The sequence below is a fragment of the Excalfactoria chinensis genome, chromosome 4, assembly GCF_039878825.1.
Source record: "Excalfactoria chinensis isolate bCotChi1 chromosome 4, bCotChi1.hap2, whole genome shotgun sequence".
In the NCBI taxonomy this organism is placed as follows: Eukaryota; Metazoa; Chordata; class Aves; order Galliformes; family Phasianidae; genus Excalfactoria; species Excalfactoria chinensis.
In genome coordinates, this window is record NC_092828.1 from 2,152,847 (window position 1) to 2,277,962 (window position 125,116).

Below are 125,116 nucleotides of genomic sequence, written 5' to 3' on the forward strand. Positions count from 1 at the left end.
AAGTTTGAGAAGGCTTGCTGAAGTTGGAACTGAACCATCTTTGAGATCCCTTCCAAGCTAATCAATGATTCTATGTTAAAACCTTTCTCTGTGCACGCGAGTACATGTAAAACCATAAGTGACACAAGGCTGGGCTGGGAGCTGAACCCTCCAGTGAGTCTGATGTCAAATGGTTCTCATTTTTGATAGGGTGGTATCAGTTTGTAAGAAAAAAAACTGGAAATGGGTGTGGGTGAGGTTATTCCCAAGACTGAGAACTTCCTATAATAAGGGTAGATGACAGTGCACTTCTAAGAAACAGGGAAGCAAAGGAAGAACTTTGCATCTGTCTACCCTGCAAGACAATATGAGCTTAGGAACTTACTGCATGGGCGCAGAGGAAGTGATAGTTTGGTTTAGCAAGTTTATTCAGAAACCACTGCGGCTAAATCTCTGTTAATAAGATGATGTTAAAGAAAACACAACTGGAAGAAAAAGAGCTTCCTGCTCATTCCTTTTACAGTAAGGAAAAGCTGGTAGTAAGATGCAGTGATATTTACTAGGCTGAGGGGGTGGATGTAAGGTTGTATGTGTCCATGTTAAACTGCAGGGCAGTTGGACTTGGATGGTCTTTAAGGATCCCATCCAACTCATATTTTTCTATTGGATCTGGGCAGCACTTAAACTTGACCCATGCTTGAATTGGGAAATTTGGTGAACACAGAATCTCTGTACTTCTTAAAGCTTAGTTCTTCACCATCAGCCTTCTAACTGATCTTTCCCTCAAGGATAGGTTTGGGATTGTTTTAGAAACAGAAACTGATATAAGAGTTTTAGTATCTCTTGGGCAAAAGAAAAATGCCTCTGGAGTGAAAGTAGTACCCCCCTCTACTTTCAGTGACTGGAAAGCCAAGAGATTATCATTTCAGCTGGATGCAGTGTACGTGTATTGGCATAATCAGGTTCAGAAGGTGTCCTCTTTGCCTTTCTGCTGGGCTTACTGACTTGATATTTACAGGGCAGGTTTTAAATGGGACTTGTTGTGCCCAAGGTGATCTTGAAAAACCCAAAGTTTTCTCACCATTGGGTATTAGCTGAGACCTCCCCCTAAAGGGCAGAAATTATTAGAATGATTATTCTAACCTCTGCTGTACTTAAAGCACAGGGCTATAGAATTGCTAACAAGGGCTCTGCCTGATCTGGGGATCCAAAATCCTCATTTAGGAAAGCAATCTCATTGCAAACCAGCTCTGAAAGTCTCAGTAAAATGACACCAAATTCTATGAACTTGCAGATGGTGAAATTGAACTGGAAGGGGCAAAATGGGTAAACTCCCATTCTACTGAGGCTTCATTACCTTTCTGCAGTCTGTTAATTCAATAAAGCAGTGTAAAAGATCCATTTCTGCCTTGCTTTCAGATGCTATCATATGCTTTTATTGTCCCCTGGATAAGGTATGAGAAACAGTGTGTTTTGTGTGGATGGAAAGCTGGCAAGGGCTACAAAACAAGATAAAAGCATATAAAATTTGCCTTAAGAGCGTGGGCTGATGGAGAGGGAAGAAAGACCTATGGGATCAGAACTGAGGTTACATTTGCATCATGTGCACTTCAGGTTGTTTACACTTCAAATTTTAAAGCATTCTTCATCTTCAGCTCAGGAGAGAGGCTGAATACTCTGAGGAAACCCTCAGACTCTACAGAAAGAGGTGGTGTGCTGCTCCTGATCAGGGGAAGGCTTTCTGCTTTTAATGCTGATATGGCTTAGATTAGAAGTAGGCATGCGTGTCTTTCACCAATGAATGGTGAAGCTCTTGGATGTAGTAACTACATCTTTGCAGTTGCATCATCCCTGGCCATTGTATTTCATTTTAAGCATGGAATGTCACAGTTGATGTCCTTCATCTAAATGCTGGAGTCCTCAGCTGGGCAGGCACTGGGCTGTAGCTGTATCAATAGTCTTTGCACTCTACGTGGCTCGTGTACAACAGAGTTCAGGCTTTTGGTACTACGTAGACCCCTCATTCCAGTGTATGATCCCTATAGTAGTAACACCACCTGTGGTTGACTTGAAGAGGAGGACAAGCCCATAGCTCCTGCTCTCCCCTTCTGTTGCGAAACACAGGGAACAGTAGCTGAATAATCAGATACAAGGTTATGCATATGTTAAATAAGGTTTAGCAGACACTTCGGTTTCAGATCAACTTCTCTTGAGCGTAATGCCCAAGACACAACCCCTCATGCAAAACTCTTTAAAAAATAAGGTACAGGTCACACAATGCTGCACTCTAAAATACAAAGTAATTGAACTAATGCTGTCTGGTTTACTGTTGAATAATTAAAGGCTGGCTTATATTCTTTCACTTAAATTAAGGGAACTTGTAGAAGCCAATTCCTGCTTGCTGCTGTGAAAGTCTCTCCACATCCTCCATCAGCAGGTTTGCATTTCCAGACATACTGGGCAGACTTTGTACCTTAACACGAAGACCTCCAATTACACATGGCTTCTACGGTTGGGCTGCTCTAGAGATCTCTTGGTGAAAGCATAGTTTGGCATTGCCTTTCAGTATCTAAAGGACAAGGGTGTGTTAAGGAAAGGGATAGGCTTATTAGTAGTATCTGTTGTGATAGAACAAGGGAAAATGGACAAGAAGAGGGGAGACTTAAGTTGAATACAAGGAATAGGTTCTACAGTAACTGCAGTGAGGCACCTATGCAGGTTGCCCAGGGATGTGGTGAATGCTCCATCCCTGGAGACACTTAAGGTCAGGCTGGATGGGATTATGAGCACCTGATGGATCTATGGGTGTTGCTGTTCATTGCATGGGTTTTGGGCAAGGTGACCTTGAAGGGACCCAATTCAAATGATTTTATGGTTAAAAAAGAGAAATAAGAGCAATGGTGTTTCCTCAAGACAGTGGCACATCCAGTGGTAGAGCATCTAGATGATGTGTTGGTTCTGACATAGCAAGACCTTGTTACAAGCCTTCTGTTTTCCTGAGCTGCAAAGCCTACTGGCCTCAAACCTGGGTTTTGAATGTTCTATGGTCACTGATCCTCTTAGTAGATCCACCACTGTTGACGATTATTAATCATCTCCAGCTCCTCATTACTTCCCATTGGCCCCATACCTGCTTTCTATTTTGCTCACCAGAGCCCAAACCCTTGAGTCTTAAATCCTAAAGTCCTAAGGGTTGTTGAGCATATGCAATTTAGCTGCTTTCTTTTTTTTTTTTCCCCCTGCTCCCCTCAAAAGGCTTATAATTTGCCTAGATTTCCAGCGATGACAAAAATTAAATGTGACACAAAAAGCTAGCCCCTGCTCATTAAAGTCTCAGTTCTAAATCATGGGTCCAAGGATTAAAAAAAAAGTCACCAGAAATTGAACAAAACAATGTGTTTATTCCCATGCTGCTTTCTGAGAAGCAGTTGAATGCACATGTTCCAAAACAACTCTGCCCGAGGCAGAGCCGGCTAGCATGCAAAGCCCTATCTTGAACAGCCTGGGCTTGGTGAATTTATAAGTAACTGAAAACAGTACTGGGAAGGGTTAGGCAGCCTTAATAATATTGTCAAAAGATGCAGTCTTGGAAGGGATATTATCTCTTTTAAAAGTCTCCCTTTAAAAAAAAAATTAAAAAATAAAAAATCAAGCCCTGCTGTATTCCCCTGAGAACGTGATGGATTGAATTCAGACTTGCCACACTCTTGCACAGACCCCACATAATTCCTGTTTAAATAGCCCAGTATTCTTGAATCTACCACAATAGCACAAAAGACAAATGGAAGTGATTGTGTGCTTGCAAGTCTATTTTCTTTAATGGATGCATTTCAGGGGTCATGGGCCATGTGGCCCTCCCTTAGATATACAATCAGACCCTGAAAGAACATTGTCTGCTGGAGAACTTCCTCTGACACACCACCCTGCTGAAACAGCATGACAACAGCCATGTTTCATTTTTCAAAGAGCTGCGTTCAGCCAACTTTGTAATTAGGACAATGAGGAATACGTATCTCTAGAGCTGCGTGTCTTTTAACAGTTGATTTATTTTTAAGAATGGGTGTGATTCAACAGCTTCTTAAAAACTTCATCTCCTACTGTCTGTATCTTAAGGAATAAGCCTGGTGTTGATCTAGTGGTTCTTTAAATGGAAGGCCAGACTTGGCTGGCTCCACTGTTTTGAATGTATTTTTATCAGTGTTACACCAGAGTCTGGTTCTTGAGACTTGCTCCTTGGCCTCTCTGTTACCGGCAGCTTTGCAGTGTGTTCGTCTGACCCGTTTAAAGCGAGCGCCTTGCAATGGAGATGTTTCCTGTGAGAGGTTAGTGACCTTTGTCAATCTGGCATCCGTGCATGAGCTCTGCAATGGCTGAAATGCGTGCACTCGTGCTGGCAGGAAGTGTTGTGTGCCCTCATTTTGGGGGGTTGAGGGGAAGGAGAAGTGTGTGAGGCTCTGGGGCTCTTTTGTTGCCTGTCGACCATGGGTAGGGGTGTGTGGTGCATTCCTTCTCAGTGTGCTTTCCAAGTACTTTTTTTTTTCCCCCTGTTTGGTAATTGTATGAGAATGTATGTTGTAGCATGTTGATGACTTTGGTAGTTCCGAAGGATCCTTCCTATGCCCTTGCCTGGAAAGAAAGAGGGAAGAATGAATAACCAACCTGCTGTTGCGATGCTCATCTGATGCTTTAATTCTAGGGAGCCCTTCCTGCTTTTTCTTCTTTTCAGTGCTCTGCGGGAGCATGAGGGATCCCTGCTCAGATTCTCTTCTGTGCTAAGGCTTTCATAAAAACATAGAAACCTTAGAATTAGAAGGCACTGTTAAAGACCATCTTGTCTCTTTTGTCCAACTCCCTTGCAATGAACAGGGGAACCAACAGCTCCATCCAGCCTGACCTTCAGTATCTTCAGGGATGGGGCATCCACCACATATCTGGGCATCCTGTGCCACTGCCTCACCATATTTCTCATAAAAAAAACATCTTTTTCCTTATATTAAGCCTAAATCTCTCCTCCTTTAGTTTGAAGTGATTTCCCCTTGCCATATTACAACAGACCCTGCTCATGAGTCTCCCCTTCTTATAGCCCCCCTAAATACTGAAAGACCACTTTCTGCCACGTTTCCTTACACAGAGGTGCTGATGTGTAAGCCTTTTTGAGCAACGACTACTGGCTGCTTTTTCCAGGGGCGTGCAATGGTTTATGCTGGAAAGCAGGGTCCAAATGCTTCTCAAGCTCCAGCAAGCCCAGCATCATGACCATTTCTTAGGGAGCCTGCATGATGATGGTTTCCTTGAGTATGAGTGTACTGATTGTGCTATTGTATACAAGAGCAGTGTTTAAGTGGAGCCCTGCCTCTTGCAAGTGCATCATCTCAGTCACGTTCACTCACAGTGGAGTGAGCCTTTAGGGCTGTTGGTCTTTATTATGCAGCTGAGGGTATACATGGAAGCCAAACAAAGATGAGTGAAGCTTGCCTTCCCCTTCTTGTCTCTCTACCTGATGTCTTCAAAATTAAGTTACGTTTGCTGACAAACCAAAGTTGCTCTTAGCGTTTTGGTTTGACAGTGTCTCCCTGATAAGCCCTTGAAGGGTCTTGCTTGTGATAATGTTCCTTGGTGCACGGTGTGGGCGATCAGCACTGAACTCGCGACAGAGCTCCATGGTAACAAGCAATGGGATTAACAAGCAAAATAGCCAGTTCTCCTGGTTGCTAGCTCTTAAATAACAGCCCTGGAGCTGGATGAACACATGCCTGGATCTAGTATTGTTGGGGTTCAAACTCAAGCTATTATGCCACTGGCTCTTCATGGACCTACAGCTGGTTTTTCAAACAATCTCATGCTAGGTTGGGCTGAGGATACTGTCAGCTCTGTGGGGGTGATGTAGAGAAAGAGTAAGCTGGCCAAGTTGGGAAAGGGACTGAGAGCAAGCAGGCTTTAAGCATGGTGAATAGGCATCTATCTTAGATCTGCTCCAGGCGTTGCTGGCACCTTTGGCACACTTGCTGATCTGTATTTCAGATGGACAGTCTGTCAGTGTCTGACAGTCTGTCTTAATATGGCCAGGAAGGTGCTTGTGGTGGAAAAGCCTGTCTTTATGTCAGACTTCTTGCTAGCAGTGCATTTGAAATGTTGATTCAGCATTTCTGCCCTCTAAAGGGAATGGGGTATGCCATCGTTTAGGGTATTGTATATTGGAGTTAATAAATGTAGTGGGAAAACAAGTAGGGACACAATGCACAGCAAGCTTAGGTGCTGAAGTTCAGCCTGCTTTTCTCATGGGTTCATGGTTAGCAGTGTAGGATTAGCTTAAAAGGAGGACTAGAAAAAGCCAACCTCTGTAATGTGAGCTCTGACAGTGCATTAAACACTTGTTTCTGACAAGTGTTTTTTTTCTGATAATGAGAATCTTTTAGGTTGACTAAGGAACTATGATGAGCAACGATATTGCTCCCTACTGAGTTCTGTCTAAATGTATATGTGACTTCTATCTTAAAGTCACAGAGCTGTGAAGGTTGGAAAAGACCATTAAGATCGTCAAGTCCGTTTGTCAGCCTATCACTTTCTTGACATTAGGGGATGAAAATCTTAAAGGTACCTCTTTTGCTAAGGCACTTAGAAGAAAAAACTTCTCTGCTTGAGAAACTTTAATGGTTTTCCCTGGTGAATTACCTGAGATTTTTCTAAAAAAAACGACTTTTTCCTGCATGCTTTAGGATGGCATTTCAGTAATGCATTGTCTTGTACTGAGTGAGCACCTGGTTCTACTGTAACTCTTAGGAATTGAAGTTTTGGTGGTCAGCAGAAAATGAATGTGATGCTTCTGTATTTGAGTCATCGCACCTAAAATAGTAAAAAGGGGGGGAGGGGGGCTGGTAGGTAGTTAGGCAACCCAAATGTGACACAGTTATCTAGTAAGGCCAGTACAGGTGCAGGAAACTAGAAATGATGAGTGTTAATTCCCTGAGGCAGGTTTCTATTAATGTGACTATTTCTTGAGTAATTTTCAGCTGTAGCTCTTGTTTGGGGCTCTTCTATGTGGGTATATTAAATAGTACATGGTGTACCGGAGATGGATAAATGCACTTCAGGGAAGGGCTGTAACTACACTGATCTGTGTGCTCCTCCCCCAGCAGATGAGGGCTTATAACCAGAAGTGCCAAAATGCAGATTAAAAACTCTCTGTCTGAGAATGCTACTTGTTATGCCCAAGTTGCTTTTAAACAAGTACAAGCGTTTTCCTTTGGCAGATCTCCTTTTGGCAGAAGGAGGGGTGGATTTCTTTAAATACCAAGGTTCTAGTCTAATTGGCATCCTCATCGTTTCATCAGTGTTGTGCCTGTGGGTGACAGCTCCTTTCTCCCAGAGGAGGGTAGTGTGGGAAGCAGTTACAGATCTTGTTTGTTTTTCCTCATTCCCATGGTTGTAACCTCTTTTTGACAGCTGGTACTAACATTTAGTTTGCTTTCATTCCCTTTTTGAGAATGCAATGCTTTTTGGTTCCTATATGTCACGCTATAGCAAGCTAAAAACAATTACATATAGATTCAGCACTAATTCTTGTGTGTTGATGCTTGCTATTTCCCCATCTCAAGTGGGATTGACTTGCAGTGCTGATCTCTGAGGGCCTTGTGATGCTGTGAGTCCCTCTCCTCTTTCTCCAGCTGTTCTTACTAGAAAATACGAATTCTGCTGACACACACAAGTAACTTGTCACTTTCCTGCAAAACTAAATTCTGATGTCTGAGGCCAACTATCAACCCAAGCTCAGAGGAGTTAACTGTGCTCGCCAGATGTCCCTATTCCACCATCAACCTCCAGTTCAGGCTCTGTAGGATCGCCTGTGTGTTGTGGGTCTCCCCTATGTTGTTCACGGTCTTTGAAATGTAGCTTCTCTGTTTCAGTTTTCTCCTCCTTGAAGAGGGATGGATTATTTAACTAGATGGAGTGATTTGTTTTTTCATCATTTGCAGGCTTCTTAAGGTATTTCTCCCTTGCTGTGCATGCAGCTCACCTAGAAGCTAGGAGGCATGTTAATTATGACCCTGAAGTAGAACAGTTCCTTTAAGAACTGGTAGCATGTTCCATAGGAATGAAAACCAATGGGTGTGTGACTCTTAAAACAAAGCTGATGGGAGATGAGTCTCTTAAAGTCCAAGTGCTTAGAAGTAGGGATAGCTTTCTTTTCAGCTTTGAGTGCCAGTAGGCAACAGCACTGTTGTAGATTGGGTGTGCTTAAAACATCAAGACCCAAGACCTCAATACTGTGGTGTCTTGACAAGCTCTAGACTGTGCTCTCTATTTTGTCCATGCCGCTGATGAGGCTCTGTAGTTTGAGTTCAGCAGAATCTCTTTAGAGATCTGAGGGTCTGTGCAACATGAGCGTCCTCCTTTGAGGCAGAAGCGGGATGCTTTTAATGGAATAAGGTTTGCAAAGCTAATCGAGGTCCTGTGGCTTGCTCTGAGAGATGTGACTCGGACAAATTCCAACTGAGTTCTGCCTGTTAGCAGGCTGCTGAGGCTCACTTAGAAAATGTCCTCCTACACCCCATGAATAGCCATGTGGATCTTGGTACATTGATGATGGAAGACAGCAGTCCAGTAGAAATAATGGGTAGAATGATGTGGGCAGCATTGCACGGATGGTTGGTGGAACCAGAGGCCTGGGTAAATCTGACGCTGCCTTAAAATTCACATGCAGATGAAGATTTACTGGAGAGCATTAAAATGTCATGGGTATGCCATGGTCACTCGGTCTCTCCAGCTTTGCAGATGAGAGAATGTGAGAATGACATGTTTTTGGAGGAGTCTTAAAGAGCAGGCTGCTTTGATATTTAAATATGTATCCATGGAGGCGGGTAGTTGTGTGTGTTGGAGAAGAATGTGTGTTTATTTGCTTGCTTGGATGATTGTTCAACCCACCACTTGTAGCGTGAAATACGAATTTGGAGAGCAGCTAATAGAATGGCTCCAGTGAGCAGATGTGGGGTGGGGTGTGCAGTCTCCAATGTGTATTTAACGAGCTCTGTTTTAAAGATTGGATATAGAAACACAGCTATGCATGTAACCCTGACAATGCTTTGACTGTTGGATTCTTGCTAAATTGCAGTTCTGGTTAAGCTTTTCATTTCTGATTGTCTTTGGTGGCTTTTGAAGCCTTAGCCGTTGCTTGAATGTCTAGAAGCAAAGAGCACTGCTTTGTTTCCATGGGGTGAGATGAAGCAGCCTCTTCCCCAGGTGACAGCCATCCAATAGCTCTTTGCTCAATGACTTCTGTCATGGGGCAGCAAGGTCTGCTTGACCTGACTTTGGGCTAATAGATAAGCAGCCCAGGCTCAGATAGAACAAGCTGCATTACATAGCTGCCTCCGGAGTCCAGCTAAGAGCCAATCTGGCAATAACAGCTTAAAAATGAATTTATCAAATTTATCATAGGATTTTTTTTATGCTGTTTTGTTATGGGGAGGAAAAAAAAATAAACCCATCTGTCTACTCTATGCAAATAGTAGCAAAAGCAGAAAGGGTGATGGAGGAAAAAAGCCAACACCCACCCTGTTTTGTCTGTAAGAATTTCATAAAATAAATGGTACTGGGTGACAGACTGAAATATCTGCAAGTCTACTTTCAATGTGGGAAAGAGTGGATGGGAAGCATAAACAACTTCAGTAGCCCTAATATCTTGGTTTCTGCATACGCTGTGGACAGTGTATCTATACTCAGGGTGTCTGAAATTCCCTGTGGGTAGTTGACATCTGGTTCATCCCACAGGTAAAGGCAGCTAGGTCTTGCCAACCAAAACTGCCCTGATCCATCTAAATAACTGTCCCTCAGTATTCTCAGCCATCTGGACTTTGGGGATATTTTTCCTTGAGTAGACATTTCCTTCTGATCCCTGGTCTTTTGAGGGAGAAGACATCAGCACTGTGGCTTGTGGACTGCTGTAAACCAAAAGTGTTCCTTATTCTCTTGTCTATTGGTGCATCTCCTCTAGCAGTGCTGAGGTGGCCTCGGGATGCTTTGCTCTGCCTGTGAGCCTTCCTTCTTTGTGGAGTAGAAGAGGGATGAGCTTTGGTTGTACATCTTGCAGGATGTTCTCAGGAATCCAGTGCACCCGGACATGGTAGCAGTCCTTCCATCTTTTCTGGCAATGGCATTTCTCTCAATCCAAATGAACTTTCAGATGAAAAGTATTTATCTGAAAGAAAAGCTTAGGCTTAAAGCATTGCAAAAGTCTTGGTGGTTTGCAAGATAGATGCAGAAAATTGAGGTCTGCCACGTGAGTGAGTTTTATTAAAATAAAACATCTGAAATTAACCCTTGGGATAAACGTCCCGTGAGAATGTCCCCTTTTCAGAGGCATAGAGTGTTTTAATCTCTCAGGATTCTCTCTTGGGTCACACAAGTTGGCAATTTGTAGCAGATCTGAGAGACTTTTCATCTTGGCCTCTGGCAGCTCTTTCTGGCTGAACATTCAGATTCACATTTGAGGGACTTTCAACTTAGAGTGCGTGAAAAATTCAGAACTTACCCATCTGTAATCTGAAATGGTGAGAGTTCAGGCCCAATTCAGACAGCTTTTTGTCAAGCCATCTTGCTAATGGGTTTGATGGCCAACTCATGCTGCGAGCCTGTAGGCTAAGGTGGTGGTGTGGAGGCGGCATGAGAAGTGGCTGGGGTAATGATGTGTGAGGTTGGCAAGGTTGAGAGGCCTAAATCACATGTAATGTCACAGGAGACTTCACTATGAAGCAACAAATGTCAGAGCAAGGCCAAGAGGATTGCTAGCCAGAACTGAGCAGAGTACACCATGCATACCTATTCTGGACTTCTTTTGGTTGCCTTATAAAAGCCCGGTTGTTGCATGGTGGTCGGCGTCCCCAGCAAACTGTTCATAGCTTTTCTGGCTGTAGAAATGTGATGTACCCAGAAAGGCCTCCAGACACTGAAAGGCACTCATGCTGGGAGATGTCAGCTCTCTGAAATGCTCTTATAGGGGGGGGAAAAAAAGCAGAGCTCTGCAATTGAATTCAGTCAAATTTAAGATGTGTAGAACAGGGATCCTACGGTGTGGGACAAAGCAAGACATGCTGTGCTGTGTATTCTGCTGGGGTTTCCTTTCTTATTAAATGACTTAACAGAAGGAAGTCATAACCCACTCACTGTTCCCTCTTTTGTCTGGAAGAGTTAACTTTGTAGCACAGAAACAGTCTGGCACAGAAGAGTTGACCACACTAGGCAAGAAGTGGAAATCCATTTGCTAAATGGTGACTTCCTTGGGGTTTTGTGGGATGCCTCTTATACAAAGAACCAAGAGTTTCTCCTTATGTCTCACTATTATGTCTTTTTCCAGTTGTGACCAAGTCCATATTGATAAATTCAAGATGTTTATCACGTGTGGCCTTGCTTATAGTGTGTGTTAAAGTCCAGATGCCTATTGGAATTGCTGTGGATGCATTGGCTTTGGCCACTTTGTACCTTGGGAGCAAGGATGCATGCCAGGATGGTGTGGACAGAGAGAGCTGGGTGTAATACACTTAGAATCATAGATTCATTAAGGTTGGAAAGACCACTGAGATCACTAAGTCAAGCCATCTAGGTTCATCTAGTCACTAACAGTGAGCAAAACAGATTACGTGCTCCTACCTAAACTATAGGAGAAAACTCCTGTTGAGGAAGAAAAAACAAACCTCAGGTTGTCAAAGCATTAGAGTTTCCCTTGGAGCTCTCACCAACAGCGGAATGACTCACTCAAGAGGATGAGCTTCCTGGTCCAGTCCCAGCCAGAACAGTGGTGTGTAGCTGCTGTAACCAGAGTTCAAGGAAGGTGTTGGTGGCCCTGGTTGTACAAGAGTAAATAAGAAGCCCAAGAGGCATCAGGCAATGCTGTTGGGTTAAAGTCTCTGGAAACTGAGCTATAGATACAGAGAGGTTTTGTCTGAAAAGGAATTTGTGGCAGAGCTGTGGAGATCTTGCTTCTGTCTACATCTGCTCAGACCTCTTTTATCTCATGTATCTCTCAGGGAACTTGCCCCAACTTTTTTGGGGGGCAGTTGCAGAAATCCTATTACAGATCTACGCACAGGGCAGCAGATATAAGAGCTTTGCGTGCCTCTGCCTTCTTCTGGATGGCTGAAAAACCTAGAGAGCAACCCTCAAAGGCGTGCTGTGGGCTCCCATGCCGCCTGCCTCTATTTCTAAGAACTGAATGATGTGAGCAGGCTGTGTTTGCGCTGGGAATATTGTGACACTCAGAAGTGACACTCTTAATTGGGATCTGCCTTATGGACCAACTCATTCAGTAATAAAACACAGTGCTTCTTGCACACAATTCCTGATTTATTTTTTTTAATTATATTTTTTTGCCCCCCAAAGGCCAGGAAGCTCCAAGTGAACGTGCTGTTCTCAGCTGTGGCTTTCTTCCCTGCTGCTGCTGGCAGAGATGGGCCTTGTCCCAGCAGCGGCCCTTCTGTGACTGATAAAGGGCAGAGATGAGGGGAGTTGAGCTCATCTGTGTGAGGATTTGGGGAAGGATCACCCAGGCGCACGAGTGGCATAGAGTGGGATGAAGCTTTGCTCTCATTGTTCTATTCACTTCTTGAACCCAGGCAAACTGCTCTATCTATGGCTCTGTTTCCAACCATTTTTTCTTTGGGGCTAGGATGGGAGGAGTGAAAAACAGCTGGGGCTCCTCCCCAGGAGATGCTGAAAGTCCTAGTCACTCTTTCGAGTGTTCTTACCACTCTCGTGGCTTTGCTTCACTGCATGACAGCCCTGGAGCCATTCCTGCCATGGGTAATTGATGCAAGCTGAACCAAAATGCTGCAGCATTCTCTTGGCTGGGGCTGACAGCACAAACAACTTCCCCTGCATGGTCAGGAAGCTGTTGAGCAAGGAACTTCCCCTTTAGCTGCTTCTGGAGGTGGGGGAGGGGGTCCTTCCTGCACAGGGACACCTCTTTCTTAGCTGTCTTTGGAAGAGCTATACAGCCTGGCCCTGTATAACTCTTGTAATGGGCTTCAGTTGTGCCAGGGGAGGAACAAGTTGGATATAAACAAAAGTTTCTTCTCAGAAGGAGTGGTCAGACATTGGAATTGGAATAGGCTGCCCAGGGAAGCAATGGAGTTACCCTCCCTGAAGGTGTTCAAGAATCGTGGAGATGTGGCACTGAGGGGCATGGTTAGTGGGAATGTGTTGGTGGTTGTTCTTGATGGTCTTAGACACCTTTTCCAACCTTCATTCTTTGTTTCGGCTGGTGTGTGGAAGGGTGAAAAATCCCTTCATCCCTCTGAGCTGGGATGAAGAAATGGGTCTGCTGGAGGTGAAGTGGCTGCAAGGTAGTTGGGTGGGTTGTGGCTGTGGGATGCCTCCTCCACAGTGGAGAATAGTGACAGTGGGGCTGGTAAATGATATTGGCCTCAAGTGGATAGGCTGGAGAGGTTAAGCCAGGCTATCTCAGCCTGCTTGGTTGGTGTCTTTCTGCCTTCCCCTTGGAAGGAGAGGTCTTGAGTGGGCTGTGAAGCAGGTGGTGAAAGCTTCTACTAGTGCAAGGTGACTATTGTTGCTTCATTATTAGCACTCAGTGCTGCTGAACTGAATATAGGAAATTGGGTGCATCTGTGTGGTGAATGCCCTACAGGTTGGATAAGGTGCCACACGCTAGCATGTGGTCAGGGACACTTTGCTCTCAATGCATGTGGAGCAAGAGGGAGGAGGGTTCTGAGGATACCCTGGAGAGCTCCTGCTCTTGTCCTGTAGCAACTCAGTTGGAGTCACAGCTTCATTCATTCTCCATAGCACAGCAAAGTGGGAAAGCAGATGGTGTTGGCAGCACCTGGTGTTCACAACCCTCAACACTGAGGAGCTATGGTGGTGAGGAGTACTCAGAGCCCACCCAAATCCTGCTGGTCTCAGACGCATCATAAACTTCCATTCCTCAGAACTGGCTCCAAAGGATGTGTACAGAAAAAGGGTTGCTTTTACCCTTTGTGAGATTGTGCCAAAAAAGTGTGTTCTTGAGATATCAAGCACAACTCCTGATTCCTCCTTATGAGTCCCTTCCAACTTGGGATACTCTATGATTCTATTACTCTAATCTTGTTAAGAACACCCTTGTCAGCCTTTGGGTCTCTTGGATGCACGTCTACAGCCATTGGTAGGACACAGTACTCATTTTCCATCAGCACAACAGTCTGGCAGTAGGAAGACCATGTTGGGGGTACAGTGTTGTTTCAACATGTGGAAGCCTGTGCTGTAAAGTTAGGGGATTGTACAGTGTGGGAAAACATGTTGATCCTTGTGTCAAGAACCTACTCCTATGCACAGCCTGTTACTAGGGAAGTTGCATGGTAGTCTGTATGCATCTCAACTTGATTGGGAAGCATTTATCTGAAGAAAAACACTTAAAAGCTTCTCAGTTTCTTCCCCCAGAGTTCTCAGTTCTGTTTGTGTGGGCTGCCATGTTTTGTACCTTTTAAAGTATGTTACCAAACTGCTGTGATTGCTGTGCAGATCACCTCATGTTGGGGCACAGGTGCTACTGCCTCAACAACCTGATTTCTGGAAGTCTTGTGTTAGCAGCAGCTGTTCTGTTAGGGTAATCAGTGGACAACTGCTGACTGCCTTGACCTTCTTGGTCTGTATTCCTCCTATTCATAGCTGTTGACCAAGTCAGTCTTCATCAAACCTGTGCTCCAGGATCATTACTGGATCACAGATCACAAAGGGAAGTGGAATGTGAATGTGTTACTGAGCCCAGCTTGTTTTAGCCTACCTCAGCTTATCAAAGTTGTACTCCTTCAGGCTATGGCTAATTCTGTTTCAAAGCTGCTGGAGGACTGAATGGCTTCCTATGGTATGATCTTTCTGTGACTTGGGGCTTCTTAGCTATTGGAAATGGAGTGAAAAATTTGTGGCTTACCCAGATGATAAGGGAGGAAAAGCACTTACCTCTTAGAGACCAGGGGAAGTGTCTTCATCTTTTTGCTCCCTTTGTTCTGTGAACCTGGCTTGTCTGCCTTAACACACAGTGCTCTAAAATGCAATAGTGGTGTTGGTGGTGGGACCAGAAAGGCAAGGGGAAAAAAAGCCTTAAAAATGGGTTATGTGTAATTAACTTTCTTCCGAGCTGGAGAGAGTCACTAAAGAGAGTGAACAAAGGTGGGAAGTAAAGGTGTGTGAGTATTGGTTCACAAAGTATATTGTCACAAGAAGAGTTTCTTGTACTGCAGGGTTATGGAGGTGCTGAAGTGCAGATAGCATCAAAGAGTGATGACCCCTTCTTTGGAAGGTGCTGTAGGCTGCAAAGTGTGGAGACCCATCTCTAACGCTGGAAGGCCTTGGTATCAGACCTGTTGGAGGCTCAGGATGTCCTGTGAGGTCTTTCCTGACTGCTCTGCTGGTGCTAAAGCTCTCTCCTAGGTATCTGATGGTGGGGTTTCAGGTCAACTGGGGTGCTTTTCTGGATGTATATTTTGTTGGTCCATGAAAAGAGCTGAAAAGACAGTTTTGCTTTGCCCTGTATACCTCCCCAGCAATTCCCCTTATGTTTGAAAGTATCAACAGTAAGAGTGCCCCAGGGTTTGCCTACTTTTCTCTATAGGACCAAAACATGAACAGTGTCTTTGGAGCAAGTATTGCCAGAATCACTGTGTATACATGGTGTAAGATGGGCTTTTGTCTGCATCCTGATCTCTTCTCCAGTTATTACTAATCTTCCTTTAGCTTTTCATGGGACTTGCTGAACTACTTCCCCACAGTTTCTATTGCTTGTTGATGACCTCAGCATTTCTGGTGGAAATGAAGATGATGACTTTCCTCATCTTTCAGAAAGACAGATAATTGCCTTGAATCTGGCTAAGATGATATTCTCAGTGCTTGAACATGCAGTTTAGAAATGGGACAGTGCTATTTAGTGACTTCAGCGTCTTTCATGAGTGAGGCTGAAAGCAGTCTGACTCAATCCACACTAGATCTAGGCAGTGATAAGCCTGATTGTGCACTAAGATTGGCTGCCAGTTGTTAAACAATTGTGAGCAGGAACTCAGCTTGGGCAATAAAGGACAAGACAACAGGCTTTGAATTTCTCAAGCACTGTCAGAAGTCATTTACCTGCTTTTTGGTAGAGTCTGAAATCTACAGTGATTTTTTTTGGTACTGAGACAGAGCCAACATGTCTCTGGTGTGGAAAGGCACAAATCTGGACTTAAATAGCTTCTCCATCTGCTGCTGGGATACATAAACCAGAGAGACAATGTGGAGATGGGCTGTTTGGAGGTGGATAGCAAGCTTGGGTCAACCCTTCAGTGAGGATCTCTTTTTACTACTAACAAAAGCACTTTCAATTTATAATTGTGGATTAGCATGGGCATCTTAGTCCCAAGCTATTGTGCTCTGGCTCCTCTATCTTGAGGAAGAGGCAAGAGGTCTGGGGAGATGATATTTCTCAACAAATAGTGATCCCATTTGGGCTCCCAGTGCTTCGTGGTGTTCATAGCATTGCCAAAGAATATAGTAAAGCATGTTGATTGTGACAGTTGAGGTAGCAATCATTAAGCACTTATTGGCGGAAGATGGGATGGAGTTAACTGTTGTTTCATTTTCTATTATATAGTCAATAAAATACTTGTAATGGCAGGCAAGCCCTCTATTCAGGTGCACTGTAGGTATCTGCTTTTATGTCTCTAAACTGAAAACAGAACTGTGCAACAGCAGTAATCTACCCAAGCCATCCTCACTCAGTGCTGCCTTGATTTGCTTCCCTCTGTTTTCACCAGCTGACAGTAGTACAGAACTTGAAGGTAGCTTGGGCTGAAAGTGAGAGATTTGAGGGAATAAAGCTTATGTTGACTGTTGGAATAGCTGTATGGTCAAGGAGATGATGTGTATACTGCTTCTGAAATAAATGTGTTTTACAACATTTTGGAGAAGAGCCATGGTAACTTCTTGATGTATGTGCTTGTCACATTGATATGAAGGCAAATATATCTGTTGCATTACTGCTTGGGAGTGGTTATTTTTTTGATGAGGTCTTTTGTGCATTGACATATTGGGTACCTAAAAGGGTGATAGGAGGTCACTTGCTGTATTTGGAGAGAAATCACTCTTCTTCTAAAGCCTAGAATACAAATAAATTACAGTAGATTTGTTCACTTAAGGACATCCTCTGTCCAGCTGGCACCGTGCATTAGTTGGTTTAATTATGTCAACTCCATGACCCTAATTCTCATTTGGTTCCAAGCTGACCTCTAGTTCAAGATCTCAATATTCAGAGACAAAACAGTGGCGCTTTCTTGGAGAAAGCCAGGAAGAGATAAGCAGGTTTTCAGGAGAAAAGAAATACTGTGAATAGAGGAGCTGTTTCTAGCTCTGAACTCAAACATTTCCAAAATCAAACCACTCTCTGGTTTACCATTCTTTAATCTAGCATTCTTTAATGTTTATGTTCTTTAATCTAACATTCTTTAATCTAGCTATGCGCCTTTGTATCTGTCTGTAGGAGTATTCTCAGGTTCTGTAAGCCTTCAGAAGGCTTAACATGAGTGATTTCTCTCAAGTATTGGACTGAGCAAGCCATCCAGTCTACCAACAATATTGGGTAATTCAGTTGGAGGCCAGATAGTGGTTCTGTATCTAGTGTGAAGGCAGCACATGGGGAAAACTTTGTCTGTAAATAGATCTCTAGATCTGGCTGTCCTGGTGCTGAGAGATCAGAAATGACCCGAAGCCTATGGGCTGATCTTTGTGACTGCTTCAAACTGGTTGAAATTTTGTGGACTCTTCCTCTTGCTTTTGGGTGGGCACATGGTGTCTTACTGCAAAGGAGTTGCTTTCCAGCTGTTTTATTCAAGTTCTCAGTATAATCGCTTGCCACATCCTTGGACTTCATGACCTTCTTGTCTGCTGGTAAAATGGCAGGGCGTGTGGGAGCTCTCCAGAGAAGGAAATTAATCTCAGGCTACTCTCAGCCTTAATTTCAGTCTTTTCTATCTACTTCCTGAGGATCCCCAGCCAGGAGCCAGCCTGTCTGCAAGAGGAAGCCATCTGAATGGATGGTGGTGTGCCAGCAGTTCTGTAGGTGGCTTTCAAAGTCTATTAATTATCTTTCAGCTCAGATACCCAAAAAATCTGGAAGTGAAGGATGGAGGGGTAGGTGTTGTAATTGCAGCTGTCTGCAGAACAGGCTCTGCAACTTGATGCGTGCATGTCTATCACGGTGAATGTTTCTGAATGCAGCTCTCAAACAAAACAAGGGCCCAGTTGGGTGCATAAACCTTGATTCTGCAGCCTCATGTGAAGTATGAGGCAAGAGCAGGGAAAATTGTGGACTTTCTTAAAACAAATGAGAAGTACGTGGTAGGGTCCCAGAGTCAGGTGATGGCTTTCAAGCTTGGCCAGGCATTTTGTATGCTGAGTGTTGTGCACTGTAGCTGAATGTACCCATTCACAATGGTGAAGTGTTGAAACAGTCTGGATGTGTTATAGACTCTTGACTAGGTAAGAAAAGCTCTTATTGGCAGAACTTAAACTTGTCTTGAAGTGTTTGTGCATTTGAACATGACTATATAGAGTGCAGACACGGGATTCAGAGATGAATCCTACAGTAGGTATCTTGCGTCCCATTCGATGTAAAGATCTTTCCTGTCACGAGGAAGTAACTTAATATCCTGGCACAGAACGTGAGGTAAGACACTGAATTCAGAGATAAGAACTACTTGTTTTCCTTCCAACTCTGCTGTTCAAAAAAAAAAACAAACCCAAAAGAGCTTGTTTGCTATATGGCAGCCTTCGGGTTTTTCCAGCTTGTGCAGGAATAATAATCTCTTGGGAGAAGATAGCTAGATTGCAGGCATACTGGCTTCACCATTGAGAACTTTCCTGCTAGACAGCCAAAATTACCTTGCTTGGATGTATTCTGTTCTTTTCCAGCTCCTCTGTCTTGAAGCCTATCCACATTTGCTTTCATCACAGGTCAGTTTTCTGAGAAACCTTAATCATTTTATTGTTTGCTCTGAGGATTCTGTTTAGTTCTGCCAACAGTGGTGGAGTGAATGCTTCCAATTGCAGACATTGTGTCTACCTGCCCAACACTTAATGCCAAACATTGGAGCTCTGTTATTTAAGATGCTGGCTGTTAATATTAAGCTGCTTGATTATGAATAGAACAAGTGTAAGATGTACAAGAGATGATGTACAACATGCAAGTCTATATCAGTCTGCCTGGAAGCCTTCATGGAGGAGCTTCTTCTTGAACCCCTTGTAGACTGGCTGGTGGCTTCAAGTGTGGTGTTTGGTTACTAAATGCTTAAGTCTTTTCATTCTGCCTTACAAAGACTGAAAAGAAATATGGAAAGCTTCAGATAGCCCTGAAATGTGCTGTTCTTTTGCAGGGTTGTGTGTAGCAACCTTAATCATCTGAAGAATGGTACAGGTATGTGTCTTCCTTAAGAAGGAGGACAGCCTTCCCATGGAAAATGGAAATATGGCAGCTTTTGGAAAGGAGAGAAGCCCCCTTCCCCATCACCACCAAAATAGAGCTTTGAGCTGACTGCAGCTACCACCAAGATGCATTTTGACTACATGCATCAACAACCAGAAGTTCTCTTTTGCAACTGTGCAGAACTATGCAACCACATAAGAACAAGGGGGAGTCCTACAGTCACTGCAAATAGGCATTTTTTTCCTGCTTGGCAGAAAGACAAGGCCTTGATGGCATTAATGTATAGCATTTATTGCAGAAACTTACTGCTGCTGAGCTGCTCCCTAATGGCATTAAGGGCTTTATTTATCCAGTTCTCCAAGCAGTGGGAATGCTACTGGTCTAAACTAGTTTTAAAGAACAAATGCTATCTAATAGCTCACATATTTGGGTCAGCTGGGCTTTTTAACATCAAAAGAGCTTGGTTTTGTTTAATCTGGCAGTAGGGAGGGTAACTTTGCATGGGAGTTAGATTACAAAATCTTGAATTTGCTGTTGATAGGTGCAACCAGTGCTTATGCTGGAGTGATGGCAAGGACTGTACTGGCATCCTAAATCGCAGTAGCTGATGGTCCCTCTGCACCCACATTTCCTACCTGTGTGTGGAAATAAGGCAAAGCTGTGGCTGTATCTTCAGGTAGTGGCTTCTGTAGTCTGTTATGGCCCTGATCATCAGCAAATATTTTAAGCTTTTGAATGACAAGAGCACAATTTTAACTGTCTGTACTTTGGTATGTGCATGTCCCACTACTGCTTTCATGCTCTAATTAGCTCTGAAAGGCTCACTTGTAAATGGGAGAATTATATTCTGTATTTATAGGGCTGGAAGATGATTGGTTTTAATTAAACTCAAGCAACTTTTAAGGATGTGAATGCTGCCTGACTGCTCAGGGCTAAAGCCAACACCTCCTTATGGCTGTCCTGTAGGGTGACCAAAGAGCATCTTCATTCCCTAACAGAAGGAGGGGACTGCAAGCCATACAGATCTATATTTTATCATTTGTGTTCCAAACAAATTCTAATGGGACAAAACTACTTTAACAGGTACTTCAGTAGCTCCTGCAGTGGGAGCTCTTTCAAAACAGTGGGGAAAAATTGATGCTCTTGTTTCTTAGTTGCAGCCTGAAAGCTGTGCTGGTGGTGGGGATGTAAAGCTTCATATCCAGGGGTGAAAATTGACTTGTTAATTAGCTTGGCTTAGTCTGATCATCTTTGTGAGAATTCATTGTTAAAACACAAAGCTATGCTGGTGGTGCCTTTAGATCGCCATTAAGTCCTGTATTTGGTTGTCCAAGAGAACCTCCAGTTCCAATAGAGACCAGGTATAATTACTTTTCCACGTTCCCTTTCTAATGAGAGTTCTGGCTTGTGGTGCTGTTAGCTTTGAACTCCACTTTATTGTATTTAAAGGACAGGTGTCTTGCCAAGAATGGATGTTCTGTTCTATTGGTAGCTCACAAATATGAGCAGGTGCAAAAATCCACGAGTATGGAGTCATAGAGTATTGCAAGTCCAGCCACTGGATCCACACAGCGCCACCCAAACCTCCTGTCTGGGAGAGGTGGAGGTCAGCCTCTGCTCCCAGGTAACAGTAATTGGATGAAAGGTGATGGCCTCAAGTCGTGCTGGGGAGGTTCAGTTTGGATATCAGGAAAAGATTCCTCCACCCAAAGGGTGTCGTGATGCAACGGCACAGGGAGTGAGTGGTGGAGTCACCATCCCTGGAGGTCCTCGGGAGCTGTGGAGACATGACTCAAAGGGACATGGTCTAGTAGACAATATTGTTGGTAGGTAGGCAGTTGGACTTGGTGATCTTAGAGGTCTTTCCCAGCTTTTCTGGTTCTTTGGCTTCCATGTGCTCAGCTCAGATCCTCTGCTGGCTACTTGCATTTGGCGATCTTAATGCCTCTTCTACTGCATTGTCTGCCCAAGTACTCAATCCTGACTCCAATCTGTGCAGTGTCAAAGCTGAAGGTGCCGAATCATCATCACTGAAGGCAGAAAATGAGTGCATGCTACTTGTACGCTGCTGGGAGGGGCGGCACCTCAAGGAGAAGCAAGAGGCTTTTCATGCAACTCAAATTAAATTAAGCAAGCATAGCAAACTGTGAATCTGTTTTAGCAGCAAGTAAAACACTACTGGGCTTTGAAGCCTGTTGTGGAACTTGAGGTTTTTTCTGTTCTTGTGTGTTCGCTGCCAGCAATTGTATCTGCTCAGGGAGATGAAAGTTGTCATCCCAAAGTGTGAAGAATCTTCAGAACCGCATCGCGGCATATGATCCTTTCTTCTGTCAGAAGTGGGGTTTTTAGGCTGTTTAAAGCTGGCTTTGGTTGCTTTTGACTACCAGTTCCCCCGTGCGAGTCCTCATGAACCTGCTGCTGAGTCTGCAAAAAATGGCTTTGCCTAGGAAATGCTGGTCTTCATTTGCCTTGTGTTCTTCTCCGCTGCTTCCTGTGTGCTTTTGCTTGGTATGAAACCAACCCCTGGCGCCCTCCCCTTCTTTGGTCATGAAGATTTCAGGTAAATATTTACATCTGTGAATATAGTGTGAGCTAAGTGGAAATTAGGCAAGGGGCTTTGCTGGTGTGTGCATAGCTGAGATTTAAGGTAATTCCTCAATTAAGCCTTTAGATTTTGCTGAGTGTTCCTGTTTATCTATTGCTTTCAGTTGTGTAATTCTTTATTGCACTATTACATGACATCATCTGGATCTGCTACTCTAGTCTGTTCTTTGAGCTTCATAACATGTTCAGCTGAGTCTTGGGCAAGGACCATCATTTATTTCTAAATCCATTAGCCCTGAAAATAACTAACCTAAACTCCTTATCACCAGCCTGTTGCCTCCAGCAGCAGTGAAAACATTCACATTGTTTGAGTCGCTGCTGAGTGCAGAAGGGAGGGAGGGTGGGTTCTCTGTGGCTGGACTGGTTACTGAGGGTTTTTTCCTTTAAATTGCACAAAAAAAGGCTGGCAAGTGTCTTCTCTACTGGAATCAACAGTCTTTTAATGCTCTGAGGCTGAACTCAGCTATTCAGATGTGGCTCTGTGCAAAGCTATTGTGTGTTTATCTCTGCCTGAGACCTACTTTAGGCTAACCGGGCTCACTGTATAGCTGTAACATCTCTTAAGGGTATCCTTTTTCCCTTGATCTTCTCTGCATAGAAAGCAAAGAGGTGAAAAACATCTTTTTCCATATTGTAATCTGCAACTGCAGTGGCTGGATCTCAGCTCTCCTGCTGTGCCTTATAATGATGAGATGTGTCAGTTCTCAGGCATATGCAGGAAGGTGAAGTGGTACATGGGGAAGTTTCCTGCTGTTAATTGCTCCCAGCCCCTGGTCACCTGTTGGTATGAGACTTAGCGAGCAATGGTAGAGGTAGGAAATGTGGTGTGCTGTTGTTCATGAGCCATAGTGTGCTTTGACAAGCTCTGTGGAGTTGTCCTTTTAATTGCTACAGAGAGCTAAAACTGACACTCAGGTGCTGAAGTGGGTAGATGGAGCTTCACTTATTGGTAGGAGCTGGATCTCAGGGCCACACTCCTTTAGCAGCACTGTTCTTTGGAATAGCTGTGAGCAACATTGCTTCAAACTCTGGCTCCAGTCCTTCTCTCAAGCAGGATGTGTTCAGGTGCTGGAGGGGCTGACCATAGCTGTAGGGGCACACAGTTCTGCAAGTTCACATGCTATTGCTTCTCCTTAAGAGATGCTCTGCTCACACTTTCCTTTGCCATACTGAGTCTTCCTGCCTATTGTTCTTCTGCCTTCCTATAAGAGATGGAAAGACTTCAGAAATCATTGAATCACCAAGGTTGGAAAAGATCTCCAAGATCATCCTGTCCAACTGTGCACCCACCACTAAACCATGTTTTAGAGGTGTTCAGGCAGCCTTCATGTTTGGCCAAGTAGATCCTGGTCAATGTTTTGGACCTTAAATCTCTAGGCAATGAGAAGAGGATTTGTTCTGTCCCTACTAACCAACCTAGTTGGAAGCCTGGTGATATTGGTGTCTACCACATGAACCACATTTTGGCATTGCAGTGCCCAGCACCATTGGCCCCAGCTCTGCTGGCAGATGGGACCTTCATATTTACAGGCCCATCCAGGTTTTGTTAGGGAATCCTTATCCCTTCTCATACTGTAGAGATGAGTCTTAATTGGAGAACTCCTCCAAAGAGGACAGGAAATCCTTGATGTGCTCTAAAGGTGTAAAAGCATTTTCCTTGGTCTGTATTTAGGATAAGCACTGCAGTAAATACAGTTGTGATCTTTGATGGTTCACTCCTGCTTGCATCTCCCTGCAATTGGTGGCAATACAAGTTGGCTGCATGGTGCTGGCCCTAATAAAAGGGGCATGCTGGCATGACTTCTGCCAGGGAGTTTCTGCCTCTGGCAGAGTGTGCTGGAGAGACTGGCTGCTTTCCCCAGCTCCTACCAGAGCCAGGAGGAAATCACCATCTGGGTGCAATCTGCACTCCAGGAGCCTGCCCTTCCCAGCAGCTCTCCGGCTGGATGCCAGCTCTGCTCCTTGCTGCCCTGTGGAGCTCCAGTAGGGAAGAGCTGGCAGGGCTTGGAGGGGCTTGGGAAGCTGTAGGAAAGCAGATCTGCAGGAGGGAGATGAAAGGAATAAGTTTGTTGTGCTGCTTTTGTGCCTTTTCTTGAGATACCTTTCTGTGACCTCTTCTGAAATCTTATCTCTAGTTTGGACGAGTACCACTTGGGTGGTGGTGGTGGGGGAACAACCCTAAGAGTGAAAGATTTGCCTCTTCCAGGGTAACCTGAGATGTGCATCCTTGCATCTGGAGGGATCCATTCAGTTCTGCCTAAAATTTGGTTGCTTGCTTTTGCTGTGAGTTGGAGGACAGGCACTAAGTGATGATTGCAGCCAGACAGCTTGCTCTGGTATCTCAACCTGCAGGGCCGCTTGTCACCTTGGCCTCCAATATTGAATCTTCTTGACTTCTCAAAGCAACCTGGTACCCCAACCCGGCATGGATCTCTGCACACCATTGTGCCAGAGTGACTTTCAACACGTGTCCTGCAATGTGATCCTTAGTGCTGTGGCTGCAGTTTGCAGTGTTCAGCTCCAGGGGTGAGATCAAAGGGTTCTGGAGGAATGGCTGGGATAGATGCTGAAATCCTTACCATGAAGGTGTTAAAAAAAGAAAAGGGAGATGTTATCTGGCTGCTGCTCCCTTAGAGGGGCTTCCAACAGGACCCTGTGCTCCCTCTGCTGTGCTGCAGCATTTATTGCACTGTCCTGCAAGCTGAGCTGCTCTCCTGCAGCTGGGGTCAGACCAGGCTGTGTCACCGGAGCTTGGTGCAAAGCAGTTTGTTTCACTTCAGTTTGCAAGAGGGACTGAAGGGATTCCAGGTGTGATTAAAACAGGACAAACCAACTCGACCTGCAAGTTGTACTTAGCTTACTTTTTATCCAACCCAAATATCAATTTTGGGTTTTGTTTTTTATGAAAAGCCTTGGCTGCATTGCAGGCATTGAAATCCCAGCACCTCTTCATGCGTGGGTACTTGGTAGGAGTCACTCTGCAATGCTTGGATCCACCAAGTGTTTCTTTCTAGGCTCCAAACCCTTGCAGTCTCTGGTGCTAGCCCGCTATGAAAGCCGCAGTGTTGGTAGAAGTGTCTCACTAAAAGGCAAGAGTGCCCAATATCTGTAAGGACTGAATGCAGCCCTGAGCCAGCCTTGGAACAAAGAGCTTCTTAGAGCCAATTGGATGTTTGAGAAAGAAATAACTTGCTATGAGGAAAACAAATATTCACTTTGAAGAGAGGCTGTCTTTGCATGAAGTTGTTTCCTCGTTGAGGCTCAAGGTTGGGTTTAATGTCTGCTCCTTGGATCATGCTCCCTATGGGTGACTCTGCTTAGCTGGGCTGGTGGAGTCTGCTGGCAAAGAGCAGGGCTGGAGCCATTGGGATGGACCAGATAGCGCCAGACAGAAGGTATCTGATCTCTTCTCTGGAGCCACGCATCAAATCAGATAAGCTGATACCTGTGTTTATAGTCCAGAAAGCTGTGCTGGAGGTGGAGTAATATTTCTTAGTAAGGGATATGTTCTGTTAGGTAATTGTTCATCATGGTAAGGTATGGTTAGGTCTGAGGTATAAAAGGGAAAGAATATAGGGCTCAGTTACCCACAGTTGGTTCCGTGTCTGTAGGATGTGTGTCTTGGAGGAATTCTCCGAACTTCTGCAACTTTGGACCTGTTCCTTTCCCCTTCCAGTCTGGCTGACTTAAGTCTTGATGTCTTCATGGTAGACTCTGTGCATAGCAGGGGGGTTGAAACTCAATGATCGTTGTGGTCCTTTTCAACCTGGGCTGATCTATGACTCATACAATGGGGTGGGTAAGAAATAGCACTGATCTTCCACTGTGAATTTCACTCTGTTGCTGTTTAGTTGGCCTGGCCCTTTCCTGGGAGGTTGGGATATGGTATTTGTTCCAATGCCTGCTGCCAGCACTGCTGTGGATGACATACCCTATATAGGACAGACCATCAACTCCTTCATTGCTATGGGGCTGGAGGGAAGAGCCATAAGCCTATGGGATATAGTAGACTTTGATTTCTAGAAGAGCATCCCACTTAAAGGCTTTTCCCAGTTGTCTCCAGGTTGGGATCAAAAGGAGGGAACTTTGACTGTCCTAGAGGAAGGAAAGAAGGGGAAAACAATAAAACCATCCAGCTTGCATGGCTGCATAGTTATTTCTCCTAACGTGATATAGCACAGCTTCTGGAGATGATGCAAACGTCCTCCATTTGCCACCTTGCTTTTATTCCAGCACAAGTGTTAGGTTTCAGCCTCTGCTGGTGTTCACACTTGAGATATGAAATGGGCTCCTGGCTGAGTCCCTGTTCTCCGATTCCTTTCCTTGCTCTTGGCGATGGCACTCGGATGATGCTGGGTGTGGGGTTTGTGGCAAAAGGCACTGAGGTTTGCTCTGGTTCTGAAAGGGCTTGGTGGAAAAGGACCTTGTGATATGGAGCTGTTGGGAAGGGGGTCTGGAGGAGGCTGTATGGATGCAGTGAGGGCTGGGGGTGTTCGGTCTGGAGGTGGCTGTAGGGACACCTCGTTGTGCCCTTCCAGCACTTAAAGGGAGCTTGTAAACAGGAGGGAGAGTGACTTTATGTGTGTCTGAGAGTGATAGGAGAAAGGGGTTGGCTTTAAACTAAAGGAAGGGAGATTTGTATTAGGTGTTGAGGGAAAATTTTCAATGACAGGATGGTGAGATCCCTCTGCTCCCCCCACTCCCCCCCCCACAGCTGTGGGTACCCAAGTCCATGGATGGGCCATGGGCAGCCTGAACTGATGTCTGGCTTAGCAATTGGCAACCCTGTCTGCAACAGTGGGCTGTAGCTATAAGATCTGAGGTCCTTTCCAACCTACACCATTCTACCATCAGCCCTTCTTATTGGGGGAGTGGGATTATTCCCCCACTTGGTGCTTCCAATCCAGCTGTGAGCTTACAGGCAGCACCTCACCTGCCCACACCTGTAGCATCCAAACCTGTGAGCGGCACAGAGTTCAGCGGAGGGGAAAAAAAATCAAAGGAACTGAAGCCTGTGAAACCTTGCTCGTTTGAATACACGTGGAGCTACCCTGCTGTCGGGCTGGGAGGGCGCTAGGACCCGGCGGGCTGTGCCCCCGCCCCGGCCCTTCCCTTCAGCCGCACTCCGGCTCGGGGGACTTTCAGTTTTGGCTGCGTTGCGTCTTTATTTTTCGGGGGGGAGGGGGTGGGTTGGGGGGGGGGATTGATGAGGAAGAGGAAGAGGGGTGGGGGGGGGAAAAAATAAAGGTTAAAAATAAGTAATTAAAGAACGCCGCCGACCCCGAAACAGCGACAAAAGTCCTTAAAGTGTCAAGATGGTGAAGACGGGATGAGAGGAAAAAGAGAGGCAGCCATGGCAGCCAGGCGGGTGTTCCACCTCCAGCCATGCGGTGAGCAGCCACAGCAGTGCGATGAGCGTTACGGCAGATGGGGAAGAAGGGGGTAGGGGGGGGGGTGTCCTCGGTTTGTCCCTTCTTTTGGGATGGAAGGGGGGGAATGCCGGCTGTGTGGTTCTTGGTGATGGGATGCAATGGGATGTGTGCTGCTGCCCTGCTCTCGGAAGGGGTTTTTGTGGGGAAAGTGGGGAAGCTTGGCTTTGCGTCATTGTTTTGGGGTTGTTGTTTTTTTGGATGGGAGCCGGCTGTTGTTTTGAGGAGGTGATGACTCTTTGCATCTGGGCTCGTTGGACAGCACCGGGTGGGCATGGATTTGGGGTGGATAAAGTCAGAGGGCACAGAGTGGAAGAGGATAAAGGAGCAACTGAAATTCGGGACCTTTTCGTTGTTCTGGGTACTTTTCCCCCCCACTTTTTGTGCTTTGTTTTATACCTCAGATGGGAGAAGGGCACGGCTTGCTGTTAGCTCCTCTCCGACATGACACTCTGTTTGCGGATGCGGTCGTTCAGCTTTGCTTTGGCAGCGTTGTAAATAATAATAATTAAAAGAACGAAGTTAAGCAGCTTGAGCGGAACAAGCAGAGATACTCGGACAGCCCTGCAGGACCCCAGTGATGTGTTTGCGAGCTCCAATTTGGAGTGCTTGCAACCAGCTGGGTTTAAATGCACGTTGAGTTGCACTCTTTGGCTTTTACTCTACTGTAAAAGTTACTTTCTGCAGTGTTACCCCCCCAATGGGGAGGGAGCGCTTCCTTGCTTAGCGTGGCTGCATTCGTGTGCTGGTTCATCGCTATATTAAATGACTGGAGTTTGCATAGGGAAGTTTGTTCTGGAGGAAAAGCAACTGTAGGTGGCACAACAGCTTTGCCTGCAAAGCTGTGATCGGGGGAAAACGGGCTACAGACTTCACTGTGGGATCTCAGCTTAGGGAGGGAGGGCTGTACCTCTGTTTAAGGAAGGAAAAAGAAAAGGTTGCTTCAGTTCTGATGCGTTTCCTGAAAACTTCCTTTACTGTTGTTTTTTCGTGTCCAAGGCTGTCATTATGACTTGATAGTGAGGGCTGGCCAGTGAGATGCACACAAGCAATGCCTATTTGGGAGCATACGGACTCCTTTCCAAGCTACCTTGATGCCTTTCTATGCAAGATTTCTTGGTAAATCTTTGGGTTTTCTTGAGTTGTAAGCATAGCCTTGTCTCTCTGGAGCATAGTTCCCATCCCACAGAGTGTGGCTGTGAAAGATGGGATCAAACTGCTTGACCCAGGGCTGTGCAAGCCCTGCAGGGTTTCAGCCATCTCACCTGGGCTGCTGTTGGAGTTGGTTCTAGGGCTGTTTTGTTCTTGGGTAGGTTTAGGTTACAAGGAAGTGGTGGTGCAATGTTTTCAGTCCTGTCAGCCTCAGTCGCTGCTGCTGCCATCTCTGTGTGCTGTTGTTCCCCTGCTGTAACTGGGATGTATTGGCCAATCCAATGTGGCCAGAGCTTCTGGTTCTGAAACATCTGTGGCTTTAATACGGTTGCCTCTCCACGTGCCACAGTGGAAGTTCCTCTCTGGCTCTCATGTTGTTCCTTGGCAGCTGGAGCACTTCAGTTCATTTAAATGAACAGAGCCTGAGGTATGAGTGGGGGCTTTTCACTGTGGTGCTCACTTCACTCCCCAAGTGGTAACAAAGAGTTACCCGGAGTGCCTGAACTTTCCAGTAAAGCAATAATAAATCAATGGGGGCTATAAATGGTTCATCTTTGAGTTGATACCCTTGGGGGTCCTTCCAACCCAAGCCATTCAATGATTCAAGGCAAAAATGTGGGTGTCTTGGCTTTGACAGAATCCAAAACCAGTGACAGCTATGCTATCCAAAAGCTTTCCATAACTGGAGTTTAGGTGGCGCTTGAGCTACCGAGTATCCTCCAAGTGCAAAACCACGTCTGGAGAAGTCCCATTTCCTTCTCTGGGAGTAAACAAGCCTGGGATGCTTTAATGACTCGTCATCGTGAAACTGTCATCCACCCTGTAAACACGCAGATGGCTGCCAAGTGCGCCAGCAGATATCCAGCATGTGTTCCATCCCAACTACCTTTCTGGTGGCTGAGCACAGCGTGGTACAGTTGCTGCTTGGGAGTAGGGGGTCCTCTGCAATGATGCACTGCAGGAAGGTTGGGAACAGAGTGCTGAGGCTGTTCCTTTGAGTTCATCTGAGCGTGAGCAGTGTTTTGTGACTCTGCAGAGCATCTCCTTCAGTAATCTGTGCTGGGAATGGGTGAAATGGGAGGACTTTTCTCAGTGCAAAGCAACTTCCTAAATATGGTTCTAGCATAAGCTCTCCATGAAGCCCTTTGTGCTTAGCATGGCGATGTGCTGGCCCAGGAGCAGAGCCCTGCATCTGTCAGTGCTGGCTTTGATATCAAAGCGCTCAGCTGTCACTTTTAACTCCGTGGGTTTTTTCCTACTCCTCCTTTCTAAACCCATCCCTGGCTCTGACTTGTGATTAAGTAGATGAGAAGTTGGATGTCCCTCTGTTGCTGAGGAAGGGTCTTTGTTCCTGATGGGAGCTGTGGGTTGGGTAGGGCACAGGGAACAGAGGGCATTTTGAGCGTCTTTGATACAGAGAAACCATGGGAAGAGGAGGGGAGAAAAGCCACTGGAGTGGGTAATGCTGATCTCACGCTTGAACTTTCTTCCTATGGGTGCTTTTGAGCTTCCCAAGTTTGAAGCTGATGCAAACTGCAGTGGTCAGGCTCATGAGGCTGGAACTATGCGTCCTTATGGTGGGGTGCATGGGGACAGTTGGTGATGTGGGAAATTCATTGATCTGAATCTCATCTGGGCAGCTCTTCTGAGATATACTGTAGGTAGGTAGAATCATAGCATCATTGTGGTTGGGGTAGACCTCTAAGGTCACCAGTCCTAAACCTACCATGACCTTTGGTGTCACGTCTCCATGGCTCACAAACACCTCCAGGGCTGGTGACTCTCCCCACCTCCCTGGGCAGCCTGTACCAATGCTTGACTTCTCTTTAAGAAATTCTTCCTAATATCCAGCTTTGACCAGTAAAGGTGATGGAGTGAGTTACCAGCGGGTGCAGATAAGTGGGAGAGAGAATTAGGAGGGGGGGGGCCTGAGAATGAGGTGACCTCCTTTCAGCTCCAAGTGCTGGCACCCCACAGCAGTGGGGGCTGTTGCTCAGGATCACCTACTTGGGGGGGGGGGGGGAGGGCAACCCCACCTGATGGGGCATTGCCTCAAGATTAAGCTTTATTCTCCTTTTCCCTCGCTCGTCTCCATCTCCTGGAGCTGAATGCCTCTTCCCTTGCTCTGAGCCTAATTGCATCCCCAGGGTTTAGCACGCGTGTGTTTGTTTTATTCAACGTGTTGGCTGTTCCCACCGGAACAGGCTTTTTATATTATTATTTTTTAGGGATTGGGCTTTTTTTTGCTTATTGTGCACAACAAGCTACTGCCCGAGATCCTCATTGGGGAGGGGTGGAGGGAGGAACTGTAGTAATGCCAATACTTCTTGAATATTATAAACCTGGCTTATCAGCCCGACGCAGGGCTGGAATTTGTCTCTTCCTGTGCTGCATCTCTGCTTTCTGAGAGGCGCGTTTAAATACAGGCTGGAGACTCCAGCCTTCCAGTGCGCTCCGTGAGGCTGTGACAGCAGGAACGGAGCTTCTCAAGAGGCTTTTATTATTCCTTTTGCATTCATTCCTCTTGAGAAAGGAATTTGTTGGGAAGGAGGCTCTGAGACTGCATGTCCCAACAGTACCAGCTGAAGGAGGCGAAGGCTGACGCGGTTTGCATCGTACCTGGCTCTCCTCTCTTCTCTGTTCTCATGGAGCCAGCTTCTTTTTGCTACCCCCAGCTTACTTTCCTACGCTCACCCTATGGACAGTTTGGGGCGAGTGCTGGATCTTCACAGGACCTGGCCCCATGGCCTCAACGTTTAGTGCCTCAGAGATGGAGCGGGCCGGTGGATGGTATGTGGAGTGGGCTGAGGAGGGTGGCACTGGGAAGCTGAGTTGACTGCTGAGATGGTTGGAGTTGGATGGTGGATGGAAGAGGGAGGTGATGCGTGTAGGGTTAGTGGATGTGCTGATGTGGGGTTGTTGGTGTGCTCCCTTCCTTAGATATCTCCTAGTGATGCTAACTTGGCTGCTGCCACCTCCACCATGGAGCAGCTTGAGTACTTCAACCAGGGGAGCTGATAAACAACCTCAGCATGGGAAAAGTAAAAATAGAACCCATTCTTTAGCAGTCTTTTTGTCTCATAAGTTTGCTCATTCACTCATTTGAATCCGGCAGTGTCCAAAACCTGAAATACCTGCTGGAGGCTCAGCGGGCTCATTTCACCTTTAGGGTTGCATTGCTTTCAGCTTTATCTTTTAAACTGTTATTAAAGCTATCAAGTGTGAGGATAGGTGATTAAGATCCTTTATGGCAGATTTCAGCACTACAGGGAAGTTCCTTATGCGTGTTAGCTTGGTTCGGAGCTGTCAACGCTGTTATTGCAAGGATTCTATATGGGGAAAATAGTAAAATCCTGTTGTAGGAGTTGAGATCGCTTGAAGTGCCGATCCTAAAGGCTTATATTCTGTACAAACTTCTTCAGGAGAGAGATTGCAGTTGGTGAAATGTGGTCCTGAACAGCTGTGATATGACTTTAAGGTTGCATTGCTTGGAGCACGTTGCTGGGCTGGAGACCTCCAAAGATCTCCCACCCTCAAAGTAAACTTGCTTTACATCTTAATAACAAGCCAGCAGCCGTGCACCTCACCTGGCAAAGCTGATCAGGTGGCATGCAAAGAAATGGAGGAGAGCAGCTGAGCAGTCTCAGCAGGGAGAATGCGTGGGAGGTGTTTAAAAACATGAGCTGTGGTTTCATGCAGCGGAAGCGAGCCTGTAACAGGAGGAGTGAGGATGGGCGATGTGGCTCCGAAATCCCTCTGCTAAAAGCAATGCCTTTTTTTCCCCCCCACCTCCCTCTGCATGGAAAGTGTTGGGCTGCCTCCTGGTAAATAATGATTTACTGAGTTGCTGTGGGATTGTTACTTACAGCAACTCGGATTGCTGTGATTTAAGGGACTCGGAGATGGCAGTGTCCTGGTGTTTGGAGAACTTGCTGCTTGTTTCTTCTGTGGGGCTCTACCTTTTGGGAGGCTGACCTGGTGCTCTATTGGGGAGCTGATTTATTCCTTCTCATTCTTCTTGGCCAGAACAGATGGCTCCTCTGGGCTGTAAGCATCCAGCTGGGGGAGACTTGCCTTGCTGTAATGAGGATCTTGCATTAGTAAGGGAGGTAGTGATAGGAGCAGAACGGGCTGGAGCGTGGGGGAGAGAGGATGTGGCATCTTCACCCCTCCGAAGCTTTGTGGGTACTGCTTAGCAAAGTGCTGGGCTGTCAGACCGGGTGGTAAACCTCTTTGGGTGAGGTGAGCTCTCTTCATCTCTATTTTCTGCAACTTGTTGTAACAGCCCAGACTTACTGCCCTGTTTCCCATTCCCTTACAAAGGCTCCTCGTTGGCTGCTGAATGCCTGCATTAACCCTTGTGCTGCTGTTGCCCGTGCTGGGAAAAAGACATAGGAGGCAGCTGTGCAGCTACAGTAGAGCAGCGATGTCTTTAAGAGATTCACTATATCCACCTCTTGGCAGCGGCTTTTCTCCCCTCTCTTCCTTTTGCATCTTTGCGTTGTTTTCCCCGCACTTCTCTCCTAAGGTACAGCATCTCACTTCAGTTGAGCCTGGCTGCCACAAAGCCCTTTTTCTTTAAGGAGGCAATGAGCTTTCTCTGCACAGCATCCAGCAAAAAGCTCCGGCTCCCAAGTGCAGGGTTGCTTTAATCTCTTTTTCTGCCTTGCTCTCAGAGGGGAAAGCTCTGGATCTTAAGGGGGGGGGGAGTGTAGGGTTGGAGGAGGAAACCTGAATCCCATCGTGGTGTGAAGTTAGCAGCTTGCTTGCATCCCTTGCACGGCGTTGGGTTTGGGTGCTGGGCTGGAGGTGCCCAGCTGGGAGCTAATGGGTCACGCTCTCACTCCACCCATCCGCCGCTCGCCAATTGGAAGTGAGGGAGAAAGATGCTCTGGCTGGATTAATATTGGAGGCACTGAAAAAGCACGAGCCATTGCCACCTCGGCCACCTGAGCAAGTGGCACTTGGGGATTGGGTGCGCTGGCTCAGAGCAGCCCAGGAGAGGAGTGGAGGCTGTTTGGATGGGAACAGCATCTCTATTGAAGAAGTAGTACAGGTAAGTTGTGGTCTGTGAAGGGACAATACCGGAACACTGCTGATGCCGGGTGATGCATTTGGACAGGAAATCCAGAAAGGCTGCTCTGCCAGCTCTTGAATTATTTAATTCACTAAAGTAAGGCAGTGCCTGATGGGTTTTCAGTGGGCTCTGCTGCTCGGTGATGCTGTCTGTTGCTGTGCTGGATGTCAGTGCTGTGTTTAAGGATGGAGGATACCTCCTGAATTCAGTTTACTTTAGCCAGAGTGCTGCCTTACAGGGGTTGGGTTTAGTTTCAAGATACCTTGCGCTCATCTCCTTATGCATGTCTTGCCTGTTCTTTTATTGTGTTTTTTCCCCCTCTCAAATTAATGCTGAAACATCCTCCCAGCCTGCCAGAGAGAGGCTTTACATACTGATGTTTCACGTGGGGGAAAGTGCAGCGCTGAGTGAAAACAAAATGCATGCGTGTGATGTGAAAAATGCTAGCAAGCACCGTCCCTGATGCTGTAGCCATGGAAGCCATGTAGACGAACCATAAACAGTGTCCTACTGATAAACACTCTGACATGTGTTGTCAGTCAGTAATTATTTCATCACTGGACCAAAGCGTTTTTATTTTGGGTTGATGATGGATGACAAGAACGGATCTGGTGCTGTTGGCTCTCCCCTTGCCCATGCTGTTGTTGTTGTCACAGTTGTTTGCTGTTTAGTGGCTCCTGGATATAGAAGCACCACAGTGTTGCTCGTGCCATCCTGCCAAGCCTGTTGGGATGTGAAATCACCACTTCTGTGGGGAGGGCTGAGGCTGCAGAAGTCAGCTGCCTGCCTTTGCTTTTTCCTTTAGGCTGTTTTTAATACTGGGGGATATTTTCCTTTTGGTATCTTTCCTGGAACCACAACTGAAAATCTGACATTCTTGGTGATCAGTTGGGCTGACCACTGCTCTACTTTCTTCCCTTCTTCTCTCCAGTTCAGATCTTGGTTTCAACCTTGTGGCTTTTTTGTGTGAGTGAGAGTGGATCTTCTGATCCATCCAAACGGCTTTTTATGCAGTGGAGGTGGGAAGAGGTTGCAGGATAAACTTTGACACAAAGCTTATTGCTTGGTGGCAATAAAAACTTTGTAGTAACGTACTTTACATTCCCAATTGTGGTCCTGGTATCCTGGGGGAATGCTGGAGGGTGTACTGCTGCTGATGGAGCACCTCTTCCACCGGGATCCCAAACCTGAGGTGTGTAGTTTCTTGTTTATGCTTTGCAGCTTAATTTTTACAGTATTCAACCCAGCTGAACCATTGCAGGGTAGGCAGCTCTGTTCTCTGGACAGCCCCAAGCAGGTGGAATTTCTACTGACTTTTAAATCATGTTGGCATGTTTCACACAGCAGCACTGATGGCCTCTGAAAGACCTTCCTGCGTGGGGAAGAATTTCAACCAAAAACACAACATTCGCCTTTTAAAATCACCCTTTTTCAACCAGTATCCAGTCCTGGCCAAGATTTGGGGCTGTAGCTCTATCTCTTCTGATGAGCTATGAGGTTTTCTTGATAGGGCCTTGCAAGTGAAAAGAGCCATCTGAAAAGCTGTCGGTAAGACTTAAAGCTTTCTAAATTATTTAAATGTTCAGGAAAAGGTCTACTGGAAAGCCTTTGCTGGTTGGTCCTTGGGTCTGTGCCAGCCTGTGGGATCTCTGGAGGTATTTGCTTTCACTCTTCTCCGTGTAGCCCTCATGCGAGCAATTCTTACGAGTCTTAAATCACGTTTTTTAGAGCCCCCAACAAAACCTGGGGGTTAAAATAAATAAAGCTAATGACCCAAATTGTTCACCTGTCAGCCTAATCCCAGATTCCCTTTGTTCCCCAGCTCCGTGGCTTGCATTGGGTCACCTAAGAGATGATGGCCATGAAACCTGTCCAAGGAGGAAAAGCAAAGCAGCTGCACTGCTCTTAATTCCCAAGGTTGCCTCCTCGCCTCTGGGAGGCACCCTTGGATGTTAATTGCTTGGGGTGAGCTCAATTGTGATGAGTCAACCTGGGCAGCCTGGTGCCAGCCTTCTGCATGCTTGTTTTTTGGGGAGAGGAGGTTTTGCCAGCTGCGATGGTGACAACTACTATTTTTCGTTAGGTGGTTTTATTGCAATGGGTGTTCTGGATGGAGCTGGGGAAAAGGGGTGAAGGGGAGGGGGAATTATTCAATGCAGTAAGGGAAATGCTTTGAAAGCAGGCTCGTCTGATCCCTGAGCCTGTGTGTGGGTGGGTGTTTGCCTGGGAGTGAGCAGGCAGGAGGATGCTTCCTGCTCTATTCTTTCAATGTGGTGTTCTCTATTTTTACAGCCAGCAACTGTGAAAATGAGTTCTGGGGTTTTGTTTGCTGGATTGACCAGTGGCATGATTTAAGGTCTCCTTGTTGCTGCTTCTTTGCATCAGAAGAATATCCAGCTCCTCATATATGGGCCCAGATTAAATGCTTTAATGCTCCTTGAACCATGGAGCCATAAAGTTGCTTTACTGGCATCCTACGGTGGTTATACTGTGGTGGATACTTTAGCTGGACCCAGGTGAATCCAGTACGCTGTGGATTACAATAGGTGACGTCTGACTGTTCATGCTGCGCCTTCCAAAACCCAACAAACTAGAGCTTTCTCAAAGGGTTTTAGAGTATATAGGTTCAGGTAATCCAGACCTTGGTGTTTAAACAACAACAACAACAAAATAAGAGTTATAGGGCTTTATGACTTATCTGGGAAGCAAAGAAGCAAGGCAAATCCTTTAGGGATGCTTCTGTTAGATATAGGAGTTGGAAGAGTATATGACATCTACACAGGTTTGTTGCAAGAGGAGTATTTATAATATATGTGTACATATTTAATGTAGTGCTATTGGGTGGCCATGCCTACATGTAAGGAGAGCAAAGATGGTGTCTCAGTGGATCCGAGTCTCTTAACTAAAGCAGCAATTGGCCGTAAGGTTGGGCTTCCTTGCTTCCTTTGTGCCTGCCCTGGACAGTACTTATCTAAAAGCTCACTAAGGTAAAGGGGGTTGGAATTGATGAAAATCTCCTTGCGTCATGACTGCCTTCTGAATTACCTTCAGGAATTCCTACATTGATTTAATGTGGGTGTTTGCACACAGAAGATGTACTAAACCCATTAGGTTGAGGTCTTGAAAGTCGATAGCATCTATTTGGACAGTGCTGCAGAAAGGGACATTAGGAAGACTTTTAGGCACGAGTGGCTGCGCCACTCAGATCAGTAGAGGACAAGCAGGAGCCATTTGCCTCCTCTGCTTGTCTTGTAGAAGCTTTTTACTATGAGAGTGGTGAGGTGCTGGAACAGCTGCCCAGGGAATCTGTGGATACTCCATCCCTGAAGGTGTTCAAGGCCAGGTTGGATGGGGCCCTGGGTAGCCTGGTCTGGTATTACATATGGAGGTTGGTGGCCCTGTCTGCAGTGAGGGGGTTGAAGCTTCCTTATCCTTGGAGTCCCTTCCAACCCAAGCCATTTTATGATTGTAAAAGAAGGGTTTAAACCTCTCATCTTCCACTTGGGATGAGATGCTGATAGGCTTCTGCTCTATGTGTTGCTTGCGTGGGGAGCAAGGCTGTAAAACCACAGTGAAAAAGAGGTGGTCTTTTGATCTTGACTTTTATCCCTTCAAGGTAGAAAATCCTTAGGAGGTAAATGAGTAAATGTAGGAGGTAAATTAATACTGCCCATTTAATGAATTGCAGAAGGGTTTTTTTTGTTGATGTTTACTGATAAGGTCTTTTCATAACCTGTTTTCTTCTACTTTTATTAATGCAAAGGAATGCTTTTGGGAGGAGAAACCTATGTTTGGGATTGCCACAGGCAGTAGCACTTGTGTGCTGTGCTGACCAGCTATGTTCTTGGCCAAGTATTAACAAGCGTTATGTTTCTTACATTACCCTCCCTTAATCAGGGCGATCAGTTCTTGTGTGTTTCTCTGTCTTTTTTTGGTCAGACACCTCTTAGATGTTGAGAAAATGGGTAAAACCTTTGATCTTTTATTCTGGAGGTTGATCATTATTGCCAAGAACAGCAGCATATGTGCACACCTCATCTCCGAATGCCCATAAGAGATGAGTTCCCACCAGTGTTCTCCAGCTGAAGTGGGAATAGATCAGGTACTTAATTGCGTAGATGGCAATGGGAAGTGGTAACTTGAGGCAAAACAGCTTCTCGCGTGCTGCTGTCCATTCATTCTTGCTGACTTGAGTGGTTTTAAATAACTCGCAGCAGATGTTTACACCAGGAGATCTTACTGCTCGCTTCTTCCATGTGAATTATTTTATATAGGCATGAGCCAATGCTATGCAGGAGGATCCTGCAGTATTGATAGCCTTTGAACTTGATCAGTGAGTCGGTGTGATCAGACTTGCAGCCTGTTGAGCTTGTTTTCTATTCCTCTGCGGTGATGCAGTTGTTATGAAAGAGGTTTGAAGCTTCCTTCCTCTGGCTGCTGTTTGAGCTCTTGCTGCACACTGACATTTTTCAGACTCCCAACTGCAGGCTCCTTTCACTCAATGCTCCAAATAATCTTTTTTTCAGAAAAAAAATACCTGTAGATTTCTCTTAATTTCTGTTTTTCTTGTGGTTCTTTTCTCACACCTCTGACTTTTTTTTTCTGTAGCCTTCAGATGGAGGATGGAAGTAGTATAACTTAGTTAGTGGGCACGTGAAAATAATTGTTTCTCCCTTTCTCAGACCACACAGATGATGGTGCAGTTCTCTGTTCACCTGTGCAGCTGCAGTTCCTTCTTCTGTGACTTTTAATATGTGGAGGGGGTGGACGGAACTGAAGAATGATGATTGAGCTTGCAGTTAACATTAAAATAAGTGGTTTAGTGGAACCCTATGTAGGGAAAGCTTTGTTTTCTTGTCAGGTCTAAGCTTTGACTGGCACCGTGCGCCTGTCTAAAACAGACTTTGCTCCAGATCTCAGTATGAAGTAGGGCAAGCAACTGCAAGGTACCTCACTGCGTAGGATAGATGTGTCTCATGATGAAGAAGGGAGGGAGGGGGTTCAGACTGGGTACTGGGAAACATTTCCTCTTAGTAAGAGTGGGCAGGTATAGGGCCAGGTTGCCCAGGCAGTGGTGGAATCACCGTCCCTGGAGGAGTTCAGGAACTGTGGAGATGTGGCACTGAGGGACATGGTCAGTGGGGGTTGGGCTTAGGGATCCTAGAGGTCTTTTCCAACCTTAATGATTCTATGATGGTAGCGATGGATGATATAAGCATTGACAAACATGTCCATGTAGCTCAAGTTGGAGTTACCCAAAGCCTTTCTTCAAAGCTGTAATGCTGCACGTCTTATGGACAGAGCACTTGTTTCCAGATAACCAAGCTATTCAGTGTTGTTCAATATGACTGGGAATTTCTCCAGAGAGAAAGTTGGGATGATCTAAAGGCTTTTCAGCAGAGTGCTTGAGCAAGAAGTTAAAGCAAGAATTCTGTTCAAATGATTTGCTATTCTTTAATTCTCTTTAGACAGCAGGTGAATGTTTTGATAATTGCAAGTGGTAAGAAGTGGGATATAGGAGGTCATGAATGCTGTAGTACCACTTGTAGAAATACCCATCCTATAAGCTTTTTAGAGCTACCTTTTGCTTCAATATAAGGCTTGAGCTGCAGAGAGCTGTTTACTTGGAAGATGCCAGGAGTGGAACATTTTAATTGAGTTATCAAAGTATCCAGAGAATGTGTTTTTATTTGTAATCCACTAATATTGCAAGGCTTAAGAGAGCTTATTACTAACCTTAAAACAAGAGACTTAAAATGGGTTATTAAGAGATCTGAGAAGTATCTCCCGCAGGAATTTAATAATGGGAGATGGCACGGTAGGGTTTTATCTGTTTTTTGTTGTTAAATGCAAATGTAAAAATGGCAAGAATGCAGGAAATCAGGAAGCACGCCCACTTTTTGCCCCATGCTTCCCACTGTGGATCATCTTAGTCTGAAGATCAAGAGCCTCTTGCTATGTCAAACTCAATGTCCCACCTGTTAGGTTAGAAGCGCTGTGAACTTCATCTCCCCTTCGGTGGCTCTGAGTCATTGCGGTGGCTTTAAGTCAAAGGGCAGTGGCTTGCTTTTGAAATCCAAGCTTGTATCCCTGAGCCTAGAGAAATAAGCCTTGTTTTCCACTTTGCAGCACTTCAATTATCGTGCCTTTGAATTCAATGCTCTTAAAGAGATGAGGTACTAGTCAGAAGCTTATCTTTGAAGAAGTGACTGCGGTGCCTTAATGCCTGTGCAGTTGGGTTATATTTAATAGACATCCTTGTTGGGAAGTAGGTGGGGTGGCAGTGAAAGTGTTGCTGTTGGAATAAACTCTCTTAAAAACAGCTAAGTTACCGAAAGAACCATATTCCATGTTTTTGGCAGATAATTGGTGATGGCATCTTGTACCTTTGGATGGGGAAAGAAATTGGAGAGTGTGATTGTCCTTGTAAGTACTGGATGAGAGGGAACTTGATGTGTTGTGTACCTTATCCCCTCAGGATAATGTGTTCCAGCTCTGTCCTCAGACGACTGGCCTTATGTCTTGCTGAAATGGTTTTGCTTGGATTTGAAGTGTTGAAATCTAAAGGAAAACTTGGGAGAACAGTAATACGGGTTTGGATCTGATAGAAGCGGTGTGGGGAGAGAACTCCCACCCTGTAATAACAAAGTGCTGCCCATGTGCTCTGTTCCTCCAGCCTGCAAAGGAGCAGGGTCTGATTTATACACCATGGAAACAATTCTGCAACTCCAGGCAAACCCTGGGGCACTGTAATGTTGATCTCTAATGTATTTGGAGGCTTGTCCCTGGCCAGGCTATCCTCAGCAAAGCAAATGCATTGATTACAGCGGTGTTTCATAACGGCCTCTTGGTTGAGCTTATTTAATTTCAAGGAATGGAGTTGAGATGGGGAGAGGAAATGCAGTTGTGTGTGTCAGGACGTGGGTATGTGCCTCACTGAAAAGATAACGGCCTTGCTGTCAGTTCTGCACAGCTCAAACCCATTGCTCCAGTCTTGAGCAAAACATGACTAAGGAGCTGAAACCTCAGCAATTAAATTCCCATAAGCTTTGTGAAAGGAGAAGCATATGGAGTTTGCTGATATATTTGCCTTTCTGATGGCTACCGTGCATCTACTTAACTACAGTTGAGCTGGCCTTGGTCTTAGCCTAGCTTTTAATGGCATGCTATTTTGCTTGTGCCAAACAGCGTGAATGGTCAAAGTGGGGAGCCTAGTGTGTGTATATATATGGATAGACAGATATTCCTCCTTCCCCAAGTGCCTCCTTCATTCCATGTGGTTAAAAAGTTGAATGTACCTTGCTGTCGCTAGATGCTCTGAGATACAGGTAACATAGCCCTCAATTCACCCTTCCTACCTCCACCTCTTTGAATGTGTTGACCTTTCATCTAGTCCTATAGCTTCATGCAAGCGTCTGGACTTGTGTAAACACCCCTGTCACCTTTTGCCTCCTGGACACGTTCCACACTGTTACTGATGTCAATATGCGTAACCCCTTCCGTGGAGGATGCAGAAACTTGTCAAAAGGCTCTGACACAACTGTTTAGAAGATGAAATCCCATCGGAGCTGTGGGACGGTGTTACATAGGAAGATGGCAAATTAATGGGGCAGGACATTATAGGGTGAACGCCCAGTTTTTTTTGTTCCTGAATGTGCCATTGCATCTTTAATTACAAGGTTAAAGCCTCTGTTTTATGACTCACCTGAACAAACAGCACCTCAAAATAATGGCCTTAGGGTGTTGCCTAGAGGACTGTAGCTCATTTGTGACTCAGAGGAATGAGTTCCATCTAATGAAGTGGCGCTGCCCTCAGTAATCCCACTTCATGCTCTTTGCTCTTCTGAATCCAAGAAGCCACCTGACCGGAGAGTCCTGTAAAGGGGCTGCATCAACCCAGGCGGTACTGCAGTTGAAGTTGTTTCTAAAGGAGATATCTGACCCTGAAATCCTGCTCATAGAAATGGGTGTGTTCAGCTAAAGGAAGAGCAAGCTGTGTCTCACTGTACCTAGTGATGGATGAACATATTGCTTCAGGCTCCCTTAGAAGGTGTAATAGACTGTGAGAAATTGATATGCTATCCCAGGGGGAAACTCTGGCCTCTGTTCCTTGGGTAATCTGTCTGCTTAGGCATACTTTGTTTGTTTCTTTGACATACGTAAATGCAATCATTACACAATAAGAGCCTCTTCAAAAACAAAAAAAAACAACCAACAACTTTCCTTTGATCGTTAGCATGCTAATCAGCCTGGATGGATCTTCTCCTTCCCTTCCAGGTGGAGGGAAACAATTGACTCGTGTAATGGGTGCCCCTTGGCCACGGTGCTTTTGTTCCTCTAGCCCATTGTTCTAGGATGAACTTGGAACATCGTGTTTCTCCTGAACCAGACATTTGAATTGCCCTCGGATTTGTATGTGATGTTAAACGACCATCAGGGTGTCTCTCCTGGAACTGTGCAGCTCATGCTGTCTGTTCTGAGCCATGCTGAGCTGTAACAAGCAATAGAGCTGGAAGATGCTGTCGTCAGTGGTGTGGCTTGAGCTTGTCTGGTGCACAAAGGCTCCCAGTGGACCAGGATGAATTATATTGCTTGAAAATGGGACAAAGGGAAAGGGGGGAAAAATATCGTGCACATAACCTGTAAGCCAAAAGTTATGGGATAGAAAGAGGGTATTTGGGAAATATAGTCTCATACCTCAAACGAAAAGCAGGAAACCTAATCTGTAGAACAATAAAGCAGGCAGAGCCTCTTTCCTTGTTGGCCCAAATTCATCTCGGGCTTGCGTAGGTAATGTTTGATTAGCCTAATGAAGTGGGGAAAGATGGAGCAGATCTATTCCTCTTTCTGATTGCATTTTGGCTGGGAAGCTACATACAATGAGGTGGCATCTAGGAGTTGCTTAGCAAGGGACTGCTCAGTTGACTCATAAGGCTTGAAACAAAGAGCTTTGTTAACTTGCTGTAAAACATCATGCACCTGTAGGGAGAAGTTGATATTTCCAGCTGACAGTCTGAATGGTTCTACATTGCTAACAACCAGCCCAGACTGTAATACCAGACTTGGTATCAGGTGTTCCCATGCTATTGAAATATCTCTCTGCATGCTACGCACCCAATTTACCAGCAGTAATTGCAGGACTAACTCACTAATAAGCAAAACACGTTCCCAAATGAATTGCCAGGATTTGGTTAGGCTGCTGCCATGTGTGGATTTGCTCATCTCCCATTTGTGATGTCCTTGCAAGACTCCTTTAGTGCAGATGCTGGTGGCTGCAAAGGCTGCAGAACTCTGGTGCCTGTCTTTGAGTAGTCCCAAGGACTATTCTGGGGGTGTCCTAATGATAAGGAATAGTGGAATAAGATGTGAAATCCTGTTCTCATCTGAATTTATTGCTACACTGAACCGGTTCTCTTTATCCATGTGTAAGATACAGGCTGGACTTCATTATGCCTTGTTCTTTTAAAAAGCCACTTGGGTACTTAGCATCTATTATTTGTGTGTGCATTTGTTCGGATTCAATAGGTCACTCTGATACAGTCAGGCTTGTCCTGATCTTCAGTCTTGCTGTTTCGTGGTTCCAGCCCAGGTTGTCTGATACTGCATAACTGTTTTCCTGCAGTAACTGCAACTGCATGAGTTATTCGGGCAAATGCTGAAGTCCATAAACAAAAGGCTAAAGATGCCACATTCAGGAAGATCTCTGCCTGTGGTATTTTGAGGCTGTAATTCAGGCTTATAGTGAACGTAGCAATAAGGTGAAGGCGTCCATCATCACAATGATTCACGTGCTTCCTGTTTGTCTTTTTTTCTCTTCTTTATAGAATCTCCACCAGCAGCGATGTCAAGGAATGGATACTTCTTTGAAGAGAGCGGCAAGTATTGTTTGACTTACTTATGTGCTGTATCACTTTATTGGAAGGAGAGCAACGAACTTGAAACGGGTGATGCAAAATTCATGTAGCTTAAGGAGCACGCGGATGCAGGCTTGCACGGTGGTTGTGTAATCTAGTACTGGAAGCAGACTCTGCATTTTTATGTCCTGTAGATGTTTCAGATATTCAAATTAGTAAATAATCACCCTCATGCTGTCAGCACCAACTGTGCAGGGTGGCTCTTTGTTTTCCCATCTCTTTTCAGGATGGCTTCCTGTATTGCAGTCTGAGTGTGTTTATTTCAATCTTCTTGGAGTGGAGATCTAGCAGAAGTGTCAGATCCCTTTGGAGATGTTCTGCCAAAAGCATCAAACAAACATTGAGAGTCTCAGCAAATGCGTGTTTTAGTGCAGGATGCTCTCAAGGATTTTTTCTTTGAACTGAGATTAAGTTGAGGCGTTTGTAAGCTTGTTATCATTTGCCTTAGCAAAGGTGGCTGAGCTCTAAAAGGCATTATAATGATGAAGGGCAGAAATTGCATACAGCTGAACCTGAAGTGCACTGAAGTTCCAACTTCTCTTCTGGTTTTGGTTTTGCTGTTGAGGAGAGATCACTCTAAGGTACCAACCCAAGGCCAGTCCCAGTAGGATGCGCTCTCTGAAGGCATGGGATTTCTTGCCTTTAGAAACAGTACTCCAGGTGCTCTGGATTTCCCAATGGTGAAAGCCAGAGGACTGAAATACTCTTGTTGCTGAGGCCTGCAGATGCTTATAGCTGTCAGAAGGCTCATCTTTCCTGTTCCAGGGACAAGCTTTTAAGTTAACATCTGGAAAGGGGAAGCTGGGTATGTGCCAGATGCAGCTGCAGTAGATCCAGCATTATTGTTGTCAGCACTTTCTCTGGGCTCATTCACCTTTTCTGGAAGGGATATACAGAGTCAGTCTCTAGGAGCAAAAGGATGAAACTGGAAGCAAGTGCTGTTGGCTCTACTAAGAGGTCCTTTCTGCTCGCTGGATGAAGTAACAGAAGGGCAGAAAACAGCACTTGACCTTCGGAAAGAATTTAGTGCTTGGTGATCAGTCACCTTCCACCCCCTAGTTGAACTGTGTTTCTGCACAGGATATATAGAGAACACATAGGCTGAAGAAAGATGCCTCCATTCATAGAATTACTAAGGCTGGTAGAGACCTCTAACCCCAACCCATCCCATCGTGCCCACTGACCACATCCCTCAGTGCCACGTCTCCATGGTTCTGGAATACCTACGTGGATGGTGACCCCATCACTCCCTGGGCAGCTGTGCCAGTGCCTGGCCATTCCTTTGGAGAATAAGTTTCCTAATATCCAACCTGACCCCGGTGCAAAGCAGCTTGTTTGGCAGCTGTCATCATTAAGCTACTTCTCGGCACCACTTGTTTAGATCAGCCTCTTTTGGCACTGAGACCAGCATATGCTCTTGCCCCACCCTGAAAGTTTCAAAGAATAAAAAAATTAAGCTTTTTTTTTTTCTTTTTTAAAGCAAAAAAACCCCAAACCACAAAAACATACAACTAAAAAGCAAAACCAAAATCAACTCTTCCTTTGGTTTACTTAGCGCTCTTTTTTTTCCCCTCACCTCAGTGGTTGATAAACATCTCTTGATGTGCAGTACAAAGAGAAAGTATCTTTCTCCTTATCTCCTCATGAGATCTCGTGTATACACGTGGGGTTTTTTTTTGTATATTTTATAGTAAGGATGTTTTTGTTCCAGAGCACATCTTAGGCATTACTCAAAGACTATCTTGCCAGCAAACATTTCTTACTCTTGTGTTCTAAATAACAAGTGCAGCAACGTTAAGGCATAAGCTAAAGTTGAAACGTCAGCTTTTAAGGTGTTGTGTCAAGGGTAATGGCTGCTGTGGCACCAACACGGTGCTTTGTAACGCTCCTCTGAATAGAAAGTGTGGTATTTGGTAATTTGTAGCTCTCTTTATTAGGTAGTGAGGAGCTGAGGAAAGCCCAGGAAGGAATTTCTATTGGATGGATGGTGATATGTGGCTATTCTGAGAGCTCAGAGGGGTTTTTATGGTTAAAATGCTTAACTTCTTTGTTGTTGAGGGAAAAATATCATCTGGAATGATGATCAAAGGGAGCCCTTGCATTTGGGCACAAATTGCAGGCTTATGGCATCCTCCAGTTCTCATTTCCTGCTAGAAGAACCCAATGGGAAGCTGCTCTGCAGTAGCAATGTTAAGAGGAAAAATGAGGAAATAATTTCATATCTGCCCAGTTAGAAGCTTCTGGTAATGGAGAGCGTGGTGTGACAGCAGGTATGGTGGTGGGTTGTTGGCCACGTCCTGCTTTTGATTCTTATGTTTCATTACATTTGGTAGCTGTCTTCTGACAGCAGCCTCTTGCTGAAAATCTGTTTTCTACTCACGCTCTTGTCTGAATCGAGCCTTTCTCACACAAAAAGAACAAAAACTCTGGCACAGTGTGGTGATGTGTTGATGCAGGCTGTGCATTTGTCGCTTGACTCCTCGGGTTGTTTTCTCAAATGAGTTTTCTTGGCAAATTTAAGTAACTAATGAGATGAGTAGACTCAATCCAAACTTAAAGATAATTGGAGACTTGATGAAATGCAGCTTGGCAATCAGTTCTGAGAATAACTTGCCAAACCCTGCATTGCCTTGTTTCTTGTCTATCAACCTCCTGTGCTCAGGTAATGAGGGAATGGGGAGGGTGAGCACCCAGTGTTCACCACAAGTGAATTAGCTCTAAAGGCATCAGTATTAGCTGCAAGCAATTACGTTCTGCCAATGTGTGATGAGCTTCTTATTTGACACAAGACCTTTCTCCGATAAGATATGAGACTGAAATTTTTCTAGTGCAAAATCCCAGGAAAGGAGTCCCAGAGTAGTGCTGGGGATATCTGAATTGCTGCATTGTTTTAAAGCTGGCTCAACAGCTATTGCAGCATAAATTTTTTGTCTTCTAGAGCAAATCCCTCACTGCTTGGTCTCCTCTGACTTATTAATTGGTTTTGCTGGCAGAAAGAATTGCAGTTGTGCTGAAGGGCCCCTGTCTGGCTTGGGATGTTTGGATATATTTTATCTACTTGTTTTTGGTTTTCAGCTTGCAGTTAGTTCAGTATGTGTAGTGCATTTGTGTGTTCTTAAGATTTGTCTTTGGTTTGGAATTGTTTGCCCAGCTAGGGGATTAATCTGAATGCCTTTGTGAAACAAATCCTTTTGCAATGGGTTCCCCTGATGAGATGCTCAGTTTAAGGGCAGGAGATGCGCTTCTGCTACCTATAGATATAATCATAGACTAGGATAGAGAGACAGAGAGGATCCCTTTAGATGGTTTTTAAGCACACTCTATCAGGAGGCATAGAATAAAACAAACATTCCTGATTTCTGTGGGTTCTGATACAGAACTGAAAGTCCACGTGCTGCTGTGTTTTTAAAGAATTAAACCAAAACAAAATAAAGCCCCACTGAATTACTTGGATTATTCACAACGTTTCCTAGAAATCTGGCTGCAAAATACAATACTGGAATTAATTCAAAAGTGCCTGGGTGTTTTCTGCAGCAGATCTGTTCTTTCAGCTCTGTTATGAATTATTACTGAAGAGGCAGGGGAAAGTTTATACTTCCATCTGGCTCTTCATGACAAAAGACAGACTTTGAAATAAGGTTGGAAGTGGGGAAGTGAGAAATTATGGCTGGAAGTGGATACGTGTACCACAATATGGTAGTGGAGGTATTTATTATGTGGAGTATGCGGGGTCATTTCTAATGACTTGTCTGCTGGACATCTAACTTGTTAATTTTACCTGAGGAAATTTTGGTTCAATCTGTGGCACTGAAGCACCCTGGAAACTTAGGTAATGCGTTGACGTCTACATAGCACGGGGCCACTACTACAGAAGACCACAAACATGTACCTGTTGGGATCCTAATAGTTGCTCTAGAGCCAAGAAACATCATCAACACATCCCCAGCTATTGTATCTCTCAGTCTCTACCTATAGAGGGAATGGAGCTGGAAGATGCTCTCTAAATCCCATGTAAGTGATCTAGAGAAGCCAACGTGACCATCCAGTATTTCTGAAAAGCTATGTGCAAGATGACAACGATGACATAGAGTGTGCTCATTCAGATGCTTTGCGACATTTTGAATGCATTTCCTAGTGGGGCATCTCTACTTTTATAGTGCACTGTTTACCCAGCTTGGTTGGGATCAAGAATCTCATCCATTCAAATAAGAGAAAGCACAAAAAAAACCCTCATTGAGCACAGCTACTCTATAGGTCTTCTTCAAGCAGTGTATATAGAGAAAATGTATTTCTCCTCCCAAATCCATGCTGGAGGCGCTGGGAAACTAGAGTATCTTGAGCGTAGCATATCAAGAAGCATGGAAGTGTGGTACTGAAGGGCATGGTGGGGTTGGATTGGAGAAATAGACTTGAGGATCTGGAAGGCCTTTTGGAACCTTAATGGTTCTGTGATTCTTTATGCCCGTGCTAGCAGAAAGCATTCAGTGTAATAAAGGAGATCTCCTTACACAAGCACAGGAGTCAGATCTGGACCCTTCTTGCCAACTTGTTGTCAGCAAGCCTTAAGCAGTCCAACACATGGCCTATGGATGACTCCTGAGCACTAGGTTGGCAGAACCTTTCCACGTGGCTGCCTGCCACAGGGTGGGTAAACCTCCCTAGGCTGCAAATAGTGAGCTTTGCCAGGGGATCTCTCAACTGTGAACCAAAGGCAAAGCTTCATGTTGTTCTATCAGGCATCCAGCTGTATGTAGAACTGCTTTGTTTAATCAGTGTGGCTTAAAATTTTAATTTTGGAGAGAGCCTCGCATAATGTGGCTTGATAGCAGCCTTTGGAGAGTGGTGTTCTATGGCTACAGCACTAATTTTTGTCTTGTCTGACATAAACCCATTTGTTAGGAAGAAGGAATTTTTTCATGACTGCTTTTCATACTTGTAAGTTACCAAAAGACACGCACAAAAACAACCACCAAACCAAATTGGCTTTGAAGATTGACCTCAGAAGGAAGAAGTAAAATCTAGGCAGATATCTACCTGAAAACCTGCTCCTATATCCATACAATCACTCTTCCGTATGAAATGACTTAGCATTAAGTAATTGCACTGCTTTAGCTGTGAGTATCCCTGTTCATTGCAGGGGAATTGGACTATGTGACCTTTAAAGGTCTCTTCCAACTCTAAGGATTCTGTGATTCTAAATCAGCATGATGTGTGACTGGAAGCTCACCCTGGTTAGTGTTTTTGTGTCTGTGTGCAAGACGGTATTTCAGTTCTTGTTTCTGGAGAACTGGTAATGCTTGTGCAAAGTGCTTCTAACCATCTCCTGCATCCTTGATTACTTTATCCCTGCCAGTGTTAACCAAGTGTAAGGTTATTTGCTCGCTGAAGGCAACATGAGCCCCTTCTTTGTGTGTGCAGTGTGTAAAGGGTCAATACAGAGGTGGAAGCTTCATTACTGTGTTTGCTTTTGCACTTAACAGAGGGGAATTTGGGTGTTTTCTGAGATGTGATGAATCTACAAGCCTGCAGTGCTCAGGAAACAAAGCAAACCTGATAACTTGCAGCTTTGGGGGGGTGGCGGGGTTGCTTTAGGCTAATTAAAGCCTTGTGTTCTTCTTGAAAATTAATGCCTATTGTTGGTTAAAACAAGCTGAAAGTCTCCAGGACTGGAAAAATCAGATGAAGTGGCTTGTTTTAAATGCCTGCATCAGAACTAGTTTGTAGGTAGATATGGGTGATGCCCATATCCCAGTGGATGTCTAATTGAGCAGCCTGGTCTAGTGGGAGATGCCCCTGCCTATAGCAGGGGGGCTGGTGCTAGATGATCTTAAAGGTCCCTTCTAACCCCAACCTTTCTATGAGTCTGTATCCCCTTACTTTTAAAAGCTGTAGGTTGTATATTATTACTGTTCCTGTTAGTCTTTCCAAAATTCATCTCACAGTCTGAGTTTCCTTTTGAGAAAGTGGGTACGTTTCTAGGCTCATTCAAAACAAGAACCTATAAACTCCTATGCTTGATTTGAAGGACGTGGCTTAGTAGATGTGGTGGTGATGGGTTAATGGTTGGACTTGGTGATCTTAGTAGTCTTTTCCAGCCTTAATGATTCTCTGAATCTAAACAGTGGCAGAGCTGTGTGTTCAGCTTATGTGTAGTGCATGGCTTGAAATTCAAAGTGGGAGGCAAATGATTTGATTTCAGTTTGGAATGGATTAGGATTAGTGACAAAAAAACAATCCAAGGCAGTGAAGCTGGAAGGAAAGCCTTTGCATTTCCCAGGGCAAAATGTCTAGCTGAATCTGACAGGAGCTCAGAGAATATTGTTATTGATATTCTGGTGAGGTGACCAATGCTGCATTGGAAAACACGACTGTCCTGCAACTAGCTACCATCTGTGCCTAGAAGTTTCATTAAAAATCATCTGTTTTCCTAAATGTGGTGAGCTGATCTTGTTGAATTACCAACTCTGAGCTCAAAAGATCTCTTTAGAATCATAGAATCACCAAGGTTGGAAAAGACCTAAAAGATCATCCAGTCCAACCGTTCACCTATTACCAATAGCTCCCATTAAACCGTGTCCCTTCTAATGTGACTTTCTGGCATAAAGAGATTTCAGGAGAGGGGACCACTACCATTCTGGGAAAAGAGCAGGGAGCTTTAAAGTATTCATAGTGTTAATATTATGTGGTACGTCGAAAACGAAGGCTGCAATTTTTGCAGGGGTTTGCCAGAAGTTGGTAACTACCGAAAAGCTTTGATTCTCATCTTCCTCTTTTGCTCTGCTGATGTGGATGCGTCTTCCTCTCACCCATGCAACAGCTGCCAAAACATCAGCTTCTCTACCTGTATTTAGGGCTCTTCTTATGTAGTGCAGGAGGAGAAATGGCCAGACTCACCAGGAAAACTCTTCCTTAGCACAGGAAAGCAAAGTATCTCAACTTGAAGGATAGCGGGTAGATGAGTTTGCACTCCTAACACCTCATGCTGGCAGATGTTGGTTAATACCATGATTGGCTGTGTGCTTTCTTATGAGATATACCAGAGGGTTGTGATATGGCTGTGTCTTGCTTGAGTCTCGTAGCTTGGGGTATGGGATGATGCCATAGTATGAATCATAGAATAGCCTGGGTAGAAAAGGACCTCAAAGATCATCCAGTTTCAACTCCCTCGTTGTGGGGCAGGGTCACCAACCACCAGACCAGGCTGCCCAGAGCCATGTCCAGCCTGGGATGTCATTAGAAAAAGTGTCTGCATTTTTTTCCTAGAAGACCTCGCTTCCTTGGAGTCTGTAGCCCTTTCTAGGGAATGTATATAGGGGTGAAGTTGTACTTTCTGATAACTGGCCCTGATTTCATTGCTGCAGCTGCCAGGTGCTGCTAACACATCAGCAGGAGAGGTAATGCCACCTCCAATGGTTGCAGGCCAACTCATTGCTCTCCCAGTCAGAACCCAGGGTTCTCACAAACCAGCTCAAAAGGAAATAGTAATGAAAAAGCTGCAGTGTAATCGCGTTGTCTATGTTTGGATAGTTGATAGCAGCAGGACTGGAGTAGCTCTGACAAAACTGATGGGAATAAAGAGAGGGACTGGGATGGATATTGACATGGAAGAAGTCGGATCTGAGCCAGGCATGGTTTACAGAGAGTAGGGTGATGATTTAGTGGAGAAGGGTGAGGAAAAAAACTGCATTTTTCTTCCCAGAACCTGTATAAAATGGGGTAGTGGCTTATTTTCACATTGCAGGCAATAGGCTGAAGAATAGAGGAACTTAAGGTCAAAGCTGGTTCTGGCTGCCTGCAGTTAAGATGGGATTTTGTTCCTGCAGGATGGTACCTGTTCTTGGCTACTTTTCATGCTTTTCTGTTACAGTCCCTTATCAGATGAGTCCTGAAGGGCTGAGGGGAGTTTTCTTGACTGTAGGTTGTTCTTCAAGGTTCAGGTGGGCTCTGCTGACTGATCTTCACAGGCAACCTGACCTCAGTTCCTAACTCTGGGCTCAGACCTAGCAAAATCGGTGTTGTGGTGTTGTTTCTACCCTCTGTTTGAGGCTGAAGTGGCACTTGCTGTGCTCAGAGGTCTGACGTATTGACCCTGTCATGTAGGGTGATGCAGTGATCCTTGGGGTGATGGGAGAAAGCAGCTGCTAGGGCTTGGAGACAACTCCTGTGCTGTCTTTGGAGTGAAGGTTCATCTGCCACACATACACCTTGAGGTGGTTCTGCACTCAACAGGCATAAGCTGCTTGCATTATAATACCTGGCAGACTGAATAAGCTGCTGGCTTCAAAACAGGAGCGGGTTTAGTGATAAAGCAGACACCTGTCTGGGAGTGCAGTTCCTGTACAGCTCAGGTTTGGGGTTATTTGCAAGCAGTGTGTTTTGTCCGTCCCTTGCCCAAGGGACATGCAGCTCGGCTGCCTTTTGTTTTGCTCTTTCCTCCCCTAAGGAGGGAGGAACTGAGGATGCTTCCCTTGCCAGAGTCCTTGCTGACCTCTGCCCAACCCTGGGATCTTACTCCACCCTTGCCCTTCTTTCAGATCCTGCACCATTTATCTCCCATTTCCAGCCTTCTTTGCGTTCGGGGCTTGGAAAGCAACTATATAAGCTTTTCTGCTTTGTTCTTACCTGAGCCTTAATTACACTGGAATGGGTTGAGGGGGGTAGGAAAAGTCAACCATGTGCTATGTGCTTAAATCCCACTTCAGGTACCTCCTATCAGACCCACTCAGCATAAAGGATGAAGATGTGAGACCTGTTTTGACATCTTCTCTGGGGCTGCCATCCTGGATGTGGTTGAGGAGGAGAAGCTAGAATCATGGTTTTTTGGCTTACCTTAGGCTGATTTTCTTCCTTTTAATTTTTCCCTTTGTAGGGCTGTATGAGCTCTCCTGGTGTCAGGTTGGTGTTAACACCAATAAGGAGAAGCTATGGTGACCACGTATTTCAAAAGAGCCAGACCCCAGGTTTGGCATATTGCTTGGGACTGAAATGTTTGCACAGGGGTTTATAGCACTGGCACCATGTCTGTCTTTCTAGGTTACAGGCTGCCCCTTGGTCCTGGCATATCTGCCAGCCCTATGTCCTACCTAGTGGTGACTTTGATGCCAGGGTACCTGCTGTGCTCTCATCACCCCCTTTCTTCTGGGTAGTAAGGATACAAACAGCTGCCTAAGCATCACCAACAGCAGAGAAGTGCAGTCAGTGCACAGTGCTGGCTGTCTGATGAGCAGAAGGGAGACAGCAAGAGCTTGGATATTTCTTAAAGCCTTCAGAGCAGTTTGGATGTGTCAGTTGTTTCTCCAGTCATTAAGGCAAAGGTGATGAGGGAGGACTGAGTTCATTTGGTATCCCATACCTCAGATAAGCAAATGAGAAGCTGTGTAAGAGTTTGTTGAGCCCCTTGTCCCCCCTTCATGTCCTCCTTGGGAGATGCTGAGCACTCATGAGGAGCGTGCTGGCATGCAGCTTGCAGCAGGAAGGGCTGCAGCCCCTGTCCTGCCTTGCAGAGTTCCTGTTTGTGGCTTCCCTTGTTCACAGTGTCTTTTTTGTTTTGCATTGCTGAGCTGTTGGTTTGAGATCACTGCAAGACTGCATGCACTGCTCTTAGCTGCTGCTTTTGGTGCCACTGCATTCATGTTTGCTTTTTAAAAGCTATCAATATTTTAGAGTTTCCATTCAATCTTCTACCTTGAACCTCACCCTCTTCATTCTGCAGCAGTGCCCAAAGCAAGCTAATGAAATATACCCTTCCTGTATCAAGGACTTGTCAGGGGATGGGTGGGAGCTGCTGAATAATCCTAGCGACGTGTTAATAATAATAATAATAGTAATAAAAATGACATTCTATAATGTCACTAATTCTTCTAATTGAACAAAATTAGAGCGCACCGCAAGAGTCCTCCAGCTGCTCTGCAAGAAAACATCACAGCAAGCCAGCCTTGCTGCTGAATGCAACTAGGTTAAACTCTAATTAAAGTGTTGCAAAAGGGTGAGGAGTTGTCTGCTGTAATTAAGAAACTTGTCTCTCTTCCTCTGTGCTGTCCTCTCCTTTAACCTGCTGTATGGCTTGTGGGGAGCTCCAAGTCTGTCTGTCCATCTGCATCTCCTTGGAAACCGCTGTTTTTCCCTTGGTTTAAAACCGCTGGATTGGCAGCGATTGCCCTGATGTGTGGAGTGGGTGAACACCTTGGGTTAGGCCAGTGGCACAGCTGAAAAATGCCAATGTTTGGGGTCTGCAGGCCGAGCTTTCATTCAGGTTTTGGATCTGAGAGAGCCCGTTGCTTGGTGCTGTTCTGCTGAAGGCCTGGCTTGCTGTGGGCAGGGCCTTAACTTATCCATATCCTTGTGAGGAGGCGCAGCTGCTCAGTGGTGCACCTGGAAGTGCATCGTGTGTCACCAATGGGGTCCTAAAGGCTGAAACCCCCCCTCCCTCCTCCAGGCTGTAGTGCAGAGCTGTAGGGAGGGTTCAGTTGGTGCCGTTAGGCCGTTGGTGACACAGCTTGGTGCCGGAGCTCCCTACCCTTCTGCACCCAATGCAGGCCACAAGCATGTGGCCGGACTGTGGGGCGGCTGTGTTGGACGCAGGCCCTGCTGCTTGTTCTGGGGACCCATGTGGGAGCCCATTAGATCTTCAGTGTGACAGCTGCCCCATGAGGACGTGGAGAAGGCCCTTGCAAGGCCGTGGGGCCACAAAGGCTGTGCACCTTCAGTCCTTATCAGCAGCCATGGGTTCGTATGTGTGCCCATGTTGCTGTGGGCCCAGCGCAGCTCCTGGTGTGGTTGTAACTGCGTGCCCCTTTTGTTGGCAGGGTACCTCAAGTGTGACACTGATGATGGCTGCGAGGCCAAGGAGGAGACGGGAGGAGAGGAGCTCTTTGATGCCGTGAACTCCTCCATCGTTTCGGGGGACAGCATCCGGTTTTTCGTCAACGTCAACCTGGAGGTGCCACCCAACACTGCTGGTGAGTGATGGAGCCTGCAATGTAAAGCAGGAGATCCCTTCTTGCAAACATAGCTATGCATCAGCAAATATAATGGATGTTCCTATTTGCCTTGCTGAGTGTGTGAATCTGGGACTGTAGCCATGAGTTGTGTTCTGTTGTGATAAGTGTATTGAGCGAGGCTGGTCCCTGCCCTTGGCTCCTAGGGGAGGTGCAAGACACAGGATAGAATGGTGCTGGTGAAGCTTGGTTGCTTTTGGCTGTAGTGGGGACACAATTTGTTGAGAAATTAGTGAGTTGACCAGTGGAAACAAAAAGCATCGACTGCGTGTGGGTATCCAGTGTTGCATTGAAATGATCCTTAGTATGTCCCCAATGTGTAGAAATACTGTCGTGTTGCAGGCTCTATTTGTAAACACAGAGTTTTCATAGTAGGTACAAAAATCCTGATAGATCTACAGAGTGCACTTGCTGGAAATGCTGATGCAGTGAACACGTGGTGTGGTGCAGACCTCTGCCTGGCTACACCGGTTTGCTTTCTGAATCTGAGCGGTGACTTAAGGATAATATCTAGCAATTTTCAAGCCTGCAATTTTACAAATGCCATCTTAATTGAAAGACTTAAAAATGAACCACTGCGCTGTGATGAGTCTGGACTTAATGCCTTGGGGTTATGTTGTTTGGGGATAAGGAATGTACATGCTGTGGATTCTTCTGCATGTGAAGAAGTTTGACTTTCCTTGTGTGTCCTCCTGGACTTTTTGTAAATGTTTTCCCTCCCATTCAAAAGAGGACCAAAAAAAAAAGACAAAAACGTTGCCTATTTGCCTCAAGCAGTGTGATATTTGTGGTGGAATTAGTTGTATCATTTTTCTTCAGCTGTTTGGGATGCTTAAAGAAAAAACGGACTTCTGATGTGCTGGAGTGTCCTTTCCAAGCATGAGGGTTCAGATCTTAAAACCAGGCTTTAAGAAGGGAAGGTGTAGAGTGAGCTTTGTTTGATGGGCCAGGTGTCAAAAATCCAGGTTCTCTAGTGATTATCAAGCATAGGGCTCATCAAAATCCATGTGTTTAACTTATCTAGTCTCTCAGTTCTTTATTAAAGGTGCTTTTGATGGAGTATCTTCAAGAGTTGATTTTTATACATAGCAAATCTGGATGTGGAGGTGTAGCTGACTTCTTGGGTGGTTGAAAGAGCTTTGGGGGCTCACCTTGAGTTGTGAAAGAAGCCTGAACTGCTAAGGGTAGAGAGGTTGCAAGGGGGAAATGATCCCTGCTTTCAATCTATTTTCTTCCCTGAAATTAAGTTTAACTATGCCATGACCAAGGTATTTCTGCATGTAATGCTCTTTGCTGAAGTCAATAAGGGAGGGGAGAGGTTCAGAAATTTCCTTGCTTTGCTGCTGCTCTCTGGTTACTTGGTTCTATATCTGTACTTTGAATCCCTAACCCATGAATGCTGTGCATTTTTAGCACTTGTTTCCAGCTTTGGGGAGGGAGGGAAGCATTAGGTTTTCTCCAGGCAATGCAAGAACCTTCCTTATACAGTTCATTTCTAACTCCAAAATGAGCTCATGCACCAAAGATTCTGACGTTCTTTAAACACAGTGCAAAAGTGAATGTGAGAATGAATCTTTTCATCTTCATCTTGTTTTCTTGCTTTCTTCAAGCTAGATGAATGAGGCCCTTGTGTCTAGAGGCCTCTTTCACGTACAATCATTAATGTTGGAAAAGACCTGAGAAGATTTTTTTTCTCCTACTTGTGCTATGGAGCTTAGTATTACCCTTTTGTGCCATGCAGACCATTGAAGACCATTTGTAGAGAGATCTCCAGCGTTGTCTGTGTTGCTTTGGTCCCTAGTGTTTGATGCACAACCTGGTTAAATCTCTGGCAGGAAAACTTTGAAGGTGACTTGAGTATATCTGCGAGCCTCTGCATGCCTCTTCTGGTCATTGTAGTTTGCTCTTAGCTGAAGGTGATATCCAGATTCTCTTTTTTTGGAGATGCAAAGCTGCAAGCTTTCCACCTACCTTAGCATAGCATTGGTCCAACAATCCAAAAATGCCCACTGCGGAGGGAATGAGTTGATACTCCAGGGGCTGGGTGCTGGTAATGTTAAATCAAATTGCAGACATGATAACAGCTCTGCCATTGTCCTGTTGAGCTGTTAATCTTGGTATGATGGATGTAAAGCTTACTGAAAGCATAATTGGATGCACTTTACTGTAATTCTGTTTTTAAAAAGACCTCTGGGTGGGATTTAAGCATCGAGCCAACAAAACGTAGCACAGCCCATAAAACCCTGACAATTAACCATTGTCATGAAATGCTGGGCTACATGCACAGATGTGTTTAATACAGGATAACCTGAAGAAATCTAGGGCTTAAGGTATTGCCTGTCTCATTTTTAGCTAATACTGGCTGATGTTGCATTGAATGTTGAGCCCAAGCCAGTGCAGATGCACAGGCACTAAAATGCTTCTCCGTCTTGACACTTGGGTCCTTTATCCTGGGTGTTTTATTGCTTCCTTGTGGAAACCAATAAAAACTCAGTTTATTCTCCCCTGTCTTTGAGTCTTCCAGCTTGCATTTTGGTGATAAGACATCTGTTTTCAGCAAATGTAGAATCATAGAATATCCAAAAGTTGGAAGGGACTCGTAAGGATGGAGTCCAGCTCCAGTATTGGCTGCACCACCATGAAGGTGGGTCGTTCTCTGATGTTGGAGGCTTTAGTGTCTCAAGTCTGCATTTCTGAGCAAAGATCAGGATGGTTTATAAAGAGACTGAGAGGTGAGCTGATATAGCAGTGAAGGCGTGCAGTAAAATCATACAGTCATCAAGGCTGGAAAAGACCTCTGAGGTCATCAAGCCCAACTCATCCTGCTGTGCCCTCTGTGTACCTCAGTGCTTCACCTCCACAGTTCTTCAGTGCCTCCAGGGGTGGTGACTTCACCACTTCCATATTCTATGATTCTTTGATATTCAACCTGTACCAAGTGCATTATCACTTGTTTGGAAGATAAATTTTCCCTAGTAGTAGATCTGTACCCCATTGTGTGCGTGTTGGCAGGATCTGGTGCTGAGGTCTTGCATTGAATGAGGTACTTCTTCCCTGCCATCCCTGTCCTGGGTAAGGGGTCCCCATAGCAGTGGCCAGAGATAAAATCAAGTATCAGAGAAAAATCAAGCTTGGTGCTCCAGCTGGAGACTGGTACCAGATAGAGTGGGGAGCATCAATGAGTTGGTGTGCAGTGGGGAAGTTTTCCCCTCCAGATCCACATGTTACAAGCTGTGGGTATTTTGTAGAATCATAGAATGCCCTGAGCTGGAAAGCATCTGTAAGGAGCATCAAGTCCAACTAAGTCCAACTTGAGAAGTACATACCAGGCTAGATGCGTATCGTCTTGCAGTCACTCTTGCAAGGCTTTGTGGCTCCTTCCCTACTATCTCACTGAGAAGCATGCTAATCCTTCTGTCTCAGTGCTATCTAGAATTGCATTGAAGTCTTTGTGTATTTTTTAATGTAAATTTGTACCTAAATTCCCCTAGAGTGGAATCTGCAGGTATTGTTTCAACCTGTTGCCGAAACATCAAACTCAGTGGATCAGCTGCTTTCTTCCAGCTTCATCAGCAGCATCCTGGGAAATAAATCCCCACAAATTAATACAGCAGTTTGATTTAGATGGACTCTGAAGGTTGGCATGTGTGGGTAGCTCAGGTCTGACATTGCCGTGGGTCTGCACGTTGTGTGGGGAGATGATATTGCAGGCGGTTGTGGCACTCTCACCTGCTTGGCAGGTCTCTTTAATCATCGAGGCAAATAGCATTGTTATTGAGATCGTGTTTTTACATATTGGGGTTTTGAAAGGGCTTTGTTCCCCCCCCCCCCCCCCCCCGCCTTCCCTTTACAGGACTGTTGTAAAGGGGTTTGTAGTGTTTCCCTGAACCCAAGCATAGTTTGTCAGGGATTGTTGAGGCTGTAATTTCTCAGCTTTTGCACCATGCATTTCTGCTCGCAGCTGGTGGCTGTATCAGTGCCTTTGGCTGCAGAGAGGTGCCTGGAATGTCTTTTTGGGCTTGGGGGGTGGGGGGGGGAGGCAAAATCCTGCTGGCAGCCCAAAGCCAATGGGGAGGCAGGATGTGGCTTTGTTAGAGCAGGAATCGGGGGGCAAATAACGGAACACGCTTTACGCTTCGTGAGAAATGAAAGCCTGTTCCACCCTCTTGGACAATTGATCATTCCTAGATACGGGGAATGAACGGTTTCCTGTAACGCGCTCCGGAGGCACGCACGTGCACCGCTGCTCCCTTGCAAAACACGGGGCTCCAGCTCACGGCTGGCCCCTGCAGAGATGGCTTTTTTTTTTCTTCTTTCCCTAAAAGGGATGAGGAGAAACACTGGATGCTGGCGCCAAGGATATTCCAGAGAGAGTAGCTTCCAGAGACAAGTGGTCTGGGCCTGAATGGGTATCATTCTGCACACAATAGTCACATTTCCTCACATTAATACCAAGGTCCTTTTTATGTCTCGAGGCACAATGCTGACCCACGCGTTCCATCTGATAACTCCTGTTTTAGCAGTTTGATGTCAGGGTGGGATGTTGGACTCCTGAAGCTTCCTATAGTCTAATGGAAAGTGGATGCACCGATTGTGTTGGGGGGGGGGGGGGGGATGGATGGCCTCATTCCCAATTTCCTGGCTGGGGTGTTTTCAAAGCAGCACTCACAAAGCTGAGGGAGGTGGGGATGGGAGTGCAAGGCGGCTCTGCACAAAGGCAACAATCACCTTTCTGGATCCTTTGCTTTGGGACAGCTTCCCCAGAATTTGGAGTGCTTTATTCCTCCAGTTGGCATAGGAATGAGCTCTCCCCTCCCCCTTTCTAATTTAATCACAAAAACTACCATAGCTTTTTTGTTGTTGTTGTTGAAAATTCACTTTTGTGTTACATGCATGTTGGAGTGTGTGTATGTTGCCCAAGGAGGCTGTGGATGCCTCCAACCCTGCAGGCATTCAAGGCCAGGCTGGATGTGGTTCTGGGCAGCCTGCTAGTTGGCAGCCCTGCACATAGCAGTGGGGTTGAAACCAGATGATCCTTGTGGTCCTTTTCAACCCAAGCCATTCTATGATTCTGAGTTAGGAGGTGTGATGAGTGGCACAGTACTCAACTCCATTGTCCTGTCTGTGCAAGATGCCTCTGTTCTGCAATTCAAGGCAATGGTCAGTTGTTTCGATGCCTGTGCTGAGCAGTATTGAGGTGAGAATTCCCTCCCCACCCTCTCTGAACCAGAAACTGGCAGCTTGTTTCTTATTGCCACTTGCCTTTAACCTGAGTCTCAGCTGGAGGGATAAGTAAGCTGGTATTCTCTTGCACCTTAGCCCTCTGCTGTGTCTTGGGAATGTGGGATGGTTGAGATACAATTATCAAACATTTATATCTAATCAAAATCATTCAGGTCTGATGGGAATGAGGCCAGACTTAACACGGTTATTGTAGAACAGCAAAGGATCCCCTTGAGATCCTGTTGTGCAATACCTTGCTGTCAGCAAGGAGCAAGTGATACCTCTGCTACTGCTAATGAGCTCTTCTCGTGACGTGTGTTGCTGGGATTTAATTTTCTTTTAAAGGCAAGGAATTGTAAAAGCAGGAGAGTTCTTGCTGCTTGCAGTGTTGTTCAATGCAAGTAGTTGAAGCTTAGATTTGCTTAGGGCCCAGGAGAAATCACCGATACCTAGGTAAATTCTTTTTTCATTTATAAAACAGAACAATCCATGCTCAAGTGCTTCCACTTACATCAGATCCTTGTATTTTTTTTTAAGACTATGAAAATGCTACAATAGCGTTCTGCTGTCATTTATTAGCCTGCTCTACCAGATATGCTGGGGAGCGCACGTAAATCCAATATAGTGTGCTGACATGTCTACAGCCAAAACATTCTTGATTTCTGATTTGCTTTCCTACCTTCCGAAGAAAAGATACTGCAAATATTTCCTGCAGGAGGCTGCTTTGATCCAATAACTTTAGGTCTCTTCAGGTGTTAAGGGCAGCACTGTGAACCTATGAAAGAAAGAAATGGAAAGGAAATCATAGAGTCACTTAATTGCTTGAGTTGGAAGGGACCCTTAAAGGCCATCTACTCCAAATCCCCTGCAATGAACAGGGATATCTACAGCTCCATTAGATGCTCAGAGCCCTGGCCTGACCTTGGGTATCTTCAAGGAGGGGCATCTACCATGTCAAGACAGAATGTGAATAGCCTTAAACTTTGGCATAAGGCTTCCATGGGTTTGTTTTCAGGGCTGTCTTTGCAGAGATGTCATTATGTAAGAGAGGCTAAAAAAGGCAATTAGACTTTGTTGCTATCAGTAATATTACATAAAGGCAGCCAGGGTGGAATTGCCTCAAGTTACAGGGAATAGATTTTCTGCTGCATTTCTTGCTTCCATGTATGAAATTGCCTTGTTCGCACCTAGGACCCATCCAGATTCTGCAAGTAGAAGGATAGATAAAAATGGAGACATGCCATGTTGTCCCTCCAGGGCTCTGAGTGTGCTCACACAAGGACATGAGAGCAAGTCAAATGTTGACAGTTCATCACCATTACTAACATTGATGTTAACTCCCAGAGAGCTGCTTACAGTGCACTTGGTAATGCTGTGTGCACAGACGTATGCCTCCTAGAAATCTGAGCTTTGTGTGTTGCCTTGGTGTGATCCCAGGGGATGCCAGAGATGTGCTGCTGACTTTTTGGTTATCCTCTGGACGGAACCTGGAGCACAGCCTAACAGATAAGGTCAGCAGCTCTGGCAGCCCTGCTCTCTCTGTGTGAGAGGACAAAGACAATAAAATGCCCATAACTCACTCACTTGCCTAACATAAACTTGTGCAGCCTGCTTTTTGCAGCATGCAGAACCATGAAAATAGAAATGGAAATACGATGTGACCCTGACCTCTCTGTTTAAGTGTACTTCATCCCGATGCTCAGGTGTGAAATTATTCCTGGTAGCAAGATTTAGTTGATAAGGTTGATAGGTAGAATTTGCCTTGTTCTAGATAGGGGGGTGAATCTCTGGCTGTCTGTGCCCTTTCTGCCCCCAGTGAAGTGCTTGAGTGCAAAGGTTGAGGGTGTTGCATCTTTATGGCTCCTCCAAAACCGGAGGGGGAAGACAGTTAATATAGTTTCAGGAGGCTGAGGAAAATAGATGTTAGACAGATACATGTTGGTCTTAGGCTTGAGTACAGCCATCACTTAATAGACGAGTCATGGGCAATCTCCTGCATGATTTTATCCTGGTTTGCTTATCACGTTCTTCTGTCTGTTGGTCGTAAGGGGATGTTCTTTAAGTCAGGCACAAACACAATTGGGAAATGTGTGCATTTTTCCCCATTCTCTATGGAATCATTAAGGTTCCAAAAGACCTCAAAGATCACCAAGCCCAACCCATCCCCATCATGCCCTCTAAACCATATCCCCAGGTGCCACTTCTTGTGGTTATGGAATACCTCCAGGGATGGTGTCCTTACCACCTTCCTGGGCAGCCCATTCCAGTGCCTGATTGCTGTTTCTGAGAAGGAATTTCTCCCAGTATCCAACCTGAACCTCCCTGGTGCAACTTAGGGCCATTACCTCTTGTCCTATAATGATTCTGTATTGCTGTTAGTTTGCAACTGTCCTTCAATACTGCTGTAGCGCTCCAATGGGTCTTCAAGATGATAGCCCAGAACTGGGATGGTGATATCTATCAGTCTCCTCTTCCTGGACTGAGATTGAACAGTGCGTTGCTTTGGTGAAGTGATGAATGAGGCTCCCAAAAACATCACCTCTAAGCTCAGAACGGCTTTTCTTTTTGAGAAGTTTGAAAGATTCTGATCCAACAGACGTAATTAGATGTTTTTGCTTGTGTTGATAAAGCAGCACTCAGAGCTCGTCCATGATGAATACTTGAGAGAGCTGTCAACAGAAAGGGTTGATATGCACTTGAAGCTGATAAGAGGAGCCAAGAGATGCTGCATGATAAAAGGACAACATGAATTTGTGTTGCATTTGCATGCACACAGAGGCGTGGTGTGAAGGACAGAGCACAGATATCAGCTTTTCAGCACGTGTTTGCTATTGTTCAAGACTGTTTTTTCTCTAGAACTATTTCATGCAAAAGCTGAAAAACTGAAACATGTTTTCCCTTCAATGAATATTTATGGCCTCCAAATCTTCCAGCATACTTCTGCATGTGTAATTAGGCTGTAAATTGAGTAAGTGAGCGCTGAAGAACTACAAATGTAAAAGCCTGGGGAAAATGCTTGATGTTTCTGGTTTAGTTGCGTGCTTACTTCTTAATAATAAATAGCATTTTCAAGATAAAACAGCTTGTGCTTTCCAAAGAATGTGTCAAACGCGGTTATAATTGGAACTGTTGTGCCAGCGGACTTAAGTGATGCTCTTAATCACATGTAGAGTGTCCAAGTGAACTTGAGAAGAAGTTGAGTGATGTAACCGAAGCCTCTGAACCGTTTTATTTGAAGATGAATGCAATCCTCTCCCTCTTTTCCTCTGCTGTGGAGTCAACTGTCTCCAGTTTGATTCCCAGTGTTTTAATCCTTTAAGTATGAATACTACCTTTGGTGCAAAGTAAAAAACATCATCTCTGTCCCTATAACTGTTAGTTGGAGTCAGACCATCAGGTCTCACCATAGTCTCACTTCAGGCAGTTGTAGGGCATCATAAGGTCTCCCCTGAGCCTTCTGTTCTCCAGGCTGATCTGTCCCAATTCCCTCAGCTGCTCCCCCTAAGGCTTGTGCTCCAGACCCTTCACAGCTCTGTTGCCCTTCTTTGGACGCACTACAGGTCCTCAATATCTGTGTTGTAGAGTAGGGCACAAAATAGCACGGCACTCAAAGTGCTGAGTACGGAGGGCAGCGGGGCTGAGTTTGTAGTGGGGTCGTCCTATGGAGTAGGATTGAAGTAATTCTGAGAGGCTGGGACTTGGAAAATCCAGGTATGTAGAAGAAACAAATCTGCCCATGAATGCCTGTAACTCCATATTACACTCCTGTACCACTGTGGTTTCAGGCAGCAAAGAGGGGGGCCATGGCAAAAGCAATGGAATTTAATTTGTTGGGTTTTTTTAGCCTATATCACAAAACATGCTTCGTAGACACCCTAAGACAACATTAACACTATTCTTTGAACCAGGAACTCGTGTACACCTCTGTCCCTGCAGCTCAACTTCATAGTGAGCGACAGTTAATAGTCTCCAAACAGCAGTTTTCTTTCTCAAAAGCTCTGTTGCTTTACGCTTTGATTTATGGAGGCAGAGTGGTGAGTTGATGGGACGCTAATGTGCTCATCCTCGAGTCACTGCGTGTGATCTCTCACAGTCTGCTCCCTTGGAAGTGCCTGGGTGTTATTGTTGACTTTTTAACGAGGACAAGAATGGTTTCCAAACGAGAATGACTCATGCAATCTTAGCCTCAATCTATCAAGTCAGCGATGCATGGGATTAAATGATTACCTAAAGTATTAAGAATTAGATTTGGGGGAAGCAGTGGGGAGGGGGGTGAGTAGTAAAGGGTAAAAATACATAGGAAATTTGGAAAAAACAAAACTGAAAGCTGCAAGGCTCAAATCGCGGCTGAGCGATAAAAGGCTGTTTCTGCACTTGGTTTATATTTCCTAAATGGGAAGTATTGTGAAAATTGAATCTCTGCTTTTCGCTAGATATAGTTTTCTGTCTGCCAAGAGTGATACTTCACCTTGTCCTGAGCCTTGTGCTGCCTGTCAGACGCCTGTGATAGTAAGGCTGTTTTTCTTTTTCTTTTCCAGCTGAAAATGAAAGTGCTGGCTGCGTATTGCTACACACATCAAGGAAGGTAAGTAGGGATTCCGGGTGATAGACTTCAAAGCAGGATTTTGAAACACACTGTGGGTGTGGGGAGCTGGTTTTTATTGGTCGGAGCAGGATATATTAATATATTCTCCCCTGAATTCCTCAGTCTTCATTTAAGAATACAAAGCCAATATGCTGCTTGTTCTCCAAACAATTTCTCTGCAAATTCTGATTGTTTCACTGTGTTTTGTCCCAGACAATTCCTTGACATGTTAATTCATCACTTTCTCTTCTGCAGCTGCCTGCAAAGGGATCCAAACATACACCACAGAGACTCAGGCTGCTTAGTTCCTCTCCAGCTGAAAGCACAAACACCCCTTAGACACTGCTGTGACTTGATTTCCTGTTTATTCCCACTAATCAGATCTGCCTCCATGAGGTTTAGCAGGAGTGAATTCCCTGGAAACACTGGGTTTAGGAGGACAATTGGGAAACAGTGTTTAGTTTACTCTTGAGACAGTAACTTGATAACGATTAGGCAGAAACATGAGAAACCTCCCATAGGGCTGTGTTACTGCAGACCTCCAACTATGAAAGTACAAAGTATGTAGGGAGGAAATGAACTGATATTAAATATCACTTGCAGTCTTGATCTTTAGGGCTAAAGCATGACCTATGGTGCTTTAGGCTGTCATCTCTTGTCCCACCTGTGGGCTGGGAGGGTCTGGCTGTGTAAACTTGTGACATCGTTGATGTTGGCCAAATTTAATATTACGGGCTTGTTTAATTTGCCTTATCTAATACGACTGCCTAAGCTGCTTTGAGCTGGTTGCAGTTGACTGAAAGTAACCTAAGAACTTGATCACTTAAGGTGAAAATTGAGTCCAAATGCATGATCTGCTTGTGATAAGAAATAGTTGGAAGCTCAGAGTGTCTCGTCTTCCAGATTTGTTGGTTTTTTTCTTCAGAGCTGTAGGATTCCTGCATTTCTGGCCTGTAGTTTATGCATGAGCATCTTAGTGTGCTGTAGAGCAACAAATACCAGAGAGATCGCACGCTTTAGCAAGGCTAGAGGGGAAAAAATGCCATGGTGGACAAGTAAAATTGTTGTGCTTCAAACACAAAGGAATTTGGGTCATGGGAGAAGGCATCACTCGAAGTAAAAGGGTCCAGTCAGACATTTTGTGTGTAGACACTTCTCTTCAGGACTGTCCCTGTCCTCTGATGATAGTTTTTTGCTCTTGCCCTACTTGAGGAGTGCTGGAAAGGCAGTACATGTCTTGGACAAGTTTGGTATGTCCCTTGATGGGTGCATAGGGAATCTGTTCACAATCCGAACTACTTAATCACCATCTCAGTGTGCTTCTGAGGAAACAGCTGTGAGAGTTTGGCAGCAGCAGAGGTGGGACTGTGCTCAGGACAACATGGTTTTTGGGATCACCTTCTCCTGAGGTTTTTGCAGCCTCTGTAAGTAGACTTTGTCTATGGAGCAGCAGGCCAGCATATGACGTTGATTTTTGGATGTTCTTGATGAGTGTTGAAAGCTTAGTTATGCATGGATTCTGTGCCACTTGGTCTAATGGATGTTGGCCAGGGGTCCTGCTTGCATTATGCTAGGGGAGGCTGTTTCAGTGCATTCTTATTCCTGAAGTATGACAGCCTCTCTTCTTGCCATGATGCACTGTACAGCTTTGCAATTAGGGATGCACAACACTATTAAAATGACTATTGAGTAGCTGTCTTGAGTTTCTTGCTAGGCAGTTTCCAGCATGCAGTATCCTGGTGTGACTTGACTATCTGACTAAAAATATTTGTGAAGGAGTAGTCATTAATTTCTCTTCAAAACAGTGGGTGTCCTGACTGGAACAGGTTCTGTTTGAGCTATCTCTGAGGTGTTGCTGTACCAGCAATTCAACTAATTTGCTCTTGGTTTGTCTCAGCTGGGCAAGCAACATATTTATATCCTCTTGTGGTGGCACGCTGCCTTGCAGTGTTCTGTGTGTATGTCTTACTCAAAGTTATAGGAGTGATAATAAGGGTAGTTATTGTGCTGATTTCATATAATGGAACAGGAGCAGGGGAGTAAAACAGGGCTGAGGTATGGAAAATGATACAGAATGCGTTACTAAAGGTTGTTGCAGAACTGGATTTATCATAGAATCATGGTCATCTAGTCCAACCCCCTTGCAATGAACAGGGACACCACAGCTAAATCAGGTTGCTCAGGGCCTTTTCTACCCTTGCCTTAAAGGTTTCCAGGGATGGGGCACCAACTACATCTCTTGGCAACCTGTTGCATTGCCTCACCACCCTCACTGTGAAAACTTTCCTTATATCCAACTTAAATCTACCCTCTTTAAACCTGAATCATTTTTCCCCTGTTGCCTCAACCCAGGTGCAAGATTGCATTTGAGTTGAATCCTTGTGACTTGCATCAAAGATGCTGACACTGCTGTCCTAACACAGCAAACAGATGGTGCTGTCCTGTGCAGATCAGTGGAGGGTCAGCATTGATTGAGGTGATGTGGGCAGATAATAGCAATCTGCTGAGTGCCTCTGATTCTTTTCTGCTATCCATCAGCCAACTTTTTGCTTTCTTGAGATCATCTTGATGCTGTGGCATTCTAACTGTCGTTAGCTTTCTTGATACTTCTTTTGCTTCCTACTCTTCCACTTTTGTTAAATCATAAAATCATTAAGGCTAGAAGAGACCTCTGAGAACACCAAGTCCAACCCCAACCCATCCCCACTGTGCCCATTTACTGTGGCCCCGAATGCCCCATCCCTGTGGTTCTTGGATGCCTCCAGGGGCAGTGACTCTACCACCTCCTTGGGCAGCCTGTGCCAGTGCCTGGCCACTCTTTACGTAAAGAGCTGTTTAATAAAATCCAGCTAGAACCTCTTCTAAATCCTCTGTAGACTGTTTAATCTCTCTACTGTGTGAACATCCATCCTAGGTTGGACTCTGTGCGCCAAACAGGACACCTTTGAGAAAAAGTTGTCACCTGGTGACCTTATAAGCACAAATAATACAGGTGGTAATAGGTGTTTAACTTGCTTTTGTGCAGTGATAGCCTAAGATGAATTGGCCACTTGCAGTTCTACCACCTCTCACCTTATGTGGGATGGTGGCACAGTTGTGTCACTGTCTTCTCTCCAAAGAGCAGATGGCAATAAAGCCTTGGGGGTGGCAGTGAAATCCTTCAGAGAATCCTCAGTCTCCGTCCTCCAAAGCAGTGTATGATTGATGCAAAGTAAAACAGTGTTAATTGCAATGGATGTGTACTGACAACTTGATAGTTGCTGTGATAATTACAGTAATTAGTGAGATGTTAGCATTTTTCTTAGTGTCTGGGCTATAAATGGAAAAGGTGGAGTGGGTATGCGTGAGAGGAAGGGATCTATGACTCAAGCAGTGCAGTGGTCCCTATAATATGGGGGCAGTGTGCCAAGGTCTTTGCTGTAGAGGCAGTATGGTTTCAGTTTTATTAAAGCAATTCGGAGAGTGCATCTTACTGAGCTTAAGGGGAGTTGTAGGCTTGAATACATCTTTAAAATCTGGTCTGCAGACTCATAATGTCTTGTCTAGCTTCCTGTGGGATGGAAGATCCATATAATGAAATGCAAGTCCCATTTCCTTGTTTTATCTCAAGCTGTTGAAGGGAGAGGACAGGACTGTCAGTCCTTGACTCATTACTGAGAGTGTTAACTGCGTGCGTGGATTTCTAAGAACTGTGAAATGGGAACAACAAATCTGCAGTTTGATAATTCAATTAACAAATGTCATACCTGACAAATGAAGAAAGGAATCCGGCTTCTGTAATACAGCGTGGTTGTTTCTTCTGTCTCGAGGTCCACAAGTCTGACTGGGACAGCAGACAGAACCAGCGGAGTTGAGGCAGTGCTGGCCTTTTCTTGCCATCTGGTTTTCCTCCTCTCACACACTGATTCAAAGCTTAATGTTATGCAGAGAGGAAGAAAATGTGCTTATAGGTGGGAACAGTAAGAATGTAGGAAGAGTAAAAAGACACTGGGCTGCATGGGATTCCCCCATCTCCCTCTCCAAGCTCCTGAATTAGGAGAACGTGGAGAAATGGCTCACTGGAAAGAGCTGATGTAGGATGCCCAGAGATGCACAGTGCTTCGCTCTGCTGAGCTGGGAGTTGATTTCTTCCTGATAGCTTTGCCCATGTCATTGCAAACATGTTGAATTGTTCAAACCAAAAGAAGGCTTATTAAGATGCTACTGTAACCATGCTGTCTTTTTTTCTTAGAAATGTAATTGGTTTGTTTATTCATCACTGTGTTCAAACATCGGGTGTAAACTGTGGCCAGGCAATCACCCATGGTGACTCAATTAGCATAAGCCTTGAAATTGCCTTTTAATGCATTAACAATATACAAAACTACTTTTGCAGTGTGATCTGAAAAAAAAATGATTCTAAAATCACTGGTTTTGTTGGCAGTAATATCAGAAAAAGCTGTTGTCTTGTAAACTACAAAACCTTAATCCTTTCTCTGGTATTGGTACAGCTATATAATGCTCTGACCTCTTTTTAATACAGTACCTGAAGTTAAAGAATTTTGAGGAAGAAGTCAGAGCCCACAGAGACCTGGATGGGTTCCTGGCCAGAGCCAGCATCATCCTCGATGAAACAGCCACCAGTTTGGATGATGTCCTTCGAGAGATGCTGAAGCATTTTGCTGAAGACCCCGAGAACACGGAGCCAAGCTGTAACTTTGAAAAAATCATGAGCACTTTATTCACGGATTCAGGGACCCCACGAGAAGGGAACGGTAATCCATACTTGATTAGTTTCCAATTCACTGTTATTAGCCATCCTTTTCATTGGTGGCCTGTTGACCACTCACTAATGCATGCTTCCTGAATTTGCCTTGTTGCATGCAATCCTGGGGGATAATTTTTGTCACCTAGGCTCCAAAGTTTTGTTGAGGTGGAGTTTTGTCACTGTTTCATTTAGATGAGATGCACTAATGTTCTCCTGAGGGAGAGGTCTCCAGCATTGGAATTTCCTGTCTGTTGGGCAGTGGTGATTGGCCTTAGAAAAGTGTCAGATGTTCTGCAGGGAGATGCTCTGTGGTGTCCCTTCAGAAGTGGCTCCTTTGCCTTGTGATTCTCCATCTGAATTTACACAGGCTGAGGAATTCTGAGTTGAATGAGCAGTTTTTTGGGGAAGGCTGAGCCTTTGTGTTGACCCTGGCTTACTAGAAGGGGCCAAGAGGCTCATTGGTTTACTCTAGAAACTCAAAAGCGGGGTAGACTTAAACACTGGCTTAAGTGTCACTTTATCTACCAGTGAATGTCATAGCATAGCCTAAAACACTGCCTTTTAGCCCGAGATGTACAGAAGCTTAACTAAGCATTGTTTCTCTGTAGGCATCCATGACGTTTCAGAGCCAACAGGAATGAATATACAAACATGTACATCGCACCTCAAATGTAACTGTCACAGCCTGAGTGAATTTGTTTAACAGATATGTCGAGTCCTGAGCATGTAGTAAGCATGTTCATGCTTTGGTTACTTCTTGCTGCCTGTCTTAGTGCTTTGCATTTATATCTTGAATTTAGGCTTTCTGCCAATGAAGAAAAACTAAGCAGTGCCATCAAACAATCTGAGAGAACAATGCTTACAAAGAGGGGAGAGAGGGCATGGGAGTTGGAAGATGAAGTCTCTTCTAGTCCTGTGTGTGTTGAATAATGCTACTCTAATAACTTAATATTGTGGTAGAATGATGTGAGAGGGAGAAAACAGCTGTCTCTTCAAGCTGCAAATAGTTTAAGGCAGAATTCAAAGGCATAAATTCAAACGTTTCCACTTCTTCCTATTGTCATCCTCAATCCTTGCATCCATCCAGTATGCAGCTAAATATGCTTGGTATTAGCATTTAGCTTCAGTTTGAAAGGAAATGTGATTTGTAGTTGCGTACTAATGTGAACAAGCTTGTAACACTCCTTTCCTTCTCCCTCTAGTTCACCTCTTATCAGATACAATTCAAGGGGTCACAGCGACAGTCACAGGGGTGCAGTATCAGCAGTCCTGGCTCTGTATCATGTAAGTACCTGGGTTGCTGATTATCAGAAGTTTGCTCAAAACTTGCTATTCATGTCTGCAGTAGAAATAGTTGCAGCTCAGAATATGCTCTTTAAGTTGAGGTGGTGGTGAGGCCATCTCTGACCATCTGTCCTGACCTGGTGGGCTCTCTGAGCAATGGGCTCATTTGCAAATGAATTGCAAGCAGCAGTCTGGGCAGAGATTACCCTAGTCTCCACAATGCATTAAATTGCTGGATGCTGTCTAAATCTAGGGTTAACAAACTATGCTGAAAACATTCAGAGCCCGGTTATTCTAATTGCTACGGATGCTAATTAGGAGCTCTTGAAAAACAGGACAAGTGAACTTGATCTTGAGCTACTTTGACTGCCAAAGTCTGAGGCCTTGCACTGTAAGACTTCTTAAGCCCTTTGTGAACATCAAAACCTTGTAACTAGAAATTGAAGTCAGAAATTCAGACGCTGATTGTTTGCTGGCAATTAATTCAGACACTGTCAACACTGCTAAACTTTGGAGCAGCCCCATAAGGCAGTAAGAGCTTTGTCACTTGAGATTCAGAAGCCAGGATGACTTCACCCCAGTTTCCACTTGAATGAAGCTGGGTTGCTTGGTTTTCGAATCACTGTCCCAAAGTCAAGAATGTTGGGTGAGTAAAACTGTCCCTTCATGGAGAAGTGCCAGAGCCTGAGTCACGGAACTAACTAAAGCAGTTTAAATTCAATCTCACTGTTTCTGTATTCATATGTAATCTCTAGTCAAGTTGTCGTGAGATATCCAAGTCATTTACCTGGGAATGGGGTTAACCTGTGTTGCAAACATGCCTACAGGCTCTCAAGGAATACAGACACACGTAGCAAAAATCACAACTGGTTTGTAGGACAACTGTCACAATAGCATTCCTTCTTCTACCAGTGATTCTGCTTATAGCTGGAAGAAATGCAGAGTATTTTTGCTTGGAGATGGATATTGTTGTTTTGAATCTTTTAATCACTTATAAAAACTCCTGCATGTCAGAGGTCTGTGCTATGAAGCAAGGATAATGTCTGTGCCATGCATACTGCTCTCAGCCTCTACTCTTATCCCTGGGATGCACAGAGTAGTTTGCTCAAGTGAGAAGATGAGTTCATATAGCAAAAATGGTCTTTCTATGCTTCAGCACAGAGGGATCCTGAGCAGTTTTTTTGTGCTGCATGCCACAGATGTGGTAGGGAATGTGCATGTAACTTCAGGGAGAGCAGAGGTGGGAATTCCTATGGTGGCATGTGACGTGGCTCTGTGTAAAGCTTTAGAGAGCACGGACTTAATAACAAAGCACTTGTAGTGGTCATGATATGGATGCTGTGATTATATACATGGAGCTGAAAAGGGTAGGATCAGTCTTACTGTAGAGCTGAAAGTTTGACTATATCCATGTGAGTAATGCTAGCTTCCATGACAAGACATGATCTGAAAAACAAGCTTATAGCCTGAAGGTGTCTTGTGCAAAACTTCCTTGTTTCTTCTTTTTGTTACTCTGAAGAGGGAGAAGAAAGTGGTGGGAAAGCAGTGATGAGTTATTAACTGTAATTATATAATTATTGCACTGTATTGCTGCTGTAGCTATTGTGCAATGGATTGAGAATGATATTTTTAGACCTTACGTTTTTCTTGAAGGCAGATTACAAAACAACATTGCAAACTCTGAAGTAAACGGAATTTGTTGTTGTTTTTTTCCTGTGTGAGTGGGAAGAATCTAAGGTAGCTTTTTACTGTTTTTTGATTGCACTTAAATTTAACAGTTCAGATTCAAATTAGCTCTGCTGTTTCCTACGCACATTAACATTTTCTTCCTAGCAAAGGGAAGGAGTTTGGATATCATAATAAGGTTATAATAATGAGGAGGTGCAGCTCAGAGCTTCGGTAGTACTTTTTCTCCTCAGAGTCAATGTAGAAGTACGATGTCTATATTTTCTTGAAGGAAAAAAAAAATGCTTCTGTGGAATTTTCAGTGAGTTCTGCAGACCAGTGTGTACTTCACAGACAGAAAAACTTGCTTCCATTTCTCTTCTTGTCAGAATGAGGGCATGTTCTTTCCTTCCACTCACACCTCAACTAGAAGAGAAGTGCGGAAAACCTAGGGTGAAGTAGCTATTTTGCTTCTGCTGATTGAGATTCCTTCATTAAGATGCTGTGGAGCTGAGAGCAATGCAGGGTTGCATGCCCCACTAGCAAGTGATGTTCACCTGCCAAGAAGTGAAGATTACTAGGTATTTGAATATCATAAAGTTGTAGAATGACTTGAGTTGGGAGGGACCTCCAAGACTGTCTGGTTCCAATTCTCCCATGCCCGGGGTTACCAACCACTAAATCAGGCACTAGGTCAGGCTGCCCAGTGCCCCATCCATCCTGCTTCATTGGTCATTTGATGTGAGGAAGCTCTGCTTTTAGTAGTAGCTTGTGGAGACTCAATGTTACTCTTCCAGCAAGCAGTGATTGTAGTAGATGCATGTACTGCTGGGAAGAAGCTCTGCTTTCTTGGGAACCAGCTGGATTCGTTGTGATCCAGAGTCTGAAAGGGGTAAAGTAGATGTTTGCATGACTAGATGGGGAAGAAGCCAGTATAAGAGCTTTTGGTTTAGACTTGTTAACATTCATGGCTCAGAAAGCCTAAGGATAGCCCCCCGTTTCCAGCAGGCACTATATGGAAAAGTGGCTTTGATCACAACTATGTTTTAACAAGCCCAATTGCTACCCTTATGTGACAAGTGGAGATGTGAATGCCCAACATTTTTGTTTCCTGGGATGTGATGTAGAATCTGTAACTGTAAGGATATTGTAGTCACTGCCAGTTAAGTGCTGGTATTCTCCATGAGAAATACCAGCTGATGTGTTATTAAACACTGCCTGAGCAGAGTGGGTCTCCTCAGGCAGTACCGTCTCCATCTTTTCTTGTCAGGCGATGAGTATAATTTCTGCTTTCCAGAACTGAATCCTTTAGAAAAAAAAATAACCAACAAACATGCAACCGGGACCTGCTTTGTAGTCTGTATTGAGTAAATGAAGGCTTATTTCCTTTGGTTGGATTGGAATTTGGTTTGATTTGGCATGTGGATTGGTGAAGGACTTAATTTCAATGCATTCAACTGATTTGCTAGAGCTGTTTGAACAGGTGAAGCCAGGGAAGAAGCCTCTCTGCAACCGAAGATGCAATGGCTTGTGTCCCATGTTGCTATAAAACTGTTTATTCTCATATAACCTTACTGCAAGTTTTCATATGAGGAGGATAATTCAAAATACCAGGTAGCCTTTCAAAACTTAGTAGTTTTAGGTTATTTTGGATATCAAACAAGACAGCTGTTGAACAGTTCAACTTATCTGTTAAACAGATGTCTGCAAGGCTTTGAGTTCTGGGATTAAGGACCTTTCCCCCAGACTTTAAGCAGTCATCTTTAAGTGTTGCTTGGGTTCAAAGCAGTGGGTTTTACTGTACCTATAACTACCCTTGTTTGTGTGTTAGAGTCCAAACTCCTGTGTTGTGGAAGGGATTTGTCAAATCCAAGCCTTTCATTGGGAGTTTGAGTCTTGAAGGAGAGCTGCTGGAGAGAATAATGACAAATCTTAGTGTCTACAAGTGTGTTCAGGGAGGAAGGGGTGGATTCTGCTGCTCTGTCCTGTAGGAAATGCTTTCTCCCTAACTCCCCTAGAGATGAACCGCTAGAGAGGATGTGTCTTTCTAGAGCACAGTGCATTCATCACTCAGAAATAACACTCATCCTGGAGTGATTTTGCTCTGTACTTCTGAGCCATCCTGGTGCCAAACTGCTGGTGAGCTGGCCTGCTGGTTGCAGCTCCATTCCTTGCTTGTAAATTCTGCTTTCTGAAAGCCCCGTGCCTGGAGCTGCTTTGCCAATGATTTATTTGCAGTGGATGAGAACAAACAGTGTCACTGTTGTTCTGCACTGAGAATGGAAAAGGTTGGCTAGCTGATTACCTCTACTGGGCATTTTTTCTTACTGCAGGGGATAAGTTCTTTCTAAAATGACTTCTTTTCTTGCCTGGTTTAAGGATGGTTTTTGTTTCTCTTGGGTCTCCATAGTTTGACCCATTTTATGACTTAATCTGGCAGAACTGTGGCATGCGCGACTTGGTATATTGGTGATTTTGGTGGAGTGCTGCCCATTCTCACCATTGAAGAGCCAAGTTGGATGCTTCAAGATATGCAGCCTAGAAGGAGGAGAACAGTAAAGCAGAAATTTGTGCTATAATTCAAATGGCCTTTTTTTTCTTTTTTATAAGCTCAATTACTGAAGAATAATGATAAAATTGCTGAGAATGCAAACTGGCATCTCATTAAATCATAACCAAATGTTTTCTTATGTGAGTAATAATGGGTTGAAAATAGGCTTTTGTGCTTGCTGGCCAAACCAAAGGAGAACCACATTTAGCTCAACCCAAACCAAAAAGCAACTTGGATGCTTTGGCCAAACCATACTTGATTTAGTCAGCTGAAAATGTCTTGCTAGTCCTCAGGCTTCTGAAGGAGCTTTGGCTGTTTGCTGTCCCATATATCTCTCTTTAAGTGAAAATTTACTCAAGTGCCTTTATTTTAGCCTGAACTGCGCAGTTTTACTTACAGATTTGCCCAGCTTTTAGGGTAACTCCTTGTGAAACAAATTAGACTTTATTTGCACAGTTCTAGAAAGGGCTCCAGCGTTGGTTCATTTTATCTGACTTACAGAATTAAAGCAAAGGAGTGGGAACAGTAAATGCTAGACAAAGAAACAACTGGATTTCAGTTGGGTAGCTTTGATTTTATTGAATCATTAAGGTTGGAAAAGACATTTGAGATCATCATGTCCAACCCCAACCTGTCTCCACTGTGCCCATTAACCCCAACTGTCATATTTCCATGTTTCTTGAACACTTGCAGGGATGATGACACTACTGGCTCCCTGGGCAGTCTGTTCCCATGCCTGACTGCTCTTTCCAAGAAGATTTTTTCCTTAATATCTAACTTGAACCTCTTTCACTGCAGCTTAAGGCACCTTTCATGGAGCCCAAGCATCTTACTGCCAGTTGAGGCAGAAAAGTAGCTGTGGCATTTCATCTGAAGAAACAAGTAGCTTGCTTAATTATAGCCCTGTATAATATTTATTTCTTCAAATAACTTTATTGCAACATGACTTCACATATCATATCCAAGGAAGCAGGCCTCCCACACACTGACTTTCTGTCCTCAGGTAGGAGCAAGATTCACTCAGATGTGGTGGAGCAGACAAGCAGGTACTGCTGAGCAGCATTACTGGGAGATAACGATTAGCTGCACTCATGTATCACTTGACAAGGTGTTCACATGCATGTCTTGGTATCCTATCCTACTTCTGGCAGTGGGCCATGTGCTGGTGTGGTCAGCCCTTGATCTGTAGGAAGCTTTCTATGGCTCTGCTTTGGGCTACAGTAGTTTCTTGAGATGCTGGGAGCTGCTTGATAGATGTGGCGAGGAAAGATTTGTTTGTGAAGTGTTGGTTACAGCCCTGTGAGCAATAGGTGTCTAATATCTGCCTGTGGCTGTTTCCAGAATGGATATCATAGAATCATTAGATCAACAGTTCTAGATGTCAACTGAGAAGAGGACAAAAAAAGCTTTTTTTTTTTCCTAGTGTATCAACTACTCATTTTTGTGCACTTTTCCCAGTGGATGAAGGTGGGGTCAGAGGAATTAAGGTGTTGGGCCACTTGATGGCTTTCCTTATTAGTTCACAGTTCATGCATTAGTTCCATTGGCTTGCTGAACCACAATAATCTTGTATGCTGTCCAGCTACAGCACGATTGCTACTGAAGGCTTTGGTTTACTCATGAAAACTAGTGTTTATTTCTTCCTTTTGGAAGGTAAAGATTGCTGCAATTCTGAAGTGCATTGGAGACCAACGGCAGCCTTGGAACGGCAGGTCTAGTGGAAAGGATAACTTGTGTTCTGTTTCATGACTTAGAAAGGGACTTATCTGTACTGTTAGGACCTGTTTGGATTCTACTCCTGCTACCTCTCCCAAGGCTGCTTCAAGTGATTTGAGTTGGAAAAAGTGAAGAGGTCTTGGTAAAATGGGAAGTAGAAAACATGAAATATTGACTTCAGAGTCACAACACATGCGATTACAATGAAGCTATTGGGTTGCTTTAGGACGAGTGCCTTTGTGAGACTAATCTGCATAGGTGACTTGACTTCCTGATGACAGATTGGAAGTAAACTCAGTATGGAGATATTTGCTGGGCTGATTTGGTATGCAAGTTATGAGCTTCGTGAGGAATGTAATGTGCTTCTAACTAGTACCTATCCAGCCAAGGATCTTCAGCTGCCATGACTAGGAATGACTATCAGGATGTGAAAGCATTAGAATGTCTCATAAAAGGAAAGATGGGCTGGTTTAATGACAGAAAAATGAGAGGGAAGATGGTATAAGGACTGTGATATGTTCTTGTTGGACAAATTGAATGGACCAAGCAATGGGAGTGACTTCAAACAAGAAACAAATGCCACTCTGATATGGGAAGTCATACTTCAGTATTGATAGGCAGATATATATCACTGTGCCTTCCAGAAGAGCTAGAAAGTAGTATGAGACTTTATTAAAGCAGGAGAGCTGCAGTCTGGGCTGGTGATAACTTAAAAGCTGGCTTGGTACAGTTCATAGGAAAATTACAGCTGAGAGCAAAGAGGGAAAGCCGTTCAAACAGATCTGCCTGAGGCAAAAGAGGTGGAAATGTTCTTGTCTTTGGTCTCCAAAAGCATTTTAGAAGATTGGACCAAATTAGGTGTAAACTGTGTTTGTTTAAGGTAGGTGTTAGAGCTTGAGGACTACTTTGCAAGGGTTTCTGCAGTACTACAAATAAAAGATACATTGCTCTCTCTTTTATTTCTTTTTGGTTATTAGAAAGCAGATGGAAGAGGGAGAATTGTGTTCAGTGTGTTTTGTAGCGCTATGCGTAACCATGCCATCTTTTCCCACAGTTGCACTATAAAGTCCCTTCAGCGGCGTCATGTTTGCATCAGTCGCCTTGAGAGGCCTCAGAACTGGGGTGAGAACTCCTGTGAAGTCAGATTTGTGATATTAGTCCTGGCACCTCCTAAAATGGTGAGTATTCATAGAATCATAAAATGGTTTGGTTTGGAAGGGACCTTTAAGATCACATGGTTCCAACCCCCTGATGTAAGTGGGGACACATCCCACTAGACCAGGTTGCTCGCAGTCCCATACAGTCTGGCCTTGAATGCCTCCAGGGAGGGGGCATCCACAACCTCACTGGGCAAGCCTGTTCCAGTACATCACCACCCTCACAGTAAAGATTTTCTTCCTAATATCTAGTGTACATCTACCCTCTTTGAGTGTAAAACCATTTCCCCTCATCCTACATTATAAAATGCCCTTATAAAATGTCCCTCCCCAGCTTTTCTGTAGGCTCCCTACAGGTACTGGAAGGCTGCCATAAGATCCCACGGGATCCTTCTCTTTTCCAGGCTGAAGAGCCTGTCCTCGCAGGGGAGGTTCTCCAGCCCTTTGATCATCTTCTTGATATCTGACTATTTCTCTTCTTCATTTTGGTACTTAAAAGGATTCTCCCAAGATCATGTTTTCTTTGACTGTACAGAAAGAGACAATGACAATACTCTATTTTTAAGGCAAATGGGACACCAAAAAGCATGAGGTTTGCTATGCCATTGCCCAGACTGTTTATTCAAAGCAGTGTACCTGTGGAGTAGGAGTGCTGTGGAAGGTCAGGTTATGCTGAGGTGTTCTGGGAAGTGTTTCCTTAGCTCTGTGTGCTTGAAATAGCACGGTTAAAGTTTGTTTGGGTGTGCTTAGTAGTTCTGTCACAGACACGCTGAACTAATAACCTGTTAATGTGCTCATTTATTACCATATTGGGGGAAGACATCAAGGACAATTGGGGATCAGCATCTTCCCTTCCTAGAAAGCAATGGCTTAATCAAATCAGTGTGTCCTGTGAACTAATGATTGAAAGGTTCAAAGCTAAAGACCTTTCCATGCTTAAGCTGGCTGTTCACACCTTGGGGTTAGCAGGTCTGTGCTCTTGAGAGGTACTGGGGAGGTTTGGGACCTTGTCGGGAGCAGGACAAATCCAGATCCAGTTTCCTGCCCTTCAATGCTATCTGAGTGACCCTGGGACCTTCTGGTCTAATTCAGTCTCCTGTGCATCCACCATCACCCTTGTTTAAATGGAAATAGTGGTGTTTCCTCATTTCTGGCAGATCTTTCTCAACTGAGCAGTTCAGTGCTTTTGGCATAGATCTCAAACCCAGCAGGCTGAAAACATATTGACGTTCCCTATGAGAAACAGCAGGCAAAAAGCTGAACCTGCTCACAATTGCATTGATCTTCTAATGTGTGGTGAGTGAGCTTATCTCCAGCCAACTACGTGCAAAGCCAAACAAGCAGCTCTGCATCCGCTCGTATCCTGGAAGTTTGCAATTCCAATGGACAGCATCAAATTAAGGAAAGGGAGGGGACGCCAAGCAGAACCACGGTTGCCAATGTGCTTTATTTTAAATCATTGTATCTAGCCAGCTCTAAGTACGCATTTCTGGTACAGCAGTTAAAATAATTAACCTGCTGACATTAACAGATTAAATGAGCCTTGCTTGGGGAGGGGGAGAAAAAGCCCAGAGAGTGAGCATCTGTTGTACTGAGGAACCCAGTTCCTTGTCCTTTTCTAATGCATAGGATGGGAAGACTTGAGCCCTCATGGGGCAACGTGAAGATGAGAGATAATAGGCTTAAGTTGTACTGGGGTTGTCCAGGTTAGATATTAGGAAAAAGCTCTTCTCAGTGGGGTCAGGCACTGGCACTGCTGCCCAGGGAAGTGGTAGGGTCACCGTCCCTTCAGGAATCACTGAGATGTGGTACAGAGGGATGTAATCAGTGGGCATGGAGTGGTGGGTTGGGCTTGGGGATCTGTGAGGTCTTTTCCAACCGTAATCATAGAATTACCCAGGTTGGAAAAGACCTTGAAGATCATCAAGTCCAACCGCAGCCTAACCATAATGATTCCATGAGTGACAAAGCAAGTATAGTGTTAGTAGTGACTAGGACTAGCATAGTGCTGCCTGTATTTCCATACCTCTGCATTAAGCAGCACTGAATTGCTGGTGAAGAAATTGTTCATCTACTTTGTTATGAATCATGGTAACTGATTTAGATTAATCACGTGCTTGCCACTGCTTCCTACAGCAACGCAAGGAGTTAAGAATATATCTAAAAGAAGGTGGTTGTTTGGGTATCTCAAGCAAAGGCCGCATTATGGCTGTTGAATATATTTGAGATAAGTGGGAGTTAAAAACATTTCTTCAAGAAGAAGCTCTTAAGGAGCTGTGATTGTGCATATCTTGGTGGGAAACTTGCCTGCCTCAACCAAAGCATGCAAGCAGTTGAGCAGATCAGTTCGCAGAGCCTTGAATTTAGTGGTTTTGTGTGGGGATGAGGAGCTCAGCCTCCTTTACTGTTTTCTTCATGACTAATTTCCAGAGTGTTTGGAGCAACAGGAGAGCAGGCTTGGGATACCAGTAAAGCTCATCTCTCAAAGACCAAGTCTGTGACCCACAGAAATGCTAGACTGATCAGGCATGCTCCTTTTCATTATTTCAGGCCTTCTGTCCCTTCCAGGCACCACTGGTGAAGATGGACCCTGCTGCTTGTGGGTGCTCCACTGCTCTTCTCCTCTGCTTTCCTCTGTTCCAGTAGTTACTTGAGCTGAGAGCCCTAAATCCGTACTTATGTTCCTGGGATTGTCGCAGAGAAGCCAAACAGATTGAGTTTTAGTGCTCAGAATTTAAGAAGCTGATCAAGCCTATCTTCGCAGCAATCTGTCACCAAGAAAAGACATCTAGACATCTCAACCTGCTGCAGCCTCCAGTGTCCCTCCACTCCAGTGGCAGTAATGCTGAGATACCTTAGGGCTAGCAAAGACCCCTATTTTGTCTCCTCAGCCTTGAAGGGAGGGGCTAGGAGATAAGATTAATGCTCAGTTTGATTCAGATTTGGTTCAGGTCAATCAAGACAAGCTGATCCGTATTTCTGGTCAGGGCCTAGACATTGGTTGGTGTGTCTGAGGGATTCTGCCATTTTTCACTGAGTGTCTCTGGGATCCTGGAATATGGTGCCCAACGGGGCAAAACAGCAGCTTTACCTTCTGGAACTGAAACAAAATAGCTTTTAAGTTTTTAAGTTTTGTTTGTTTGTTTGTTTTTTCTCTTTTTAATTCAGAAAAGTACTAAAACAGCCACAGAAGTGGGACGAACCTTTGCCACGATGTTTTCGGATATAACCTTTCGGCAGAAACTGCTAGAAACCAAAACCGAAGAGGAGTTCAAGGAAGCTTTAGTCCACCAACGCCACTTGTTGACGGTGGTGAATCAGAGGCCCTCAGCAATGAGCGACGGGCACATGCCGCATGGTCCAAAGCCACTCAAGGTAAGGCTGGCCAGCATCTCCAACAGTCCTCCCACTGCTTTGGTGTCAAAATGAATACATTCATGTGCTTTCAGGAAAGGAGATGAAGCACTTGTGGTGCTTGCATCCATCAGACTTCCCCAGTGGTCTCTCAGGACTGAGGTTGCTATAAATGTTTCCAGTGTGCATATCTACCTTCCTCAGCTCCTGCTGTAAATCTTGAGAAAACACTTCAAATATGCAGGTGCTGAGGGGATGCAGAACAGTAGGGGGTTGAAATGGTTACAGGATTTTGAATCCAGATGCTTAGTTATGGATGGGATTAATGGATCACTGTGTGCTGTCAGTCCAAGGTACTTAATCCTTACAATCAGAAGTCTCTGAAGAAGCTGCTGCTTGTTTTTCCTGCAGCCAAAAGACTTCTTGGCTGTCCCAGCACAGTAATTTCACTTAAAAGTTGCCTGTCAGTTCTTGGCCTGACTTCCCACTGTTTGATCTGTAGCTCTGTAAAACGTTACTTGCTTTGTACTCTAAAGTTCGAGGGAAATGCTGTAACTTCACTTTCTTTTCTGGAATTTCCTGTGTATTGGTCCCTGCTTTGCTTTTCCGTTCAGAATTTCATTCTTTAACCAAGCAGCATACCTGAAAAACAAACTGTATCATCCCCAGCCTGCTGCTCCTGTCCTTGAATTGCAAATAACCTTGAGGTTGTCTCTAGTGCAGAGGCTGGTTAACATATAACTTCTTAAACTGAGTTAGACTTAGGGGGCTTTGAGCTGCACATCTGGAAATGAGCAACTCTCTTTTTCCAGCATAGTCCCCTTGCTTATAGGTAGAACTTAACTTTGCTAGGCTCTGTACCTGCCCTTAAGTTTGCAGGACATATCCTGCAATGCTCTCAAGCACAGGTCATTCAGAGTGGTGGTTTTAGGAGTAATTGCGGTAAAGCAATCTTGACTCTTTCCATGTGGTCTTCCAAAGGTGGTGCTGGTGGAGAATTTTAGGTGCCTGACTTTGTACCCACAGGAGAAATTGTTTTCTAAGAGCAGCCTACTTAAAATGTGGAGGCATTTCTGCTCTGCTCTGGTGAGCTGGAGGGCTGGATGCAGTGCTTGTAGGTGTGGACCCTGAAGTGGTGTTTTCTGCCTGCTTTGCTGGGCTTGCAGCTGTGGCCATACAGAGCTTCCACAGCACTGAGTTGGCACAGGGAACACTGACACTTGATTCTTTAACACTTATTCTTGGCATTGATTGCTTTTGGTCTGACTTAAGTAATTCATTGCTTTTAGAGATGTTCCAGCTCCAAAGGGATGCAGACTGTGCAGTAGTAATTCTGCTTTCTCGTGTCTCTTGAAAGAAACTGCCCTTGTCTGAAATGGGACTTTCCAGAATTGATTTTGGAAGGTGGGCTGTGGACCCCCTTCCATGTCCCCAGCAGGCAAAGCTTTGCCTGGAGAAGTGAGGTTGAGTTGAGGTTGTAGCCTGCATTCATCAGTTCTAATGAAAGCCTAATGCAGAAGCCCTCCCCTTGTGTTTGTCCTGTGTGATAGTCCTCCAGAAAGGAGGCACTTAATATGAGAACAGGCTCATATGAGACCAAGGGTGTAATTTCAACCTGTGAACCTCCCCTGACTGAAATAAATGCCCTAATCTGGAGCTGCTTCTAATAGCAAACAAGCCTGTGGGAGAGTGAAGTCTAGATGGCATAGAAGGCATATTTTTAACTCCCTTTCTCTGGGGGAGAAATTGGGCTTTAGGATGGTTGGTTGAGGGAACAGGAGCACAATTGATATTTTCTTCTATCCCCTATAGTACTGGCTCAGAGAAACAGACTAATTCAAGTGATGGTAGCTTGTGAAATAGGCATGGAAGGGGCTGTAGAATGGAAAGTGTAAAGCTATGAGCTTGCTGTGGGGATGCAGCTCTGGGAAGAGAAAGCTTTCTATACAAGGCCACCTGGGATTTGTATGTCATGTCAAAAAGATGATAGGCCCATATGAGAGAGCTGCTGCCATGAATGGGAGTGGAAAAGAGGTCCAGCCAAACTCTTCCCCCTGATAAGGGAAAGAAGCAAGGAATGGCAACCCAAAAAATCACCAGCTCTTGAGGGTGCCAGCGTTGTCCTTTTTATTTACATACATACACATATATATATGTATATGTATATATATTTAAATCTTGGGAGCCTCAAACTCAGAAGATTTGAGTGTTAAGTTAGAGCAAGAGGAGGATAAGTTGTACAGGATAAACAGTGTTCCCCATATTTAGCTACAGATTTGATGTCAGTGGTCTCTATAGAAACAGCACTGAGGTTTAGCTTGACATCCTCACTCCAAGTCAAACTTGCCTGCAGGCAAGAAATAAATGCGTAAAGGAGGGTTCAAGGGTCTCAAACATAACCTGCTGCCTCACCTTTTCTCAAATCTGCCTCAGCGTGCCTTGTGGGACACTAAGATCAGTACATTTCTGCGTTCCCTGCTTCCTATAAGCAGGTAGTACACATGAGCGTCCCCATCCTGCTCAGCCTCAGGCAAGCAGTGATTGTGTGGCTTCTTCCCCCCCCCCAAAGGTGAGCAGCTCTGAGCATCCTTTTCCCATAGTCACTGCAGTGAGACAAGTAAACATATTAGTCATTAAGCCATTGTGATTCTGTGGCTGACTCGTGCCTTTAGGAATGTCTTTCTGGGGGGAGAAATTAAATTGCTTTTTAAGTGCATATGGCTTTGATGTCCAAATATGCCTGTTGATTTGAGTTCATAGTTTGTTGGTATTTTTCCAGAAATACTTAAAATGCAGATATGTTATGCCATTTGTTTTCCTTTCCTCCTGGTTGTTCATTGTAGAGAGCTGAAGCTTTCTACAAGTAATAAGGGTATATTGGCAAAATGTAACACTGTGACTTATGTGGGACGTAAGATGTGATAAGGGCTGATGAAGGAGTTAGAGCTTTGAAAGATCTTTTGCACCCAAAAACCTTGAGTGTTTGATGTTCTATGGTGTATTCCCTTTGTAAGAGACATTTTCTTATTCCGTTTGATGTTGTGACATGACTGGATTTCCAGTTACTGCAAGGCAGGTAAGAAAAAGCAAAGCTGTGTGTCTGTTAAGGGAGCAAGGCAGGGTCAATCCTTTCCATACAAATAGCTTCCATCCGTTTCTACATAAAACAACCAAACATGTAGACAGATGACCTCTGTGCTGCTTTGAGGTGGTCTGTTAATGCAGAATTGATCTGTGACTTCTCCCTTTACACTGCCCTAGCAGTGGTGATGCATCTTGTGTCCCGTGTTCTGCAGGCAGCATGCAATGTTGTTCAAGAGGCAGTTGGGGTGATTAACACTGTTTTAGGCTGTGTTTTCTTTTTGGAGTAGGACGTGTACTCTGAGTTGAGGGTAATAGGGAAACGGAAGTGTTGTCTACATTGATGCTTTCCATGTGCTTTTCTTAATAATGTAGTTGAGGATTGGGAGGCTATAAGTCAATAATATAAGTCAATAACAGCTGTCTTGCATTTCTATAAATCTCCTTGTTACCTGTGTTATGCGTCAGTTCATATAAACAAGCATATTGCACCTTGCAGGCCCTCAGACCACAAGTAAAAAGGAATATGTCAGGTTTATAGAAACGCTTCACAACGATCTTACTGGTTTTTAATAGATAGAAACTACCATTTGATCGTGTGAAGTTACTTCAGCCTGTTCACTTTGAGCTGAGTTGGGGATGTAGACAGTAGCTCCCAGACAGCATCAGTTTGAGGTGTTCTCATTTGTGGCCATGTTAAGGGAAAGAGCACTTTGTGCAGACCTTCTTGCAGACACTTGATATGGCTTTTGGGAAGAATTTCCTGGTGGGATATATCAACCAGTTGTCTGGAGCAGTGGGGAGGGCTCCTTATCCTTGTGTTTATCCCATGGGTACCCAGATGTTATCCCTATGCCCTGAGGTCTAATCCAGCTGTTGGCCAAGGTGTGTCTTTGACAGGTCTCTTCCATGCTGTACATCAGCTCCCTCATCTACAAAGCAGAGATGTGGATATGAATAGGAGGAGAAAGAGGGAAGGAAGGGAGGATAATAGGGTGGTCTGGGGGATTTTTCTCTCTTACAATGCTTTTCGAGATATAGTATGAAGAGTGAAGGCTCTATTTTTATTACCGTTACGAAATCCAATTTGAATGCCCTATTCAAAACGAACAGTTTTTCTCCTATCAGTATTGAATAAGGAGGTTAATCTCTCTGACAATACACGAGCCTTTAAACTGACACAGCACTTCCTTCCTTTCTTTAGCTGCACGAGTTTCTCAATGTTGGCAAGGGGATTTTTGATGACATTGCACGAAGATTTCCAGTGTACGCGTTGGACTTCACTGATGGTATGTTGGCCAGTATTTATGGAAACATTGGCCTGATTTTGAATTTCTGTGATACGATGTCCTGTTTACAGTGTGCATTGAATACGTTCTTTGATATGTGCAATAGCTCTCTTATTTCTTACTTAAACAAGTATGTTGATTAAAGCCTATGAATAGGCAGCAGCGCATGTTATAGATGAGAAGCTTGCTGTATTCCCTTAATGAAGATAATAGCTGTATGTAGATGAGGATTTTAATTCTTATTAAGCTGTGAGGTGATTAAATTGATTATTGTTGTGTGCAAACACAGTTCAACTCAATGCAACCTAATTAGTCAGCAGCGGCCTAATAGACCCTTTCTGCTGTCCTTGCAAGCCACCATCAACAGTAATTATGGTGATGCAGTGGGAGTGGAGGGTGCTTAAACGAAACCTGAGCTGCAGTAACTTCATCTCAGTGCCTCTTAAAAACAGGATACGGCTTGTCTTCTGTAGTCAGATCATAGAAGCAGTAATATGGTGTTTATACTGAGCCACAGGTGTGGGGCTCTGTATAGTTCCCACAATAGCAGTGTTGCTTTCCAGAATTGCTTCTCCCATTTCTACTTCTTTTACTTTTACTTCTAGAGGTTCTAGAGGCTTTTACTTCTAGAGGTTCTTTTAAGCCATGAAAAGTCTTCAGAGCATCAACCAGACATCAAAGCTTGTTCAGTTCTTTACAGTTTTTTGGGGAGTTGATTAATAATTCAATCATCTGAAATCAACACCAAAAAAACTTTGCATAAAAGAAAGATGTAGAGTGTAGGCAAGGAGAATTTGAGAGATCAAATACCTTTCTGCTGTTAATCTCGCCTTAGTCCAAGGCACAATTGTCCCGGTACGCTTCCTGCACTGTCCTTGCAGGTGATGTAAGAAGACAAGGTACATACACATGCATTTTGCAGTTGGTGGCACCCATTCTTCTAGAAAGAATGAGGTGGAATGAGCTGCTAGCTTAATACTGTGGTTGTGCTGGGTACTGTCCACAAGAGCTTTGTAACTGCTGGAACTGAACTGTTTCTATGAGGCCTAAGATGAGCAGTGGGCAGCTCTATGTGAAGTCAAGCTTAGGCTATGTTTTTGTGGGGACTGAGGGCATATTGAGGAAGAAAAATGTTAAGAAACTGTTTTCACAGTAGCGGCAAGGAGCCTGATTAAAAACACAAGCATGATTTCTCAGCCAGTGCATCACTAGCACCAGCTCTGTTAGAGGGCTTGAGCTCCTAATTTGTACACCCCTGAAATGGCTTCAGGGTGATTGTCTCCATGGCTATTGTTTTGTAGGGCTGCCAGATCTTGTAAAGGGGAGGGAAGTGAATAGACTTCTTGCAGTACAGAGAAGCATCATTTTAGGAATGCTGATTCTTAGCTGTGTCTACTTGCTTTGCTTATGGCTGCCCATATCCTGAGTGTACAGAAGGTTGTCAGACAGAAGTGCATCATATGATGGTCATGTAGCCAACACAGGCTGACAGCAGGTTTGGGAACCTGTTTTGGGGTTCATGTTGTTGCTCTGCATGTGTCCAAAGTAACCTTTGTGTTCTGCTTCTCAGCCTTTACCCTGCCAACTATAGTCAAGTTGGCAAGCTTTTTGCACACCAATGTATGCAGTAGATCCAGTTTCCCCTAGACAAGATGCTGGGGTTGGCTGGCTTGGGAGAACCGTTCCTTTGGCTGCATCTGGTAAAATGCTGTTGTGGTGAAAATGCAGCATTGTAAATATTGCAGAGGATTGCTCTTGTGTAAAGTGCAAATATAGTGTATAGTCATGTATTGCATTATACAGCTCTTGGAGAGAAAAGATACAGAAGAGAACTGAGCAGAACTTGAGAATTATTGCAGCTCAGATGTGAAGTTCACTTTAGAAGGAATCATCCTCTCTTCCACATATGATACAGGGAAAGGAGGAGAATTTCTAAAAAACTGGAAGTATTTCTATGTGCTACTTATCAGAAACTGGAAATCAAGATAAATTCTTTAAGGATTGCTATGAAATTAAAACCAGATGGAGTAGGAAGTATCTGCCATAAACCACCAAGTCTGAAGGTGATCAAGAATGTGAAATTCCTGGACCATCTCAAAGCAGCAGTGCACCAAAACATTGGGGATTTGAGCTATCCAAATATCTGCACTCCAGACAATCACACATGCATCATCAAAGAACTCTGAATAGCAAAGATGCCTCTTTGCTGAATGGTTGGAATCTAAATCCTTAATCTGAGAAGCATCCTGGGATTTTGGTCGAGATAGATAAACCGATTAAGAGCTGAGTGATAAATAAGGCTTTTGTAGGACCAGCAAGTATTTTGTCAGTTGGACTTTTTTGTGTGATTGATCTCATTCACATGCTGCAGAAAGCTGGCCTTTAAGTTATCCTTTGCCATCGTGATGTGGGAAAGGGCAGAAAGAAGTCATCTTTTTTAGTTTCCCCCAGATTAGGAATTAGTTAAGATTAAATTTGCTTTGGATTGTAGAAGTCTTCAACTTCTGAATATTCAGAGATCAAAGAGCTTTCTGAAGGTTCGCTCCAGAACTGATGGTGCAAGTGGCTTGTAGTAAACAGATTTTAGTAGGAGCATCTGAAGATGAAAAATGGGATTATGCTGAGTCTAAGGAAAATGTGTGATTTTCCTTTAAAGCTAGGGTTAAGTCAATTTGATGCGTAGTCTTTTCTTAATGACTGCTTTGTTCAAGGCTCTGCTTTCTTTTTTGAAGCAAAACTTGTACAGAACTTCCTCCTGATCTTGTCTTGTCAACAGTTTCAAAACACTTGTGTTACCAATTATTTATTACTTTGAAATTCAATCAAAACTTAGGAGCTTCTTGAAACTTTTGGAACTTGAGGCTGGTTTGAATGAAAGAAGGGACTCCCAGAAGGTACCTGGACTCAGCTACAAGTTTCTTGCCACCCCTTGAAGACCCTACTCTTATTCCTTGGTTTATTTTTCCTGGTACAACATGGAGGAATAAAAACAGTGCATGGAGATCTCAGGGGAACATGAGGTGTATGAAGCTCTTAAGATGAGCTTTGGTGCTGGGTTCTGCTGTATCCCTTCACCTCTCAGGGAAGAGATAAGGGTGAGGTTGACTGTGATCCCTGTTTGCCTCTAGCCATGTTGGGTAGAGAGTTGGCTGAATCTGTTGACTTCTCCCTGTCCTTGGTCCTGCAGGGGGGTTCCTCATCAGTTCCTGTGAGCTCCTCTGCCAGTAACATCCTCAGGAGTTGGTGGTGTTTGTACATATTATTTATTTATTCACTGTTCACTAGTCTGAACGTATTCTTGTCTTCTCTGCCCCAAGATCAGCTGAATCTACTTTTCCAGTTCTTAGTCTTGCTTGTTGCAATGCGATTTACTCTTTGTAGGACTTATGGAAGATTCATCTTCTGCGTGTCCTTAGGAAGTCAAGTGGAGTCCAGTAGCTGCTAACAGAAGTGAAAACCGAGCTTGAGGGCTTTAGAAGAAGTTTATAATGTTATGCCTCTTCATGGCTTAATGCATGGAAGGCTATAGATAGTGTTAATGTTAGCTTCTAACCACTGAAAGGTATTCCTTTTGTCAAGGTTTTAATAGACATATCCTTGCTGCTGTGATGCAAATTGGTTTAATTAAACCTACTTTGCATTAAATGTTTCTGAGAATTGGGAAGGAACTTCAGCAGTCAGATGAATCATGGACTGTCCATCTCAAGTTGGATGCAGTAGGTGTACAATTAGTAGATGTGAGGAGCTTCAGTCCCAGCCCCTGGGCCTGAGAGTCTTAAATTACTGTTACAGAATACCAAGCAAAGTGAGGCCAACCACGTGCTATTCTCTGAAACTAACCTTGTCATTTTAAAAGAAAAAGTCACTTCTGAAATTCAAGCAAGTAAAATAGAACTGTCATGTCGATGAACGTAATCACTTCCCCTTTCAGTGTGTAGATGTACCTTAATATCAAGGGATTGCTTCTGTAATAGTTAATTACTCAAATTTCACAGCTGAACTAAGTTGATTTTTGGCTACAATTTGATGTGCTGCAGTTGGAGTGACACATTTTTCAATAGCTTTATGAGCCTGCTGTGGGTGAAATGCTATCGTAACGCAGCCCACCTTTTTGGAAATGAAGTAATGACAGTCTGCAGGTTGCTAATAAACCCTGAAAATGTTTAGCCAGATGCTGATTTCAGAAAGGTAAAAGGTAAATTGTGACTAATGCTGGAATTTAGTGCTTGTCTCAGAGGAGTCTGTACAAGGAGGATGTACTTGCTCATGATTTTAACTGCAAGTAGAGAGTGATCAATAATATTTATGAAAGGGTATGTTAAATTTGATGTAGTTATCTCCATTATGAAATGAATTTTTCTGCCACCGGAAGGGTTTCTTTGCTCTTTGGATCTCCTGTGGCTGAAAATGGACTAAAAGCTTGCTTCTGCTGGGAATCTTGGACTCAGCCTTAATGCTGCATAAGGTTCTCTGTGATCAGCAAAGACTCCTGCTCTAATGTTTGCTTGCAAAACAAGGCTGAAACCAAAAGCTATGCATAAGTTTTAGTGGTGCCCTTCAAGGCTTCTTCCTTCCACCTGCTTACAGCATAGTTTGTTTAACTGAGATTTTAGAAAGCACCTTACCACTTACAAACCTTTCTGTGTTTAGAAAACGAGCCTTTTCTTTCATTTGTTACTTCTCTGGTCCTGGTTGCCTGTCCTTTTATGAATGAAAAGCTTTCAAGCACTGCTGTTTCTGATCTTTCATGTTGGAAGGACTCCTTTGTTCAAAGAAACCTGTGTTTTGGAGCCACATCATTCTCAAAACAAGGAGTGATAATCTCTACTTGTAAAACTAATGCTTAGTCTCCTCTTTGCCCTGCAGAACCTTTTGTCCTTTCTAAAGGTCTCAGTCACTTGGGGGTGTGAGGTGGGAGCCTGTAGCTGTTTAGCTTGATCACATGAGAACACTTTATCTGGAAAAAGGACATTTCAGGCCCTGTGGTTGCCAAGAGTGGTCAGGAATGTGGTCTGTGGTTTCTGAATCTTCACAATAAACTTAAAAGAATCTGCCCTGAAACAGCTGGTCCCATGACTCTTGGAAGGTCAGGCTTATATTTGCATGCTTGAGATGTCTCCTGTCAAGTTTCAGCTCTCCCTGTTTTCTTATTACTTTTTTTTTAAGGATGCTGAGCATCATTCCTATTCATGTCTGCAAACAGGAGCCTTCACAAGGTGTCCTTTACTCATATGGCTGCTTGATCATTACACATTTTCTGTTGTGTTTTTTTGCTTTTACATCCTCCTTTTGCCTTTATCTCTGCATTGCAAGCGGTGCATAAAACAGATGTTAGATAAGATCTGAAAGTCATTGAGTGGTTGACAATCGCTGGAGTGAAGAGCAATCAGTTGTGGCAGTGCCCAGATTTTCTGTGTGACACCAACAGCCTCAGGTGCAAAACGCTGTTTTCAGATCCAGCTCTTGTGCTAGTAGCTTCCTTTCACAAGAGCCTGATGGTAGCAGAGGCTTAGGTGGGTATGCAAGGGAACACCCTACACATGTGGCTTCCACAAGTGGGAAAATGGATGTCTCCAAATATACCCAAGTGTCTCAGCAGAGGCATCATTGAGAATGGTGACAGAGGCAGACTGGTTTGTGTTGGCTTTTAAAAATGATTTTGGAGGAGATTCTTCCTGCTATAACCATTCTGGGGCTGCTCAATGCAAGAAAACAAACCCAAAGAAACAAAAAAAAAAACCTCACAAAAACTTATGCTCTTCTTGAGCAATGTCAGCTGTTCTCATCTCATATCCTTTCTCTTAGGGGTGATATAAGCTCACTGGGGATGGACATCAGTCTGAAAACAGGAAAGGGAAGGGAAGCTACTTCAGAGGCCCTTAAATTCATGTTTTGACACTTTAATTCTCTTTCTGGCTGCTTTTGTTATGGCTCGGTATGTTTTTTCCGATGGAGATGAGAAGGGGCGAGTGGCTGGAAAAGAAGCCATTCTTTCAGAAGGGCTTTTTTTAAAGCAAAACTTTTAATGTACGCATTCCTGACCTCTTGTGCTATTTGTTTTGATAAGTCCGCTAGCACTAATTGGCTCAGAAAAGCACATTATTGATTCAAGCCTTATAATCTCAGATTTCTACCTAGGGAAAAATGAAGTGCTACATGTTTTCTTGCCCTGAGCATTGTGAGTTGCAAAGGCGAGTGATCATCATGAAGCTTGTTAGGGATATAGCACAGAATACCTATAAAGTTGGCATTAAAAAGGCAGGAGGTGGGGATTTATGAACCCTAAGGTTCTGGCTTCTGCTTTGGTCCTTTTCTGAGCTTAAACTGTAAAACTGAACAAGCAGCTCCTGGGATTTTCTGTTTTGGTGATGCCAGAAGCATCAGCTGAAGCAGCTTATATGGTGGTGCTGCTGGTGGTACCTGTTCTGGTACTAGGTGTACAGGAATGCAGTTGTGCAAAAGCAAGTGCCAAAGACTACCTATATTTTTAGATTAAAGTGAGCTACATTTCTCCTGGAGTGTTTCAGTATTAAAAGATCTGATGGCACATATACCTTTTTTTTGAACAAGGTTTCAATGATTTCCAAGTGTGCAGCACTAACAACTTTTTGGGTTTGCACTAGGTGTTATTGGAAACAACAAGGCTATAGGAAAATACATCACAACTATGATTTTTCTCTATTTTGCCTGCCTCCTTCCATCTATTGCATTTGGGTCCCTCAATGATGAAAACACCCGAGGAGCAATTGGTAAGTTTATCCTCTTTGTGTCTCTTTAGGGATCCAATATGTTCAAGTTGGGTAGCTCTAATCACTCAATTTTTACATTTTTTCTTTGTTGAATTAAGCATCACTGAGTGATCTTAAGTTCACAATTTTTCTGAGAAGTCAAGTTGACTATTTGGGGGTAATATCAGACATGAACAGCTGGAATTATACTCTTGTTTTATTAAATAACACTTGCTTTGTGACTATGTCGTGTACTACATGTACGTTTTCCCAAGGCAAGCTCCTGGGTTTAAATACAAATTTGATTAGTAGTGTCCAAAATGCCAATATAGTGGAGGATGTGTTGTTCTGTCCCAGTTGTGTCTCTGAAGCAGTTCATAAGATTTAGTTAAAATTCTGTCCCAACGATCTTCTGGATGAAACTTGTTGGTATCGTAAATTATTGCACTTTTAGACTTGATGGTCTTTGTAGGTCTTGCACTTGGCTATTTGGTTATACTAGTTTGCCAGCGTGGGGTCACTTCATGCTTTCATGTCTCAGCTCTGTGCATTTTAAGTATTCCTCTTATTTATCAGTGACTGTCTGCTTTGTGAACATAGAATTCTTTGGTTAGAAGAAGAAATGTTTCTTTCCTTCCTTCCCAATTACTCATAGATGTGCAGAAGACAATCGTTGGCCAGTGTATTGGAGGGCTGCTTTATGCACTCTTTTCTGGGCAACCTCTCGTCGTGCTCCTGACTACAGCTCCTTTAGCACTGTACATTAATGGTAAGCCTGTTAAGCACGTACACTGGAAGCTGATGTGGTTGAGATTAGTGAAAAGTGACTCTATGTGAGAATCTTGCAACCCTACTAGAGTTCTAGTTGCATTTCTTTTTCTTAAGTCAATTCTAAAGGGCTACTTTTGGTGCTGAGAGAAGCAGCTTGATTCATGTTTAGTTAAAGGAACTTGGTTTGAATAGAATGATCTCGGGAAAAGAAAGAGTCATGAGAATAAATGTTTCTGCTTCAAGGGAGAAATCTTTTTGCCTGGCTATTTTCTCATGGAGCTGCATTTCACCACCTGGAGGATAAGAGCCTGTAATGAGGGATCTTTATCACTCTGATACGGTGTGATAAGTAGCTTTCCAGTTGCAGCTGCGAGATTATGCTATTGAGCCAGAGATATAAAGGAGCAAACTCACTCTGTATCTCTAGAAACAATTGAAAGGACTCCAATTAAGTTGGAAAGATTCTCTCTTCAGTGCAGTGACAGAATAAACTTGGTACAAAAAACACACGAGATCCTTTTTCCTAACAGCACCTGAGTCGTCATAACAAGTAAATTTAAGGGGGATTTTGTGGCCTCAATACATAGGAAGGATGCTTTGAGCAGTGTGGGAGACTGTGTTCCATGTATTATTATTACTTTTTTGCCCTATTTCTAGTGGCTGGGGGGAGGAGAAAAAAAGACTGGTCCAATGTTCATACAGGGAGTATAAGAACAGATTTAATGGTGTCTACAACAGGTGTGGTTGGTCAAAGTCTTAAAATTAGTTCTTTCTTTGCCATCAAGCAAATGAGAGTCTCACCTTAATCTGATGTGTGAACGTTTCAATTCTGCAGTCATTCGAGGAATCTGTGATGACTACAACTTGGATTTCAGTGCTTTCTACGCTTGGATTGGACTGTGGAACAGCTTTTTCCTTGTGATGTACTCCCTCTTTAATTTCAGTCTTCTGATGAAGCTCTTTAAAAGGTAGCTATTTTCAAGAAGTCGTATTTTGATCAGATTATTCAGCAAATGGAAAAATTACACGTTCCACAAGCTCCTTAATTACAAACTTGCTGCAAAATGTATTTTGCGAGATGAAGCGAGTATCATTTTGGCTTATTGTTCCAGCTTGAAAGAAGCTTTGAAAGATTCACTGGGTTTTCTTTCCTGAGTTAGAGTCTGACTATAATTTATGTATTTTGATGTGAATGCATGAATATGCTGATTTTCTTTGAATGGAGTTGAATGCACGCTCTGCTAATAGCTGTATTAATTCATGCAATTTTTCCACAGGTCAACAGAAGAAATAATTGCACTTTTTATATCAATCACTTTTGTGCTTGATGCCTTCAAAGGCATTATTAAAGGTAAGTCTTGCAACAGTATTCTTCAGTCCAGATCTCTTTGCTTTGTTGCCACGGGGAAATATGAGGCTGCTAATATGCATGACATTGCCTTGATCTGTGTTCATTCAGAGTCTTAGGGAGAAAATCAAAGTGCTTGAGACATATGCAGCTCTGTGTCAGCAGTTTACTTGGATATGCAACATTTCTATTAGCTCTCATTTCAGTTGGCTGAGATGAGATTAGGTAGAGAAACCACATTAACGTTTCTGTGAGTCTTCCCATGATGCCATTCTTTTTGAACGGTCTTATTTAAATGCAGAATTTGCTCCAAACCACACTGTTGAATGTGCTAAATGGGAAGCAAAAGATGTGTTGGGATTGTCCATCTTTATGAGCTGAGATCTCCTTCTCCCTTAATGGTAACCTAGTGACTCAGTGCCTTCTAGCATACTCCCAAACTATTCATCCATTTCCAGCCACCACCTCCCCATTTATGGGTTAATTCGTGTACTCACATGAGCAGCCTTCACGTTTCTATGGCACTCTCAAGTAAAAGTTATCTATGTAAGTGTCATGTTGGATGGCAGCCTTTCTGTTCATCCCAACAAGAAGCTAGCAAGTCTGTGTTGCTTTCATTATCAATTGTTTGACCATCCAAAGCTGGATATCCTTCAAGATGTGCTTAACCGCACTGAACATGCAGCGTGTTCTCCAGGCCCTGAGGCTTGGCTCTTCATGGTATCTTGTATGCAAGGAGAACAGCCTCAAAGATGAGGCTGCGAAGCACTTTTGAGGCAAGACATATCCTGGCTTTACTGAGTATCTATCAAATATCTTGCAAAGGCAAGGGTTGGTGGAGGAGGGAGCTGCTCTGGGATGCTTTGCTGCCTTTATGCTTAATGTGCAGCTGTGTGGTACTTGAAGTGTGTTTTGTCAGTGCCTTGCTCTGAAGGCATGGATTATTCTTCCCATAGCACTGGGCTGTTACTCAGCAGTATTCAGTTGCTCTTTGAAAATCAATACATGTTTGCAGGGCGGAGTAATTCTGCATAGCAAGGGCATGGGGTATGGGTTAAAGGTGAGGAAAGCATCCATTTATCTTTGCTACCAGACTTTCAGAAGTATGCGAGTAGTAGTTCAATCAGTGTATTGCACTGGGAACAGTAGAGGAGGCTGGGTGTTAATGTGATTAGTGAATTAGTCTTATTAGTCTGATTTTCCCTTGAACTTGGAAAGGGCTGTTTATAGGAACAATGGTCATAAAAATCAAGCCAGCTCCTGTTGGCTGGAGCTGCATCTGGGAGCACTGAATTCATCAGCAGATGAGACCCCATGTCCAGCCAGGTTCCCAGGTGCAAAAGGGCAGTGATGCTGGCAGGCACAGCCTTGATCTTAAACCCTCTTGGTGCTCATATTTAAACAGATGACACCAGTATAGCCACGTGCTTGTCTTTCCTCTTCCTCTCCAGTCTTATAGCAGGAGGTGATACTTGCTCACTTAACTCTCAAAGTAAGGATTGAGCAGTTAGGTAAAAGGAGAAAGCTGATACTGGTAAAAGCTATCAGCAACATTAAGGCTTCCTTAAGGCTTCAGTAGATATTTCTTTTGCTCACATCTGTGTTCCTTAGTCTGCTCATAGCCTTGGTTTTTGCAAGGTACTACACTCATGCAGGAAAGAGATGGGGGAGGGCTGCAACCCTGTACAGAGGAATTAGGCCAGGTGCACCAGCCATCCCTACTGACACTGTTTTCGGCATGTGGCCCAGCCACCAAAGCTGTATTTGTTTGATCTTGACATCTGCACTCTGCAGGAAACGACGACCAACCAGCTGAAGCAAACAACACAAGTTAATGTTGTTGGAAGGAACTTGAGCGTGCGCTGGGCTTGAGGATGGCTCTGTTTCAATTAGAGCACCACCTGCTTTGCTCTGAATGGGGCAGCAAGATCCACATAGTTGTCAGTTAGAAAAAACAACCAAAAATGGCAAAATCTGCAGCAATTTAGTGTTTTAGAGCAAGTTGTTCAGGGAACAGCCCTCAGTACGCTACTGTCTTGACACATCCTCAGTGCACTAAGTAAAATATGAGAGTAAATAAGCCAGAAAGCTTCTTCCCCTTATATCTAGGGTTAACTGGAACAGCCCTACCAGGTTTTGAGGTGGGTGCAAATTGAGACTCAAAACATGATTATATAAAATAACTTGAATTTTATTTGTATGAGTTCAAATCTAAATAGAGGCGTATCGATGTATTCTGTACAGCACATGCAATTCTGCAACTGCTGGTTTATCATAGGCTCAGTAATTGTGTAGATCTATAGGACTTATGACTGTGAGGGTCTGCTTAGACAGCGAGCAGGCTTTTAGCCCTGGCCAGCTTCTAATCCCTAGGAAACACCCCCATGATCATTTCTGTGATGACAAAATCACCCTTTAATATTCAGAGCCGGAAACAGCAACTGCTCCAACAACCTGTTCCATACAGGTTGTAGCAGTGCTCTGTGCCTCAGTTTACCTATTGGCAAAGCAGATGTGGGTGTCCTGACTGGGCTGGATGCAGCTGTGAGGACAGGGAGGAAATAACAGCAGAGCCTCTTCCGCAGCACGCAGTGCAGAAGTACGCGGTGTGAAGGGAGGTGGTAACAGGATCGCTCCTTATGGGGGGGAGGTTCTCATGATTGAAAGTGCAATATGAGAATGGCATGAAACAGACCAAAACACAAACGAGGTGCTTGGGGTTTTTCATGGAGTGGAGAGGGTGAAGGGTAGAGTGCTATGAAGGCCGTTTTGAACTGAGTTTGCTGTATTTTTGTCTAAAGGAGATGCTCTTGCCCTAACTTCTGAGGTTTGCTTGTGAAGCCTGAAGGGATATTTTGCCTAAAGCAAAGAAAGGCAGAAGTACTGCCAAGCTCTGACATGGTGGTTTCCATCCTCCAGTATTTTCCTATTGGTGTCGGGGAGGAGAGCAGGTGCTGTCTGCTGGCCCCCAGTCACAACAGAATCATTAAGGCTGGAAAAGACTGTTAAGAACACCAAGTCCAGTCCATCCCACCACGTCCACTGACCACATCCCTCAGTGTCACGTGTTCACCTCCACATCTTCTTGAGCACCTCCAGAGACATGACTGTACCACCTCCCTGGGCAGCCTGTGCCTGATCACTCTATTGGGTTCCTGATATCCAGTCTGAACCTTCCCTGGAACAAACTGAGGCCATTACCTCTTGTCCTGGAAGTAGCAAGACTACAGGGGTTAATGCCCATTTGTTTTCACTTTTTCACTGTGACACCTCCAGGCTTTCACTCCCCAAAGAGGCAAAACTATCCCAATAATGCATTTGTATGCTCAGAGCTAGACAATGCCATACAAATGGGATCTTGACTAAATACTCAAGAGCAAGAGTACATTTACAACTGTTAATTACTTGAATAAATGACTCTTAACTGAGCTAATCTAATACGTTTATGGGCAGTTCTAGAGGCATCACTATTTCACTTGTACAGGTTTACTTCAGATGCTCTATAACTCCATTTCAATTTACAGTGTGATTATAAATGTTCTGCCAGGTTTTGCATATCATCAACACTTATCTTTAAATCTGGAGCAGCCCTGGAGGAAAAGTAATTACTGTGCATTGTGCAGTTCCTCTTAAGGGTCTAAGTAGTCCGTCTGCTCCTAATTTTTTTCAGTGATCTTGTAATTTTTTAGCAGCCTGCTGAAATTTGACGTCTGTTTATGTTTAAAAGCAGCGGTTCCAGTGAGAGGAAGAAAATCACTTAAATAATCAGCGCTATAAGTTCTTACAATTCATATCTGTTGCTTTGGATGAGTGTAATTTTTACTTGGTAGAAGAAGCGAAAAGAAAAAAATCTGTCAAGTGCTGTCTCTGTAAGAGAAGCAGCTCTCCTGATTTGTTTTCTCTGGCTTGAGGGGTAGAGCTATAAACCTGGTGAAGCATAACGTTAATAATACTGCATGATCAAGCAAGAAAAAAAAAAAAACAAACACATTATTTTACTTGCTCTGATTGTCACAAACCTATCCTAATGCTTGCCTGTTGGTTGTTTGTACAGTTTTTAAGAAATATTACTACCATGGGCGCACAGGAGACAGTTACTTGGAAAAAGCACGAGCTGATGCTATTCCAAGCCTCGGCATCAATACCACCTTCTTGATGAATTCATCAGTGAGCAGATCCATGTCCCTAGAGAATCAAACAGGCACGCATGATGTGCATTATGGACGTGAAACTGCCGTCCTTAGTCTCATGTTGATGTTGGGTACCCTTTGGCTTGGTCATACGCTCTATCAGTTTAAGAAAAGGTGAGTTACTTTAGTCTTAGAGTTCAGACTACTGATTATTTAATACTACCTATGAGGAATCAATAACAGTTTAGGTCCAAAATCTCGTAACCCAGTGAAATCAGGTGGAACTCTCCCATTAGTGGTGGTGGAAGCCAAAACCAGACATGACCTTGGCTGGCCACCTGGAAAATGTTAGAGCAGGACAAAATGTTCTGTCACTGACTGATGCCCTTCCGTATTTGATTTGGCATCACAGGTGAGTTTTTGGAAGGCTTTGGATGAATCATATTGAACATTTGGAACTCTTAGTAAATAAACATTAAACCATTCTTGGGGGTAAAACCCCTGGTGGTGTAGGAAAGCCTACTGGGAAGGTACCTCTGTTGTGCTCTTGGAAGTCAGATGCCCACTCATAATGTGGGTTTTAATACTGTTGCCTTTAAAACTCTTTTAAAAACCCAAGCAAATAATTAAAACTACTGTGGAAATTAGATGCCAATTGGTGCTGGAGGACCAGCTCATCTTATTTTCTTGTTCCTTTCTGGGTTTTTGCTTATGTATCACCCTTCAAAGATGATAGATTCCGCAGGGTTTTAGGATGAATTAAAGACTTTCTTCACTCCAAACGTCTCTTTAGAATGGCAAGATTGGACTGACTTTTCATTTGTTAATGTTAATGCTATCTAGATTGGGCACCTGTCCCTTCAGTGTGATGTTGATGGAAGTTTTCTGTCTTTAAATTACAGCCCATATTTGCACGCAAGAGTCCGTGAAATTCTGTCCGACTGTGCCTTACCAATTTCAGTTTTGACTTTTTCTGTTGTGGGTTCCTATATCTTCAAGGAAATTGAAAGTAAGTTGTGTTTTTATTCTTCAAAATGCTAAGGGATGCTATTCAGTCTGCAATTGAAGTAGAAATTAAATCTGGGGAAGTTTGGCTACAAATAAATGAAAAATAATCATCTCTGATCCCCTGTGTAGTATTACGAGCGCTGTATGTACTGCCTCCCACTTCAGGAGTCCTAATTTCATCAGTATCAGATATAAGCCATTTGAACCATAATCAAGCAGGACTGAGTGAAGTCTTCTCTAGATGAGTTACTTCAGCCTGTCTTTTCTTTTAATTGTAATTCAAGTGAGTATCTCTTACAATGAAGAGAATCAACAATTTCTGGCAAAGGACAAAGGGCAGAGTAATTAGCAGGCAGGAAGGGTTTGTTGCCAGTTGTGCAGACGTAGAGTTGATGATCCCAGTCTGTTCCTCTTTGTCTCCACTTGACGTTTTCCTAATTTAGGTGAAACGGTGCAGAGCATCTGGGCAGTTTTAAGTTACATGAGGAAATCTAAAAATGATACACCATTCATTGGCCACACAGATCAGCTTTTCCACATCAGGAAGCGATAATGGGGACAGGAATTGCATTGTCCTGTGGTGACGTGAGTGGGTGATGCGAGGAAATGTATGGAAACGCATAAGAAATGGCTTTTTTCTTTTTTCTGTGATCACCATTCAATTCAGTTGGATTGCAAAATGATGTTTGGCCGTATGTAATTTACCCATACTGATAGATTTCTTCCCCTGGCAGAAAGCAGGGGCTCAGCTTGTTGCATGTGGGGAAGTTTTACATAAAATACCCCTGTTGGTTGATGAACAGAGCAGAAGGAGCCTACAGATAGTTGTTAGAAGGAAGAGTTTTTAATCTAAAAAATGCTTTGTGTCTGTGGAAAATGTTTCCCCTCTTTTTTTTTTGTTCAAAATATGGAATGCCTAACTAGAACGAGCCATAACCCAACAAGTCAGGATGGTAGCCAAGCTCTTAGGGGATGGGGGAAAACTGAACTATAGCAGCCAGATGGACCTGTCTTGTATGGCCTTCTGGCTCCCACATGTCAGAGCATCACGGCTTATTTTCTGTGTTGGTTCCCTGTAGATCATAACATGTGTAGAACTATGTGGGTCCTTGTAGATGGTAGGGCAAAAAGGCACACCCTAATTTCATTCCTCTCCTCTTTGCAGTGTCCAAATTTAACTACAACCCATCTGAGAGCTTGTTTGTGCTGGCTCCTGTCCAGTCCCTCTCCATTGGTTCAGTGATGAGCGCGATGGGGCTGGGGTTCCTCCTCTCAATGCTCTTCTTCATAGAGCAGAACATTGTGGCATCGCTCACAAATGCTCCAGAGAACAGGTAATGCTTTCAACTTTCTGCTGTCCCTATGTGGATTGGTGTTCTCAAACCTCTTCCTTAACCCACTGACTGGTAGCAATGGGATCTCTTCCTTAACCCATTGACTGGTAGCAATGGGATATGTTCTACGCTTTGTGTTCTTCAAGTAAATCCGTCTTTTAAAAGCTTTATCCAAAATCCAGCCTGAAAATTGGGGTATTCAGGACATGTTCTTTCAGAACTTCACATCAGCATCCCCCAAAACCCGATATTGTAGCACCGAATCAAAAAATAATGCAAAGCATTGAGCTTAATGCCTCAGCCTGTTTCTTCTTTTCCCCCTCATATGAAAGTTCTGTAGGTATTTGGTATGGTTTGTTTATGGATGTGCATCCACATATGGCTGATGGAGCATCTGATCCATGTGGATGTGTGCACAGTTCTCCCAGAATGGATGCCTTTTTGTAAATGACAAGGCAGTGATTTGCACAACTGTCATAACATCATACACTGCAACTGGGAGTTAGGAAAGTGTTTGAAGCTATTAATCTCTAATTGAGAATTGGGAAGAGAAGTCTTATATCTGACATAGTTTTACTTCTATCTCGTTGATCTGATTTGTGTTTAAAGTTACAAGATTATGAAAATATTCATTTATCTTTCTTCTAACCGCAATCAGATGATACTGAAAGTTGGATGTGCATGACTTTCTTTCCAGAAAATACCATGTGTCAAGGTTTTTCACTGGTGTGGTGTGTGGGAGGGCTCTCCTTGTACACTGATTCACTTTATGCTGTAGCTAGAGTGACACAATTAGAAGAGAAAAGACAAGCTCAAATTCAGTTGAGCCAATTTGGTTTTCATTGACTACATGATTATTCCTGTTATCTTGACTATATCATCCCCCTTTCAGGTAAAGCATTACATAAATCTGTAATGTAAGTGGGTCATCTTTATCCCAGTATGGGTTGTTGTTTCCAATAGGGAGCCCTTAAGGAATGTAGAGCATTCTGTATTTCTTTGTAGCGTTTTTCATAATGCTGTGTACGAGGCTGAGCTTATGCTGATCGGATGTCAGGGTTTGGAAAGGAGGAAAATAGAACCTGACAGTTTGTTCTGTGGTGTCATCACTGAATAAAAATTCCATCACCAATTGCAACCAAACAGAATATGGTTTTTGGTGTCCTACCAAATATAGCATTTTTTCTTCCTGTAGAATAGGCTGGGAAAATGTGGTATATACCTGAGAGCACGCTGCTTTGCTAAAGAATGATAGAAGAAAGATATGGGACAGTCCAAGAGATGATGGACTGGTTGGATAGTGTGAGAATAACCCAGGATATGACACTTAAAGCTATTGTGGATATTGAGCTAGACAGAAACTCAGAAGTGTGTATACAATGCAGCCAATGCTGTGTGACTGAGACAAGTGTTAAAATAATACTGGTACTGAACGTATGGCCTTTGTACACAGAAAACCCTTTGAAAGCAGCAGATAGGACAAGCAGGCGATAACCCTGTGGGAGCTGGGTGATGCCTCTGCTCTGAGAAATCAGCACATGGGCAAGGACCATGCTTTCAAAGTGTAAGCCAACACAGGAAGAGCTTACAACCCTCCTGAATCCCACCCTTCCTGCCAGCACCTTCCAACTTCAGAGGCAAAGCAGTGTAGATGTCCATCTGACCTAGTCACCCTGTTGCCTCCTCCCTCGATGGAGGTGAGCACTTTCAGTGTGGCATGTCTTTGTTCCAAAACTAAACTCCACCCAAGATTTCTGCTGCTCAGATAATTACATCTGCTGTTTTCACATACCAATAAAGGCACAATCTTCTTTCTGTGCTGGATTGCTTGTTACATCCAGGTACCTACTGTCTTAGAGCATCTCAGATGGCTCCATCTCTGCTTAGGTACTGAACTGATGTGTGTTAAGGCACCTAAATGATATCTGAGCACACTTTGTAGTTGATGGTGCCTGGAGAGCATTTCAGCTGATCCTCTACTTGTGTCAGAGCAGGCTCAAGTGTTATCTTGCTCTGCTGCCCAGAGACAGAACCATGACTGATAGACCTTTAACTTTGGTAATACAGTCTGAGGGCTGAATTTCCTCACCCAGCCTTTATCTAAACTTTATTCAAGTCGTTTGAGCACATGGTACCAGATGGGGTATGTTTGGCTGGGGGACCTTAGCAAAAATGACAGTGTTAGAAGAGGTACAAGTTCAGTGTTTGGGCTTCATAGAGAGTAGCTGCTAAGTGAATGTAATGTGGCTAAACGCCTTGGTTAACCTTTTAGTTTAAGGGTTGTTTCCCTTAAACTAAAGGGGGTTAGGGGGAGGGTATGCAGCGTTAACTGAAGCTAGGAGCATATCTCCTGGGCTGACTAATGAGCAGGGGCTGAAGTTTAATGAATTCATGTCCTATTTTCTTATCATGCAGAAGCAATAATTGTGGGAGATTACTGCAGTGTACCAAATGTGCGCTCAGCTCCTGGGTCTGCCTGTGGGGAAGGAGAGAGATCAGAGTTAGAAGCAAGGCAGATGGGGAAGCTTCAGTGTTGCTGGTTTGACAACCCATGCCCAAGTTTCACACTGCCCATGTCAGCTCTGTTAGCAGGCACACCTGTGTATTTTGAGTTGACTCAGCAACAAACATAGTGGCAAAATGCTGATGCGATTCTCGCGGGCTGTTATTTTAGCAGATTGCCTTTTAGCTCAGCGTTGCTCTCTCCAGAAGGTGATTGCTTTGGGAGAAAGCTATCAAGTTTCATTACCATTTGCGTTCACGTAACGTTAGCTGTGAAACAGGAGGTGTGTAAAATTGCTCTGTGCGTGGAAGTGCGCTTGGTTTAACGTTCAAGCTCAGGTTCAGCAAGAGCAGCCTTGCTGCTGTTAGCACCAGGTCTGACGGCTCTCAACTGTACCCCATTTCAGGTTGGTGAAGGGAACAGCCTACCACTGGGACCTCCTGCTCGTGGCACTGATAAACACGGGGCTGTCCATCTTTGGCCTTCCATGGATCCATGCTGCCTTCCCTCACTCTCCAATGCATGTCCGTGCTCTGGCCTATGTAGAGGAGAGGGTTGAAAATGGGCACATTTATGAGACGTAAGTACGAACCACAAAGTTGTCTTGGATCTTTTTGGGTTTGTTTTGTTGCCTTCCTTACCCTTTGGGTTCAGTGGGATATAGGTCATGGCTGGGGGGAGGTAGCTGTAGTCTTGAAGGCTGTGGGAGATGAAGGTGGAGGGGAAAATGGAGCAAACAAATCCACCTCAGCCACCATGGTTTTGTTGCTTTGCTTCATCCCCCTTTCATAAAGCGCTTGGTTCAGAAGAGCCACAAATGTGTGCTTTCCTCAGTGGTAGGAAGTAGCCTGAAGGAATTCAGCAAATTTAGGTGCAGAGAGTCAGCCAAGGCCTGTTTTGCTTTTATTGCTGCGTGAAGCTGAGGAGATGTTTTGGCCAGACTTATCTAGATATCTTCACCAGAAAAAATCCAGTCTGATTCATCACATGGGACCTGTCTGGTGGTTATTACAAAGGGTAGGAAAAATGCAGCGGCGCTTCAGAGCTCCCATGGTCTTCCACCATGCTTTGGAAAGGCGAGAGGCTTATTAAATTCTCTTTTCCTTTAACAAAAACAGCAATGAAATCATGCCCGGGTCACGCCATTCTATTTAAGACAAGATTTTTTTTTGCTGCTGTGAGTTGTCAAATGCTTTCTTATCAGAGGCCTATTTAAGAAAATAATAATTAAAAAAATCCAATTTCTTATGAAACTTCCTCCAGAATGGAGATTATCTGATCTGTTTGATCTCAGTACATTACACTTGAACGCTTTTACCTCAGGAGTGGTAATTTCCACTCACATGCCATTAGTTTTAATTATGCTGTCTTTTTGTTTCCATTTTCAGGATCCTCACTTCTCAAAAGTGAGACTAAGTGGTCATTTACTTTGGGGAAATGGAGTGGATCTGTCTGGATCTGCCTTCTAATTTCAATCTCTCTGTTATGTTCTTGGTGCCTGTTGTCCCAAACTAGTTGGACTTGTCTGCTTTTCTGGGTTGCTGGTGGAGATTTCACATACCACAACCATATGCTGGTGTTCCTGGCTATTCCCTGCAGTGCTTTTGCAGTCCTTTGCCGGGATATCAGCTCCTGGGCTCGTATTCCCATTAGAATGTGTTGGTATTAGTTGTTCCCACAACTGTATCTTTGCTTTGGAGCCATGCTAAGCCTTACATTATGAGAAGAAGGATAAAAGAAGAGTAAAATGTGAGTTGCTTTAATCAGACTTATAGGCTTGTATTCACAGAATCACATCATTACATTGGAAAAGACCAATGTCCAAGATCATCAAATCCAAACCACCCCCACCATATACCCACTGACCACATCCCTCAGTGCCACATCTCCATGGTTCTTGAACACCTCCAAGGGTGATGACACCACCACTACACTTTCCTGTGATGCCAGTGCATCACCACACTTGTGGAGGAGAAATGTTTCTGGAATCCATACTGTTTTTCCTGGTCTGTACTGCAGAAGAGATCATAGACATCTATAGTTCAGAGGTTGCCCTATTTGGCTTTGTTAACATAGATGTAGGTCCAGGTCTAAAAAGAACTGAGAGATGACCTAATCTCTCCAAGTACTTTCTCTTGTGGCCCTTCTCTGCCTCTGTGTAAATATAGGAAGCAGAGAAAGGAACAAGGGCTGCCTGCTTGTCTGAACTCCCTTTGAGAGACTGAAGCTGCTTGTTCTCTGCAAAGCACTGAGCCATAAACAGGAGGCTCTGAGCAACGCTGTCATCTTTTTCTCTTAGTTCTGCTGAAAAAGAAAACTTAATGTAGCTCAATTGGAAAATCAGGGGTTCTTTTGGTGTTGATTCCCTTGGCAGGTTCCTCTCCTGCACTCGAATCAAAGCTCTGTGAGGATGATGGCATGAACAGGAATAAAGCTCTGTCACAATGAAAGCGAAATTTTCTTCCTCTCCCCTGTGGATGAACCACTTGAATTTGATGGGAATCTGACAATCTGCAAACAGGCATATGGGGGAGGAGATAGGGGATGGTTAATCCCATGCTAACCATATTAAAGGATCCTAGGGAAACGAGCCTGGATTATGCTCTATAATCTCTGTTAATTACATCATTTCCATTGCAGTACAGGCTTTCTGGAACTGCTTCCTCAAGGGACAAACCAGATTCTGAACTGTTTTGTTGTGGGTTTTTTTTTTTGTTGTTGATATTTTCTTGTTATCTTTACCCTGGAAATAAGAAAGGTGCCAGAGTTGACAAAGGAGCATCTAAAGAGTGGGAAGTTCAGCTTTAAAACTCATCAGATTTTATGAATGAGCAATTGTAACTGTTTTGGTTAGGAATTCCAGGCTACTTCATATGGCATTAACAGCAAGTGACCGTAGCTATTGAAGAACTTGTGTACACTCGGACACTCCTCAGTGCTGTGATTGCTGCATCCCCAAGAGAAGAAGGCAGACAAAATGTGATGAACTTCAAAAATCCATTACCAAAAGGCTGCTGCTTTGGGCTGTTCCAATCCATGCAGGCTTGTATCTTATTGAAATGTGCTGTTTTCATATTTAACTTTGATCCTGTGCATTTCAGTTTCCATCATTGCACTCACAAGGAACTTAGCAGCCTTGCATATGCTCTGTTTGCAGATTGTGGACATGTTCTTTTTCCCAAAACAAGAAATGCTTCTTTGGTAGCTTGCCCAAAGACAAAGCTGGGGGAGCTCTTCCTGTACACGGATGGACTGAATCACTTAGTGCATCCTTTCCCTCCTGCTTTACTGCGACACTCAAGAGGCTCATAGTGGTTCTGATGGCACTAAAGTGGTCTGACTGCTCCTTATTGGACTATCAGATTAATCTGAAATAGCCCCTGCAGTTGCACTTAAAGCTTGCCTTGTCTCTGAGACTTCTGTTCAGCAGTGATGCAGGCCTGGAGGCTGTGCAGATGATGCTAAATGATATCCCCCAGCTGATGTTCCTGTTCTTCCAGAGCTGGTGGAGCAGTTTGCAGATAACAGGCGGGGAGCAGTGCTCCTCCTCTGGCTTCTTAAGGCAATGGGAGGGATGTCCCATTAGGAAACGTGTAAGAGTGTATTTGAAAGGAGGAAGGCTGTGATTTTGACTGTTTTTAAATCTAGAGATTAGGGAAGAAGGGGAGTTCCACAATGGTTAATAACTCCTCTGTCTCTTCTGCACATCCTCTTTTCATGATCTTGGATAACATGTATAATCTGCCCCAATACTCACCAGGGAATTTAAGTGATGTCCTCAGGATTTGGTGTTCTGTTTGTAATGTTTGTTATTATTCCTTAGGTCTCATGTAAATTCTATGTTATCCGTGTGCTAAGAGCAAGCCTTGGGCTGTTGTGTTATCCCTCAGTCCCTAAAGACAGGTGTGGGAAGACTCCATCTTCCCTACAGCATCGTTGTGTTCTTGAATGCACAAGCAGAACTTCAGATGTTCAACCTGAGCATATTTAAAAGGAAGGCTCTCAATACTGATAGAATTCACTGTGAAGGAACCTTCTTTAGGACAGAAGGGATTACCAGGTGTCAGCAGTACACAGAAAAGAGGGAAACGTTCTCATAGATCTTGTGCTAATCCTCAGAGTGCTTTGTGTAGAGGGTTAATGCAGAATGTCTTGCAGCCACCAGATGATGCCTAGAGAGCCTGTGACAAGAGTTTCACCTATAATAGGGGATTTATTCACCCGCTTGTTCTGTGGATTTATCTTCTAAATATGTGTATACATATAAATTACATTAAGAATCTCCTTTCTGTCTGTAAGAACCCTTGAGAGATGAGGGGTTTGTTTCCTCCCATTGTTTTGGGCTTATTTGCAATGAAAGGAAAACAAAACCACCTCCTCTCACCTCTTGAGTAGACTCTGAAAGTCGCTGCATGCTTTCCCGCCCGTCTTTTATTCTTGTTTGTTTAAAAACTGTTCCATCAACTCTATGAAATTTGCTTTAGTGAATTACAAGGTCTGGCGCAGTAGTAGGCAATTCGCAGCACGACTGCTGTAATCCACAGCAGCATTAAATTTCTAGCTCCCTGCGTAGTGCTTCCAGCATTCCCTCCATGTAAACAAGGAGATCCTCACATACATCAAAAATGTTGACTCCCAGTCGAGAGTTGCAGATCCATTTTTTTTTCTTTCCTCTTTCCAAGAGGTTCATTAGTTCCTGTAGAAGCAAATGAGTTTTATCCTGGATAAAAGCCAATTGCGCATACGTTGGGTAAATTGAGGGAAGGATTGATGCCCAGAAAGAAGATTCTTGCCTATTTTTCTCACAAAGTGCTGAATAGAATTAGTTTAGAGGGCAATTTAGTTCGGGGATAGGATCTGTGCAGCTTCAGAGAGAGGGGAATTTGGCATTTCTCCAGGTGCTCTGTTTGAGTTGTGGATTAAGTGCCTGGCCTGGATCCAGCGGAGCTCTGCCTTCTCAGTGTCCGCGTAGGGCCAGAAGTGCTGATCTCAGTGTGGTGGGGATGAGTTTCCCTTTCCCGCGTGGCGCGTGTCCTGAGCTCACTCTGAGCCGTGCGCCCCAGTAATAATCTTATGTTGGGTACTGGGGTTCTTTTCCACTAATTCCTGTTTTCCTGCTTCCAGGATTGTGAGCGTGAAGGAGACCCGGCTAACAAGTCTGGTGGCAAACTTCTTGGTTGGCCTCTCGCTCCTACTCCTTCCTTTCCCTCTCCAATGGATCCCCAAACCAGTCCTCTATGGCCTCTTCCTCTACATTGCGTTAACCTCCATTGATGGGAACCAGCTCTTTGAGAGGGTGGCTCTGCTTCTCAAAGAACAGGTAATACAGATTAGTGCACTGGCTTGGTGTGGAGTAAATAAATCATGTTTACTACCTGGGGACCAGCCAGCGCCAAGTGCTAACATGGTGTGGCAAGCTGGTGGTGCTGGGAATGGGCTTACCCCCAGATTTACTTTCTCATGAGGCTGATTTCCATCTTCCATCTTGATTTCTACTGATTTCCATTTTCCATCTTCCGCCTGCGCCTTGCATATCCGTTTCACCTTTCTCTGCAGAGAAGGGAGGGAGCAAAACGTGATGTCTCTAGCTGAGTCTGGCTGTCACTGAGACATGAGCGAGATAATTCTTTTGTGTTAAGGCAAGTGAACAAGTGAGAGAATAATGCTGTGTCAAACAACGAAAGTGGCAAGGTTATTGTTGGGTTAGGAAAAGGTGGTAGCTAAATTGTTCAGAGGATTTCACCTCATCTCATTCCTTTCAAATTCTGCATAAATTACTTTCTGCATTTCCCTGCTGTGAAAAGCATTTGAGCTCTCTTGCTTGGAGTAGTGTCTCAGATAATCCCACTCCTTTCAGTTTGCTTCAGGATTGCTCTAGAACACCTTTCTCCAGGAGGCTAGGAATGAGTGCACGGATGGAACCAGGAGAGCTGTGACCAGGGAAGACCTGCTCTGAACTCTGTAGAGCATGAACACATTGATACAACACATACATTCAAATGCTGTCTGTTGCAGGAACCTACTGCTCATTGTGCATGTGGTGTTTGTCAGTCTTTAAAGCCCCCCTGGTGTCTGTCAGCTGCAGAGTATGTGCACCTTAAGAATAGTTTAGGGAAAAAAATCACAGATCTACAATATGATGACTTTGAATTTTGCCAGCAAAGCTTCAGAAAAGGTCACTTTTGCCTCGTTTTATGCTTTTTGTCTCAACTTGTACAAAGTGTTACGAGATACATCTGAAAGGTGAGAGTAGGGTTGGTCTCTTCTCGCAGGTAACAGGACGAGGGGAAATGGCCTCAAGTTGTGCCAGGGTAAGTTTAGGTTGGATATCAAGTTAAGCACTGGAATAGGCTCCCCAGGGAGGTGGTTGAGTCGCCATCCCTGGATGTGTTTAAAACCCATTTGGATGTGGTGCTCAGGGCCATGATTTAGCGAAAGGTTGTTAGTTCGGGTAGCATGGTTGGGTTGTGGTTGGACTTGATGATCTGTAGGGTTTTTCCCAACCTGAGCGATTCTAGGATTCTGGATAGTGTTTTATACTCAAAATGAAATGACTTGCACTACTGAAATGCTTCTGATGTGGGATGAAAACAAATCTGGAAATCTGCTTTCAAGCCATCTCTATGACAAGTGCATTAAGGCCCTAGTTGGCAGCGTGGGCAGTACCTAGGAGCAATAATGAGTCTCCAGCTCACCTCCTCTTATGTAATGGGTCAAGGGCTTAGCAAGCCTGGTGCTTCTGTTAATCTGTCTTGGTCTCTGATTTTACATCTGAGAGGTTAAGACTGTGAAATCTGGGTAAAGATTACCTTTGTCATGTGGATATTTTGAATGGAGATTGAGTAGTTATGTGGTTGAATAGTGATACTGCTTCTGTTTTAATACAAATTCTGTGGAATTTTCCAAGCAAAAAGTAATCTTAAATATGGAACTCTCACTTTTCTGGAAACCTTTTAATGAGTCATGGCACAATCTGAATCCATTGAGCCTGTATCAGTGCCAGCAGACAGTCGCTCATACTCTTCATTGATGTATAGACAGTGAGTCAAAGCCTGTGCTCAGACATGAGCAAGTAACTGTCAGAAGAAACCACGAGTAATATTTAGCCTATTAATGTCACTTTTTGCTCTTTCTTAAAAACAGTAGTTCATATAAGTGGAGAATCATGGCAGTTGGAGTCCAGCCTCTTCCAGCTCCTCTATAATCTCAACTCTTGCTGTTCCTATACCAAGGTTCAGGTGGAAAATAGGACCCACCAGGGCAAGCATGATCTGATCAGCAGGAGAAAGGCTATACAATAATGCAGAGCTGGATTTTGGGTGCAGAAACAAGTGGTGGGGGGCTGCTGGATGAATATTTCTGCTTCCCATCACCCTCTGCACACACCCCCCTCAGGCACTTCATGTGTTGCTGCAAAGCCCTGATAATCCTACTCAGGGGAATCTCGTTACTGTACTTATCAAGATATTTTCTTGTGCTCCAGATGCTCCCTGAGGCAATCTTCATTGTGTGTTATTCCTCCCCTGGGTTTCTCATGCCCAGTCATCTTCGGTGTGTTGTTGCCAATGCAGTCAGTTTGTTGTATGATTTAACCCTACAGATGCTACGTTCAGCTGTAGAGCACATGAAGGACAGTTAATGCACAGCATGGTGTAAACTGACTTCATTAAAACCCTTGTTCTGAAGTCCACACTGCATCCTGCAGTCATGGGTCCGGGTTGTTGCATTTCTGAATCACCTTTCTTCTCTTCCCAGACTGCTTATCCTCCGACACATTACATCCGCAGAGTGCCCCAGAGGAAGATCCACTATTTCACAGGCTTGCAGGTCCTGCAGCTCCTCATCCTCTGTGGTTTCGGCATGTCACCGTTGCCCTACATGAAGATGATTTTCCCTCTCATCATGATAGGAATGATCCCAATCAGGTAAGAAACTCTTCCCAACAAAGCTTGGCTTTATTTTTTTGCCATCTCCTATGATTGTCTTCCAGCTGTTGTGGAAGCCTGAGTGGTTAAGAAGGACAAATAGTGCTCTCCTGAGTAGATGACGGCTTGAGGAGGAATAGCACAGAGAACCTTTGACTTTACTGATACGAAGTGTTGTGCAAAGGGATGTGGTCTGGTTAGTCACCTTCTAGCTGGCAAAGATGCACCTGGGTCTCCCTTTGTAGTGCCTGTGAGATGTCTTCCTGAGTAGCTGCAGTCTGAGCCTTTTCTCTTGGTGCTGAGAATGCTCCTTCTTGCTTTGCATTCTGATTTCATAAGATCTGCACTCAGGGCAGAGCTCGAAACTTTCTTTTGCACTGTATGAATGTAAAGAGGAATCCTGCTCTTTTATATAGTGCTGGAATGCAGTGACCTTACAGACCACCTGTGCTGCTGAATACCACTGTAAATATTCAGCTCAGTCAGACCACGTGAAATCTTCAAAATGCATCTAACATAAAAGTAAACTACAAGAACTCCACAATGTATTGCAATCCTCATTCAGTGCCAGGATATCCTGAGTTAGAAGAGACCCACAAGGATCATCATGTCCGACCCCTGAAAGAGAATCATTGAAGTTGAATTTTTTCCTAATGTTCTTTAAGTAGTGACCGTTCATCATTCTTCCATTAAATCATTCATGCTTTCTTCTCCATTCTTTGTCTGTAACGAGAAGCCATAATAAGATCTTGGACAGAACAGATCTCTTTCCAGTCCATTTGATTATTTTTAGGCCTGTATGGCATCCAGTGATATCTAGTTGTCTTTGAGCTTGCAGTGCTGGAGGTTTTCCATCTGATATAGAAGCTCAGGTCTCCTGATGTGATAATCTGCAAAGGCAGTTATTATGGTGGCACTCCACTTGGCTGGTGAAGTTGGGCTCAGTTCTTTCCAAAACAAAAGCAAATGTCAGCCTGCCGTGGCTTTCAAACAGGATCCTGATTAGAGCTATTTGGGCTGGGTGTTTGAAGATGAACCAGAAAGCACTGAAATGATTGTTCCTATGGTAGGAGTCCCTCTCCCCTCATTCACATAGGTGGAATTTGGGATGCCTGGTCAAAGAACAGTGTCTTCTGTCAAAGAACTTGAATTTCTCAAAAAAGATAAGTAATTTAATGGTGCAGATACATCTTTTTTTGGGTAAACAAGGCACTGTCATCTTACGCTATATCTGCTACGTTATTTCTCTTTCCAGAGCAGCTTTTCCAAACAGCCTTTGTAATTAGCCCTGCTGCTAAGGGGAAAATGGTACTACCCAGAATGGAAACTTGCCCTCTGCTTCCTTCTTCTGAATTCCACATTGCCTTCATGCAATGTCTGTGGGCTCCAGCTGGGAAGGCTGCACCATGATGCATAGCTCTGTAGCAAATAATGACTTTTTCATGAAGATCTGGCACTCTAAAATGATGAGGCAGAAAAAGAAGAAATGCACTTATTTTTTTTTAAAAGAAGCAGAGGGAGGAAAAGGAAGAGTAGCCAGGGGTCAAAGTCGAGAATCAAACCCAGCTGAGTGAGTCACAGCTCAGTGTCCCATCCAGAAAACTTGCCATATGGTTTGCTTGTCTCAAGGCTGCGTTCCCTTCCTTCCAACTGCATTAAACACGTGCTTTGCATTGTCATTTGTTGGGTCCAATATTTTTCCAGTGTCAGTGTGAAAAGTAACTGATTTCAGTGATTTTTCAGTGATGGTTTGTTGAGAGAAAATGGGTTTTTGAGTATTGAACTAAAACTGTAGGGTGTCCAGTTCTTGGTTACACTCCTATCCCTGCCCTAGGGCATACTTAAGGTTGCTCAGAGAGAAAGAATCTCTTCTAACTTCTTTTTCTGTGCTTCCACGGATCTCAAGCATTTTATCTCATGGCAGGTCAGTCTAAGCAGGTGGGGTATTTCTCAGCAGTGAGTGCTGTTTGGGATCTCTTTTCTAGCTCTTGAAAAGACCCTTCAGCTTGTAAACTGGCTTTCCAGTACTGTACCCTGTTAGAACAGCTGGAGAATTGCTTCCTTCTTAAGCAAGAGAAGTGTCAAACTACAAACATGCCATAGGATCTGATGAGAGCAACTTCCTACCATGTTCTTAGTGGCTTTCTTTTCTCACCCAAATACATTCATCCATGAAGATGTTTGTGTTGATAAAAATAACACAACACCCCAAAATAGAGGAAACTGAGGGAATAGGGGAATCACAACCTCCATGATCAAATGGATGCTAAGGGCCAGGTAGGTATGGAGCCTTACCAGCAAGCTGGAATGTCACTGCCCTGCTCAGCCTCTTGATCTCAAGTCTTGATGTGTTCAGTGCTTATTAAAAGACTGACTGAAGCTGCTGGGTTCCCATTGAAGCTTCTTCATGGGAAGAGCTGCAAAAAGTGACCTGGTGTACTTGGAGGACTGAAGAAGTGCAAGATAAACATCCCTTGTATCCTGTATCTCCTGACACTTGTGCCAGCCCTGTAATTTTGGGAAGGTTTTCTCCTGTGAGCTCTCAATGCTTGCTGTTGAAGGTGTTGTATTGGATGTAAGGCTGCACCAGGTATGGTTTGTGTGTTGGAAAACCACAGTGAGAGTGTTTAAGAAAATAGAAACAGGATATAAATGGTGACTTCTGGACGAGTAATCCATACACTAGCAAGCTGGGGACAGCAGGAAGCTATTGCCTGCACAAAACAAGTGTTTGTGGGCAAATTAAAATCAGACCTGGGACAGACTAACAAAACACTTGAGTTAAACAGGCTCTAATGCACTCTCTCTGGTTCATTCTTAGGTATAACCTGCTCCCTAGAATCATTGAAGCCAAGTATTTGGATGCTATGGATGCAGAGCACTAAACAAGATCTGCTGCATGTGGAGCTGTGAGGATGGCTCTTTTGGAGTTGGAAGGATGGGGCATCTTTGCTGAGGCATAGAACAATCTATCTGCAGTTCTTTCTTTCACCACTTTCTTTCTGCTCTAATATGGCATTGGTAATGCACATATCAAAGACCAACCGAGCATTGAAGTGTCAGACCAAAACAGCCATGGACTTGGGAGGCCAGTGATTGTTTGGAGCTGTGAGGCAAGCAAGCTCGATGGAAATGCCACTTCTCACATCCTGAAACTGGAAAACCCCAAAGAACAGCATGCCATACAGTTGGAGCATGCATTCAGAGTTGTTGTGTGTTCCCTTGTTTGAGGGGTGGGGGAAATCCCTTTTGTATGCATCATGTCCCTTCTTTCCAAAGCACTATAAGGACGACAGCTGACCCTTGTACAGAATGACAGTCCTATTTTGGCCTTTGAATTCTATTTCCTATTAATCCAGTATTCCCAAATTGGTATTCCAGGTGGGATGGCCTCATGGTAAACTGTTGTCAGGGGAAATGTCTGACTGTCTTCTTCAGACTCATTAGCAGGAGGGTTGGAAACAAGTTAGTTTGTACCGATACAACCCACAGCTTTGGATGAGTATTTAATTCCTACAGATGACCTGGAAGCACTCAGAAGTTGGGCTCTCATGGTGATGTTGGTGGAACTGCATCTGGGTCTGAGCTACTTGGGAATGATTTGGGCTCTATCTAATTTTACCACTTGGTAATCAAACACAGAAGTGTAGTTTTGCACAACTGCAACATTCTTGCTCGCACCGGGAGTCAGATGCTGAAACTCAAAGGGCAGTTGTTAACGATTGCATATACATATGTACAGTAGTGCCTATGTGTACATATATACATATGGATTTGTGTATATATTTTGCATAGATATTCAAATAGGCCTGATTCTTTCAAAAATATCTGAAGTGTTTTGTGCAATCAGTGTTACCTGTGGTGTCTTGACCATATTCTTGTTCTCTGCTTTAGTGCTGCTTTTCCTTATTTGTTGTATGGTCACTTGTTGTGTTTTTTTTTCCCCTCTGAACCTGTTTGTTTATTGGGTTTTTTTTTTCCCACATTTCTTTATTCAAGACATTTCTTTGCTTTCCTCTTCCCATGGCTTGAGACCTTCATCATTCTGTCTTGATGGTCTGATACGTGACTTTTGCGTTTAGTTTAAATGTATAGCATGCAGTGAAAGTTCTCCTCCTTCTCCTAATCAATATTTGTTGGTCATTTCATTGTTTCTGTTCTGTAACTAATCTCCCATTTTTCCCCTTGCTTCCAGACATTATATTATATTTCTGGATGAATCTAACTTCTGTAGTCTTTTATACTTCAGTTTATTTAATTTTGCTTGTACAGTGGTCAGTTTCCTTATCTGAAGTACTGTGAAACCAGCTGCCCTTTAGTTCAATGCTTGCCCATTGCTGCACGCTACAGATTGCAGGTAAAACATCAAGAAAAAGTGGAGTCCTGAGGATTAAAAAAAAAAGCTTTCAAAGCAGCAAAAAAGGATATGAGGAAAGGAGAAATTGTTTTGTGAATTAGCAGAGAAATGTTGCTTGCTTGCTCAGTTCCCTTATAGGTTGGGCCTTTCTCTGCACGATGAGGAAGGCCAACTTTGTAACGAGGGAGGAGAGCTGCAGAGAAAACTTCTCAGCATATGGTCTGAACAGGCTCAAGCCACTGAAGATTTGCTGTCTTTGTGCTAAATATCAGGTGGTATTTCATCTCCATGTAGTTGCCTACAGTTGTAAAATGTGTGTGTGCAAAGGTTTATTTTCTTATGGAATCTCTTCATCTTAATGAAAGAGGGCATTAAATGTGCTCCCAAGAGTAAGTCCTTGTGGGCATGGTCACTAATGTCCCAGAGCTATCACAGGGAAAGCTATCAGCCTTCAAACAAGCCAAGCAGCAGGGAAAGCCTTCATGTCACAGCCCATTCTCATGTGAATGCTGAGAAGGTTCCAGGTCAGGGTGACACTCCAGTAGATGAAAGCAGGTAACCATCACACACTGGGTTTTCAGTTGGTCCAGAAGGCAGCAGGAGTAACTCATGTGATGTCTGACCAATGGTGTGACACTAAGTGTAAAATCTGTGCATGGTTTCTGACTGCCTTCATAGATATTTTCTAGGTTTTGAGTCATTTTGGTGGTGAAATTGCTGACGTCTGTTACCAAGATGTAGAAAGAGAAGGCGAGCAATCAGCAAACAGGATTTTGGGGACCACGTAAAGGTGGAGGTGGTAAAAGCATCTCTGATCTCCAGTCAACAGAACAGGATGACAGCAAACAAATACTTATTGTGAAGGAGCAATTGCACAATTAACAATGCTTTAATCTGTTGTGTGTTGGTTTTTTTTTTTCCTGTGGATGTTAGATTTAACCAGAACTAGAATGAGAAGCATTAATTTATGGTCAAGTAAACTGTTACCCGCAGGTGTCTTGGGAAGTACATTGCTGGGATCTCAGCTCTTGGCTGGGAGAAGTCACCCTTCAGGGTAGTTTGAACTGTACTGTGGATGCTGTGGCTGGAAGGAGGAGATGGTGTGCCTGCTGGGATGTACCTCTGGTCCTCTCTGAGGAAGAACAGAGGCCCTGGATGAAATCCCCTCCAATACAGAGCAGCTGAGATGGGCTGGCATGCAGGTGTTGCAAGAAGATTTAATTCTGAGATGCGCCTTCCCAACCCTCTGCTCACAAGGACCGAAAAGGGACTATGGCAGTTTGAAAATGTCAATTTCAGAGTCAAACTTAGTTGAAGATCACTTAAAATCCAGATAGCTGAGGGGGGGTGGGTGGGGAGGAAATAACCATCACAATTATTGGGTGGGTTTTCATTGCTGTTGCTTTACCAGTATGACTTCAGCATTTGCGTTTTCTCAGTAGCATCCCTAGGGTTCTGTTTTGCAAAGTTTTCTTTCTACGGAATGCACAGGCCAAAGAATCAAGTGATGGGACTGGTTTAGCCTGCGTGAGTGTTTTGGACCTGTATCTAAAGATGTGGGTAGTGGAGAGATGTGAGGCTACCAAGGCCTCGTGGCTGTTGAGGGGTCACAATGGTCCTACAGAGGATTTTCCTCCTACTAGTACCTTTTCTCTTGTTTGCTTCTGGTTTTGCTGATGCAAGTGTAAGCGTCTCCAGGAAGTAGGCTAGCCTAGGGAAGGGAGGGACTGTTCAGAGTCGATAGAGCACTTTAATACTTCTGTGAAGGTTAAGACAGTTGGAATGTAAAAGAAGTTTTATTATAAGCTCTTTATATACGCACAATGCTATGTATAACTGTTGCCAAAGAGTCGGGTTTGAAGGATGTCGGTAGATATTGAGAGAGTCTGTGATGCTCACCTGGAACCACAGAGGTCATTGAATGCTTCTGAAATAAATGGATTTTTGGGAGTTATCTTCTGACAGTTGCCAAAGCAATCGGGAACTGGGAACAGAATAAACTTCTACTCTCAAATTTGTAGTTTTTGATCCTTGCACTGAATGTAGGAGCTAGAAATTAGCTTGATAATTAAAATTGGATTTATACCTGAATAGCTTTGTTGGTCTGAGACTCATTTTGTTGCCTTCAAAGATGATGCTGATGCACTAATGTATGGAAATAGTTGTTTCTCCGTGTAAACGAAGGGGAAGTTGTTGAAACATGGGCTGCTGAACAGGCAATATAGCACTTTCTGGATTGCTTAGGAAGCAAGTCTGACAGCTTCACTAACGACAACCCCCTACATTCTCTGGCATCAACATTTGAAGCTATTAATAAACGTAAAGCTCAAGTCAGATGATGTATCAAGGCATCACTGTGGAAGGATAGGGATGGAGCAAACGAATTCAACTAGTTTTGTACCATCTGGTGAAGTGTCTCAGGATGAATCCAACAACTGTGGGATGTGATGCACGCTTCCGGATGACCTGTGTGAACAGGGATGCTCCAAAAACAATATGGTAGATGATCACACACCCATATGCTGTGGTTCCAAACCATTATTTCCCAAAGGTCTCCATCACTAACTGAACCAGAAGACTGAAACGGCTTGTGAACTTCTGCATGTTGTATTTGCCTGCTTCAGAAACTGCTGCTGAACTGTGTTCCTCTGCATGGAAAGAAGCAAAGCAACAACAAAAACACATGAAGGTTGGTCAAGAAGCTTGCAGATGTTGGAGGGGACCTGAGACATGCTGCATCACCTCAAGCTCTTTCCACTTGGATGCTTAAAGGGTCACAGGTTAGGATCTGCTTTATGGGTTGGGACGCGCCCATATTTATCGTTAATCTTATTTGCGGTTCTGTGTTTTCATCCTTTGGTATCCAATTGGCTCCAACTTTGGTGTATTCCTGCAGAACTTCAGTGCGAGCAGCTTTTGATGCCATCTCCTAACATAGCTCTCATCTTCCCCAGCCCAACCCTGGAAGCTCTCTGGCATCCCCAACTGCAGGAATGCTGCCAAAATGCTGAGTGGGTATTTTTCTCTGGAGAACACGAGCCTGTGTTTGAGCAGCAGCGTGGCAGTGTCTGCTCCCTTGGGGCTCGCTCTGCCATAATAGGCAATTAGGAAGGATTTGTAATTGTCCTGCTGTTGTGCTGTCTTCTGCATCTCTTTAGTTGATTACTTTATGGCACAGTGTTCCAGTTGGGCTGTCGTCTTTTTTTTTTTCATCTGTCAAGCTTCCAAAACAACTTAAATAGGCAGTATGGGAGGGGTTCGCCCAGTTTTCTATCTGTGCTGAGGCCTGTGGATGTTAGAAGAGAATAGTCTTCTCTAATTGTTTTCATATCTAATTAAGGCATTTAAATACCAACCCTGACCATTATACTGCTGGCTTTGGCTCTAGTCGCAAAGAGCGAGCCATCAATATGGTGTAAAGAGCAGACATACAAGGGAGTTGCCTGAGCACATGCTTAAGAACTACAAATTAGCACTTTTCCTTTTCAGCTTTTGTGTGTTTTCCTTCCAAGCAAAGACAATCCTTGGCTGTGACTCCCTCCCTTGTAGAAAAACTCTGCATGAGCTTGGATCACTTGGCACAGTTCTGATGCAGTGTTCAATATTAAGAGCTTGTCCCAAGGGACGTGCTGCCTTCTGCTCCCCATCTGCATCTCTGCTGCAGAAATCTGCTCGTGGGAGGAGGGGGGATGCGTGTGGCATCTCTGCCCTCCACGTGGCACTTCTTGCTGCTGCACAGAGGCCATCAGCATCCCTTGCTTTGCCTCAGGTGGGAGTCCCATATTGAACAAAATGGTAAAGAAAAAATAGTTGGCAATTAAGTTCTTTCCTTCCGAACCTGAGCTCTGCTGAGTTTTTGCTTCTCACATGCCACAACAAAAAGGGCTCTGGCAGTAGCGGAGCTGCGTGATCAGGGCTTTGCTGAAAACCAGCGTATCAAATTCAGCAGCTGGAGTATCAGTTTCAGAGCTGGAGAGTGAGGAAACTCATTGTGCTGTTGACCCCTGGAGGGTCTCAGCCTCATGCATTTGGTGGAGCTGCTCTGGATCAATGAGTCAGAGATGGCTTTGTGCTCTGTTACCTTCAGAAGTGTTTAGTTTCTGGTTTTCTCCATCCTCTTCAACGATGTGGGGCTGTACCTTTTTCCCCACATGGGATTTACCCTTAAAAACAGGAATTGTCTTAAAGTAAAGCAGCTGAAAACCCTCCCTCCTACAATGTGCAGTGCAAACCAAACTCCTTTCCCCTTGGTTCCACCTGAGGAAGGGACTGCATCTCAAGCGCATCCTCATTTCTCCCCTCATTCTACTGTCAAAATCAATAAGGTTGGAAAAGACCTCTAAGATCCCCAAGTCTGACCCCAACCCATCCCCACCGCATCCCTCAGTGCCGCATCTCCTGCTGCATGGCACATAACTGGTTAAACCCCTCTGGGTTTGGTGTGTGGGAGGTTTCCACCCCAGGTTGCTGGGGGACTATTGTAAGGGAGGGGAAGCACACACAGTTCCTATTTGTGGAGATAGGACCTATAGACGTTGCACTTGCTAAGTATGCTCTCAAAGCGCATGCCTCTATCTAGTGTTGATTTTACAGTGGGGCGATTTCTTTGGATAAGAGTTGCTTGGGATGTGAGGGTGGGGGGGTAGAGGGAATTCCTTTGTTGTGTAAGGAAGTTGTATTTAAAAGCAAAATAAAAAGAAATATACTGTTTATATATTTCTATTTCGTGCCTAATCGGTGTCCTTTATTTAACCTTCAGCTCTCAGCGCAGCTTGGATCTTTGATGTATGTATTTCTTTGCTTATTTGTGGGAATCCCTGCAGCTGAGATTAAGTCTGTAATCCCCAGTGCTTGCAGCATTTGAGCATCTCAGCTGTGACAGTGAATAGATGCATTATCTTGTAGGTAGGAGGCTGGGCAGCCTAAGTGGGGTTCCTTCATGCCTTATGGTCTGATTTTTGAGCGGTCCTGTGTGGAGACAGGTGTTGGATGTGGTGATCCTTCACAGGTCCCTTCCAGCTTGGGGGTATTCTATGGTTAATTGGGAAGAGTAAGAAATAACTGCACCTTTCAGCTGATGCGGTGCACTGAGTGAGTCCAGGCTTGGCTTCCATTGCCTTTATGGCTCTGACTTTGTTGGCATTGCCCAAAACGGAGACAAGGAATAAGAGGTGATTTCCAACCACCTGTATTCAGCAAGTGACTCATCCTTTAGAAAGCAAGAGCTCGGTGTTAATAGCTGAGCATTGCACACAGCTGAGAGCTCTTCCCAAGGACTCCTTGGCTTAGTGTGACCCTCTCAGCTGAGAACTTGGCAGTGATAGGATTGGCTTCTGAGGAGGCTTGAGGCATCTCTACCCCACTGTGTGGATCCTAGAGACAGTCCTGGTGGTTTTACATTGTTCAGCATAAGAACAGCACCAAATTTTGGGGCCCTGATGGGCTTTGTGCTCAGGATGAAGATGATGCCTGCAGTCCATCTTTAGCAAGATGTCTGGAGAGCCAGAGCATGTTCTTATTGGTCTGTCCTGGGCGTGTAGGATTGTATCATAGGATGGTCTGCATTGGAACAGACCCTCAAAGGCCATCTGGTCCCACTCCCCCTGCAATAAGCAGGGGCACCCACAGCTCCATCAGGTGCTCAGAGCTCCATCCAGCCTGACAGGGATAACATTAAGGTGCTGATGTATTGACAGCTGGACTTGATGATCTTGGAGGTCTTTTCCATGTGTAATGATTCTACAAAAACAGGTATTCCTGCAATGGTAACCTACCAAAGAAAGACTGAAAGCCCCGGTCTGATGCTTTGGATGATTCCGGTGGTCCAGCATGATGTTCTTCTATGTGTGAGGTTGAAGTGATGGCTGGGAAGGCATGAATGAGCTAACCAAGAGCAGATGGGCTCTCTAGGGAAGGAGAATCCAGCTGCTTATACAGACCTCCATGCGTCAGTTTGTGAATCTAGCAGCTCCAGAGGGAAACCTGTGCCTCCCCCTGTGGTCTCTCAGTTGTCATCTTCCAGCCCCATAGAACCAGGCCTCAACCAGGACATCCCTCAGGTCCATTGTGGGTGCAGGGGGTGAACTGGGAAGGCAGCAGAAACACTGAAGCAGTGTGGAGATGTTCTTAGTGTTACAACAGAACCATAAATACATGGGGAGCAGATAGGGGTGGGCAAGACACATCACCTTCTGGCCTGTCACCACATGAGGCTGCGGCTGCTGGGCATCAGCCTGGCAAGCTTACAACCCTATGGGGTGCCAAGTGCCCTGTTCAAAGCAAAGCTAAGAATAGTCAGCCTGAATGTCAGCACCATTCAGTGCTTGGGAAGGAAGGGGTCAGATGGGGGCATGTTCCCTGCACCTCATCCTCCCTTCACCATCAGCTGCAGTGATGGGAGGGGGGGGGGGGGGGGGGCGGTTAGCATCCTTCAGCCAAAAACTATATGGATAAAGTGTTTCAGAGAGGTGCTGAGGTCTGATGGGGGCCGTTACTGCCTCCAAATGTCCCCTTGCTGCTGCAGAATAAGGCCTGTTACCTTCTCCCAATGGCATTTTGAGGATGGAATTGAACACTCGGAGAAGAAAAAGCAGCAGGAATGATGCAGGAGTGAGGTATGTCACATTCCTACTTTAGAAGACAAAGAAATAGCTATAAATTCTTCGTTATATATATACATATATATATACGTGTGTGTGTGTGTATATGTATATTTGATATTTGGTGTTTTCTTTCTTTGCCTATATCGGCTTGTTGTTGTTTAGGTTTCTGGGGTTGTTTTGCTTTGTTTTTAACGTCCCTTTTCCTACTGTTTTCCATCAGGGATTTAATCTGCTGAGAGCAGGTGCCATCTAGGGGACAGACCAAAGAAGACAAGGAGGGTTTTATTTCCAAACCGGGGCTGTTTGCTCCTCAACCCCAACACATCCGTCACCTCCAAAGGTCCTCAGCCCACATCACCATGCTGGACCCCATCACTTTGGTCCCATTTGGTGGGGGCATCCTGGAGGAACCTCCCTGCTGGGCCTTATCCTGCTGAGATGTAGAGGAGGGTCAACCAGTAGAGTCATAGAATAATAAGGTTGGAAAAGACCACCAAGATGGCCTAGTCCAACCGTGTTCTGCATCACCTGCTTCGCTCCATCTCTTGTTTGGATGGGATGGAGGTGGGACATCCTGTGCTACCACTGGAGAGGGTGGTATGTTCTTTATATGGGCACCCCAAAATAAAACAGTCCCTATATCATCACTGCGGGTATCTAAAGTCAGGCTGTACCCAAGAGGTGGTGGATGGGAGGGGAGTCAGTGGAAATGCTGCACATCCAACATGTGGCCACCACTTGGAGTAAAGATTCCTAATCTAGATTCCTGCTAGTAATAGTAGCAGCTTGCTAATACAAAGCTGGCAATTGGGTAATTATGCCCATATACTGTGCGACCGAAGGGCTTGCATTAGAAATTTCAACTAAATCACTCATTTTTTTCACCCTTTCTTCTTTAAGTTCTGCAGTTCTTTCCTCTTCTGGGTCTGCAGACAACCAGGCACTGCTGGGGGCTCTTCTCTTCCTTTGCCTCATCCCCATCCCACCACGAGTCACTTCCATCTCTACAGGCCATCAGGAAGACACTGGGATGCCACCATCATGTGAGTTGACTGCACTGCAGGGGGCACAGATAACTCCCAATGGTAATATCTCCTGGTTACTCAAAACGTGCTCATCTTTGGCTATCTGAATGCTGTAAGCTGAGTGCTGTCTGTGCAGACTCCAGCAGAGGGAGTGTGGCCATGCCTGATGCTATAATACCCATCTCATAGGATCATACTGTTTGAGTTGGAAGGGACCCTCAAAGGTCATCTGGCCCCACTCCATGCAATGAACAGAGATACCCCCAACTCCATCAGGTGCTCAGAGCCCCATCCTGCCTGCCCTTGGGTGTCTGCAGGGATGGGGCACCCACCACCTCTCTGGGCTGAGATGAGCTGTTTGCACATCTCTTTGCATGGTGTTTTCCCCCCAAGGTTTCCAGTTGTTCCCCATCTCTTCTGACAACACAATTCATGGGATCACTTTATAACATCCAGAACAGCCCAGTTCTGAGAACCTTAAATCATAGATTAGTTGTGAATGTCCCAAACCTTCTTTGGCTTTTCCTTACATAGAAAGAGAATTTTATGCAGGAAGCTCTTTGCTATCTGGATTCTGTTGCTGAAATCCTTTGTTTACTGTTGTCAGCACTGTGGGAGCAGACCCTGAGTCCCCATGGGGCTCTATAAGCAGTGTCCCATCACAGTGCCTCCATCTCCTCCCCTATAGATGAGTTTCTGAGGGCCATTGGCTTTGCGGCGATGGGTTGATGGTTGGGTCTGATAATCTCAGTGGTGTTTTCCAACCTTAATGATTCCATGATGCCCTGTATTGCTGCTGTGGGGGAAGCCAATGAAATGGGAGGGTGAAGAATCCTAGGCTGGCTTGAGAACTTCATGCTGAAGAAGAGGTTCAAGAAATCTTGTCCTGGTCCAACCAAAACCAATCCCTTTCCTTGTCTACATCTCTCATTTAGTGACTCTCTGAGCACTCTTTCCCTAGGAGCAAAAGCAGACCTTGCTGATGAAAACTGACAGGGCCAAGTGAATGATTTTATCCCTCTGGACTGGCTCTGCCTCTTCAGGTGGAGAAATATCAACACCTGCAATGCAGGAAAGCCTGATTTGGGATGTTAATCCCACAAACTTTGGGAGCTTGAAGACCTTGGAGTTAATGAGATCTCTCAGAATTTGCATATTAATAACTTTTACCTCATCGTTAGAGATGATAGAGATTAATGTTGACAATTAATAGCTATTAAAACAGCCGCATCAGTGGCCACTGGTGAAGATGGAAGAACACAGATGGGCAGAGATTGGGGCTCTTGGTTCATCTCTTGTTTGCTGGAAAGGGAAAACCAATGTGCTTCATAGTTCTGTGCGGCGACACTCTTCTGGTGCAGGTTTCCCTCCCACAAGGTCAAAAAGTGGATTCTGTTGCAATGCATTCACCTTGAAGGGCTTGGTTGCAGCCATTGCTGAGGGGTGTGTGGGTGATATTCTACTACAGGAGCCTCCAAGCATGGAGAAGCCTAATCACAGGCTGGTTTGGGTTGGTTGGAAGGGACCTCAAAGGTCATCTAGTTCCAAGCCCCCCTGCTAACCCCATCCCATCCTACCACCCGGCTGCAGCAACCACTCCTCTACTGCAATAAGCAAAAGAGCCATCACTTCTGCACAGCCTGCCCTGGCAAGGCAGCTATTTTAGCCATCCTCCTACGCATGCAGCAAAGAGAAACACAAGTGGTAAGCTCAGCCTTAGCCCCGGTTCAGCTCAGTGCAGCTTCACTCTCAGATGCACTTTGAAAGGAACATCTGGCAGTGACCTGATGTACCTCAGTTTGCATCACCTTGGGTTAAAGCTGCTTTCCCCTGTGATGAAAGCACAGATGCTGCACACTGGGAGGGCCTGCATAGGGCTGAAGTGGGCAAAGAGAGGATGCTAGGAGATGCACCTTGCATTCCCAGAGTGTGTTCTCCACAAAGCTAGGCCTTGAGAAACCATTTCCAGTTATGCAAAGTGCTCTGACACTGCTCTCTGTGCTCCTTTTCCTCTCCAAGGGGTGTGGGATGGAGCAAGGAGAAGGATGTGAACCCACTCTGTCCCCCCCTGGGAAGGGGCACCCAGTGCTCCCAGGCTGAACCCATGGAGGTGGCTCTTCCTAGGCTGGATTTTCTTCTGCTTCCA

The 125,116-nt window shown here is 44.3% G+C and overlaps 1 protein-coding gene across 3 annotated transcripts; it reads left to right on the forward strand.

The window, feature by feature from the left end:
* The first annotated feature begins 27,259 nt into the window (after positions 1 to 27,259).
* Positions 27,260 to 115,378, forward strand: SLC4A11 (solute carrier family 4 member 11). 3 transcript variants are annotated; one of them, XM_072335625.1, is made up of 20 exons: positions 27,260 to 27,408; positions 43,501 to 43,551; positions 54,396 to 54,548; positions 64,349 to 64,395; positions 68,918 to 69,149; positions 70,345 to 70,426; positions 77,413 to 77,536; positions 80,684 to 80,890; positions 85,155 to 85,239; positions 91,863 to 91,988; positions 92,623 to 92,736; positions 93,574 to 93,706; positions 94,016 to 94,089; positions 98,141 to 98,390; positions 99,119 to 99,225; positions 100,390 to 100,558; positions 103,468 to 103,641; positions 108,186 to 108,381; positions 110,817 to 110,986; positions 113,808 to 115,378. In XM_072335625.1, exons 1-20 carry the CDS (start codon positions 27,348 to 27,350, stop codon positions 113,869 to 113,871), a joined length of 2,619 nt encoding a protein of 872 aa, XP_072191726.1. In that variant the 5' UTR covers positions 27,260 to 27,347; the 3' UTR covers positions 113,872 to 115,378. The 3 variants fall into 3 exon arrangements, with proteins under 3 accessions (XP_072191726.1, XP_072191725.1, XP_072191727.1); XM_072335624.1 differs by lacking the exon at positions 27,260 to 27,408 and adding an exon at positions 30,998 to 31,389; XM_072335626.1 differs by lacking the exon at positions 27,260 to 27,408 and adding an exon at positions 33,516 to 33,655.
* The last annotated feature ends 9,738 nt before the right edge of the window (positions 115,379 to 125,116 follow it).

What these genes read in the sequence shown, in the direction of transcription:
- SLC4A11 (XM_072335624.1), top strand. Translation starts at nt 31,164, where the DNA reads ATGTCCCAACAGTACCAGCTGAAGGAGGCGAAGGCTGACGCGGTTTGC. An exon ending in ATACTTCTTTGAAGAGAGCG is followed by an intron (nt 43,552 to 54,395) that starts GCAAGTATTGTT and finishes TTTTGTTGGCAG; the next exon opens with GGTACCTCAAGTGTGACACT. An exon ending in TCCTGGCACCTCCTAAAATG is followed by an intron (nt 77,537 to 80,683) that starts GTGAGTATTCAT and finishes TTTTTAATTCAG; the next exon opens with AAAAGTACTAAAACAGCCAC.